General features: G+C 41.9%; 1 protein-coding gene across 7 annotated transcripts; it reads right to left on the bottom strand.

Moving 5' to 3' along the window:
- Positions 1–6,456: 6,456 nt before the first annotated feature.
- On the bottom strand, positions 6,457–115,238 carry TMCC1 (transmembrane and coiled-coil domain family 1). Of its 7 annotated transcripts, none has more exons than XM_028719278.2 (6): positions 115,003–115,238; positions 99,831–99,887; positions 94,665–95,378; positions 20,130–21,061; positions 13,018–13,153; positions 6,457–11,156 (listed from the first exon to the last, which is right to left on the bottom strand). In XM_028719278.2, the coding sequence occupies exons 3-6, from the start codon at positions 95,211–95,213 to the stop codon at positions 10,842–10,844; spliced, it is 1,932 nt and encodes a 643-aa protein (XP_028575111.1). In that variant the 5' UTR covers positions 95,214–95,378; positions 99,831–99,887; positions 115,003–115,238; the 3' UTR covers positions 6,457–10,841. The 7 variants fall into 7 exon arrangements, with proteins under 7 accessions (XP_028575111.1, XP_028575112.1, XP_028575118.1 ...); XM_028719279.2 differs by having other exon boundaries at positions 94,665–94,912; positions 115,003–115,235; XM_028719285.2 differs by lacking the exons at positions 99,831–99,887; positions 115,003–115,238 and adding an exon at positions 35,930–36,050 and having other exon boundaries at positions 94,665–94,800.
- Between the last annotated feature and the right edge of the window lie 11,355 nt (positions 115,239–126,593).

Here is a 126,593-nt window from a genome sequence, read left to right as displayed (position 1 = left end):
AAATTCCTTCAACATTTTGGAGAACTGAATTTCGGATGGAAAGAATGAGAACTTGAGCAAAACTGAAACCTGCTGATTCACTCCTGATCCGTTTCTTGGGGAGATACTCTGCAAAAGGTTTTCCTGCCTCATCAGCAGCTGTGGGGAGTGGCATGTTGCAGAGGTGGCATGTAGTTTCAGGAGAAAGGGGAAATGTGTCAAAGTTATGAACTCCTTATGGAATCATAGACTGGCAGAGTTGGAAGGGACCACAAGGATCATCTAGTCCAATCCCCTGAAATGCAGATCTCAAACCATGACCCTGACATTAAGAGTCCCAGGTCCTCTACCATAAGGTTACCAGATTTTTTCAATGAATCCGGGGGCACTTTTCAGCTTCAATGGATTTTGTATGGGGACTGATTTGTAAATCCGGGGACTATCCCCAGGAAATGGGGACGTCTGGTAACCTTACTCTACCAACTGAGCCTCTCTTATCACACTGATGTAATATGAAAAGACATTTGCTGCTGATTCTGAGATACTGGGACAATGAGTTTTCATTACCACTAGGTGTCAGCCAAAGCCCACGTTTGAACAGCAACAGACAAGGAAGATCAGGCTGCACAGAGCACTAAAACGGGATTTTCTTGATAGGCAAACTGGGATTGATTGCAAAGTTGAAGTCTGATAAAGGTTTGCAGATACAATACAAGAACTAAAACACAGGCCAAAATATAATGAGATCATAGTTAAAAGCAATAATAGTCACTTTGCAAAGTCCACCTAGTCCTAAAAGCTACTGGGAGGCCTCCTGGGGCAGGTGGTTTTCATCATTTCTGATGGACAAAGAGAGAAGATGCCGATGGACACTCATCTTCCTTAACCAGCCTATCGAGGCTGGAGGAGGGAACAGGAAGTGACCCAAGTAAGAGCCAAAAGACAGTGTTGATCCTTGCAGCTGGACAAGAAGTTGGGTCAGAAGGACACCAAATTTTACAGATATGAACAACCCCACCCTCAGTTTGAATCTTGGGATTAGGCTGACAATAAATTCCAACCCTTCCCAAATTTACCAGAATGGGGTCAGCGCAGATAGCACTTGGCAGCCATTAGCCTTAAGACCAAGGCTTGGATTACAGCACCCAGGGGCACTGGGAACTTTCCTGCCACCAGCAGATGTTGTGGCACATGCTCATAGCAGCACCCAGAGCCTCAGGCTTGAGCCTGTGGCTGCCACAAATGCTCCACTCTCCCCTGGAACACAAGTTTATCAAGAACTGTTACATTACAATTCAGCAAGCATTTTATAGAGTTTCTGCTTCAACTAGAGGGCCTTGATCTCATAACCTCCAACTCTTTGAAGCCCAAATCCAGGATGCCGCCTTCCCAGGTGCCACCTTCCTGGTTTTTTTTTTAATCACGAGAGCACGATGGCCATTTTAGTTGCCCTGAATTTGCGTCCCCCCCCCCCGCAAAAAGCACTGGGAAGTGCATCTCACTGCAAAATTGTGCAAGATCACAGCAACCAAAATGACCACCATTCTCTCACAATAAAAAACGTTTTTTTCCTAGGACACTTGTGGGATATGTGCTCTCAGTGCAGGCCCAAGATCTTTTGCTGCCTGAGGTGGAAGAGAAGAAGGCATCTCTCCACGATCCACATACGGAAGCACTGGTGTTTGAAGCTTAATACAATGCTGGTGATGGGATATCATCCCCTGTGCTACGCCTGAGGTAGAAGGCTAGATCAGAAGGCAGTAAAGGTAAAGGTAAAGGGACTCTGGGGTTGCGGCGCTCATCTCGCTTTATTGGCCGAGGGAGCCGGCGTACAGCTTCCGCGTCATGTGGCCAGCATGGCTAAGCTGCTTCTGGCGAACCAGAGCAGCGCACGGAAACAGTTTACCTCCCCCCCGGAGCGGTACCTATTTATCTACTTGCACTTTGACATGCTTTCGAACTGCTAGGTTGGCAGGAGCAGGGACCGAACAACGGGAGCTCACCCAGTCGCGGGGATTTCAACTGCTGACCTTCTGATCGGCAAGTCCTAGGCTCTGTGGTTTAACCCACAGCGCCACCTGCATTCAGGAGGCAGTATATACTGTGAAATACACACAGCTCTGCTCTCCAGGAGAGGGCATAGCCTGGGGGCTTTTAAAGGAGCTGCCTCTGAAGCTGTCTCGGAAATTTGAGCTGGTGCAAAATGCAACTGCCAGGATGCTAATGGGGGCCAGAAAGTCTGAACATGTGACTCTACTTCCCCCTGCCCACCAACTGCATTGGCTACCAGTGTATTTCCAGGTCCAATTCAAAGTGCCAGTATTAAACTTTAAGACTCTAAATGTTATACTACCAGATTACCATAAGACCCACCTACATTGCATGGCCCTGCCCATACTCTTAAGATCTGCATCTGAAATCCTGCTTGCGTGCCTGTCAATGATTTGGTGATTACACAAGACGAGGCCTTCTTAGTGGTGATTCACACTTGAGGACTCTCTTCCAGTTTACATGCATTTGACCCTTCAGCTCTGGCATATAAGGTGCCCTTAAACCAGAGCTTTCCAAACTGTGTGTCGTGACACATTAGTGGGTCAGCTGCAGTGTGCAAGTGTGTCGTGCAAACACGCCCCACGCTCCTCCTGGGGCTGGAACGAGTTAGTTTAACTTTTGGTTTGCTAGTAAAACTGAATTACAGTGTCACAAAATGATGCATGTCCAAAAAGTGTGTCAACAGCTTGAAAAGTTTGGAAAGCTCTGCCTTAAACACATACCTTTTTACTACTGCCATTCCTCAAGATAATTTTGTTGATGTACTTCAGTAACTCTCATGCATCTACTTCTCTGTCTCTTTTCACTCAGTGCATCACACTCTGAGGTTCTACTGTTTTTATATCTGAACAAAAATGAATGAAGTTATTTAACTCAGACAACGGTAAAGAAGTCTTAAATTATTAACAGTGGAGGGTGGTCTATTAGGATGAATGGAGCATTGCCCCACCATTCTGCTTGCTCCCAGCCAGCCCCTGCCTGCCTTCCTTACAACCAGTCCAGGGATGGCATCCTCTGTCAGCTTCCTCTTCCTTCGTCTCAGTGTTGTCCTTGTAGAATTCAACAGGGAAGATGATGGGGACAAACTAGAATTAGTTGACTCTTGTCTGTAATCTATGGCTCCACCTACTGTTGGCCTCCTGCCTTAAGTCCCAATGGGCACCACCCACCATTTTTGAGGAATGGAGGAGGAAGCGTTCGCAGCAGGGACATAGGCAGCACCTGAGGGATCTTAACTCTCAACAAGTATCCCCCCCCCTGTGTATTTTGGGAAATGTTTTGTCCATTTGTCCTCTCTTATGTTCAGACGACTCTCAATATAGCATTGCCAAACTTAGCACAAGGGTGCCTGAAGTGGAGCGTGGCAGTTTTTGTCAATGTTCAAATGCTGGCTGCCATTTTGAATCAAGTTGGTGGACTGAAATGTGACTTGGGCATGACTTCCCGTGATTTTCAACCCAATGGGTCCAAACTTTGCTGACCTCACCCAGAAGCTTCATAACTGGATGGTATCAAAAGCCAATGAGAGATCCAGGAGAACCAATGGACCACACACTTCTGTCTGTCTCCCAGAGAAGGTTATCCATAATCCAGGGCAACAAAGGCCATTTTGGTCCCACGCCAGAGTCTCAAACCTCTGTGTAAATATTTGCTACTAAGTTCATTTCTGCAAACAGAAGGAACTGCTGAAATAAGATCACAGCAAAATAGATCAGTCCGCCACTAGGTGGTGTGCCAGACCAACAGTTAAGAGTACAGAAGAGTAAGGCGAATAAAAATTAGAGTTCCTACCCAGAAGGCTTGTCTGGGAAGATGCTCTTTAAGAGCTGTAACTTCCCAGTGTTTTAAGATGCATATAATGCTTATATATGTATATGTGTGCGCGCACACACACATCATGGGCCAAGCCTAGAGAAGGGCAACACAATTCCCCAAACACCTTTACATTTTGTCACAATTTTAAAATTTCAAAATGTAGATTTTTATTTCACATATATTAAGACCTGTTTTTCAGAATATAATGGGCATTATGTTTTATTTTTAAAAATAAAAATGGATTTTACACCCACCCCACAGGGCTCAAACATCCAGCCAGGCACATTTTGTAAATATCTTCCAGGTTTTTTTATAACTTAAGTGGTGTGTAAAGGTAAAGGTAAAGGTACCCCTGACCATTAGGTCCAGTCATGGACGACTCTGGGGTTGCGGCGCTCATCTCGCTTTATTGGCCAAGGGAGCCGGCGTATGGCTTCTGGGTCATGTGGCCAGCATGACTAAGGCTTCTGGCAAACCAGAGCAGCGCACGGAAACGCCGTTTACCTTCCTGCCGGAGCGGTACCCATTTATCGACTTGCACTTGACATGCTTTCGAACTGCTAGGTGGGCAGGAGCTGGGACCGAACAACGGGAGCTCACCCCGTTGCGGGGATTCTAACCACCGACCTTCTGATCAACAAGCCCTAGGCTCTGTGATTTAACTCACAGCGCCACCCACGTCCCTCTAATTGGTATATACATTTTATGAAATAAATGAAATGAGATAGCCTGTGAAACTGGGTCCTATCTGGCTTACCAGGGGTCCCAGCTTGAGGCAAAGTGAAGAAGAAGAAGAGTTTGGATTTGATATCCCGCCTTTCACTCCCTTTCAGGAGTCTCAAAGCGGCTAACATTCTCCTTTCCCTTCCTCCCCCACAACAAACACTCTGTGAGGTGAGTGGGGCTGAGAGACTTCAAAGAAGTGTGACTGGCCCAAGGTCACCCAGCAGTTGCATGTGGAGGAGCGGAGACGCGAACCCGGTTCCCCAGATTAGGAGACTACCGCTCTTAACCACTACACCACACTGAAGTGGCACCCTGCCCTGCCACTGTTCCCACCATCACCTAGTTATCCAAGAGGATACAAGAGCAAGAAAATACTTTGAAAATTATGTTTAAGTGGCAGTAGACCCCGCTGCAGTTTCCCCATATGAATCGTAAGCTTTTCCCAAGTTGTTGGAGAGGGTGCAATGTTCTGGGATACCTGATCCGTATGTAGTGAGGCCGTGTCCTGATGCAATCATTTTGCCAAAACATGCTTTCTCTGAAATTCCTATTATAACCAATCATAATTTGATTTTGAATCCTAAATTAGCACTTCTTGTCACTTGAGAGCAACTCTTAACTGTGAGGTTCCATCTCACATGTCTCTTTTCTCTTAGCTACAGCCAGGATGGAGAGAAACGGTCTATCTACCTTGCCAGAGGAAAGAAGACAAATGTGGCAGGTCCTGAAGTATGCCAAATCTAGGATGGAAAAGGCTGTCAGATCAGCCAGTGTTGCACAGATCTTGTGTGATAAACATAGACGGTAGCAGCCACTGTATTGGCAAGTCTTCCCTAGATAAAATCCCCCTGTGACATGTACATCCTTTCCTTCTTCCAAGTAGATTTCAGCCTTAAAATTACCCTGAGAGATAGTGTAGGCTGACATCGGGTTGCCTGAGTTAACCCACAGTCCTCTTGAAGCTCCTCTGTGGGCAAGGAGACTTGTTGTGAACCCCAGAGATGCAGCTGATCACCATCTTAGGATTCCCCCAACCATCTTAAGGCACCAAGTCTGAGCTGAACGAATGCAGCTTTGAGTTCCTTCTCTCCAAGTCGTGATCATGTGATTGCTTCATTGCCTACCCAGCCCTCCAAGGTCTATTGCAAAGAGTCAGTGTTGGAAAGGGCTGTGTGAAGACAACCACACTGGAAAACTTTGTACCACTTATCCTTTATCAGTCCGGGTGTGTGTGTGTGTGTTTCCCAACTGTGCTCTGGAGCATTTGTGTGGCCACAGGAATTTTGGGTATGCATAGCATAGCAGATGGCCATCAACAGGGCTTCATGTGACCGGAGAGTGCAACTTTAAAAAAAAAAATCACTTGGAATATGATGTGAAGAAGTTTATTGGAAGACAGATGGGTGTGGTTAGGGTTCCTGGAAGGTGGAAAGTTTGAAACCCGCTGCTGGGGCAGCACAGAACAGATTGTTTTGTATACAGTAGGTCTCAGCTCGAATTTCCGGCATCTCCATTGACAGGTTTTTAGGCAGCTGGGCTGGGAAAAAGACCACTGCTTAAGACTTTGGAGAGCCTCTGTCAGTCAGAGCAGACAGTACTGAACTAGATGGACCAATTTTGACTCGCTATACAGCAGCTTTGTATGCGGTCAAAGGACTTGATAACGTAAGCACATGGCCAAAGGAAAAGGCCACACAAACTTTGACAAAAAACAACTTTTCGGCATGCTACTTCAGCTCCCTCCCCCATTTCCGGGTTGGATATTCCTTTCCCTCACAGGACCAAAACAACGGTTGATAGCTCGAATATCGTCACACCATTGCATTGGTTCCCTGCCCAACCCCTCCCAAGACAACCTTTAGAAACACTGAAGTCACACAGCACTTAATATCTGAGGTCTTTATTTAATTTTATATACAGTGTAAGCCACAGACAAGCCTGTGACGATCAGACAAGACAAATGTCAATCCCTCTCAACAATTAGCAGCTTAAAATACCTATAAACTACAGTGTTACGTTCACAAGTGTCATTTCTGTAACTCTTCCTCCTGTGCAAGTGAGTTTTTAGTTTTATACTTCTTAAAAAACCACACTTACAGCTATGTCAGTTGCCTACTGATGCACGGTACCACCTGGCATACACAATACAGACACACAGACCTCTTTTAGCCACATTCAGAATTCTCTTAGAAACTGGCAAGCAATCCAGTGAGGGCAAAGCACCCGCCTCCCTCCCTCCGTCAGGAGCTGGCTTCTTGGTTTCTACTGCTTGCAGCTTTCATTTCTTACAAGTCCTATCCCCACCCCATGTAGAAGAAAGATCATGACCCAGCTGGCCAATGCACAAACCTACAGACCTCCTCAACGACATCAGGTTTTTAGGTGTCCACAAAGTTGGAATAAACTAATTAAGTTATCACTGTGAACACAATGTTATCACTTGAGGATACGCTCAGAACATATGAGGCATCATATGCAATGGTGGGAGGTATGAAAGAAAATCAAAACATGGTTAACTTTTCACTTTAGTAAAAAAAAAGAAAAAGAAAAGGCAAATAGGGTTCTTTGCAACCATGTTGTAATCAGAGCAGAGCCACAGAAACTTACAGGCATGGCTAATTTATGCCCATGAATTTCAGTGGATCTACTCTTGAGTAGGACCGAAAACGTTTCATGAAGCATAGTAAGCATGTTAAAATATCACTTATCTTTCCTTCAAGGCAGTCTGCTACATTTATTCCTTTTTGTGATCAGCTGATATGTGATTAATATATTAAACACTTCACCCTCTCCAAATAAGAAATTATATGGAAAAATAATTCCGTAACTCAAGGAGGTCCACAGCCGTAAAAAGAGCAATAGTAAGAGTAATGTCACACATGTCACACACACACACACACACACACACACACACACACTCATTCACTGGCAGACACTGCCTTTAAACAAGTCATTCAGGAATGCTTCACCTTCAAGAAAAAGAACACAGCACTTGCAAATGGGATGGGAGTTTTAAAGCTAGTTCACATTTCTGAAATAATTAACATCTCTTAAACAATCTGATGCAGCCACAGCCCTTCAGACCAACAGTGGGGAGAAAATGTATGATCTGCTAACCAAAATAAAATAAAATAAAAATAAAAATGGCAAAATGACAAGACAGGAGTCAGGTTAGGAGAGTTGACAGATAGGACTCAACAACACAAAGCACTTTTGGCAATCTTTCAGAAATATGATGGTATTGAGAATCACTTATAACTGTAAGCCAAAAGACCTTCACAGAACGGTCCTGGAGATCAGGGGTGTCTATCAATCATTTTCCTTCTGGTAAACAGGACAGTTTGTTTATGGTACACTCAGAATTCAGAAACCATAAATGCATTTTTACAGGGGATGGGATTAAGCGCCACCCCCTCCTTTTAGACTTTAATGAGTAATGAGTAACAAAGTGCTCATTCATCATCCACTTTGTATTGGTTTGTATCTTGGGATAAACAAATCTACAGTGAATTCAGAGTACCATCAAAAATCTGAAGGAGATGCCAGGATACGAGTTCCTGGAAGAGGCTCATTTCAAGCACTTCAGAATGCAGACCAAAACCTGCCCTTGTTGCTTCCTTTAGTATTTTTTTTAATGAAATACCGTGAAAATTGAGAAAGGGTGGAAAGTCGGATGCTATATCAAGTAAAGTGGGCATAAATTTAAGAGAGATTCTTGTCATGGCAGATCAGGATAAATGGGAATGGGAATACTAACAAATTCACTCTGTATCTGCAAGTCTAGGGAAACAGGAATGTTTGTTTATTTATTTTTTGGCTTGAGTCTGTTGAAACTGGCAATTCCTTAGAAGGACAAGCAGATATTTGCTCAGTGACAATGAGGCGTAATGTTATTAGATTGAGGAACCTGAGTATATAAAGAGCCGTGAATCTGAAAAGTGATATGCTGAATCTCTTGAACCATGACTAGGGCAGAGGGAAGGTTTCTCGCTGCTGGAAGATAGCAATCAGAAATCAAGTCCCATTCAGGAAAGCAAGGGAAATGGTTACGCAGTTCTAGAGGATAAAGCCCTAACAGCAAGAGTTCCTGGACTTCCTATTCCACATTATTTTAGGTCACTTGGGCATTGTTAATTTCTTAAGATGCAATACTGACCAAGGGTACATTACAATAAATTATTGAATTCCAACAATGTAAAACAGACTTTAAAAAAACAACGAACTTGTTTCACAATGAAGACAGTGAGCCAGAATTAAGAATGAATCTGAATTCCAGAGATATAAACCCTATTGGCCAGTGTAAAAAAGAAAAAGGCTCCTGAAAGAAACACGTCACAGTCTTGTTCCAGTCCCAGGACCAGTTCATATGTTTCCAAAAAGGAAAGCAGAGGAACAAGCGGTCATTTCTTATGACACTTCTCCCCTAACTGCATGTCTTGCCCAGGACAACATTCTCTCTCTCTCTCTCTCTCTCTCTCTCTCTCTCTCTCTCTGGGGCATCATCTTGACAGTCAATATAAATGTGGGTGGAGAATGAACCAGCACAAGCCATTGGCAGTTACACTCCCCCCCCCCCATTTCTTGGTAATGTACAACCCTCAGTCAGTAAAGCTGTACAAAATATTATTACTTATAGAGGGAAGGAGACTCTCTCCATCACATACTATATGAGAACAAGATGCACAGAAGGGCTCTAAACACAAAAAACCCCACCAACAGTGAACACTGCCAGCTTGCTAACAGGATAACTTTGGTTTCCATTATCAGGGGTTTATTTGAACAGTAAATTAAATCTGGGAATATCTAAGGGATTGGCCTTTTGATCTGATGTTTCCTTAAGTGTTTACCCTTCCCTTAAAGATACAGGGCAACTTTCAGAACAGACCTGAAGCTGACTGGATGTAGGCTATTCGGCCACAAGCCTAGCTTTGGTATGCAAGAATCTAAATTGAAAATATAAAACCTATGGTCTATCCGTGAGATTACATCTTCCAAGTACGAATTTTATTTTCAGAGCAGAACTTCAGCTCACTCACTTGGCCGTTTCAAAAGTTAGTTTTCATCTCTCCTTACGTCAGACAAGGATTTCTTTACTCTCTGAAAAGTATTCAGTTCTCTATATGTTACATATACCTTTAAAAGAACCACACCTTTAAAAGAAAAAGACACTATGTGAAGACTAAGAGGAGGAGAGAGAGCTCTCTTTGTGATGCTGCGTCGTCGGCAAGTTAGGGAGAATACAAATCACACCTGAATAGGTCTGCACTCAAGATGCACTCGAAGCTGTTTTCTGCCTTCTCCAAAACCGTTTCAGGATAAGACAGCTCACACTTATTCACACATTTCTTCATTTCAGAACATCACTTCTTTATTTTAAAGGAAAACAAAAAGAGAGAGAGATGATGACCCTGCCCACCACTAAGTTCAAAAACAACCCCCAATAAGAATAATAAAAAATCCTATTAGAAACAATAAGGAAGCACTGAGAGTTTGAGTATTACACTCTTCAAGTATGCCATTCGGATTTTTAAATCTGTGACTATACATATATTAAAAAACCGTAAAAGTGCGACCAAGGGCATTTGCTTAAAGTATTTAAAGGGCTACTTCAAAATACTGTAGTACAACTGTGCAGTAACTATGTCTGGCATAACTTGTCCACTTCATATAGCTAGCCAAAAAGTTTAATAGGCCTTGCAGAAAGAGGGTGGTTAGCGGAAGAGGCCAACCCAGCAACGGATCCAGGGACTTCCATGCATTGCACTGGTCTTCCATTAGAGAAAGCCACCCTGAAGCTATACATTCGGACATGGAATGTGGTCAGGTTTCACAGTAGCATTATGGGATCGTCACGGTGTCACTGTGCACTAGATTAATCTTTATTACGCTTTATGTAACTGTCCTCTCCTCTCCCCCAACAGGTTTAGTACAGTAGTTCGCCATAATTTAAATTGCCCATTGGTGTGCTCCAAATTGGTGTTTTATTTTTGTACATTTAAGGAAACTTAAAGATTTGCATCCAAAGAGAACCATGCTACATAAAAAGTATCCAGGATTTTTTTTTTGCCAAAAAGAGCTCTTGAATAAAATCTAAAAAATACTATTGCCAATGTGTCTCATAGAGAGAAAATGTTATTTTAACTGTAAACAAATTCACACTCTGACACTTTAAAACTTCAGCAGAGGAAGGAGTGGCTGATTAAGCTTTGCCATGCTCACTTGCCAGAGCAAACCGGAGTGGGTAGGGCAACAGCCAGCTCTTCTCGACATCATCTAGGGGGAGAAAAGAACCGTTCCAAGTAGCCAGTGATGGCGTCCCAGTGCTTCCACAAAAAGGCAATGAAGACCACTATAAATAAAGTGCTGAACGTCCTGCTGCGAGTTTTCATGAGGGGGACAACACAGTTGGCCACGGTGGAGACAAAGACCAACAGAACGGCCATGACAGCCAAGAGGATGTTAATTAGTTTGCCCAGGAGGTTTCTGGCAGTGGCATTTTCAAGACCTTCCAACTGGACAACTTGCTGCTGTTGCTGCTGCAGTTCCATCTTTGAGATTCTGGTTTGACATGCCTCCAGTGCCTCCTGTTGAGAGTAAGAGAACCGATCAGTAACTGCACAACACCTTATCTCATGCATATACATGTTGGTTTCATCCAAAAATGGGGAAGGGAGAGAGGCTGGCCTTGTTCTGTATTGCTTCCTACTCAAATGGGTCAAAAACGGCAGTGGGTTCCTGGACACATTTGGTTGGAATCACGCCAGTCTGCTGACAGTGAGATCAGGTGCCAAGGACACGGATGAAGAACTGGTTTTGCATATCCTGAGTCTAAATAAAGTTTGGGAGCTCAATACCTCAGGCATTCCTGCAGCCTTACTCACACTGCACAGGATATGAGTAACACTTGTTGGATTCATGTCCTGTAGCAAAAATCCCCTTCGTGCTGCACAGTGCATACAGGGAATTCGCAATGCAAACAAGCAGATCCAACTACAATGCAAGTTGCTTATTGCATTTACAACAGTACTTTCACAAGCCTTGGTGGCATGATAGATTCAGCCTCAGCAACAGTAGATGACAGTGAATCCTACCTGTTTTCGATTTCATGCTTTCATATCACAGGCCACTGTTATAAACAGTGCAACTTTGGGATTGAATGAAGAGACATAGCTCTTCAGGAAAGGTAGACTAATGCTAGTTCCCAGCTCAATTTCAGCTACCTGCCTGAACACGACCCCACACATCCCAGCATGAATACTTGTGTCTCATACCCCTCACCAACAATGGTGGCAGTTTATAAGTGCTCCAGACACTGATGTTTAATTTATGCTGAAGTAGCAACAGTACAGCCGGTGAAAATGGTTTATTATGATGATGATGATTACCATTTTTATTACTATTGTAATTACCATTGAACCAGAAGGGGTTGAATGCACCTCTCTAATTTAATATCAACACCCTAAACCTACACAGACAGAGGGCCTTCTCGGTAGTGGCACCTGTCCTGTGGAACGCCCTCCCACCAGAAGTCAAAGAGAAAAACAACTACCAGACTTTTAGAAGACATCTGAAGACAGCCCTGTTTAGGGAAGCTTTTAATGTTTAATAGATTATTGTATTTCCAGAGTGGCTGGGGAAACCCAGCCAGATGGGTGGGGTATAAATTATTATTATTATTATTATTATTATTATTATTACTACTACTACTACTACTACACCACACCTGGACAGTTTATGTGGCAGAATTTTGAACACTGTTTCCCCCAGCTGGAATAATAACAACAACCCTGTAAGGGATTACTTTGGCTGTATAACTTGGGTGAATGTGAAACAAGTAAGAAAGTATTTCACTGTGGTCAGGCACTTGTACTTGGGTACTTGTTCTTGGTGTTTATTTTGCAGCTGCAACTCTCCAAGTTCAACTTTCCAGACTTCTGAATTTCAAATACTTGACATACCTAGACCAAAAACTTCCCCCTCAAAACACATCCTTATTTGGGAAAGAAAAATGGAATAGGTTGCTTCCTGAAAGGCCTGAGAGGATATACAAAGCCAGCTACTGTTTTTAATTCAACATTTGTACAGATAGGATTCAAATTAGTGACAGACACATCCTGCCATCAGCTAACTGGGGAAAATACTATAAAAAAACTCTTATGCTTCACAGTGCAGCATTTTGGCCCAAACACACATGGAAATGTTTTATTATAGCTTCCCTCAAATATGGAGGCAAACTCTCATTTGAACTTTTGAGAGTACTGTAGATGGTTAACTGGCTCCTGTTAACAAAGACTCCTGCAGTAAAAACAATGAGATAAATGTAATTCAGAATACAGGGCACAAAATCTGATTCCACTATTCATGGAAATTAAAGCGGAAACTGAATCAGCTCAATAGTTAAGAAAAATATAATCAGTTGACCATTTTCAATCTGCTTTCACCAACCTGGATGTCTCTGGCACGTTCATAAGACTGATAAGCTATTTTTTCCTCCATGCTGGCCAATTCCTGCTTTAAATTAAGGATCTCATTCTGGTGAAGCTCAGTCAGGTCATTCAGCTGCTCTTCTAGCCGTTCACATCTAGAACAGAGAAATGTGGCCGTCAAACATATTTTAAAAGTATCTACTTTGCATTTCTTTGCAAACTCAGGCTCAAAGAGATGACCAACCATTTTGAAAACCAGAGTTGGTGGCGGTGCTGGAATTAAGGTGGTGTGGGCTGTTCCCCCAAACAGGGCACTGAGCTGAGGGGATGCGAAATTTTGGCCTCACTCAGGGCGCCATATTGCCAAAGACTGGTGGATTCAATGTGATGGCAGGAAACTCAATACATATTCCCACACCCGTGTAGGTCTTAAGGTGCTCTTAGACAGTAAAACTGAGATTTTCACTGGTAAGCAGCTAAATCTACCTCATTTGAAAGTCCTGTAGATTCTGCATGTTTTATGGACTTTTTAAAATGCAGCTTTAAACTTACAAAGAAAAGCAGGGTTTAGATTTCAAAACAAATTAAATATAGGAAAGTGTATCCTAGAATTCAAGGGTTTTGGTTTTCTTTGTGTAGTTTCACATCAGGCTTTAAATTTTCTGTTCACATGCTGCACGTGAGCATAATGACACATGGGAAAAATATAACTAGGTAACCTTGCACAACTATAATAATATATGTTCAAAAGGAACCCTGGGTTGCCTCATCAACTGTATTCTTGCTCTGACAGGGCTATTTAACATTCTTAAACTCTAATCAGATTCTAGAGAAGTCTGCTGTTCGTGACTGTTTTGAGGCTGCTGCAGCAGCTAGTACAAAACATTATGGTTGGTTTCTGGGCCAGGAATCACTTCACACCAATGTTACAGCACATACAGTGGGCTTTCTATAGCCTTCTAAGCATAAATTTAAAGGCACCCAGTATAATGAACTCAAATAAGGGCATCTCAAATTGTAGGAAGTGCCACAGAGCTGTCCAAACATGTTCGCATGACAAGGGCCTTTTCTTATTTCTAGGGCTGGTTTCCTTTTCATGACAGCACACTGTTACTGTTACGCAGCCCCTTTAAGAGACAGCCTCACTTGCTGCCTCCCCTCTATGCAAATACAGTGGTACCTCGGGTTAAGTACTTAATTCGTTCTGGAGGTCCGTTCTTAACCTGAAACTGTTCTTAACCCGAAGACTACTTTAGCTAATGGGGCCTCCTGCTGCCGCCGCTGCACAATTTCTGTTCTCATCCTGAAGCAAAGTTCTTAACGCGAGGTAATATTTCTGGGTTAGCAGAGTCTGTAACCTGAAGCACATGTCGCCAGAGGTACCACTGTATAAGCTGCCTAGGTATGTATACTAAAATGGAGGGGAAAATACATGTCCAGAGTTAGCAACTGGTGTGATATTTTTATATTTGCAATTATAAAGGGGGTTGGGGGAGGGAATAAAGGTAAAGGTACCCCTGCCCGTACGGGCCAGTCTTGACAGACTCTAGGGTTGTGCGCTCATCTCACTCTATAGGCCGGGAGCCAGCGCTGTCCGCAGACACTTCCGGGTCACGTGGCCAGTGTGACATCGCTGCTCTGGCGAGCCGGCACCAGCGCAGCACACGGAAACGCCGTTTACCTTCCTGCTAGAAAGCAGTACCTATTTATCTACTTGCACTTAGGGGTGCTTTCAAACTGCTAGGTGGGCAGGGGCTGGGACCGAAGACGGGAGCTCACCCTGCCACGGGGATTCGAACCGCCGACCATGCGATCGGCAAGCCCTAGGCGCTGAGGTTTTACCCACAGCGCCCCGCGCGGAATAGTTAGTACTTAAAAGGTAGCATTAGTTGACAAGTGGATCCCAAAAGGTTGAGTAGGTTTATATGCAGTTTCCACTGGAGAACGTATGCAGACCACTGGCTTACAAGGGAACACTTTGCCACATTGCCCTGGCAGTGGAGAAAGGTTGATTCTGCTCAACATCCTTGAAACATTCAGAGGGTCCAGGGGCAGAATTTGGCTTGGGGGAAGCATTCCAAAGAAAACACTCTTTCCAAGCCAAGTATTTCCTCCCACCTCTGGGTGATAGCTTCAGGACAAAGGAAGGATGATTTTGCTCAACATCTCTGCACCACAGGTGCTTTCACAGAGCGAGTGATTATAAAGGATAGAAGGAAAATCTGGCTCAGACAAACTGACACTAAAAAACAAAATTTGGCACAGAGTCCATTTTCCCACCATAGTGTGTAAGAGAACCTTGTAATCTCTGGATGTGGCAGAGCTTCCTGACCCTTTTCCTGCCCAGAAATGTCTTCTGTTCACTGGACAGAAACTAGCCATGTTTGCCTGCCTTTTGCCAATTAAACCATGTTGTTACCTTCTCCTACCAGTGATATTCTTCAACAGCAGAGGAATGGACAATCTTCATTAGGGAGGTTTAGGGAGGTATTTGCAGAAAAGGCAGGGGTTAGTCCAACCTGTCAGTATTTTTCTGTAAAGGCAGCAAGCCTCTACCTTGAGTAGAAACCCTCAATGACCCTACAGCACCCTCAGAGGATGCAGGCACTGAAGCTTACTAATATATAGTGATATTTTGGGTTTATTGTGTCCTATATTGTGAGATTATTGTGTTTTTGGAAACACTGCAGTCCGAGTACCAAGGGGATCAGTTATAAATGCCAATATAACATTAAAAAAAAAATCCTGCAATTTTTGGCTCTCTCCAAGGCCTTGTATCAGAGGGCAAAGAATAATACCAAATATGTAACATGTTACCATGCTATCAAAACATTCCTTTATTTGTGGTGCCTCACTCAGGGTATTTTCTTCCCAAGAGGCTTGCCTGGGGGCTGCATTAATGTCTTTTTGGTGCCAGGTACAGCCCATTTTATTTTCCCATGCTTTGAATTTGATGAGATACTTTAATCCTTCTCTTGTATTGATTGTTTTATAACGTATTTGTTTTTTCTGCCTTGGATATACCCGTTGAAGGGCAATATCAATTCATTAAATGAACTGAAGGTATATGGGCTGAGCACTGTGATGTTATTCAGAGCTGCAATCCTACACACATTTAAGTTCTTTTGAGCTCAATGGGGCTTACTGCTGAGTAGGTAATTCATGTGCTGCAACTCCCTTAACATTCTGAATTTTAACTGACATTTTTGCAGTACTCTGGGTGTTTACTGCCTCGGTTCCGCAGCATACGTAGATATTTGCCTATGATCTAATAGTTGGGGGTGATTTTAATTTGCTGCAGTGCAAATTAAAATCCCCTTCAGTGCTGCCTCTGAAGGGGTGCCCAATTTTCTCTTGGGCATCCAGTGCTCCCTTTAGATGTCACAGCACTGCTATGGGAAGCTCCTGCACCACCGCCTTAACATCTAGAGGACACCCAAGATGTAAATTGATTGGAATATGCCATAACAATTTTAAAAAGCTGATTGTCTTGATCTTGCAGTAAGAGGTCTCAAACCCAGCATTTTACTTGAATCGTAGAATGTGGAGTTGGAAGGGACCATGAGGGTCATCTAGTCCAACCCCCTGTAAAACAGGAATCATTTTGCCTAACTTGGGGCTCGAATCCATGACCCGGAGATTAAGAGTCTCATGCTCTTACTGACGGAGCTAGACATCTTCTGTTTGACGTAGCAAATGCACACCTTTGTATACAAAATAAAAATAAAAATCGTCTGTGTGGTACAGGATGTGCCTGTATATTTTGTGGTTAGCATAAGTACCCACTGTTCTAAAGCTCCACATAATATGCATCACTTTTTACATCATGATTTCAAATTGAGACTATAAGAGAAGTCTCCAAAACAAAGTTCTGCATATCACAAGCCAGCAAAGCACCAAATGACTGGTCTCAAGGCTATCTTGGTAGACTAGAATTAAACAGCAACAGAAAGGAGATCAAAGGGATTAAACTTGTAAAAACTGAAATACAAATGCAGCACAACACACTAATTGAACTTCTAAGATGATCCCATGAAGACTGGCAGTCTGTGAGTGAACCGAGTGCATCTAAGCTATCTAAAGTCATTTTTCGCTCTGTAAAGAAAGCTTCAGGCATAAATTGTAACAAGAGAGACTCAGTAGAAACTGATGACAGCACATAAAGTCCTGTTTTATCAAGTAAACATCAGCTATATTCTCAAAGCTATTAAGCAACAGGCTATTTTGGAGTTTGGTCTCACTGATAAAGGATCGATTGCAAAAAGAACAGGCATGCAGACAGAGCTGGATTACCAAAGAGGGAAGTAAAAGGAGTGGCTAATCAGTCTGGACTATGAGGCCACATCAACTGCCCAATGGACAGGAGGCACAGCTTCTGCCAAGGCTTCTAATAACTTCTGACACTACAGCACAGGGCAGAAGTGACTTGCGGAAATCATATTGTCATCAAAAAATGCTGGCCGGGTGGAATGGGAGGGGGGAATCAGCAGATGAGACAGCTCTAGCAGCACCAAGTCTCAGCGAACAAAGGCAACTACAATACCATCAGCAAGAAGGCAGGCTGCAGACAAACAGGGAATGATAAATAAACTACATGCAACGCCAACTACTCTAATTAGAGCAGGAATCGCTAACACGGTGTCCCCTAACGATCACAGGACTCTAATTCCCATCAGCCCCAGCTAGCATGACCAACGGACAGGAAACTAAGGTCGAACCATCTATGAAGGTTACCACACTGGCTACCACTGCATTAGAGAAATAAAATTTTGTACAGGAAACGGAACCCTTTGGTGCAACCCCCTGACTTTCATACTGGGGTCATTTTTAAACACAAGAACGGAGAAATGCCTGCCTTGAACTCCCATACCGATTCTACCTATGGCCTTCAGCAAACTACCATATGCTTTCTTGGCATCAGTTATCACTTCACCAAGGCCAAGGGAGAGCCCCATCTTTTGGGTGTCTTAAAGTGGATTTTACTAATCCCTCAGCAAGGAACCTTACACAGTAAAAAAAGCAACGAGAGTTAACGAATAAAGCTTTTGACACAATGCTCTTTGTTTTATCTTTAATGGCAGTAACAGCTACAAAAGCTGCCAGAAAGGGAACTTCCACACTACTGAGGGGAAGAGGGGAGACAGCATGATTTTAGCTTTATAGTAAAGGAGTGCAATTAACCTCCTTTCTGTTAGGAAACATAACTATTTATATAAGCAACTTTTCCTTATAAACAGAGGATGGCAGCCAGGCATCTGCCAAAACTCTGTCTAGCTATAGAATCTTCCTGACAGAGGGGCTCTACACACACACACACACACACACACACACACACACACACACAGAACTCAGACGTGTGACTGACATAGGAAGTTGCCTTATACGGAATCAGACTATCTAGCTCAGTATTGACTGGCAGTGGGTCAGACTGGGGTCTCTCCCAGTCATATCCCGAAATGCTGGGGGCTGAAGCTGGGACTTTCTGCATGTAAAAGAGGTGCTCTATCACCAAGCCTAGGCCCTTCTTACCATTTTATGGCACATAGGAGATAGTATATATTTGACAACAAGTGTGCTTTTCCCCCTCCTTGCAGCTTAATGCTACAGATATCAACTATAAACTGAACTAGTTTAACACATAAAAACATAAAGAATAGCAGAGAGGGGTTGGAGATCTTACAGCATTAGAAAATTACAATTCTCAAGGTTGGGGGCTATGGTGCTTACACCAGTTTGAGAAATTTGGTGTAGATGTACGTTACAACAACCAAATGCAATGTGAGTGTTTAAAAATCATGAATACATTCCCTCACCCTAGGGGAAAAAAGAGTCTAGTCATAGGAACATCTGAAAAAAACATCTGGGAAAGGCCCACAGCTAGTGGAAGAGAACACAGATTGCATGCAGGAAACTGTGGCTTTAATTAGTAGCATTACTAGTTAAGATCACCTTAAGTAGCAGGATTAGGAAAGACTTGAGATCCTATGAGCCACTTCTGGGAACAGGTAACAATGGCCTAATGAGTGTATACCAAGATGTCTAAAAGCTAGTTTCATGTGATATAGAAGGGTGATGAGGAAGAACTCTTGGGATAATGTTGTTATTTTGCAATCATTTAAACATCTCTATCTTGATTGCTTAAGGATAATGATATTTTAACACTATCTTTAAACCCAATGAAGCAGATATAACCTCAAAGTTACAAATACAACAAAGGGAATAAAAAATATACACTCTGTGCTTCATTGTCTGCAAATGGCAAAAAAGCAGTCAAAACCAATTAGTGCTGCCTAAAGGTATATCATATCCTAAGACACATATGCCAAATTATACAGTAAGTTATTTTATTCAATAATAAAACACGGCCCGCTCATGCTTGCTCTAAGGCTGAACAAATACTATCAGCATAATATTGTATAATTAGGGCCCTCCCAATTTCAATATGGAATCATGGACCAACAAATCCAAATATCTGACTTATTATTTTTTTTAATATGTAACTCAAGGTACAACTTTTTGGAGGCAACAAAAGAACAGCAACTACCAATATCATAATAATAGACAGGGTGAAGTATTCTCCAAGATTTGGTGGCCCTGAAGGTATCACAAACCTTTAGAGAAGCATAGCACTGAAGCCTGCAAAGTGCATTTTGTTAAGTGTTGGGTGACTACAAGACCAGTATTACAACTACTGCACTGGCTCACAGCTTCCAGAGTAAAGTCCTAGCTTTGGCCTTTACTTTTTTTTCACAGCCATAGAACATTCTTGCTCCTAGAACCCTCTGCCTTCCACCCTCTCCCTCTATGTAGATCATCGGAAAAGGTTGGGCTCAAAAAATCCCTCATCCAACAGGATGAGGATTTTGAGATGGGCAGGGAACTGTAGCACAGGGCTACTTTGGTTTCTAAAACTGGGACTCAGAATGTGTGTGCTGTGAAAAGTAGCAAGCTGAAAGAGGTGAAGGTCTGGAAGAAGAAACCTGCACATGTAGAAGGGGACAATTGTGTGTGTGTATATATATTACGGGTGCTGCCTGATACCTGTGAGACTATTAGTGCTGAATGAATGCATGCATCTAGGTGTGCTTTAACATCAGTAGTATCAGTGAAAAGTTAGACTGAAATTCTCACCGGTATCTTTCTTCCTGCAGAGCCTGCATTATCAAGGAATAATCCCTCTGATAGTGAACCTTAAGGTTCTCAAAAGATTCCTCCAGCCGTCCTTGCATCTCTCTGATCTCTTGAATCTCATGCAGTATTGCATCAAACCCTGAGCTCTGCATATCCAGAGTGTTCGTTTTGGAGCTTGGTGCTCCCACAGGGATCCCTGTGGTGCTGTTGGCCCCCACAGAGCCTGATGTGGCACTGGAGCAATCGTCCTCGCTGCCATATTTTGGGCTTGACTGAAAATTATGAACACCTAGAGTTTTTCCCCCAGTCCCATCTTCTTGACCTTCTTCCAAGGAGTCCTTCAGATTAGCAATATTGTCTGCACTCCCAAACCTGTTCCTAATGAGTGAGGCAATCTCCCGGGGTTTGGAGACGACAGCTCCTGCTGCCGAATGGGTTGCTTGGGAGAAACTGGAAAGTCCACCCTTAACACTGTCTACCACTCCTTCGCTGAAGCCGGTGACCTTTGCACCCACATCTTTCAACCCCTGGTGCATATCCCTCAATACATCTTTGGGCTGTCGAGGGATACCATTCTGTTCGATCTCTCGCAGCTTCCGATGGTAGTGCTCTAGCTTCTTCTGCAACTGGAGGATTGTCTGGGCTGACTTCTGGTTCTTCTTCTCAAATACCTGCTTGATGCGGGCACTCTGTTGCTTGTCCGCATTATTGGCCAGTTTTAGGTATTCAGCCACATTGTCATCCCGAGCTGTTTGCTCTATTTTGATCTGCTCAGTCAACTTCAGTATTTTTTGTTGCAGGTGGGTGATGGCCACTTTTGTGCGCTGAGGATCTGGCGTTCCATCAATGGAATCTGCGTTGATGCTGCACTCTGTGCTGGAGGCCACTGCACTGGATGTTTGCGCTAGACTGCTTACATCTAATCGCTCAATCTGGGGAAAGAATAAGAAAGTAAACATTACAAACTGTTTTAATATCATGCAGCCTCCACTCAAAATGCACTTTGCTTCATCTATGAAGCAAACATATATTTATTTTATTATTATCTTGTTTCTTTAGGTATTGTTCTTCAATGTTCAGGTGAAACCTCTAAATCAGTGAGAAGAATACCAGCAAGCCTCTCCAGTTTTTGGAGAACTTAAAAGGATGAGGGTCAAGAAATTTCATCCAGACGCTAGCTTCAATAAAGTGAAGAGCAAAGGAGTTAACTGTGCTGGGTCATATGTATTATCCTGTACAACAGAGATACTTCCAAAAGCTCTATATTTCCAGCATACATAGCAAGCACAGTAATAGTATGTATAGCAAATAAACCTTTTAAGTAAATTCAGTCTCTTATTGTGTGACTGTGTGTTCATGCTTCCTTTCCACATACGATCCTGGGCCAGCACAGATCCCAATCTGTTGTAAACCACTTTGTGAAACTTTGTTTGAAAAGCAGCCTATAATTTTTTTAAAAAATTAAAAAATACAGTTGGAATGTGAGGGCCACATCCCCCAGAACAGGAGTATGCTTGTGCAAATGGTTGAATAGGTGAGCATCCGAAGTAAGGTTCATTCAACACTATGAGGTACCAATATCATGACTGTATCTAAACTTCCAGGATGATTCACCTTCGTTCTCATGTACCCACCCGAGTCTGAAATCTACATCAATTTACTGAGCACAAAAATTCCATAGCAGCCAGAGATGCTGAAACTCTCCCAAACAAAATATACTGGTATGTAGCCAAGCCTCAAAAGTGTCTACAATGGGAAAAGTCACATGGAAATGAAATTAGCATTTAACTTTCTCAACATATTGCCTACTCTTATTAAGTAAACCCTTAATAAAAACTTAACTACAATTGTTTTTTTCTTTTTAACGGGAAAGAAAGGATCCCCCTTTCTCTAACCTACCTTGGCTTTTCTGAGCCGCAATAGCTGTTCCCAGTGCATGACTTGAACAAAGGAGCAACATGCCTACAATAGCTCTGCTGAAAGCTATTCTACACTCACTCGCTGCATGCAGTAAAATGAAGTCTTAAGGAAGGTGGCTTAATACAGAAACCAATGAATCATTTAATTACTCAGCAGCTCCTCCCCAAACAGGGAAGGCATTAGTTCATGAAAAATAACAGCATGACATCATGTGAGCTGTGGACTCTTAACACACAGGCGCTCTCTCTCTCTCTCTCTCTCTCTCTCTCTCTCTTTCTTTAAAAGCAGTCCAGAGAAAACAAAGGAAGCTGTAAAGACTTGCCAGCAGATGAAACATGATTCCGCCCTACCTACCACACATAGTTGAGAACCAATGCAAAGGGTAAGTTGGAGCCAAAAGGTGTCATCTGAGGTGGAAGGCACCCAAGGAGGAAGGGGCAATCTTTAAACCACACCAACCTTCACAGTGTCTTCTGCCAATGGAGCAAGTTAAGCTATTTAAACAAAATTAAGAATAGAATGGTTTAAGAGTGACTTGACCCAGTATTAAAATAAATTCAAGAGGTGTAGACATTGAAAGCACTATAGGATTTGGGGGGGGGGGTATTAGTAATCCCCTCCATTAAAAATGGAAGGAAGTTAAATATGTACACATTTATGTTCCACAACTCTGAGGGGTCACAACCCTTAACTACTGACTGCATGTCCCATTAGCAGCAATCACCAGGGGGTGATGTGGGTAGGAAAAATAAACTGCACTATGCCTACTATAGATAAAGGCTGTCCAAGTGCTATAAAAGGTAAAGGGACCCCTGACCATTAGGTCCAGTCATGACCGACTCTGGGGTTGCGGCGCTCATCTCGCTTTATTGGCCGAGGGAGCCGGCGTACAGCTTCCGGGTCATGTGGCCAGCATGACTAAAGCCGCTTCTGGCGAACCAGAGGAGTGCATGGAAATGCCATTTACCTTTCCGCCAGAGCTGTACCTATTTATCTACTTGCACTTTTGACATGCTTTCGAACTGCGAGGTTGGCAGGAGCAGGGACCGAGCAACGGGAGCTCAACCCATCGTGGGGATTCGAACCGCCAACCTTCTGATTGGCAAGTCCTAGGCTCTGTGGTTTAACCCACAGCACCACCCGCATCCCACAAGTGCTGTAGATAAGGCTTAAATTAAGATGTACCAAAATAAGGCACTCTCTTGGGCAAGGCTTATCTACAAACACACACACACACACACACACACACACACACACACACACACACACACCTACTGCAATGAGTACTTGCTCCTGGACCTTGAGTTTTCTTTGCAGTTTGCAAACTTGACATAGGCCAGCAAATTTCATTTTACATGTAGCTTCTGTGTGTGCTATCAGACTTTACTCTTTTTAATGCCCTCTTCTGTTAAATCTTTGGCTGGGAAGCTGAAATCAATTTAAAAAAAACTTTAGACCAGGTGATACTAGGAACCTTAGTTAGCCCTTTAACTGAAACTCTCAGCTAGTGGGTAAATATTAATCTTACTTTTTGACAAAACTGAATTGCTTCCTGAAAGTGGAGCTCTCCAAGTGTAAACAGTTTTATTGCTCAGGAAAAGCAATGAATGATCTCAGTTCCTCAACTGAGCGCATGGCACACTAGACACTTACAAGGGTTACACATACGGTGAGGGGGAAAAGTATTTGATCCCCTGCTAAATTTGCCCGTTTGCCCTCTGACGAAGAAATGACCAGTCCATAATTTTAATGGTAGGTTTACTGTAGCTGTGAGAGACAGAATAACAACAGGAAAAACCCCAGAAACCCAGAAGACAAAAGTCAGAGATTGATGTGAATGCAAAGAATAAAGCTGGTTTTAAAAGGGTTTTAGATAGCCATTGATAGTCTTGTTCTCGATAACTATTGTCATGCTACAATGGCCATGTATCAGAGGTGGTACCCCACTCAAATTCAGTGGGGAATGTTCCGTTGCGTTCATGTTCCTGCATGCATCTGGTTCCCATAGGCCAAAGGTTTTCAACCTTTTTAGGTTCACGGCTCCCTTGACCAACTACCTTCTTTCTTCGGTACCCCTGTGAGGCTCAGGAGCCCAATTATGTCACCCCTTGCCTGCAGAGCTGGCAGCCCCTCACCCCTTTTTGACCACCCTCCCTTGTGGAGTGTTCCCTCAGCCTCCTCTCTTCTACCCTCTCCTTGGGAGTCCTCTGAGCAGCCGCAGCTGCCACCACTGGTCTCTGAGCTCCACCGCCCCCTGCCCCAAAGAGAGGTACCTCCTCACACTGCCACACAGAGGTCTGGGAAGCCCCCCTGGCCAGACCCAGAGGCACCATTTGCCTGGGGAGCTTGTAGCCAGTGCTGCTGCCACAAACATCTGTGCAAGCCTTTGGGAGGCAGAGACGCAATAGGGCATCAGAGGGAGGGAGGGAAAGAAAGAGGGACAGAGGTCAGTGTTGGCCATGGCACCCCTGACCACGATTTAGGGTACCCCAGAATGCCACGGCACACTGGTTGAAAACCACTGCCACCGGTTGGCCACTGTGGCTACAGAATATAGGACTAGGTGGCCCTTTGGTGTGATCCAGCAGGGCTTATGATCGTAAGTGGCTTTTTGTCTGAATCACTTATTTCTGAAGGTGTGTTTGAAATTTCTCATGAGAAGTAGCAATCGACACTATAATTAGTCTGACAATGTGCTACTCCTTACAGTTTCAGGGTTTTTTTTCCAGAAACTGTGCACAGAGTGGCAAATAAGAAAATGAAGTTTCTCTATGCATGTGCACCTGTTGACCCATCTATACAAATAGCAAGTGCTTTCAGATTTCAGAAAACTGGGTCAAGAGCAGTGTTGTGTCTTTATCCAGGGAGTAACTGCCTTGGATTGCTGTCATAGTGTATGGCTATATAGTAAGTTGCATTGCCAAACTTGGCTCTTAACCACTAGCTAATAACTATTTACGTTGAACTTACCAGTTGTATTTCATTTTACAGCTTTGATAATTGTAAGTTCATTCAAATAACCCTTATTTCAACTATAGGGCAGGTTTCAGAGACAAGTGAGGGAAGGTGATGGAGGTATTCTAACTCTGTTGAACTCCCAAAAGGTGTTATCTGGCATGTGATAAGCTTTGACTTTTAAAGCAGGGCTCCGAAAAAAGACATGCACATTCCAAATCTAGTTGAAAGAGTTTAGTGATTGTTAAAGGGGAGGCCCTACTTCTTCCAGTCACTGTGATTTTCTCTTTGGAATTTTGAGGACAGCCCTGCTGGAAGATCTTAATAGGCAGCCGCATCACACAAGGAGGGAGGAGGAGTCTTTGAACCATGCAGGTATGTAGGGCTTTAGTAGTCAATAAGCACCTTGAATTGGGCTTGGACACAAACTGACAGTCAGTGTAAACACTGTAATGTAGGTTGTAGATGGGCGTACACACAAAGCCTTATCAGTTACATTCTGCATCACTTGAATTTTCTGGACCATTTTCTAGGGCAGCCCTTGAGGAACACAGCTTTGAACATGTCTTACCATGGAACAGTGGCAAACCAAGTTTAAGGAATCTCTGGCCCACGTGCCTAGTTAGGCCCATAAGGCCTCACCCTTTTGCCTCACAAGGCATTTTGGCCAAGCCACCTCCACCTGCCCTACACCTGACATCAGAAATAGGCATGCAAAGACCTGGCTCAAGCCAATAGGGAGTTTGCAGGCACACCTACAAAGCCCTAATGATCATCTGATTAGTGCTGATCACTGATACTTTGCCTGCATCGTTTGATTTCACGTGGGCAAAATAGGGTCACCTCACATCATTGTGACATCAGGTGAATGACAGGCTCCACCAACCTGCCAAACATGGTTCACAGGGCTTGGGGAAAATAATAATCTGGATTACCGGCCAGAAACAATACAGACTAAAACGCATCCCTGATTAACTGAGCAGCACACTTTTAAAAAAATGTTTATTATTATAGTAACTGCAGACTGGAGGCACCATTTATTCAAAGCAGTTTTCTTAAATCCTAGCAGATAAGAGGAAGTGTTAACATTATTGGCTGTGCGTTTCTTGATGGATTTAGCTACTAGCTGTACCCAGAGTGTGTGAGGGATGGGGCACGCGAGTCTTGCCTGGCTGCTGAGCGCTTACCCAGCAGGGCGGGGGGAAAGGGACTGATGGCGGGGGGTGGCAACCCCCTCAATATTGTGGGGGGCTGAGCCCTGTGCCCCAAAATATTGAAGTGGCTGAAGCCCCCTCTGCCCCATATACTTGGTGCCGTCGTGTTGGAAGAACAAGAAGCATATGTATTTGGGCCCAGAGAAGAGCAGTGATGAGTTTGCCCTGTACCCAGACAGAGCAGGAGTAAGGTGATGCCTTCATACAGCAGCAAGAGTAGCCAACCTTCACCAAGGCCTGAAGATTCCCTTTGAAATCCTGCAGATGACCTAGATGTTCTCTGATCCATATATAATGGGTGTATTTGTTGTATAGCTGGTTTTTAAACACATAAATTATAAAAGAATGTTTCTCATAGGATGTAGTGGTCACTTTAAAAGAGGGACAGTTTTATGGAATCCTTTTGTAGAATAAAAGGCGAAGGGGCCTTCTTGGTGCTCGCCCCCGCTTTGTGAAACACCCTCCCGTCTGATGGAAAGGAAATAAACAACTACCGTATTTTTCGCCCTATAGGACGCACTTTCCCCCCTCCAAAAATGAAGGGGAAATGTGTGTGCATCCTATGGGGCGAATGCAGGCTTTCGCTGAAGCCTGGAGAGCGAGAGGGGTCGGTGCGTACCGACCCCTCTCGCTCTCCAGGCTTCAGGAGAGCCCCAGCGCCAGCCCCACAAGGTCGGGGGACAGAGGGAGGCGGAACGCCGCCATCCCGCTGTCTCCCGAAGTGGTTTGGAGGCTGACGGCGGGGAGACCCCGCCGCCAGCCCCGCAAGCTCCGGGGACAGTGGGGAGGCGCAGCATGTCTTCCCGCTGTCCCCGTACCTGATCTGAAGGCGGGCGGCGGGGAGAAGAGCGCTTCTCCCCGCTGCCTGCCCCGCAAGCTCCGGGGACAGCTGGGAGGCGCAGCGTGTCTTCCCGCTGTCCCCGGACCTGGTCTGAAGGCGGGCGGCGGGGAGAAGAGCGCTTCTTAATCTTAATTACCAAAACTTGCATGACAGATTTTACTGATGCTTTAAAGGAAAAAATCCATTTCCCTAATTATGGGTAAATTACATTTCTTCTGGCTCTGTTAAAACAAAAAATATGTAGTGCTGCTGAGTTGTAGTTTAAAATTTTGTTGCTTTTTGTTGATTGCAAGGATGATTATTTGCCCAGAAAAGCACCCTAAACATATTTTTGATAAATAAGTAAATAATAAAACAAACTGGGATATTTTTTCTGCACCAGATAGCTTATAACCCAGTGCTGTTTTGAGGCACATTCCACCTTGAGTGATCATGTTTATAGGTCTGCTTGTTAGAAGAAAGCTCTGCAGTTATTATCCATTAGTATGTCTGGAAATGAAACAGAAATTGGATGGCTTTCTGTCATGGGTTATTTAGTTGTGTTTCCTACATCGCAGGAGGTTGAACCACATGACCCTTTGGATCCCTTCCAATTCTATGATTCTATGAATTCTGCACTTTCACAATTGTAATTTAACTACATGTTGTCTATCCAGTGTTTAGAGAGACCCAAAATCCAAGCCCTGTATAAGAACTTACATGATTCATGATGAGTACACAGAGTTGAGTGTCAGTAAAGTAAATGTCCTAACTTGACATGCAACCGAGAGAAATCACTAAAAACTATGACTGACTGCATCAGGTCCTCAAAAGACGCCTGAATGAGCTAGCCAACAGCTATTCTGCACCATGTGGATTATTGTTCAGTATCTCCACTGGAAATTATTGGTGCCCTGCTACGATGCATACATATAATTCCGCTGACAACTCCTCTCATCTGACATCATCCTTAACATAACACTGTTTACTCAGCATGCTGGCAAGTTCTTATCACTGTTTTGGTATTGATTACAGCAAGCTGGCGTTTCTATTAGCAGGTCTTATCTGAACATTTAAAACTGCTGTTAAAAAGTGATTTTTAAAACAGCACCTGCACATTAATGCTAAGGTTCATAGAAGAAGAATATAGTAACCACAACTTAAATGACTGAACTCTTAGATCGAACTATAAGTATCGGTCAAGATTGCTTGAATGCAAGGAAGGCTCTATGTGGGGAACCAAGCAGTGTGTGTGTCTGTGTGTGTGTGCGCGTGCGCGCCAAACACTCCTGAAAATGCCCCTAACTCTCCCTGTTGGTGGCTTATTTTCAGTATTTTGAGATCAGCTGGAGGAAAATAGGTTAATAATGACCTGAGAGGATAATGGCAGGAAGCAACAGATCAGTGGCAGTTGATATGCTTTACATCAGGGTTGAGGAGCCTCTGTCAGCCTGAGGGCCACATTCCCTTCTGGCCAACCTTTCAAGGGCCACAGGCAAGAGTGGGGCAACACTGAATGTTAATTCTAACTCTGTACAGTAGGCTAGTTTCTACACACACACTCATCAGTGTTAGAAACTCAAAATATATAAGCTAATCGCCAAATGGCACCTTAAACCTAGGTTACAGTTGCCACAATGGAATGTCTAATCACCATTGTTATTACTATTAGAATTATTATTCATTTCATTTCTATACCACTTTATTATTTTAAAGGGGGAAAAACTCAATGTGGTTTACACTGGGAATGGACAGACAAGTCCCAGGCCCCTGTGGGACGGTGTGAGAAGGCACCTCTCTTTGGGGCAGGGGGGTGCAGCTCAGAGATCAGGAGTGGCAGCTGCAGCTGCCCAGAAGACTCCCAAGGAGATGGGAGAAGAGAGGAGGCTGAGGGAACACTCCACAAAGGAGGGTGTTCCAGAAAAGGTGAGAGGCTGCCAGCTCTGCAGGCAAGGGGTGACATAATTGGGCTCCTGAACCCCACAGGGGTGCCAGAGGAAGAATGTAGTTGGTCAAGGGACCTGTGGACTCAAAAAGGTTGAAAACCTCTGTTCTAGGGCATTCCTTTCTCTCAGGACAGTCATATCTCATTAATGTGAATGGGATCAACAAATTACCTAGCTGTACCACTAACTATAACCTTATAACCCTTGTGACTGGACCAGCCTTTTGCACAGGGCTAAGCCTCTTTTCCTCAGCTGGGATAGTCTGGCCTCAGTTGTCCATGCACCTTGGAACCTGCATGTTGAGGCCTTGTTGGTTGTTCCACTACTGGTGACAGACTCATTAGTGTTGACTCATGACAGGGCCTTCTCAGTGGTGGTTCTCCCTTTGTGGAAAGCCCTCCTTGGTGAGATACATCTTTCATTGGCTTGCAGGAGGAATATCAAAACATTATTTTGTTTACCCCAGGCACCTGATGCTTGATACTGTCACTGGTAACTCTGAAATCATTGGCTGAGAATGTCACTTATTTTAGAATGCTTTAATGATATGCTGTTGACTGCCCTAGGCACCTTTAGAGGGATATAGATGGAAGAACTAATAATAGCAGCAATAGTAGTAATACCAAAGTTTCTTCATTCCAGCAATTTTCACAGGTGGCTAGACTAAAAGCTGTCTGTGATCCAAACATAACTGATTTTATAAGCCTAGGTCATATGACACAAAACGAGAAACACTAGCAAAGCTTAATGTTTTGTTTAAGCAATTCTCTTACTAGCTTGCTGTTAAACGCAAGAAGCATTTTAAGATGCAACTGGTGTGCAATAGGATTCATGCCCTGGTAGAAACATGTAGTTCAAAAATTCTACAAAAGACACAGATAAATGAAGGCAGATGGGTAACTAGCTGTGTAATAATCCTGTTAAGAATGCTCTAATTAAAGGAACAGTGACTCATCGTGATTCATCACACAGTCCAACTGCAAGGGCCTAACCCAGTGGGAATCCAGAGTCAAAACATGGTGCACATGGACTGTGTGGCTTGTATAAGGAACTCCAGTTCTGAATTACTAAATCTGCTGCTTAGAGACTATTAGCACCACTTCTGTCATCTGTTAATGAAGTGGATCTGGGCAGCTTAATGCTGAAAATATTGTTATATGCCACCCTATCTTTGAGCTGTGTGAGATTCCAGAGGTACCAGGCACACTTTAACCCAGGGGGACACAGACTCTGGTGTCTTTATGATGTATGGTTTATTTACACACATATATAATCTGAAGCCTACAGTGGAAGGACCACAGCCTTCCTCCCCCAGAAGTTTCTGTCTCTCTCATAGACACAGCAGCACCCTTGCCTTTTTCAGAGAATGGTTGTATCCCACATGTTCTAACCCAAGATCAGGTCTTTTGTAACACAGAGAGAGGCCCCCCTATCTGCATTCTCACACTTAGTTCTTTGATGATTAGTTCTGCTAACGGCTCACTACTCCCAGGCTATTACCTCAAACAAGCTTTTACAGGGGTTGATTGCCTAGGATTAAAGGGGGTGCCAGAAACACAATTTGGGAAGTTTTCCGAGGTTCATTAACTCTTCACATGCTAATTGCAGGGGCTTTGAAGTGGGTCTTACATGTTCATACAGACTTATCTGAAGACAGAAGGATCTGTCATCCTGTTTTAACATACCAGTTCTAAAGTCTAACACTGATTAAACCCAGGCATTAAGCCTCCCACCAAAAGACCTGGTCTAGGGTTAGCAAGGTTATTAATATTAAGATACCAGCAGTTAAATGCTTATTTCTATTGGCAGAGACTGGTAAAAATATGCAAGTATTTAAAAATGCAGCTGATACAATACAGCAATAAATTATTTGATTCATTCCTCCTACTTCCATCCTTTCACTTCAGTAGACAATGAGTAGACGCTACCTCACCTTTAAAGTTAAGATTATTTCCTGTTATTATTGTAGGCCAGCTCAAACATGTTATGAAATTTGCAAACGAACAGTGACTAAATAAATATTAATAGGATGACAAAGTTTACGACACCAGACACACATACACTCACATGTGTGGCACAAACTTCCTGCAGATTTAATAGATTCTAACTGACATCTCCACAAACAGCAAAGATTAAAAAAGGAGGGCCTACAGTGATATCCACCTAATTCTCTAGCACTTTATCGCTTCACTTAATCAGTAAATATGGAAGAAGCAGAAGTATATGTGTGTGAACATCAGGGAGGTGTTAAGAGATTGTTTCCCCTGCAGGTGCAGTGAGGAATGTTACTTCTGCTGCCACAAGGCCTTAACCTCAGAGCACAAACCTTGGCCCCTCAGTCTAACTGCTCCACATTCACTTTGTGGTGACAAGGTGTCCCAATAAAAGCAGGGGCTCTGCATAGGGCAGAGCAACCTCTTTTCCAGGACTATAGAGAGCAATAAAGTTCCTGGCAGATCCTCAAGAGTAAAGATCCTCATCTCCCCTTTTTCTAGTTCACAGAAAGGACAATTGATCTTGTTTAATAGAAGACACTCTCTACCCAAAATATAAACAAACCAAGCCAATGGAATGGTGCTTTTTCCTGCTTGAATATTCTGCAGCCATTTCTACCATGTATTTATTGTAACCAAATGCTCTGGGCTCATATTACTAGAGTGCCCATTCCACATACGAATAAGAATGAAGAGGGAATTTCTTGGGGCAACTATCTTTTAACATGAAGTTATCAAAGTGTAATGTAAACATTTTATCTGCATACCAAACTTGAGGGATAACAGAGGTATTAATAACTTAATAAGCATGTGCCTCTCATACTTCCACCATTTACTGAAACGCAGATGCATAGAAAACCTGGGATTTTCCACATTTGTTTCTATTCATGTTGGAATATGATGCTTGATGTGGCAGCTTATAAAAACCTAAAAAGATGGCAAGTTTATTTCTGAAGATCACTGGTTTAATGATAAGGGCATGTGCCCATACAGGCTGCTTTTTCCAACACCAAGGATGATTCTGCAATATGTTCAGGCTTCCCATGAAATGCACATTGTACAACTGAAAAGCAAAGCAAGCATTTGCATCAAAATATGTGGCTGACCTAGGCAGCTATGTGACACATCAATTTTACTAATATTACTCCTCATAAAGAATGTGCCATTTATATTCAAGATTAACACTCACTCAGACGGGAGCTCTTACGCTTCCAAGCTTCTTAACTGCAGATGTTAAAAATGACTCAAGGATTATAAAAAGCCAAGCCAGCAAGGGAGGGGGGAGGAGCATATCTAAGAATATTGCTTATTAATGAGCCACTGGAGTTGTAAACAGAGCAGCCAAATCAGACGCAGCAATGCTTTTCTGCAGGATCTCACCTTGCCAGGTTCACTGAAATGATTTTCACAGCACACACAGGTACAGCAACACCACATAAACATTGCCGCATGGCCCGTCTGCAACGCCCTGCTCAGTGCTAGGTACTGCTAGGACTGTCGCCCAGACCAACTACTCTGCTCCCTACATCTGTGAGACTGAAAGAGCTCTGGGCACTTGCTGTATAAACAGACCATTTGCCAAAACAAGCAGCCCTGTGTGCTCCACTATCACTGATGCAAATGAATAGTTACACTGAGCTCAAGCATGGTATATGCTTTTCCTTCAGCAGAGAACATTTAAAAAAATGCAAGCTCACCGTCACTTAAATTTAAAGCTACAGAGCACACAACTGTTATGCCCATTACAGCTCCAGGTCAATTACAATTCACTTTCCTTATATATGCTTCTCTGCCCCTGGGTGTTGGAAGTAACTTATGCTAGCTACCCAGGCCTTTGGCTCCTCCTCCCACACCAAGTTTACAAGCTCTGCAATGCCTTGGAGCCAGGGTGAATAGGTGTATAGGACCTGGATACAAGGACAGTTAGAGGGGAAAGCTTTCGAGTGGTTTTGAGCCAGATAACAACTTTGCCGTAGGAAAAGCAAAACAGAAACACCAGAAAAACCAAAGCATAACAAACTTCATCAAGGCTGGCATTAATTAGAGTGAGGAACAACGTGGGTATATTTTTCAACTCAATGCAGATCTTTCAAGGGGCATCAAAGATGTTTATTCCCAACTAATCAATGAGATCTCAGGAGAAATTCATCCACATAACCCAGTCAACTAATTTAATGTACCCCTGCTCCCCTGCAGTGGTAAACTGGATCTTTGCACCTGACTAAGGGCAAGAGTGGAATGCAAAATAGAGGACACTGTTGTTGGTACAAGTGGTAGAGAAGTTTTGAATGCAGAAATGCAACTTAAGAGTTTTACAACTTGCTCATTGTTCCTTCATTGGAAACATCACATCATATTGTGATATGTGATTGAGCTTTCCCAATAGAGATGCCAGATTAAGACACTGTTCCAATACTATGCATGATGTTCGGTTGTGAAATCAGTAGAATGTAGTTTTATGATTTTGTGGGTTTTTTATGGAATTTATTGTTAGCCACCCTGATATCCTTGAGGGAGGACAGAATATGAATTATTTTAAAAAATAAAAAGCTAACTAAGGTAACTTGGGTAGAGACTCCAACTTTTCAGATCATCTGACATTGCCACTGTAGAAAAAACAACTTTCCATTATGAACACTGCTGCCGTAAAACAGTCTGGACATGAGCTGGATCTAGATTTACCAATCTAGAGGTGGGAAGGAGATTTCCTATTGTTCTCTCTTCCCCCTACAGACCCCAGTACCGCCTTCTACATTGTCCAGGACAGTTTCCCCTCCTTCTGAAGCAGATTTTCAGGAGAACAGACAAAAAACATCTCCCCTCTGCCCCTTCCAGCAGGAGATCCAGCCTTGCACCTGTGTAGTCAAGCTCCTGATATCTTTAACCTGGCAGAGACTTATCTCAAAACATTGGGAAGGAACTCAACATGCTCATTTTATAAGATAACTCATATAGTAGGCAACACCAACTTGGAAGAAGTTCATTCCTGTTCTAATGAGATTCATTGTCTGATACAGAGTGACCCACGAAGACTCTCAAAGAGATACTGTAACTGTCTACATTGCACACTGGGACAATTGAGACATCACAACAAAGTATGGTTTATCATTATGAAAGGGAGCCAAAAGGAATCTAAGGCTTGCATGTGCTCCCTCACATACACACTCCTGCAAAGCTATAAAGAGGAGACTGGAAGGTTTGGCTTCCAGTTTTGATTAACTGCAGCTTGTTTCATCCAAACCTGACAAACTGGTTACTCTTAGCCATGTTTTGTTGAAACAAACCAGCTCCATAACCCACAAACTACACTACAATAATTAAGGTCAACCAGTTTATCAGGTTTAGATGAAACAACAAGCTGCAGTCAATAATAATAATTATAAAAAAAAACAACTAGAGCAAAAGCTTCCAATCTCCTTCTCTTAGATAAGCTGGAAACCTGCAAGCGCAAAACTTGTTGGATGCTCATAACACCTGCAGTTAACCAAGGCTCCTTTCCAAGTCTGTTTGGAACCAAGAAGTTTAGACAAATGAGGAAGGAGCAGTGTGATGTCCTTGCCAAAACAATGCTAGCAGAATAAGTACTCTAAGATTTAAAGTTGATAGATGCTCTCAGAGCAGACATGGTGAACATTTCTATGGATTTCTCTCCAGGGATGCATTGGGATTGGTTGAACATGACACAAGTATAACGTGTGTGTGTGTGTGTGTGTGTGTGTGTGTGTGTGTGTGTGTGTGTAGGCCAGCTAAAGAAAATACTGCATTCCAAAGCACTGGCAGAATAATTCAGAAATGGAAGAATAGATTCGTCAATGAATTTGGTGAGCTGAGGATTCTTTCTCACGTACAGGACAATAACATGTAGAGCTTCCTCAAGCTTGATGGGGACAGATTCTGTTGCTTATTCCTCTCAGTTGGGTGCAAGGTGCGGGGGAGAGAAGAGTGTGGAAATTGTTATATTGGAACTCAAAACCTTTATCCAGCAAATTCATATATATGATTATCCAGGTACTTATAAACCACATTTATCTATAACAAAGAATACAAATATTTCAGTGGTACATGAAAGTACACTAGCAGTCTAAAAACTGATCATATTTCTATACATTGAAGACTGCATATTAATCTCAACATAAGTTCTGGGCTGAATTGGTTTTGCCTGTTTTCAACACAGCCCCCGCTGCCAACAAACAAGAACCCCTCTTATAAAACCTATTTCAACTGAGATCATAGCTGGATGGTGGAAGGGGCGGGGGGGGGGAGGGGAATAGCATGCATACCTATGGCCAACAATGCAGCCTTCAGGTCACTAAAAGAATATTTGTTTTAAAAAAATCCCTCTTAGTTATTATCCTTAAATAGTTCAGTTATTGTAGTTTGGTTTCCAATATATTAGAGAATGTTACTCCAAATGAAAGGATTTCTCTGTATAAGCCAGTTTTCATGCAGTGCACTTGTGTGCATACATAAAAGTGTATAACTATTTGTGGAATGCATGGCCCTTCAAAAGGCAGCTTGTTATGTAACTGGGGAAAAGCACTATGAATGGAAGAAAACAGCAGTACGGGTAGGGGGAATGATATGCATGACTGTTTCTTTATATATTGTTGCAACGAACAAACACCCAGAAGAGGAGAGAAAAAGGGGATACTAAATTTCAAAATGTGAACAACAGGCAGAAGTCAGCTAAAATATTTTTATAAGTTCATTTTATGCAAAACATTGATTCCCGGGGTAGCCCTCCAGATGGTGTTGGATTACATTTTTCCAGCTAGTATGGCTGAAGGCATACTGTACACACTGGCTACCTCTGATTTGTCTATAATAAAGACAAGTTAAGATCAAGGGGATGTAATTGAAGGATGAGATTATATGTAATATTCAGAATCAGACAGAAGAATATCCCTATAGAGGGTAACCATATTTTACTGCACTGGCAGATAAAACACACTTGTCTCCCAAATGCCTTCCAATGCATGTGCAGATGGGGGTTCACCCATCACCATTTGCCACTGGACCAGGCCCTCTCAGAGGTCCAGAGAGGCCCATGCAACTTCCAGCTTTTGAGGCCCCTAGCCATAATAAAAACAAACAAACGACAACACATGAAAACCATATAAGGCACCTAAAAAGCATGGAACATCATTTTTATTTAAAAAAATAAAATAATAAGAAATGTTTTGTAGTCTTTTTCTTTGCAAAAACACTAATCATTGAGGAAAATTTAGCTTACATACACTGTCACAGTCTACATTAAACATTGCAACTTTTTTCTAAACTAAGAGGTCCCAAATGCGGGTTTTTTCTCTCATAGGGAAGTTGCTCCATCTCCTTAATTATTTGAGTTGCCTTTTTATTTAAGAGCAATTGTATGTTCCAGCAGCCTTGAGGGTTTTCAACGCAAAATCCGTTTCCCAACTCCTTTATGCTGCAAATGTCTGGCACAATGGGGACCTGCCTAAGCTAGACGGCTTTCAGGCAAAAATTTTACGATCTCTGCTACAGGTCCCTAACTGCGTCCCCAACTCCATACTTCTGTTAGAATCTGGTGTATGCCCAATCTCAACTAAAGCATGGTGGACTGCCCTAAAACATTGGCTCAGGATTTCAGTGTTTGATCTAGGGGAGAGTTTGTATCAACATTTGACCAATGAGGAGTTTGTCAGCAAATGGCAGAAAACCATGGCTAGATCTTTTTTACCTGGGTCATGAAGGCGCCCTAAAGACACTAAAGCAAAGATTATGGGATAATACACATAGTGACTTGCGATCTCGATCACACGCAGTCTGTAGTCCATTGGCTGTAGGAGTAGAATATGGGCATGTCTTTAAAAGTTAACACCTTACATTAGAAACTTTACAGCACCAAATTATCGAAGGTTATTCACTAAAGCCAGACTAAACGTCTTTCCTTCTGCAGTGTTGGATGGCATGTTGAGAGGAGTTCCCTACCAGGACAGACTTTGCTCGTGTGCCCAAGACATCGATTCTATAAAACATATTTTGCTGCACTGTGTGAAATACGAGCAAGCCAGGGTTGAACTGATATTGCCCTTGCTGGTACCTTTCCTGGGAAATTCAGAGGCTCACTATGTGAGGTTCCTATTGGAAGACCAGACAAATGCTAGAAAATTAGCAGTGGCGAAGTTTTTATCGGTGGTTGCAAGACCCAATGATAACTATCTCTAACTCTGAACAAAATACTAAATTTTATCACCAAAGGTGAGAGCTGAGTGCAGCGTGGGGACCAAAGGTGGACAAACTGCCCCAAAGGAGCACCACATGTCCCCCACCAAAGTTAGTACTCCTTCCCTAACACCCTATACACCCCAAACAAGGAGCAGATATCAGGATATCAGGAAACCCTAGTAATTTCTCAGACAAAAGTAGTCACATCTCTTCTTGAAATTTCATCAAGATGACAATTACATTATCTGCTTTGCTTGCCACTCTCTATGAGCAGGAGATGAACTCAACCTGCATGATACAAGTTGTTTATTAACCAAATCGGTTTCTTACAGTTCCAGGGAGAATACCAGAATCTTGAGACACCCGAAAGAACAGCGGATTTATTGCAATGAAAGCTTTTATCTAAGTCTGGTATCTTTACAATGTGACTTTTTTTCTTTTTACCATAGACTGGCATGTATATACCTTTGGAATCTTTCATTGTGAAAAGTTCCAGGAAATACATTTCGCAGGCCAGACCTTGAAGTCTTCAGGCTTTTCTTACCTGGGACCTCTCTTTAGGCCAAACACACATTTGTGGGCATATTTCTTAATAGTATACCATATGTTTGCATGGTCTTATTGTTCATCCATGACAGATGGCCATCCAACCTCTGCTTAGAAACCTCCAATGAAGGAGAGTCCACCACCTTCCAAGGGAGTCCATTCTACAATCAAACTGATTTTACCGTCAAGCTGGGGCCCAACCCAAAATTTGGATACAGGACCACTGAATGTGTGGACTAGGTGTCATGGTTTACATGAGAAAATCATAGAATCATAGAGTTGGAATAGACCACAAGGGCCATCGAGTCCAATCCCCTGCCAAGCAGGAAAAGAACCAAGGATATCTGTGGGAGGCAAGGCTCTTCGGCTGAGATACCATGTTATCGAAAATCAAGTATTTTTTATAACCTTAATGTAATTAATCTGCTTTAAACACTTATTGCCTTCAGGGGTTCAAAAGTGTAGATAATAGAGATCTGCTTCACAGCAAGCATGCTAACAACATTATTTTTCATTTATTAGTCATAGTTCATCATATGAACTCTGAATACAAGTTAAGACATCTAGCATAATAAAAAATATACACTTGGTTAAGTACTTCTACTTCTGTCACATGTTCTGGAAACAAAGGCAACAGTTTGTATATTTCCTTAGCCAAGAAGATATGTCAGTAGTTTCTACAGCATGTTGAACACACACACACACACACACACACACACACACACACACGACAAAAGCAATATTTAAACTGAACCTTAATTTCCCACAAGATTACAAGATAAAATGGGATTTATGGAACCCCAAGTTCACCTCTGAATGGCAAATACATCTATGCCAATTTACAAAACATGCCTGTTTTGCACAACTATACATTCAATATGATCAGTTGTGGATTAATTTTTGCTTATCTTTTACAAACAAAAATTAGCTTACAATATAAAAAGGTAGTAATTAGGATGAATTACTTTCAAGTAAATCATTGGCAGATTTACTATTTCTAGCTATACAGCTAGAGTTGACAGCTATGAAACTACATAGAGAAAGAAAAGACTTCTAACATAGGAGAATTTCATTTCTGGTTCAGGGAACCCTGTCAATGGTTCAGCTGGGTTTCTTCACTCAAGTCCTCACCAGTTTACCTACAAACAGGAAGCTTGCCTCATAAGTACACAGTTATACTGATTTATTCAGAATGTGAAATGCTTACTTACCGTCTACATTTGCTAATCGGCTTGCAACCCAGGCTAGACCTCTTACACCTAGAGTCTTGATGCTTAAACCCTGGTGTCACTTAGGTTGAAAGAGAACTTAAGAAAACAGGACTCTTGCCACAACAGAATAGTCTAGCCTACTATACTACAGAGCATGTAAACCCGTAGCAATGGAGGCAAGGTTAATGGCAGGACCTCTGATGAGCTTCACATGAACTTATTTAAATAAGCTAATAACTGAGAGATAATTTTTTAAAAATTCCAACTGCTCCCCAGCACCTGAAGTCTTTAATGATACCAAACATTGGTTCAGTGCTGTTTAATTGTGTGGTGTGGTTTGCCACCCTCATAGCAGTAGAGATGTCTACTAATCAGAAGGATCTCTGTTTGACACAGAACCACTCAAACAAAGTCTGTTTCAGCACGTATACTAGCAAAAGCTAGAGAACACACTGGGTAACACATATATTTCAATCAATATTTAATTTATTCCAGTTTGGTAACCTAACATTCCTAGCCCAGTCTGCATGCATATCAGGGTTTATTGCAGACACTAGACTTTGTCCAATGGATATATGCATTAGTACTGTTCCTGCTAGAGAACTGAAACAAAGGAGATATTTTAGTGTGATGGATTGTAGGACTGGGAGTTCTTGCCCCCCAATTCTATCTACTTTCTTTGCTCCATTTAAAATGGCTTATAATTGTCCCCACATTTGGGGAATGCACTCCTAGCAGTCCACCTCCCCCTTGTATAGTATCCAAAATATGCATTTAAGAAGTTCAAATATGCATTAGCTCAAATTACAATGCATATAAACTTGGCCAAACTAGATATTTAGTCAAAAGCAGCCTTGAGAAGTTGCAACTGGAACAATAGCATAGGAAAGAGGTGGATCCTTTTGTCCTCATCAGATATTTTAATGCTCAAAATAGCCCCCACCCAAGCTTCTTTTCCCCTTTAAGGGTACAAAACACACTTTACCAATCAATACACTGAATAAATCAAGCTTGCTTTACATATCCTGCTTGGCTATAGTTTAGCCTGCAGAGGGCACTCTAGATGAAGATAAAACATTGCATTTGTGAAATCTGTATTCATAGATGGATTGTGAATTTTTAGATCAATCTCTTATCTTAGATTGCCACAAACACAAATGTTAATGCACACTTATTTATATTATGAATATTTACACGATTAGAAATGTGTGGATCAAATAAATTTTACATGAATCAATTTATAGGTAATTTTAAACATGCTGGAAACATTTTAAAGATGTTCATACTTGCAGTATTAACGAAAATGATGTTTCTAGTTGTGAAAACACGTTTTGCTCTGGAATGAAAAGGGGGGGGAGGGAAGTGACACGATGCTAGAAAAAGCAAAAATCCATTTAAAGAAAGCCCCTAATGTACACAGCACTTGTTATTTATTTTAAGGATGTACACCACATTTCTCCACTTCCAAAATGAAAGCACTCAGATGCTTATGCAACACCAAATTTTAAAAAAAATCTATAAAATACAAAAAGTAGCACTTAAAAACACTGCCATTCTTTATATGCAATATACATTTTTTGGGGGGGGGGGAATGCATGTCATTTCAGAACACTGTATGACCCACTCTACTAACAGCAAATATATAAATCCCTCTCCACTAACACCAAATGTAACCTAAATCTTTACATGTGTAGCATTTATGAGCTAAAGCAATAATTCAGCAAGAGAAATATGTCTATTCAGATTCCAGTTCACCCAGGGGTTTAGCTCAATCTTCATGTTGCACTGTGATTTTTGGGTGAAGTGCAGTATACAAACTGAGTAAATAATAAATAATTATAATTATAAAGCCAGGCCCTAAACAAATCCTACTGCTTGTTGCTAACCACCTCATCTGGAGAGAAGAATTGTAGATACTTGCAGCTGTAGAAATGAATAATGAATTTGGTGTTGTTAGGATAAGCAACTGTACTACTGATTTCAGGGTCAGCCCTAACATTACGTGGGATGAGGCAGCTACCTCAGGCTGTGTATGCTGGAGGGCAGGAAGCAACAGTAAGGTGCTGGAGGATGGAGCTGTGGCCTGCCTTGAGCCCCTAAGCTAGCCGCCTGTCCTCAAGTGCAGTGATGGATGTTGTCCCTTCAGTACGTGAGATCCAACTGCCAGCTTGGGTGGTTTTTATCCATGAAGCAGGGCATTCGCAACAAGCAGCAAAACAATTTGACAGATATGAATATAAGAGATGAAGTATATGCCCTACATAAATTGGGCTGATGGCAAAATCAACTTCTAAAAAAATGCCAGGGTGTGTGGCCGGTATATTGTAGGGACCACGAGGGGAAAAGAGACGCAACATGCCTGTGTGGTGGGTGCCTTCTTCACAGGTCCAGAAATTTAGACAACTGCAGTACAGTACTTTGTTTCTACACAACCAATATTGCATCACCACTACCTGGCCCTTAAGATTCCTCACAATGGAGGCTGCAAGCATTAAGAACAGGCCATTGGAGTCCCACAACATTGGAGTCCCACTGGATCAGACAAAGGTCCACCATTCTGCTTTACCTAGTGGCCAACCAGGTGCCTCTAGAAACCACAACAATGCACCTAAGCACAATACTTAGGAGAGGAAGTTATAGCCACTTATACGGGTGGAAATGCAACCAATATACTCAAGAACATCACTGAACCAGCTGAACTGCTTCCTGGCAGGACAGGATGAAAGAACAGGTTGTGCCACTTCCAACAGACTTGCCAATTGTAACCTGCTCACTTTATTCCACAGAACTTAGTGGGAGCCACTGAGAATCAAATTCCTGTCTGCCAGGTTTTATTTATTATTATTATTTATTAATTGCATTTATATCACACTTTTTCCTCCAAAAAGCTCAAAGTGGTGTACGTAATTGATCTCCCCCCCATCAATCCCCACAAGAACCCTTGTGACTGAGAGGCAGTGACTGGCATCACTTTATGATCATGCTAGAAAACAAATGTCAGAGAATCAATGATGTCTTATGAATAAATAAGAGTGTTAGGCTTTGACAAGGGAGACTTGGGTTAAAATCCCACAGGACCACAAAATTCACTGGTCTTGGGCAAGTCACTAATAATCAGACTAATCTGTTTTGGAGATGTTTGTTGTATTACAGTTACCTTCTCCCAATTTAATCTCTTACTACCCATCTTTAATTTGCAACGATTATGCATTGTATTTTAACTACCTATCACTCATTCCACAGCAAATGAAAGGAACTTTAAATGCTCTCTATTTTCACTGTTTAAGCCCCAACAAAGCAGCTCTGTTCTGGGAACAAGAGCACAGAGAACAAATACAGTATGTCATTCTCTTATTTTCATTCCTATGGATTTCTTATTTGAAACTACTCCTCTATCCCCCCCCCCCATTTTTTTGCATCTCCTGATACAACTGGTAGCTGGCTTTAAAGCTGCACAATGCCACAAGCCACTGAACTTTTATAACCTCTGAGCAAACAAACTGTGATTCAGCCATGCTGACAAAAAACAATCAAATAAACCAAAACTTTCTGCAAACTCAAACAACAAGGAAAGAGTAACCATAGGACAAAGGAAATAAATTCTCTCTGAGGTGGGAGGTGGGAGGATTTGTTAAGTTCATTCAAATGGCTGTGTTAAGGAATATTAACAGACCTAACGTAAGTTGATTAGGAAACCAACTTTTACTATATTAAGAGCAGTGAGGACCAAACATTCCAATTTCATAATCAAAGTACCTCATTCCATATTTGCCTGTTAATACTACCAATAAATGCACGATCTAGATAGACAGAAGAGAGGCAAACTCTGTTTTAACTAAAATATAAATGCTACTCAATGACAAACCTGTGTTTTACCCTTCTGAAATTCTAACATGTTCATGCAGATTGAATTTCAGTTTGTTGCTAAAGCAAAGACTGACCTCAAAGCCCTAAGGGGGGAAATCACTTTGCATAACTACAAACAGCTCTAATGAGGATGAAAAGGGACAAGAACCTTTTGTATTATGATTTATTTCATAGAAAAGGGCAGCTTTATGATGCCCAATTATTCTTCCATCATAAAAAGCAAGCAAAAAAATGTGCACAAACACACCGTTTATTACTGGCACTATTTATATGACACAAATGGATCAAAAAGCAACCACCATAAAACCATTTCAAGTCCATCTCATTACAGTTCCAAAACAGACCAAGCAGGCATGCACAACAGAAAAGGTATGGCTAAAGTCATTCATCCAAGCCTCACACTTTCCAATCCTTCTACATGATGAATATGGTTTATGCCTGCTATATATTTCTGATATATTTCATGCTCTCGATCAGCCTGGATAACCAGGACTTTAGTGTAAGTCTACGACAGAATGCACAAAAATAGCAGACAGCAGCTATTTCAAAAATGAATGGAGCATCTTTTGAAGGAATGCTTCATTGCATGTATTCAATGCCTATCTGCATGTTGAGCTTTCTCTCACTAGAACTTTAGCAAAAGCACCACTAAAGAAGGGAGGGTAACAAAACATACTGTATCAGAAGAGGATGTCGAGGTTTCCATGCTGGCTCTGAAACAAGCAAAAGAACGTGCAGTAAAGCCGAAGGCTTCTCCCTAGCTTGAACATGCTGTCCTAGAGAGTAAGGTTAAGCAGAATGTTGCTCTAGCCTTGTTAGACTGAATTCTGTCCTGCCAATGCAGTATGAATAGAATATGAAGCAGGGGCACCCTAGGCATGTTGGCAGAGCTCTGAGTGGATGTTCCAGAAAGAGAGGGCGACTCCTAACAAGCAAACTGCTCTGTGTGTCACATGAACAATCTTCAGCTGTGTCACGAAGCCCACTAAAAATATTCCCAGCCTCTGACAGAGAAAAACAAAGCTGGAGTTCCTTTTTTTTGTAACAGAACTGCAAGCAAGGATGATTTCTTCCTTACAGATATAGGAAGAACAACAACACATTTCTTTTTTACCCAAACGGAAGGCAAAAAAGCTACACCACAGACTAATTACATTTTAGCTTTCATAGTGGTGACTTGGAAACAGCTCCCCCCATCCCATATGAACATACCTGCCTCCATCAACACCCACACTTGGAGTTCTGGGTTTCTGTGTCTCCATCTTCTAAAAGATGTTAAGTGGTAATTTGGGGCAGTGGCATCAAAACTATGCAACTCTCTCCATAGGGAAACTTACTTTACTTGTCCTTTGATGGCCTCATGATAGCAGGCTACCTTATCTTCTTTTTAAGAGAGCCTTTGAACTTGCCTGAGTGATCTTTCATGATAATTTGACTGTTGCATTTATTATTAACCCTCCATACACACTGGCTGTGTTAGCACATCATGTTATACCAGGGGTCATAGCCCCTTTTGGCTCATAGGCACATCTGCAAACTGGATAAGCTGTCATAGGCACCCCCGCCACCCTGCAACTAATCACATACTGAAACCTGGTCTATTGGCTAAAACAGACTGCTTCTTTCAAGCCTAATTTCATGGGTGGGAGGGGTGTGGTGGGGAAGTGGCTCTGTGGGCACAATGGAAGGCCTCTCTGTACACACATGCAGGTACCATGCTGGTAACCCCTGCAGTAAACCATAGTTAACATTTGACTATGGTTTAGTGTGAAGGAGTAGTACATTGGGGCATGTTGCTCAAAAGTATCTGCTTTGGCCTTACCTGGGCCACAAGGAACAAACCAGAAGGTTTTGCTTCCTTGCAAACAAACCATGAGTGGTAGCCAAAGTCTTTTTAGAGAAAACTACCTGGAGTTTAGACGACACAACATGCCAAGGTTTGCTGCTCCTGAGATGGCAATGGATTTTGTGATGTATCTACCAGCAAGCTGCACATTCACATTCACTATAATAATTCACAGGACCTCGGTTTATGAGAGCTTTTTTGCAAGGATTTTTTTTGCCTATGCAGCTAGTGACAATGAATCAAGCTTGTTAAATTTGACCACTTCAAGATCAGAGCAGCTTCCATCTCCTTCTAGAACAATATTTTTAGCCAGTGTCTATTCTTGTTAGATCAGAAAACCATGGTGAGGATTGATGAACCTGCTTCTCCATCCCATACCCAAATAAGAGTAATGCTTACTGCCAAGTCTTCAGGAACAAATTTAAAGGCACAAGTGTTTAGTTTACTTTTTTCCCACTTTTTAAAAAAGCATTTAACACAGTTTACAAAATTTAATATGTTGCAACAGAACAGACACAGGAAAATAAATACCAACAATCCAGAATATAAAATTAGCGCCAGCCAGATTCTTGGTACTGTTCTCTATATTCGTAGTGTTCTCTTTTGAAGATTTCTAATTTCTAATGTTTTTCACACATACCTATGTTTTCAACTCAACTGGTCATTCAATTTCATCATGATTTCACAGAATGACAAAGGATTCATCTGGAGCCCAGAAATCAGGACTACCTTATCACTGTTCAAAAAAACAGCCATCAACAGGTTTACCACAACTATCAGTCAATCACCCATTCCCACCACCCTTCTGAGTAATACCCCTCCCCACCCTCTCACTATATATATGAGTCTGGTAACTTCTGTTTCAGTGTATCTGAAGAAGTGTGCATGCACACGAAAGCTCATACCAGTAACAAACTTAGTTGGTCTCTAAGGTGCTACTGGAAGGAATTTTTTTTATTTTCTTTCGACTACAACAGACCAACATGGCTACCTACCTGTAACTAAAAAAGATGACTTTTTAAAAAGACCACTGAATTTAGAAGAGATGTTTTGAATTCAAGTATAGTAACACATATCATGCAAGCACTCATTCAGTTCAGCTGCTAAATTTTGAACTCTCAATACTGAAACAATGTTAGAAACATCCACACTCAAACAAATCAGGAAAACACCTTAAAAACAGCCTTCTCAAGTTAAAGAAGGGTTCCTTAAGTTGTCTGAAGCAGAACTAATTCTACATCAGCAGATGGAGCTCTAGTCTAAGGGTGGGATTCAATGCTGCACTAAGGAGCTCAATTCAGGCATTGCAAGCATTTCTGCTTGCCAGATGGAACAATCTCCCCCCTCCTCACACTGTGTGCTGTTCTGAGGTTTCTCCCAACCCTCCCAAACAGATTTCAGGAGGGGCAGGAAGACTCCTGTTAGAGGACTCACTGTGCTGGCTTCTCCTAGTGCAACAACTTAGTTGCATTCAACCCCCACTATTCACTGCCTCCACCTATGTAATTGTTCCTTTGCGTAATTGTTAAATCTCAGTGTAATTTATTGTCCCTTTTGTTAATGTAATGTGCACATATATGGCTCAATACCCAGTAACAATACTAATGGGAATAAAAGGCACACATCATTTCAGAATTTGCATAAGAGGCCTTACTGAAAGGCTCTAAGGCTCCCAAAAGAAATAAGATTATTATTAATCATGCAAGAAGCCTTTAAAATAGGTGTGGCTTAATAAAAATAAAAATAATCTTTTCAACAAGCAATAAGCAAGGTGTACAAGTTCTATACTATCAAGCTTATTCTTGATCTGTAGCTAAAAAATACTTTGTCTATTACAGATCAAATACAACCCAGGAACACGTGATCCAACCAAAGTAAAACTTTCAGTTCCTTGATCACAGAGTTAAAGCACATATGGGTCTTCCATTAAAATCAATCAAATTTAAAATGTTCAGCCAACTGTAATAAATCCAATGCACTTATGACAATGTAAACATAGAAACAAAGAACATAGAATTGTAGAAAAGACTCCAACCCCCTGCAATGCAGGAATATGCAGTCATCCCATACAGCAGGCATGTTCAAAGTCTGTTTTGGGGGCCTAATGTAGCCCCCATGGCAGTATATGTCCTGGGATAAAATTCTAAAAAAAACAACTCAGCAACTTCAATCCTAAAAAAAAGCTCAACAGCTTGGTCGGCCCTCATGCATGTTCACTTGTTCACTTCATCAAATCTGGCCCTCTTTGAAAAAGGTGTGGGCACCCCTGCAATACAGGGATCGAACCAGCAAACTTGGGCATTATCAGCATCACACTCTAAACAACTGAGCTATTCAGGCTCTTCATCACAGACATCTTCATCACAGAGTTTGACGGGGGGAAACCCTTAAAATTAGTTCAAATGACTAGCTAAATACTGGCCACACATTTTAAAAACAATTTATTGGAATTAATCCTGCAATAGGTTAGATACATATTATACACTGGTTTTATTTATGACAACTAGTTTGCCAGAACACACAATTTAAATTTGGTACGAACAGGTAGACAAATTCTAGCCATCTGTATTAACCAAATCTTTACTGGAGACTCTGTTTTTGCAGCAGTGTGACAAAATAAAAAATACACTTTAACACAATATAGCCTTCTACTTCTGGCTTTGCCTCCATGTTAAGGAAGTAGATATGAAATAATAAAGAAAAGTGTATTTCAACCAATAAGCTACCCTACGCTGGATGCCTTCCAGGACAGATCGACAGAGTTCACACCAAGCATGAACCCAGACACCTATTCCCTTCAAAATTAATCACTGCACCCCTCTTCACAATAATTTTATTTTGAGTCTTTTACAGCTGATTGCTTATGAAGATCCTATCACAACTTTACCTAATACTCTGTATCTGACTATCACATCATTTTCACTACCAAAAGGTACTGAGGAAGCAGGAACCCTTTCTCAAAAAGCCTTGTCTCCAAACTAAGGTATCAGATACAAGCCTCCTCAAGTTACTATACTATTAGTTAAAAAATTCCATCTGGTTAATTAGGGCTGTTAGACTGGAGGGATGGAACAGCTTGCAACAGAGCTGCACAGAGCTACAGTAAAAGTTTTTGCACCAGAGCACATACTAAATAATTTGTGGTGAATTTTGAGCCATTTGTAAAGTCATCATTACTTCGATAAAAACATATATTCTATAGGGAACTTCCTTTCGGCTGTTCTAGAAAGAGAGTTGGGAACAATGTACGTTAACAGATGCTTACTTATGGACAATAGTTTTTTTCCTGCTGGCACATACACTATTTTCTTGCTTTCACCAACAGTCTATAGCAGTTAGAGGGGAGGGACTAAACATCCCCATTCACCTGTGCTGTCCATAAATTAAGCAGGCATTTATTTAACAGAACTAGTAAGAAATCTTGCACTGACAGTAAGTGATGGCTGGAGTAGAACTTACATGATTATTCAAATATTAATTAAGAAACGTAAGCAGAAACTTATGAAATATATATATCAATAAGGATGAATAGTTCACGTAAGGCAGAATTTGGAAAACAAGAAACACATTTGCCAAGATATTCATTTGCAGCTAGAGCTTTCTGGCCAAATGTTAAGCTAACTTTATTCCCAAGTGCAGCACAACCCCCAAGGGAAAGATGAATTGAAACAAACAGCAGGGTATGAAACAGTAAGAGAGAGGTGGAAATAATACACATTAGAAAGGCCAAACTTGACACATTTTAAAAAAGTTATTAGAATTTGTAGTTTCTAGTGACAGCTTTATTAAAATATATATTCATGCAGCTGCAGCAGACCCACTTCCACATTCCATTTATGAGGTATATGACTAATGTTGCCAACTTTTCAGGCAAAGCTCCTGTATCTTTAACAATTGCCTCACATACAAAAATACTGGAAGAGAAATTGTCCCACAGAGAAAAGTGATGCAATCCTTAGTGGGTGAGGCTTGGGACTGCAGTCTGCAGCTGAGCTTTCCTGCTACATTCTGCATATTGGATCTCTGTTAAAAAGGCATAGGAGCCATTCCAAAACTGTAATTTGGGCTAGCATATTGGAGACTCTGCTTGAGTGCCTGAGCTCTGGAATGAGCTCACTTTGCAATTTAGCATTTATTAACTGGACTTTTATTCTCATGGACAACAGAGGCAACAAATGCAAATGAACTGGCTGCCCAGTTCTTCAGCTGCCCAAATTTTGCTGAGACAATCCCAAATGTAAAACTCCTTTCTCAGGGAAACACTCCCCGCCCCCAGTCTCCAATAGTCCTCATTTGCCTATGATAGCTACTGCTGAAGCCCAGAGTAGAAACACAAAGAGGTTTCCTACTAGAGTTGTATTCTTGGTATTATTTATTTACATCAGTTTATTATATAGGATTACATGTGGGGCTGTAAACTTAGTGACCGGGCACATGCTTTGCATACAGAAAGCCTTGGGTTTAATCCAGAGCAGGTAGGGCTCACATCTTACTCTCTCCCCTTCCAGTGTGGCTGCAGACGAGTTTGGAAGCTTTTACTTCCACTTCAGATGAACCACACAGCTTGCTGTGTCACCTGAACCCAAACTGCAATTAAGACTAACTGGTAAGTGGAAAACTAATCAACCATAATTTACAAAGCTGATTTGTTTCCACTAATCAGTTTAAAACTAACAACAATTTAGAGTTTGGACAACACACTACATTGTGGTTAATCTAAACAGGAGGTCTAAACTTCCAATCTCCGTTTTATGGTTGTGCTGGAGGAAGAGAGGGCCATTATGTCTTATACATACATACATAATTTTATTTATTTCCTACCTTTCCACAGTTCAAACATGCTCAAGGTAGATTACAACATGAAAAAATATGTAATAACGTAACAAAATTAGTCATAAACAATAAACAAAACATTAAAAATACACAACCAAACTGAAAAATTTCCACATAAATCACAATAATATATATAATAAAGATCAAAAAAAGAGCATTAACAACACCAACACCCCCCACAGCCAAAATCCCCCAAACAACACCCCAGCCCAAGAGTCAATTCAGCAGCCTCAGCTACATATTTGTAGCTGGAGTCAGTTAGGGCCCCATGCCCCCAGGTGAGGTGGAAAAGGCCTACAAGGCAGGGAACAAGTTTTCCAGGACTCACAGGCAAGTTATCTTATCCTTGTGACACTAAACCATGACTTAGTGCTACATGCAGGCTTGTGTGCCATCTGGAGCCAACTGCTTGCCTGCACTTTTAGTTTCCATTTTCAGCTTGTGGCCCATTTGAATCTAGACCAGGCTTCCTCAAACTTGGCCCTCCAGATGTTTTTGGCCTACAACTCCCATGATCCCTAGCTGGCAGGATGATAGGAACTGTAGTCTCAAAACATCTGGAGGGCCAAGTTTGAGGAAGCCTGATCTAGACTGTGTTGCCTACATCACACCAGATGGTTGAGCTCACCCACCCATGCATAGTCCTCATGTTTAAATATGTTTGCTCATGTTTGCTGTCTCATCAGCAAAGCATAGGAGGGTATGTCCATGTAGGGTTTGTGGAGAACATCTATAAATAATATGGTTTCTAGTTCGGAATTCCAGTGGATTTGGATTATTATTATTATTTGGTCTTTATATAGTTGTGACTTGACAGAGGGTAAAGGAAAAAGTGGTAGGAAACAGGCAAAGATGGCACAGCAAAGAGCCCTAGCTCTTAAGTAAGGCATAAAAGAAGATTGAAGGGGAAGGGGGAAGGAAAACACCTGGCATTTTAAAATAAGACAGCTCCAACTCACCTCTCTTTTTTCAGGGTTGGTCTGCATGGCTTTTAAATACAGCCTCCTTCTGTTCCTCCAGTCCTCTTCTTGGCATAATTATGCCTGTATCTACATTGCTGTATTAAAATTCCCAGCCAATGTTTCAAAGCACATCCTTGTTCTGCACTACAGAAGTAGCTGAATTGTTCAAGAAGAACATATAGCTACAGTGATCAGTCTCTAGAGCAAGGTTGCCAGACATCCCTAGTCCTGAAGGGTTTGACTCTCTTGTCACTCTCTCACTGTTACATATATCACCACTCTGAAAATCATAAAAGCTTTAGCCGTTGCTTTTGTTGAAAAAAGACAGAAAGAAAAACGATACAAATATATGTACCGGGGCTGTGTGCTATCCATTTCAAATTCTGAGCTTAAGAACCTTTAATTCGGAACTCCTCTTTTCAGCAACTGTTTTTGTTTTGTTCCTTTGTTTGGATTGTTTTTAATATAAATAGATCAAGGATGGTGGGATTAATGGGAAGGTGGTTTTAAGTGGGGCGGAAGATGAACGGAAACTAAGGCAGGGAGTGGAGAGAAACAAACAGCTGAACAGGATATGGAAGACTTGATTTATTGGTTAGTGAAAGTCACGCCTTGTCTTCCTTTCCCTCTAACTTCTTACTTGTCAAGATATAACATTAGCAGGCCTCCAATATTTTCTCCACAATCAAAGTCTAGATACATTTTGGAAAAACTCTTAGGATGCCAAATTATGTGCTGAATATGAGATTCTTAAGAGCGGAGTCACAATCTCACACTTGCCAAGTTACATATATGACCCTCTAAATTTTGACTGTGATTTATAGAAGAAAAGTCTTTTTGAGTTTACTTATCTTTTACAGTATTAGTATTCCACCAAAAGAAACGTCATTAGAAGTTAAGAAATCAACTGCTTCTGAAAGACCTGCCCTTCAAAGACAGAGCTTCACTGGCCAATTCAACTTAACAAATGAAAGCAGGGGCTCTTTACAAGCCACCAAAATATAAATCAACTTGTCTCCTTAGGATATACAAGAGTAAACCTATCACTTACTGAAAAGGAAAAGCAAGGGAGAGAGCTCTTAAGTGTAATTAGGCATAAAACATGTTTAAGAACTCAAGCCAGCAGCCTAAACAGTAGCAACCTAGGTCCATGGAGGCTTTGAAAGAAGCAGAATGGCATCTCCCAAGAGGTGGATTATGCATAAAAGGAGAACAGCAGTTTGAACATACACAAGTTGTTTCATGCAATTAGACAGCAGATTGGAAAGGGGTGATATGTGATATTGGCAGAGTTGCAGTGAATATGAGTGAATGATGATACTTCATGTGTGCAAAGGGCACACCTGTGCTGCAATCTCATTAAGAACTATCTTGTTCTGTTCTCAAAGCACCCCAAAGCTAACATGGAGCAGGATGAGCTTGTTAGAGGTTTGAGTCAGCTTCTAGCTGTTTGACATCCATCTGTCTTGGGAGACAATGGAGCAGTGCACCTTTGGGGGTGAAGTCATAAGGGTACCAAGTAGGCAAATGTGGTACAGTTGTCAGAGAGCTGGACTAGAATGAGGGAGACTCAGGTTGAAAATCTCACTCCACCATAAAGTTCACTGGGTGACCTTGCACAATATTCTCTCACAGCCTAACCTGCTCCACAGGGTTGATTTGAGGATAAGATTGGGGGGAAACTACCGTATTTTTCACCCCATAGGACGCACCGGCCCATAGGACGCACCTAGCTTTTTTGGGGGGAAATAAAGGGGAGAAATTTATTTCCCCCCCCCCAGGTGCGCTGCACTAATTCCGAAGCTTGGGGCGTGCTGAGCTCAGCGCACCCCAAGCTTCTGGGTGCCGGCAAGGTCTCCGCTAGCCATGGGAGAGCCGCGCGGCTCTCCCACGGCTAGCGGAGCGCTGTGCAAATCCCGAAGCTTGGAGCATGCGGAGCTCAGCGCGCCCCAAGCTTCTGGGTGCCGGCAAGGTCTCCGCTAGCTGCGGGAGAGCCACGCGGCTCTCCCACGGCTAGCGGAGCGCTGCGCTAATCCCGAAGCTTGGGGCGTGCTGAGCTCAGTGCGCCCCAAACTTCTGGGTGCCGGCAAGGTCTCCGCTAGCCGTGGGAGAGCCACGCAACTTCGTGCGGCTCTCCCACGGCTAGCGGAGCGCTGCGCTAATCCCGAAGCTTGGGGCGTGCGGAGCTCAGCGTGCCCCAAGCTTCTGGGTGCAGGCAAGCTCTCCGCTAGCCCTGGGAGAGCTGGGTCTCCCACGGTTAGCGGATAGCTTCCTGAAGCCTGGAGAGCGAGAGGGGTCGGTGCGCACCAACCCCCCTCGCTCTCCAAGCTTCAGCGAAAGCCTGCATTTGCCCCATAGGACGCACACACATTTCCCCTTCATTTTTGGAGGGGGAAAGGTGCGTCCTATAGGGTGAAAAATACGGTATATATGCTACCTTGAAGGAAAAGTGAGATATAAATGTATATGCCTACTGGAGTCCAGCTTCCAAGCAGATGGGAAGCTCTCATTTATAGTTCATGTGGTCACTCTACTAGAGGCAGCTGTAATCCTGTTGAGGCTTTCTCTATGGAAATGGCTTGGAGGTTACTTTCATTAGTTCTGCTCAAACAGTAGCTTGTGTGTAGGAGCACACGTTTGTACTTGTAGTGGGTGCGAAGACTGGTGCAACAAGAAAGTCAATTTAAATTGTGAGGGCAAAGGGAGAAAACACTTATTTGAAGCTATGCCTTTACAGTGGTGCCTCGCAAGACGAAATTAATCCGTTCCGCGAGTCTCTTCGTCTTGCGGTTTTTTCGTCTTGCGAAGCGCGGCTATTAACGGCTTAGCGGCTTTAAGAAAAAGGAAACAAACTCGCAAGAACTCGCAAGACATTTCATCTTGCGAAGCAAGCCCATAGGGAAATTCGTCTTGCGGAATGACTCAAAAAACAGAAAACCCTTTCGTCTAGCGAGTTTTTCGTCTTGCGAGGCATTCGTCTTGCGGGGCACCACTGTACAATAATATATCTTTCTGATTTCTGTTGTAAAATGTACCTCAGACATATGCCAAAAGACACTAACCCACTTGAAGGATGAACAACTAATGAAAGCAACAAAAGATGATTGTGCATAGGCAATTTCTTGTTTTTTAAAAAGCCAGTATCATATTACAATCTATTCAACTTCTGATTTTTTTAAAATAGTGTTTTAAATTTCCAATGTTATAACAGAAGAAATAATCAGTACAGTGGAACCTTGGGTTGCAAACGTGATCCGTGCGAGAGGCATGTTCACTACCCGCAGCGTCACGTCTATGCGGGTAGCGATTTAGTGCTTCTGCGCCGAAACCTGGAAGTAACCCATTCTGGTACTTCCAGGTTTGGCGCGGTGCGCAACCCGAAAACACGTAACTTGAAGCATCAGTAACCCGAGGTACCACTGTATCTTGCTTAAAATGAGTTCTCAAAGGCAAGTACAAAGAAAGCCAATCTGAAGTCTTTGCATACAGATTATCCCAGGTGCAGCTTGTAACTGAATTTTCAACTGCAGAAAGACATTCTATACCAAGCCTTCCAGTCAAAACAAAGTGGGTATTTGGTTTCCACAGTGCTCAACAACCCTGTTCTACACACCAATGCAACTAATAATGTAGTGACATATACAGTACTGGACATTCATATCATGTCACTCAACCAAGGTTTTACACTAAGATTAATGGCAAAAATATTCAACTGAGGCCAATGGATCTGCCTTTTAGTAGTGACAATTAGGGCTTTACAGTGGTACCTCAGGTTAAGTACTTAATTCGTTCCGGAGGTCCGTACTTAACCTGAAACTGTTCTTAACCTGAAGCACCACTTTAGCTAATGGGGCCTCCTGCTGCCGCCGTGCCACCGGAGCACTTTTTCTGTTCTCATCCTGAAGCAAAGTTCTTAAGCTGAAGCACTATTTCTGGGTTAGCGGAGTCTGTAACCTGAAGCGTATGTAACCCGAGGCACCACTGTACTAAATTTCCAAAATAATTACGACCCATTATATATAAACAACATTTCTTCCAGCTTATAATTGAATTGCAGGGATCTTGTATTTTCCCAGCCCTGGGGTTTTGTTCCTAGGAAGAAGTGACTTTCTCCAAGCTGCATATCCTTTGCTTCTGCAATGCTGTGCGGGCATGTTACATTGGCACTTGTCATTAATGACATCACAGCAATACCCAGGGAATAACAGCCACCTCTCCCTCCAGCAAGCTTACATCATTTTATGAACTTTTTGAAACGTTTACATACTTGTTGGCTATGAATTGCTACACTGGGTTAACACAGCACTTCCCAGAGTTAGTTTAAAACAACGCTTCATCTCTCTTTCTCGCTATGTCATCATTTCAAAAATACTTAGAGTAAATTTTTTTTGAAATGTTAAGAATGTAGGAGCAGCAGCCCAAAGGCCCAACGTCCAGTTCTCACAGTCCAGATAAATGCCTGTGGTAAGTCTCAAAGCAGGAACTGAGAGCACCAGCACTCTCCCCATTTGTGATTCTCAGCACATGAGAGGCACACTTCCTCCAACAATGGAGGTAAAACAGGCATCATGGCTAGTAGCTATTGATAACCTCCTCCTCCATGGAATTGTTGAATCCTCTTATAAAGCCAACCAAGTTGGTGTCTGTGCATTCATTCTATTTCATATAAAAATATTGGTCTTCCCACATTACGAGGGAATGTGGTGCTGTGTTAATCAGAGCTAAAATACACTACAAAGGATATAAGACCAACTTGGGCCCCACATCTATTTATTGTGGAGGAATGTGTATTATGTAGGGGACAGTTTATCTACTATGTGGTCTTCTGAAGGCCCATGTCCAAAACCGATTCCCATTTTGGAGGGCTGTTCTAGTTTGCAATGAGACTTTTGCCATTTGCCCTACCAACACTATTAGTGCCCCTCTGTGCACAGCCATGGAATTATCTTAAGTCTGTTGAAGCTCCCTCACACTTTAAAGTTTAAACAACAGTTATGTCTGCTGCAGGAAATACCACCTCTGATACAGCAGGACAAACAGAAGAAGCCAGACATTCTCTCTCAGTCTAATCTACCTAACAGTTGTTGTGAGGATAAAAGAGTGAGGGTCCATGCACTCGCTTGGAAGTTCTTGGAGAATAGGCAGGAAATAAACATGATAAATGAAATGTACTGGAATGTGTATAATCTACACAACTGATGTAGAAAAGGCTGGTGTAGTTAGGACAAATGCTACTGTTGTATGAAATGGCCCTTAGGCTCTCAGTATTGGTAGGCACATTTGCTCATCTATGCCCATCACTATAAGGTAAAGGTAAAGGTACCCCTGCCCGTACGGGCCAGTCTTGCCAGACTCTAGGGTTGTGCGCTCATCTCACTCTATAGGCCGGGAGCCAGCGCTGTCCGCAGACATTTCCGGGTCACGTGGCCAGCGTGACAAAGCTGCATCTGGCGAGCCAGTGCAGCACACGGAACGCCGTTTACCTTCCCGCTAGAAAGCGGTCCCTATTTATCTACTTGCACTTAAGGGTGCTTTCGAACTGCTAGGTTGGCAGGCGCTGGGACCGAGCGACGGGAGCGCACCCCGCCGCGGGGATTCGAACCGCCGACCTTTCGATCGGCAAGTCCTAGGTGCTGAGGCTTTAACCCACAGCGCCACCTGCGTCCCTGCCCATCACTATAAGCTCTCACTAAAGCTACTTGCAAAAGTTGTACTACTGAACCTGTATTGTGCTGTTAGTCTACCACTACAGCACACAAGGAAAACAGTAATTTGAAGAGGCTATGAAAGCAGCTGTGATTGCAGCACCCTATGTTTAATGCATGATTTCTGTCTGTGCATATTTTGTTTTCTTGTGATATAATTTGTTCCTCTCTTCCATTTGGAAGGGCTTTAAGAGATAGCTTGAGGCTACACCACTTCTTAGAGATGTCATAAGCAATTATTTATATCTAATACTCAGCCACAAAAGTGTAATCAAGTCTCAATAAAGATGCATTACTGGCGCACTATGTGCGATCCCTGTGCATGAGAATGTTTAGAGTGTATTTTTAGCAGAACTATGGTTAACTCTGCATAATACCACATTTTCTCATTCGATTAAATGGTATTATGAAATGAAGACATGCATTAGAATCCATCAATCCTCTTGGACTTTCAGGGTAAAGAAGACCTGATGCTCAAATAATTTCCAAGGGGTGGTTGTGTTTGTCTGTTGCAATAAAACTAAGAGTCCAGTGGCATCGGACGAAGTGGACTATAGTCCAGGAAAACTTACATCATAATAAATCTTAAGCCTTTAATATGCAACAAGGTTTATTCTGTTCAAATGTATTTCCCAGTTTAAGTCTTCACTTTTTTTTGGGGGGGAGGGGGGCTGAACTCCACATGATATCTCCTGGGGAGCAACTTAAAAGCCTCAGATGTTGTAAACTTTCCCTACATTAGGAAAGTTGATGCATCCGGATTTTCCCAGACATCACCAAGATTTCAAAGGCAGAATTGACATGGGGGGGGGGGGGGTTCTGAAATGTGGCGCTTTGCCCTGGATCTTAGGCAAGTCAATAGAAAAATTCCAGTCAACAATTTTTGGGGTGTCCTGGTTTTTACTTTTTGAAATATGGCAACACTATCTTACAGGGGAGTTTCTCCAGCTTTTTGCTTATTTTGCTTGCCTTCTCTTCCAGCTCTACAATATCCTTTTTAGGTGCAGCAACAAGAACTGTATACAGCATTCCTAGTGTAGTAGCAACCATATTATTTTTTAAAAGGTATTATTATATTCAATGTTTTATTTGCAATCCCTTTCCTAATTACCCCTAACATGGAATTTGCCTTTTTCACAGCTGTTGCACTTGATGGAATATAACTCTCAAGCTGAAAAGGCTTTCCACCTTTTCATACCTGTCCTACTCAATTTATGTGCCATCTGAACGCAAGGATTTTGGCCCCCACCTCATCTAGAGGACTTTTGTTCATAGCTATATGTGACTAGCTATTTAGAACACAACAATTTATTGTTGATTTTTATGTTATTATGTTTCAAGGAGTTTTGAATTTTGGGGGAAACAGTTTTTAAAGGCTATATTTTGTTTCAAAGTACCAGAAATTCATTCCTTTTGAATATAATTCCTTTTGTACCATGGTGGTTAATACGGATTGCAAAAGTGCTTGTACATAGTTAAGTCTTCAGATATGTTTGAAGGGTGGTGGGAGCTACTGCTACTAAATTATGGAGTGCAAATTAGTACACAGTATCTATTCTGGTTATTTCTTTTACACATTAAGTTGCTTAAAAGGAAACATTCTAAAACTAAAACCAGTCATAGTTTCAAAGAATAAACTGGCTGCATGCTACAAAGTATCTGTGCTGAGTATCAGAAGAAATAGGCTTTGCTTGGAAAGTAAGACAATTTTCAAAAAGCAATCCAGAAAAATAAAATATAGTAACCTAAAATTGTGCACACTGCAAATTATGCCAAGCAAGCCACATACAGCATGGATATATGTAATTACCATATTTTTCGCACCATAGGACGCAGTTTTTCCGTCTTAAAAACTAAGGGGGAAAGTCTGTGCGTCCTATGGAGCGAATGCAGGGGGCAAGGCAGGCAGGAAAAGCCTCCAAGAGCCACACACAAGCTTCGTGCGGCTCTTGCGGGCTTTTCCCCAGGAGGGAGAAGGGAATCACACGGCCAGTCAGTCCCTTCTCCCTCCTCTAGAAAAGCCTTGCGCAATCTCTCCAGTCATGGGAGGCTGCGCAAGGCTAAAGCCAGGGCAGCGAGTGCAATCCATCCCGCTCGCTGCCCGGGCTTCCTCTTTAGCCTTGCGCGCCTCTCCAGCCGCGGGAGGCTGCGCAAGGCTAAAGAAGCCAACTTTTTAAAAATCTCTCTATCTCTACCTCTTTTTCTTTTTTCGTCCTTTCTCCACCCCCTTCTTTTCCTCTGGATCAGTGTTTTTATCTAGATTAACATTTTAGTTTGGAGGGGGGGATATTATAAAAAAAGGAAACTTTGCAGCTTTTATTCTAGTATGCAATAAAAACAGATTAAAAAAAACACAAAAGAAGGAAATAGCATAGAAGAAGAAGAAGATAAAAGGGAAAGAGGGGGGATATAAAGCCATTTAGGGATGCGGGTGGCGCTGTGGGTAAAAGCCTCAGCACCTAGGGCTTGCCAATCGAAAGGTCGGCGGTTCGAATCCCCGTGGCGGGGTGCGCTCCCGTTGTTCGGTCCCAGCGCCTGCCAACCTAGCAGTTCGAAAGCACCCCCGGGTGCAAGTAGATAAATAGGGACCGCTTACGGGCGGGAAGGTAAACGGCGTTTCCGTGTGCGGCTCTGGCTCGCCAGAGCAGCGATGTCACGCTGGCCACGTGACCCGGAAGTGTCTGCGGACAGCGCTGGCCCCCGGCCTCTTGAGTGAGATGGGCGCACAACCCTAGAGTCTGTCAAGACTGGCCTGTACGGGCAGGGGTACCTTTACCTTTACCTTTATAAAGCCATTTACCAGAGGTAGATCTTAACCCTTGCCTCACCTGGGAGCTTCTCTGGGCAGGAATTCCCTCGGCTTAAGTGGGGTGGGGGAAGAGTGGCAGGTGGGGGGTACCTATCTAGACACTGAAGCCACATGTCTCTCCAATGAAAATTGGGAGTGGGCATTGTGTGAAGTGGCTGTGGATCTCCTGCCGCAGAAGTGTAGGACTGTATAGAGTTGGGAGGGCCACTTAAGGGTCATCTAGCCCAGCCCCCTCACAATGTAGGAATCACAGCTAAAGAACACCAGGCAGATGGCCCCCCAACCGCTGCTTAAAAGCCTCCAGTGGTGGAGACCCCCAGCACCTTCCGAGGTCATAGAATTGCAGGGTTGGAAGGGAACCCCAGGAGTCATCTAGTCCAGGCCCAGTGGACAGCGGGCACGATCCATCCCATTGCGCAAGGCTAAAGATGTTGCTCAAGGCTAAAGAGGAAGCCAAGGCAGCGAGCAGGATGGATCGCGCTCGCTGCCTTGTCTTCTTCCTTAGCTGCGCGGGGGAGGTTTAGCTCCTGGCTGGAGAGGTTGCGCGGCTATGGATCCCGCTCGCTGTCTTGGCTTCTTTGCCCTTTGGGACTGGGGGGGGGGGAGACCCAGGCTTCCCCCGCAGCCCCGAGAAGCTCTGGGAGAAGTGGACAGGCTGCGTGCAGCCTGTCCGTTGCTCTTTGGGGCTGGGGGGGGGGAATAATATCCTTGATTTCCCCCTCTAAAAACTAGGTGCGTCCTGTGGTCCGGTGCGTCCAATAGAGCAAAAAATACGGTACATTCTAAAGTGCAATCTTTCCAAACACCTAACAAAAGTACCATCCGTGTAATTTCAGAAGAGGTTGTGAAGAAAAAGCCTGGTATCTGGCCACTCCATTTCCATCTACCAGAAGGTATCCACAGTGAGTCACAGATACAACAAAAATGGGCCTTCAGTAAGAGTAAGGATACATATTTAGCAATCTGGGTTGCAATAGCAACCTGTAATAGCAACCTAATCTCCATGTAGCCTAATCTAAGATTGTGTGATCAACAATATTTGTAATATTATTTGAAAGCACTGGCAATTAGTAGTGGATATTCTGGGTGAAAAGAGTTTGCTGATTGCACATAAAAGAACAAGAGATCTTAAAAGATTTGTTGATCCACAAGTGCAAGACTCTGTGGATATCATCTGTCTGGATACCACACTTCGTACAAATATCAGTAAATGGTATATGTTTATGAATAGAGTAGATAGCAAATCTTACATCATTCAACACTTTTGCACCTTTGCACATGTAGCAGCACACATGAGGTGTATGTTATCAAGATCCCTTGCAAAAAAATTTTTACGTAAGTCAAACCCAAAGGATCACTCAAGAAACATATAGGTAAGCATCTGAGTAGCACACATAATTTTTAAAATAGTGAATCATTTTGTGCAATAAGATCACTGTGCTGGAACATTTTCATTGTTTTGTGGGGAGATGGCCAAGGACAGAAAGAAAATTTGATGACAAAAAGTTGCAAGGAACATTATCTGAGCAGCAGATATTCGATGTCTTCATTTAGACCATTAGCAGAAACTAACTATATGTTTTGCATACAGTTTGTTTCCACTAATGGTCTAAATGAGGACCCTGAGTATCTGTCACTTTTTAAATTTCCTCTATGACAATTTTCATAAAGTGAACTTAGACCATAGCATTTCTGCGCAGATACAGTCAGACACAGGACTTCAGTTATTATCTGCCTACTATACATCAGTTTCATGAAGTGTAGTATAAAATGCAATCAAGCATTTTTTGAAAAAGAGCTTCATCCCATGATCGACTCCATAATTCCCGTGTTTTTCACCAACTTATTTATTATATTTATATCTCACCTTTCCTCCAAGAAGAAAGTGAATCTTAGATAGTTAATCAGACAGGAATGTTTTTAGAAAGCAAAATCGCTCCCAGTTGCTACATTGTCACTGTTTATGACACGGTATTTCTTCGTTTAAGTCCTTTGTGCTTAAACGCAAAAGAGATTCAGATTGCTTAACTCAGGGGTAGGCAACCTAAGGCCCGTGGGCCAGATGCAGCCCAATTGCCTTCTCAATCTGGCCCGCGGACAGTCTGGGAATCAGCGTGTTTTTACATGAGTAGAATGTGTCCTTTTATTTAAAATGCATCTCTGGGTTATTTGTGGGGCATAGGAATTCATTCATCCCCCTCCCCAGCCCCCCCCAAAATAGTCCAGCCCACCACATGGTCTGAGGGACGGTGGACCGGCCCATGGCTGAAAAAGGTTGCTGACCCTTGGGCTTAACTTCTATTCAAGGGTTAATTATAGCAAAATAGAAAATCAGTTTGCGGACAACCCATAAGACAGGAAATAAGGTGAGAGGTGGATAATGGAAAAACATGAGCTAGGAAAAAAACCAGCTGTCACAAAAGAGAATTCCAGTCTTGATTGCATTTAGATAAAAAACCTGCAGTAGAATTAAGTATTGTCAAAATTTTCCAGTATGTGAACTGAAATGAAGAATTGGATTTCAAACAATCAAATCTCAAACAATTCGATGTGGCCTCTACTCCCTTGTCTGTGTCAATTACTCTTTGTAATTCAGAGAATACTGAACAATGAACAAGCCCAGGAAAGGACTGAATATGCACTTTGTATAGAAATAATAGCTTCATAATGTAAACATTTACTACTATTTATAGTAGCACAAAATGCAATTATACTAACTTTCCTCTTCTGTAAAGAAAGATCTGATTCAATTGCCTCCAAAAGAGTTTTATAGAAGAACAGAGAAACTTCATGTTCACAACACAATCCTAAAAAGCTATAACCATCACAGATAAAACTACATTTCTTTATGCTATCATTCAAATGGCACCTTAAAGAACAGTCATTCAAATGTCTTTATAAATATTCCTTGATGATGATGGTGATGATGCTTGTAAGCCATATGCAAAACTGTCATTCTAGTTAACAGAATATTTACTTTTCATGAAACAAATGCTGTTTTGGCAGCTTTGTATATATGCCACAGTATATGTAAAGCACAGAGATTGCAACTGTGCTTATTACACTTGAATCAATTTTACAAAGACAAAGCAGATGAGGAACGGTTCTATTTGCTGAAGTATTAACCTCAGTTAATTATCAACCTACTAAATCATCAAAAAGTGCCAATGGAAAAATCTCACTGGAAAAAACCTGTACTTCTTAGGATACAAGGAGGGAGGGGGAGTGTGAAGTATATAAGTAGGTATTAGTGTGCAGTCCAAATGTGAAACAATTAAAAGAGCACTAAATCCAAAAATACAAGGAAATAAATGTGCAGTTACCTCAATTCAGAGCAACCATCAATTCCCTTTACTGCACTTAAAAGTATGAAAGCTATTTACATACAACTACAATCATTTCAATAAATTGAAGAATTTGAATTTAATATAAATTGAAGAATAAATCAGTTGCTCCCACTGATTAATCTGACACTAAGAGAGGTATTAATATGCAACTGAAAAGATATAAATGCTACGACGACAACAACAACAACAACCTCCAAGTCCATTTGCTATACATACACCTATGGCATTCTACCAGGTAAGGAATACTAGGTTTACTGAAAACAAATAGCTTTAAAAATTGTTTGCCTCCTTTCCATAGTTCAAACCTTGCTCAAGGAGGTTTACAACATAAAAAATACATAATTACAAACATAACAAAAATAGTCGTAAACAATAAACAAACATCAGAAAGTACACAACCAAATTGAGCAATTTCCACATAAATAATAAGATGTAAGATAAATATACTAAAATGTGGTGGTGGGGTGGCAATGGGTATGGCTGGGCAAGCCAGAGCTGCTTGTTGCTGCCGCCAGTGATAGTCCCATTGGCAGCCTGGGCCTGACTCTGCAAGGCACGAGGTGACATCCTAGCTGAGCAGGGTCATTTGGTGCTGCTGACTTGCATCTAGTAAATAATGAAGTGTCTGCTCAGAAGAAAGCCACGCTGAGTTCAATGGGCCTTACTCGCAGGTAAGCGAGTGTGGGGCTATGGTGTTTTATATAGGCATCCAGGGCTCCTCCGGATGACAAGATGCCCCTCCTTAACAAAAATCCTGGCTACACCCATGCACGTTGAACAATATATCACTGCACGTTGTTGGGTAAAAATTGTTATTGTGGTATGATTTCAAAACCGATTTTTGCCATTATATTGAAAATTTGCATAGTGCTAAAACAGATAATAAAATTTGTGATGTTATCATGCAAAAATGATGAAAAATAGTTGGGAGGAGGCAAAGGATGGGGCCGTGGACCCCCAGGGGTCCCCATTGGTTTTATGTGATCAGTTCCATCCAAGCTAGAACTGACATTCAAGAAATAGCTGTGTCTCATCTCAACAGAATAAAATTCCATATGCAGGGATTCTTCATGCTGCGCAAGTGCCTAGAAGTTTGAAGCTGCCAGCTAAAAATATTTTCTTAAACTCTGTATGGTGTGCGACAAAAAGAGAACCAGTGTGGCATAATGGTTAGTGCTGGACTAGGACCTGGGAGAGCAGAGTTCAAAACCCCACTCAGCCATAAAGCTCACTGAGTGACCTTAGGCCAGACACCATCTCTTAGCCTAATCTACTTCACAATGTTTTTGTGAGGATGAACCTTGAAATCCTTGGAGGAGGAGGAGGAGGAGGAGGAGGAGGAGGAGGAGGAGGAGGAGAAGAAGAAGAAGAAGAAGAAGAAGAAGAAGAAGAAGAAGAAGAGTTGTTGTTTGGATTTGATATCCCGCTTTATCACTAGCCTAAGGAGTCTCAAAGCAGCTAACATTCTCCTTTCCCTTCCTCCCCCACAACAAACACTCTGTGAGGTGAGTGGGGCTGAGAGACTTCAGAGAAGTGTGACTAGCCCAAGGTCACCCAGCAGCTGCATGTGGAGGAGCGGAGACGCGAACCCGGTTCACCAGATTACGAGTCCACCGCTCCTAACCACTACACCACACTGGCTCTATCTACAAAGATAAAGGTTGTATATAAATGAAATAAATAAATAAATAAATAAATAAATAAACAAACAAATAAACAGGCATTTCTCAAGTTCATTATTCCGAAGGAACAGAGCAGGAAATGCCACACAATGTCTACCATCCAGAATAGCTGAAGTAAGTCCCAGAATGCCAAACTGTATTCCTGTAATTGAAAATTTGGGAGCCGGATATATGAAGCCTGCTGTTTTCCCAAAATGAGGGTGAATTATGCTGTAACCACCAGTTCTCCCACAAACGGCCTTAAATACATCAGAACCAAGAAAGATGTCCAAGGAGACAGCTGAACTGGAAGTGATCTAGCCAGCTGGCCCCTCCCTGCATCTTGATCATAGTTTTTAATCATAGTTTTAACGTAATATGCTACAATTTCCAAGTAAAAGTTATTCCTCGTTGTCTTTAATACTACGATTATCCTACATAGTATATACCTCCAGTGGGAAAGAAAAAACAACAGATCGTATACCCCAGGTAGACAGGGAGTGCACTTTAACATCTGCTGCCTGCCTGTAACTCTGACAAATTAATAACACTGTGTATATATTTCATACATTGCCATGGAAAGAGACATGATTTGTGAACTTTCTAGTCTTTCCAAGGATTTAGTTCTGCTTTCTTTTACAATTTAAAATTCACATGCAGGGATGGCTCAAAGGGAAAAACTGGTGGTATCCAATTGGTGACCTTCAGTGAGGGAGACAATTTTTGATCATTCTTCTACCCCTGCAATCCCATTCCCTTCCCCACCCCTGCAAAAAAAAAGAGAGCCTGGTCTGGAAAGAGATGAAGCATCTCAAAAAATTCCCTGTTCTGCCTTCCTTCAGCAGAGGAACATCAACCATATATTATCATTTATGTTTCTTCTGTTTTGGAGATCACTTGGAGCCGTCTAAGATTGTCTTCCATGAATATGGTATTAACGGTGTGTCTGTAAGTGACTGTGGAGGCCGATTCTATGTTTAGGACAACCTCTGCCAACCAAATGCCTCCAGAATGTTGTTTTTTATTACAACTCCCATCACTCCCAGCCAGGACAGTTAGTGAAGGCTGGTTTGGGGAAACAGTAGATGTTGGTAGTACACTTAACAGTATCTGAGATTTCCACATCTAAGTTGACCCACTTTTATGCAAGAGCCGAATTGTTACTTTCTTCCTTCTTTTGGCAGCCCATGGCAACGCTTGATACCCACTGCCCTAGGGCTGTGAGGGGGTGTAAAATTTTGGCCTCATTCCTCCCCTCCCATGGAACAAAGCAGAGTGCGGCCCACGGGTTCTACGTCCAAGTACTCTTGTGGCCCACCTTGTGGCTGGTATAAAAGTTGGGCCACCCTGCTTTAAGAGAATAAAGAATACATAACAACTATGTGTTTTAAAGTACTTGTTGCTGGGCCTGTTTGTAGAAACTGCCTCAAGCAAACACCTAATAAACCTCAAAAAATTCAGCTGTCTCAAGAGTACAGAAATGAAGCACCCCTGTGTATCGCTAAAGGTCAATCCAATTACTACGGGGAATTACAGGAAAGCATCCCACAGAGCTAAATAAGCTCATTGTCCCCAGAAGAATGGCTAGAACATCCCAAATCTAGATTCATATTCTTAGTACTGTGTGTAAACTTTTGGGGACAAGTATTCACTCAGGAGAATAGCTCATAAAGCTCTCTTTTACAGATAACTCACCTTTCATTCCAATTAAATGAACCAAAAGTTATGCCTCTGTGTTGTACTACAGTAAGTCCTCTCTACTCCCTCCCTCCTCCAAATAAAAACCCACAACTGGCAATCAGCTTATGAGGATGAACTGGTAGGCCAGGGCACACCATTCTCTCTACAGAAACTAGAAGCTGTTAGCTTATGTTATTTTATTATACCTCATAGAAGTGATTACTTTGGGAGTGTATATGAACCATGATCTCACCCATCCTTATTATAAGATCCATTTGTCATTATACACCATTACTCAAAGCAACTTAAATTACTAAGTGTGATCTAATGTTACAAAAGGAGTAATAGGAGAATATCTTAAAGGACAAAGAATGAAGGAGATTTTCCAGGAAAAATATTGAAGTGCTTCCCTAATCAGCTTAGCATTCATGACATACTCATTGCCAAGAAACATGTCCAAAAGACTGGTCATCTGACACTAACAAAGAAAAGGTCTATGTTCTTTAAGTCAGTGATACTTTAGAAAATACAAAAGCTACCGGGAGGCTGCTCTATGCAGTATACCAGAGTAGGAACTGGCATTACATGCTGTTTGGTCACTTCTGCATGGTTTTTAATGCTGTAGCAGCAAGCCATTTAGCAAGAGCAACTTTGCAAGGAAAACAGTTCACCGCATGGAACAGATGTCATGGGCAGGTGGTTTCAACTGACCTGCACATGGCAGCAGCTGTCAGACTAACAGCTGCAACTACTTCCCTAGTTAGGAAAGCCATCTACCATTTCATTTGTTAATATTTCATTAAGCTGGCAAAAACAATTACAATACTGTAAATGCTTGTCAGCAATTTTTTCTTCAAGGAGACAGGTGTTGCGTTACTGCACACACTGCAGTCTGGCCTATTTTTTAGCTCAACTCCCAAGGTAGAATTCATATGTCTAGTTCATTTGCCCATATGATTTCCATTTAAGGAGATAGTAGGGAGGAAACTTTTAGAACAAACATCAAATCAAATATTGGGTTTTTTTAAGGGTTTTTCAGAAAAATCTGTTTTCAGATCAGTGCGTCTACCTAAAGTTTATTAGATCAGCACTACAACTAAGCATTCCATATACACACCATATACACAGTCTGGGTCCCCTACATGCTCCCAATGGATTAGCATAAAGGTAACCAAAGACGCGCTTGTCTACAAAGTGGAAGGGTTTGCATTACAAGGACTAAGCATAGGTGTGCTTCCTCTTCCTTCTCTGACACACCTGCAAGCACATGATCAGAAACTTCAACTTCTGTTTTAGACTACCAACAGTTTGATGCAACAAAGTTTGCCACAATTTTGTGTAACCACAAGTACTTTTTGCTGAACCAAGCCACCTTCTCAAACCATGGTTTGAAGCTAGTGGTTTCAATCAGCTATTAGATATTAACAACCACAGTTTGTCAGGTTTGGATGACATGGCAAGCTGTGTTAATCCAACAGAAGTGAAAGTTTCCAAATTCCTCCTTGCGGCTACACTGGAGGAAGAGAGAACATGTGAATTGGAGACACACCTATACTTAGTTTCATAAGTGTTTACTGTTTAGTACAATTTTGTTCCAGAATGGAAGGAAGGGGAAAGGAAGTGTCAACTATGTGGGTTGTTGAGTCTTACCTCCCTGACATTTCTGTTAAGAAGACACATATATTAAGAAGAAAAAATAAAATCCATTGTGTTGTGGCATGACTGATGTTCCCTTGCTTCCCAAAACGAGTTGCCTATTGTGATATTCACTCAGATGTTCCAAATTATCTTACCTATATAGTTCAGGCAGGTTATGAAATAAACTATTTTTACCCTCAGCTATTCAGATGATAATGCCTTCTCAGGATTCTAGTCCAGCCAAAATCAGGAGAGGGACTTGGGTTTGTCCACTCCCTTCCTGTGCCCCACCCAGCTAGGGGAAAGCACTGAGCTGAGATATAACTTTTTCCCATAGCAAAGAGGGCAGGGGAGTCCAATGCCAGCAACAACATACAATGAAATGTTTAAGACAACTAATATTGAATACACTACAACTGCTATATAAAACAGGTGGTCAGATGTTCTGCTAAATGAACTGTTCTAGTTATGAAAGCAATTTCCATGAGCTCTCTAAGGCCATTTTAAACTTCAGACTGACACCCATTCCACCTTCACCCAAAGTCTGAGATTATTTTTCTGGACAGCTTTCAGTAGCCCTTGAGTAACTTCATTTTTTTTTTACCTCTGTTATAAATATCATTGTTTTGTATAAAAATGCTGAATAGTATTAATATACTAAGGAATATACCTGACTTCCTGGGAGCTTAAGCACAGTTAAGCAATTTGGAGCATTACTTCTGTAGTCCAACGTGTTTTCATGACATAAAAGTAGTAAGAACTAATTGGGGGGAGGGGGTGATATCACTGATCAGAAGTGAAGCAAATTTAATTTATACTCATATTGCAAATTCATTACTCCCATATTCACTTTTCTGAATTTGTCTGTGACTGGAAGTACAGTGGTACCTCAGGTTACAGACACTTCAGGTTACAGACGCTTCAGGTTACAGATTCTGCTAACCCAGAAATAGTACCTTGGGTTAAGAACTTTGCTTCAGGATGAGAACAGAAATCATGCGGCGGCTGCGCGGCAGCAGTAGGAGGCCCCATTAGCTAAAGTGGTACCTCAGGTTAAGAACAGTTTCAGGTTAAGTACGGACCTCTGGAACGAATAAAGTACTTAACCCGAGGTACCACTGTAGTAAGCTCTAACATTGTTGATGAAAGGAACAAGGATGTATTTTCTCTGCAGAACTATTTTGGCTACCTAGTAACACTCATTTACTATAATTGAAGTTTAGATACTGTGAGTGTCCTGGATATTAACGCTGATATAAAGCAATATCCTGCATAACTCCATTAATATAGAGCATGCAGGCTTCCAAGTGATGCAGTATTCTTCATCAGAGTATAAAGAAAACGTATGTTAGCCTCAGGCACACATAGTATCTCCTCATATGTAGTTACTAGGCATCATATCTATAAGAGGTTAAACTTTTGAGTTCATTGTCTGAACGTAGTACAAACTACGTTTTTAGAAAAGGATAGTAATACTTCATTTCAGATAGACCTCTGTAATTGTCTACCAGGCGTTCTATTGCAATTGAATTAACAACACCAACTGAAGAGTACCAACAGATATAAATGTGTGACCGATGCCTTTTCCACATGGGGTGTATTCACACAGTATGCACATTATATTCATGTAGCGATGATATTTTTTCAGCCACATTTTGCCAGTCTGTTCACGTAATGCAACTTAATAATGCAACTAACTGTGATTAAACTGTTAACTTAAGACTAATGGGAGGTAAGGCAAAAAGAGTGCTACACTAGAAAGGCCATACATGTAGCCATATCCTATTAGTAGCATTATAGTATTTTTCCTACTGCAAAATATTTCTTGGCTACCAGGAGTGTTGCTGTTGAAAGTGTTAATAACTATGCTCAAATTACTGACGCTGGTATAGTTGATGGTATGCTATAAGGGATAATTAGGTGCAACTGATTGTGTACATTCCTATGATCAGAGAACCTTTGAGCACTGAGATGTTCTCCCAGGCACTCTTGCATTAGGTTGGAACTGCTGCATTACCACATTATTGGCATTATTAGCAGCAAAGTCTTGCCCTGACACAGACTCAGGAAGGCAACACGATCTACTCCATACTGTATCATATGACCAGGGCACAAGGCTCTTGTACCTTGCAATAACTGCAGACTGTAGATTCAGTGTACATGTGAGATTCATTCACAGAGGAAATGCATTCCAAATTTGAAGAATTCTCAAACACTACCACTTACAAATCAGAAGGAGCAACCCTGATACCATCCAACTCACCACCCACCCATAGAAGCCCAAATTGTTTATGCACCAAAATCTGTGAGGAGGGGGGAATCCATGGAGAGTGATATTGGGTATAGAATACAGGACAGAAATGCATGTATTCTGTACCTATTGAGAAATGCAGTTTAGATTGTTTTAAAAAGCAATTTTTTAGCCCTTATGACTGCACAGTATGGGGAACCATAATATTGGGATCAAATTATATAGAACCTTAAGGCCACAAACTGGCCTCCCTTGACTTAATGTAAGATTCAGAAGTCAGTGAGAATAGGTTTCTTTTGTGGAAGAACATAGCTACAGAAACTATGTGAAGTCATTGCATGCCATTTTTTTTAATTTAACAACAGTAGAGTCTTCATACAACTATTTGAACACACCCACTTCACATTCCCAATAGTGCTCAAACAATGATCATCAGATTTTACAGCTTATTTCAGATGAGTGAGTGGACCTAGGCATAAACCAATTTTAACTATTTCAATGATACTGCTTATTTCCTTTTGTAACAACACTTGGGAGAAAGGTTCGGCATTGATATGATCTATATGCTCAGATCCTCAGCATACTTTCTGGGATTACTTGCAAGTAAATAATTTAGCACTGGGGAAATAAAGTCAGGCTGTGTGTGTGTGTGGACACATGCAAGGGGAGGGAGAAAAATGGGTCTGTTTCCACTTGCCAGCTCCCAATTTTTATATTGATATTTGATACGCTCATCGCTTTGCTATTTCAAAAATGCTGATGAACTCTGAAAAGGGTCATATGGAATGCCAGTTCATTGCAACACCCTAAAGCTTCCCGATAGACTGTCTGCAGGGAGTGCATTTTGACCTAAATGGAGCATTCAGCTGCTGATCACTGCATTTAACACAAAAAAGAAAGCCTTTATAGGCATTTTAGTGAAAGAGGTACAGAATAAGGGTTTGTTTCATTTTTTTCAATAAATCCAAACTGGGTATAAAGCTTGAGGCCCAAGACCCTATAATTCAGATGATGTCCACAGTATTTGATTCATAACTAAATTCTGTCTTATACAAAAGGTATTTAAGGCCCTCATTTTATTCAGCTTTTAACCTTTTCTGTTTTTTTTTAAAAAAAGAAAACAACTAAAGGATAGGTTTACAGAATAAACTTATCTCCATGTCCAAATTCGGAAAAATACCCATTTTTCAAAAAGCCATCTTAACACACAAAAGCGATGGAAAATATTAAGCAGCAGAATTTCTTTAGAACAATTCCTTTGTTCTTCCTGGCTAATACTTTTGAAGAGGCAGCAGCAGCTTCCCTCTGCTTTGCTAGGTGGTTATCAGTCAAATACTATCCTATGCAGAAAGTCCATGTGTTCCATTCCACCTTGCTTTTTCCATTGAGCTCATATTGTGGCATATTAATATGAGTCTTGTTTCTTCTGTATCACACAAGTATGCTAGATATTAAGTCAAAAGAGCAGCAGGCTCACCAAAGTCCATAGCTCTGGATTTGCAGAGAGGGGGAAAAACCCTGTCTGCCAGTGGACAATTTGCTCTAAAAAACCTTTGTGTCTGTTAGAGGGAAGAACAAAAGGCAGAGCTGCTTCCTCTCATACACCAGACCCCCGCCCACCTCCTCCGTGCAAGCAGAGATTTCTCTTCTACGAGAGAAATGTGATAATGAGGACAGTCCCACAGATCTTGATGGCAGAAGTAACCTACCTTTGATAGCTGCCTCCTGAGGCTGAAGCGCTGGACCATGGTCACCTTTTTTCTCCAGACAAAGCAATCCACCAGGGGAATGGGAAGGGAAAAGCAAAGAGCAAAGAAGACAGACTGACAGCTGTCTAAAACTGTGTCAAGCAACACATCCTGCAGACTACTAGACGGGCGAACTCCAAGGAGAACCCTCCCAGTCTTAAAACTTCAAATCAGTTCATTGTTCTTCCAAAAAAAAGGAGCTTGTGAAACATGCAGGCAAAGACAGCGGGGAATGAGAGGAGGCGCAGAATCCTGGAGCTGATCACCCTTGTGCCAAGCTTTTTTAACACTTCCTGTGAGTCAGCTGTGAAGGGTCCTGACAGATGGACCACCCCCCTCTCTAGATTCATTAGCTAAATGTTGCCGCGGAACCACCTGAGCCTTGGACGGGACTGACTCGCTGCTCTAGTTAATTCAGGGTGCGGTTAGCAGGCATGTGCCTGAAGTACCGGTAAGAGGGTAAACAGCCAAAACAGTCCTCACTAAGATTTAAGCAGCCTCCCTCTTGTGGGTGTCAGCTTTATAAAAACACATGCAAGATCTACGCTTCTGCCCTTGTTGCAAAATGCAGCCTAGCTTGCTCAAGCCTCAGAGGGTAGGTGGGGGTGGGGAGATAGATGGTTAACAATGGCTCAGAGGAAGCAAGACTCTCTCCTACTCTGGGCTCAGCAGCTGCAGGGCTGTGCCTAGTACTACTGGCTACACATTTCCTCTTATTCACATGCTGAGGTCTCACCTCTCTGAGCGATCATCAGGTACAACCACACATACTACAGCAATGACATCAACTTTGCTCAACTCCAAAGCAAATTAGAGGTGTTTGCTTTGCTTCAAGGGGCTAAAAAAAGCAGCAAATGATTAACAAGAAACTGAGGTCTGTTGCAGCACTCACAAGAGCCCAGACAGCATCACGCCAGAGAAAATATTTAAAGAGGAGAATATTTTACCACCAGCTTAAATCTTTTCACTCTGTTGCTTCAAATTATACCTAACAAAAATCTCACTTGGAAAACTGAATTCAAGAACTGGAACTTTTGACTGATGTCTGTGCCCCAAAACTCTGTCTGCCCTTGAGGAAGTAAGAATACTGTGGCATTCGCACCACTTGCAAGTGCCAAACTGCTAGACCAGAGACTGCAGACAGAACAACAGAATTAGGTGCATTTCTAACTACTACACATGTGCATGTGCACGTCATCCAGAATTATTACAGCCTTTTTGGTTTTGCATGCACAGAGCACCCACATATAGTTCTGCAGCACTAGTTCAAGCAGGGTCATTTACTATGTGTTTGCTTAATAAGCCATCACACAATGGGGCCCAACCTAGTCTAGGCTTTAGGCACTGATGCAATACAAATAAAGGGTTTTCAAAGCTGGAGAGGATGACATCCTTAACTCATTCCCTGCCACCTCCAACATGTGTAGCTCAGAAGCTATGTTAAGAACCTCTGAATGGGTATGGAAGCTTATTACATGTGGTCTACGAATTTGAAATCATTTACCTGAAACACATTGCATGTTCTAGAAATCTAGAATGAAAACAGCAGGGACAAATCTTAAAATATGGCTGAACTGTGTAGCCATTGTGACCATGCTAACCATACTGATTGCAAAGCATACCAAAGATCAAATATTAACTCTTCCAGAGTATAGTGGTACCTCAGGTTAAGAACTTAATTCGTTCTGGAGGTCCGTTCTTAACCTGAAACTGTTCTTAACCTGAAGCACCACTTTAGCTTACGGGGCCGCGCCGCCACAGCATGGTTTCTGTTCTTATCCTGAAGCAAAGTTCTTAACCCGAGGTACTATTTCTGGGTTAGCAAAGTCTGTAACCTGAAGCGCCTGTAACCCAAGGTACCACTGTAATTTAACATCCCTGATGTTAAACACATGGAAACATTTCTACATGCATTTTCTATGGTCCCATCCCCCCGCCCCAATGCTGTCTTTCCATTTGTGGAAGATTTTGTTTTAGTAAAGGGGTTTCTCCCCCCCCCCCCCCCCCCAAATTTCCTCTTTCTCCTAAAGCTTCCTGTGTCACCTACCAGGCTGTTCAAAGGTCCCACATACATTCTGGGTCAGATTTTGAAGTGTACAGGAGGATATAGAGGAGAGGGGGAATCAGAAAGAAAATACTCCCGCTGAATCAACAAGCCTTATTAGAAAACAGCACCACTGAAGACAACCCTATATCTATTCACTCTTTTTCCATGAAGCATCTTACTGTATCAGCCATGGAAGCTAACTTTGTTTTCCTTCCCGACATTCTTGCATAAAAATTGAGTTCATCATTAAGGTTGTTTCAAAGATATACTGGTGATAGCTTCTTACTCCATGTTAGATTTTGATACAATCCAAGTACATACAGTATAACTTGGTTTATACTTCACCATTGTCGATTGACCAGTTTCTTGCATTCATGATGCATCTGATCAGCTGAGTCACAGACAGGTCTGGCTCAAGCTTTATCACCATTGGAGGCATCAAGGACTGCCATCCATTCATCTCCATCCACAACAGGAGAACATCTAAGCTACTCTTACTTGGTGTAGAGAGCGCAAGAGGAAGTTGCACTGCTTCTTCACTTTCTGGAAGCTTTGTGTGATGTAGGAATATCAAGTACCAACTCCAAACTCCTGCACACCGAAGGACTGAGGGGAACACACAATTTCCACAAGTTGATTGGGAAAGCAGCAATTCTTTCACTTGTTTGAGATGCCTAGCATGAAGGGAAACATCAGACCCAGTCTGTCACACAAAGTACTTTTCTGCCTTGTATATCTGAAAAGAGGCAACTTCGCCTCCCTTTCATTCAAGTACCACACAACCAGCAAGGGGATTGAGAGCTGTCTACATAGTTTGACATTCTCCATTCCGCCCACTGTTGTGGGGACTTCATACCATGTCATGGTCAGGTTGGCACTGGACACGGAGGTCTTCACTTTCTCAAATTACCAGAGTATTCTATGGTCAGTAACAAAACAGCACATAAAGTTGCCATCACTTCAGCTTTATATACTGTTACAAGAATTCTAAGGTCTCAAATATATAATAAATATTCATAAACACACAAATGTCTAACTATATAAACCATGTGTCTGAAATAGTAGAGGAGAGCAATCCTTAAGCCATTTTGACGCTCCCAATTGCCTCAAATATTCCTCTGCAGGAAGGGAGGGAAATGGGGAAATCCTTCCCCATAGTCTTTTCGCTTACAAATCCTGTCTCAAGGGTGTATTTGTGTATGAATAGGGTGAGCCTGTGACCTAGATTCAGGAACTAAAGTATTCACCATCATGAAAGAATGGCCAGGCTGTCCAGGTAATGCAATCAGTGACCATTATCAGGTATCCTGGAAGACAGGATTTCTGCTGTAGACTGCCTCCTATCATGTATATATGATGATTTTGGGGTGGTCTTTGACTAAGGGGGTTGGGCAATGTCAAAAGTCTTTAAAGGTTCCTGCAAACTTTTGGTCAGGGGCTCTCCCTCCTTGGAAGGAGGGGAGGGAACTCTGTTGCAACAGAAAAATAAATATCTGCCTTGCTTTCCACTGAATCCTGCCTTCATCCATTTTTCTCTGACTGATTATGGAGTTGGGGGACTCAGCATCCCATGGGGAGTTGGGCAGCAAAAGTCAAACCCCTATTTTTAACTTCAATTCATTTATTTAGCAATGTCAAGAACACAAGTATTCTATGCTTTATTACATGAAGTTGAATTACAATTTACTACTAACCCATTTTGGGTGTAATTCTCTTGCCTAACACTGCATGGGGTTAACAGCTGCTTGAACAAGCAACTGTCTCCGCATTAACCTTTGAGGCAACACAGAAGTAGTAAGTCCAGTATAACCTGTTTAACAATGCTTAACATTTTTCAACTAAGCTTGGGAAAGGACTGAATTCAAATGGTTGATAATTAGGTTTCACATTGTACTTGCTTGCATCATACATGCAATCTTACCTCTGTGTATTTCATGATCCAAAGCAGAACTAAAGAAAAAATTCCAGAACTTTTCCCTTCCAACCTTTTTAACATTTGAACCCCCATGAAACCCAAGTCTATGCATATTTATGTGGAGGCACATCTCACTGTGTTCAGTGCAGCTTACTCCTGCACAGGATTACAGGCTTCAATCCACAGCCCGATTTACCTTTGAGAACTCTTACTTGCATACCTTATTTTCTTTTTTTAAAAGACAGCTATAATATCATGAGAATGTTGCAAACATGAGCATTTAAACTATTTTAAAGTTCTAAATCACTGTATTTTTCCATGTATAAGACTAGGTTTTTTTTACCAAAAAATTAAGTTTAAAATTGGGGCTTGTCTTATACACGGGTAGTGCTGAGGGGTGTTTTCTTAATTTGGAGTTCCCCAAAATAGGGGGTGTCTTATACACGGAAAAGTATGGCATGTACTTTAGGTAAAGGTGCCCCTGCCCATATGGGTACGGGTACGGGTAGGGTACGGGTAGGGTACCTTTACCTTTTTACCCCTGCCTGTACGGGCCAGTCGTGTCCGACTCTAGGGTTGCGTGCTCATCTCGCTCTAGAGGCCGTGAGCCGGCGCCGTCCAAAGACACTTCTGGGTCATGTGGCCAGCGTGACGAAGCTGCAGCTGGCAAGCCAGCACCAGCGCAGCACACGGAAACGCCGTTTACCTTCCCGCTATAAAGCGGTACATATTAATCTACTTGCACTTAAGAGTGCTTTCGAACTGCTAGGTGGGCAGGAGCTGGGACCGAACAATGGGAGCTCACCCCGCCGTGGGGATTTGAACCGCCGACCATACGATCAGCAAGTCCTAGGCACTGAGGTTTTACCCACAGCGCCACCTGCGTCCCTTTAGGTTAGTGCATATATCTACTGTACAAATTAAGCTGCATTCTAACTGCTCCTGGACAAAGGGTTGTGTGGCCCAAACTGGGATAGCGGCAGTGTAAATCTTCGTTTTCTGCCCTTCCATCAACTCCCATGGGATGGATGTAATTCTGTCTGCATTTCTGGTGGTGTAAATTACTGCAGGCTCTGTGGACAGGACCAGGGAATGAAGGTAGTTCATTGCAGAGTTTCCTATTTGGTGACTCTTGCCTCAGGCAGAGGTGAAGCCAGCCATGTCCACCTATTACTTACCTGACATTGTATGTGCATTCTGTTCCTTCTTTGCAGCGAGGCTTACATTCAGCACTGTTTAATTAGAGGTCCAAAGTGGAGCTGATCCCAGCTGGAAGTGCAGCTTGTACTTTGTGCTAAATATAAAGAACACCAATGGAAGCCCACTGCATTCCAGCAGACATGTGTCTATCTGGTGGATACACGTCAGTGGCTGAAAGGTGGACACCTATAAAAACTGAGCTATGGAGGATGGTCAGTATTGGATCTTTACAGCTCTTTTCAGACTATGCCAGCCACTACAACTGATGGCAAATATGATTGGATTCCTCTGGTTCAATGGAACTGTCTTTGCTGAACCACTGAGATGGAATATCTTCCACATATTTTGTCCTATGTACTTTAAATCATGCTTTAAGTGTCTGGGTATTATTTTATTTGGATTTATTGGGATTACCCTCAAAAACCATCACCCCAAATAAGTCTTATCTATTGTCAGATACTGACTTTGACTTATAAGGTGTCTTTTTGCACTGGCTGCTAAAAAGGATGAATGGAAAGGTGCTTTCAGGGGTAGCTATAAATTATCATGGTGATACAGCAATTTGATTATAATTTGATTATTCATTTTATTGCTTTCTTATCCTTTGTTTTATTGCTTGTTCTTTATCCTTTATTCTGGCTTTGCAATGTTTGTATTTGCAAACATTGATTTGTTGTGGGCCTTGAGCCTGTTTGAATTTTTGCAATGGCCTTTGACCACAGGTAATAAAAGTGTGACATGACTGACCAGGCTGCCACTGATTACATACAAGTATTCTGGACAAGAAAAACATGTGTGCTTTTTCTAGTTTTACTCACTGTAAAAAGATATTTCATCACTGTAATATCGTCAAGTGTCTCCTTAGAAATATGAAAAGCATGGAATATGCCAAACACCCACTTGATTTTAATTTGGGTTGACGGGATTTTGCTTTTGCTTGTTTAATATAAAAATCACATCAAAACTAAGCACCATACAAAGAAAGAGATGCTATCCAGGTACACTGAAAGGATGCAGACCAGCCATCACTAGATGTGCAAAATTTCCAGAAATCGTGAAGCCTTTTCCTGTTCCCCCTCCTCCCCTGCAAATAAAATGGAAATGCTGGGGTAAACTGGAAAGTAAGCAATACCTTTTGGCACCCTTTACAAGCCGAAAGCCACTTTGCTTCTTTAGGAATATAAAATCTATTATGGTGACTTTGTAGTGAGCACACTAGTTGAGCAAACACCCAAATAATGCTAGCCTTTGAAACAGCATTAGCTCAACAAGAAGAAAACATGCCTTTGGAAACCTAGCCCCAGTTCCTTATCAGCCACCTAGCTGCAAAGCCCCATGCTTCTGTCATCTTCTAGCCTCAGTGCCCATTACAGAAAACAATGTTGTTTCATTTCACAGTAAATAAACTGGATCGGGGTAGCCAACATGGTACCCTTCAGATGTTTTGGACTACAGCTCCCATAATTCTTGACCAATGGTTCTGCTTGCATGAACTAGTTACTCATAACTTGGCTTGAACCTTGTTCTGCTCCAACACTAAAGTTTGTTTACTTCTGTCTTCCAATTACATACACATCCTACTTATTCAGGATTACTATATACCACCACTGTACAGCAATTAACAGGCCCACACTATACATATATAGGGAATATATGAGAAATGAATTCACAAGGAGTGGGAACGTGAAGGAGAAGAATCACAATATGAAATCAACTGGGGGGGGGGGTCACTTCAAAGTATGGATCAAGAAGGCCAGATGGGCATAAACTACAGTGGTGCCCCGCAAGACGAATGTCTCGCAAGACGAAAAACTCGCCAGACGAAAGGGTCTTCCGTTTTTTGAGTCGTTCCGCAAGACGAATTTCCCTATGGGCTTGCTTCGCAAGACGAAACGTCTTGCGAGTTCTTGCGAGTTTGTTTCCTTTTTCTTAAAGCCGCTAAGCCGCTAATAGCAGTTAATAGCCGCTAAGCCGCTAATAGCCGTGCTTCGCAAGACGAAAAAACCTCAAGACGAAGAGACTTGCGGAACGGATTAATTTCATCTTGCGAGGCACCACTGTATTAAAGGATCAATCCTAACAGAAAAAGACTACAAACTCCATTTGTCATCTACCACTTTATGCCAAAACATTTTCAGGACGACAACCTATAGTCCCTTCTGACGTATTATTTCTTTTTCTTCCAGGTCCTCAGTGGTAGGCCTATTCTTGCTTACAGGTATCACCTATATCCAAATCAGATATTCATCAATGGCAGCAGGCCACATAATGGAGATACAAACCCAGAAACTGTCCCTTCCAAAAAACCAGTGGTCACTCTGTTTTCCTATCTACTTTTGCTCGTTCACCTGCAAAATCTTGCTCTTTCCTTCAGTGTTGAGTTCATATTATTATTATTAATCACATATCTCTGCATACACATGACCAGTTCATGCATCTGATAGTGGACTAGGGCAAAAGATTAAGATACCATGCTCTTTTTCATCAATTACAATACAGATTTGCCCTTTTCAGAAACAGGGATCACAGCCTTTCTTCTTCTTCTTCTTCTAAAATCAGGGTACATATTAAACTTCAGTTATCAAGATCCACTATATTACATATTTCTAAACTAGTTAGCTAGACATTACCATTACAGGTTTACAGAGAGGCACAGAGAGTATTTAAAAGGTTAAGAGTTAAAGCTTCAGATAAATAAATGATACTTTAAAATAGGGTATTTAAGCTCTCAGTAGCCTGAGAAGGAAGAAGAAGAAGAGCTAAACCAAGGAAATTGTGTTATTTGACAAGCACCTACCTAAATGCAGTGGGATGAGTTCAACATTGCATTGAGGGGATTGTTCTATCAGTGCAAGCATTTCTTCTGGCTGGATGGAACTATCTCCCTTCACCACCACAATCTGCTCAGGGAGTTTTCCAGACTCTCCCAAACAAATTTGAGGAGGGTGTGGGGATGCACAGCTGATGGAACTCCTGATGTGCTAGCAAGACATGTTGCGATGGCTTCCACTAGGACAACTACTGGGTTGAATCTGGCCCAGGGTGCACTGCTTTCAAATTAAATGAAGATGCCAAAAGACTGATACAGTGGTACCTCTGGTTGTGAATGGGATCCGTTCTGGAGGACCATCCGCAACATGAAAAGAGCGCAACCCACAGTGGCGCGTCTGCACACGCACGGGTTGTGATTCACCACTTCTGCGCATGACGTCATTTTGCACTTCTGCGCATGCGCGAGTGGCAAAACCCAGAAGTAACTCTTTCCGGTACTTCTGGGTTGCCGCGGGACGTAACCTGAAAGAACGTAACATGAAGCGGACGTAACATGAGGTATGACTGTACAATGCTACAAAACCCATTAGACTACTTTCACTAGACTGCCATAGACCACTAGACCACAACACCCTCACAGTTATTCCTGAAACAGATTCCAAGTATTTTGATCCAGAAAGTCTTATTGGGTGTAAAATGAGCACACTTTATAAATAAAGCATTCACAGAGCATCAGCACACCATTTCTTAGCTCCATTTCTTTGAGTTCTTGACAATGAAATGCAGCAAGGCATTATTTTGAAACATGCTTTAGGCAGAATAACAAACCCACAACAGGTTTCAATGACTCAGGCAATCAGCATTCATGAAGCCTAAGGAGAGTGATAAAGACAGTAATGAGGCTTCTAATAATACCAGCAGCCTAAGGAAGACATATGCAACCAATATTTACAGACAGTCCATCTGAAGGTGCTTCCAGATAGTCTTCATGTTGCAAACAGGTTATTCAGATCCTCCCCACCCCCAAAAGGAGGTGACAGAGTAGAAATTAAGCCTAGAACAGTTGCACTCATACACTATTGCAAAGGAAAGCAGAAGCAATGCAGCACATTGCACAGTCTGAAGTTGGCTGCTGCTGCCTTCTGCTGTCCCCACTATCTTCTGCCACCCTTCCTCCCTAACCTGCAGGCCCTGTTTGGAGAGCCATCCATGCCACTCTCTAAGGAAAGAGTCCCGGAAACAGTCTGGGCCACTGTCCTTGCCAGAAAGTGAAACTTTCAATAGGATTTGCCAGTAGTCAGAAAGTAGAGGTGGCACTGATGATGTCTGAGCCCACCTCATCTACAATTCTTTGCTCTTCCCTCAAAAGTTGCATTGAGTCTAGAGGCCTGTTAGAAGTGTCACTAACTGCTTGCCTCTTGCAGCAGCAACACTCTTGTGGTGGCAAATACATAAGAGAAGCTCTGCTACATTAGAGCAAACACCTATCTACTTCAGGTGATTCCCGTTTCCCCCAGTGTCCTATGGGAAGTCCACAGGAAAACAACAACCCTCTATTACTGCTTTCCCCCAGCAATTGGTATTCAGAGTCATGCTGCCTCTGATTCTTAAGGAAACAGCGATCGTGACAAGTAACCACATATACCATTAATCTGTGAATTTGTTGAAACCCCTTCTAAAGTCATTTAACCGAATGGTAATTCTACATTGACCTATGCAATGTATGCATTCCTTTTTTCTGTCCTGAATCTCCCACCAACTCTACATCTTAGATGACTCTTGGAAAAATTCCTTTTCTAATGATTCCTAACATGCAGTACAGTGGAACCTCGTTTTTTGAACATAATCCGTTCTGGACGTCTGTTCGACTTCTGAAATGTTCGAAAACCGAGGATCAAAGGGCTGTCAGTAATTCAATGGGGAAAATTGAGAAACGCGCTTCGGAAGCTGTTAGACTTCCAAGGCGAGTTCAAAAAGAGAACCATTCACTCCCGGGTTTTCAGCGTTTGGTTTTTGAAACGTTTGGCAGCCTAAGACGTTTAAAAACCAAGGTTTGACTATATGTACACCTTTTTCAACAAAGGTCCGTATAGTTAAAGCCATGGTTTTCCCAGTAGTGATGTATGGAAGTGAGAGCTGGACCATAAAGAAGGCTGATCGCCGAAGAATTGATGCTTTTGAATTATGGTGCTGGAGGAGACTCTTGAGAGTCCCATGGACTGCAAGAAGATCAAACGCATCCATTCTTAAGGAAATCAGCCCTGAGTGCTCACTGGAAGGACAGATCGTGAAGCTGAGCCTCCAGTACTTTGGCCACCTCATGAGAAGAGAAGACTCCCTGGAGAAGACACTGATGCTGGGAAAGATGGAGGGCACAAGGAGAAGGGGGCGACAGAGGACAAGATGGTTGGATAGTGTTTTCGAGGTTACCAGCATGAGTTTGACCAAACTGCGGGAGGTAGTGGAGGACAGAGGTGCCTGGCGTGCTCTGGTCCATGGGGTCACGAAGAGTCGGACACGACTAAACAACTAAACAACAAACACCTTTTTCAAAGGCACAACACACTAAGTTGATGTTTTAACTAAGCCATCCATCAGGACTACAAGATCTAATTCCTGGTTAGCTGCTGTTAGTTTATATCCGATCTGTGTACAGTGGTATCACTGCTTGCGGACAGGATCAGTTCAGGAGCTCCAGTCGGATCCCAAGGTTTTTGCTACCGGAGGTACCTGTTCTGCGCATGCACGTGGCACAGTAGAGCCCTTTTGCCATGTGGCGAAACCTGAAAAAATACTTCTTGGTTTGCCGCGTTCACATCCTGAAGTTTACGTAATGTGAGGTACTACCGTACTTTATATATGTGAATTTAAGTTTTTTGCACCAATGCTCATCACCTTACACTTCCTTACATTGAACTATATTTGCCTGTTCACTCATTTTGGAGAAATCCTTTTGGAGCTCTTCATAAGCCATTTTTTATTTTTATCATCCTAAATTTGGTATCTTATGCAAATAAGTAAGTTAAAAAGTGACCACCCAAATACAGTGGAGCCTCGATTTACATATGCCTTGTCTTGCGGATGTTCCAAGTTGTGTTAGCGGAAAAACCCAGAAGTAGACACCGGGTTTGCCACGATTCGCGCATGTGTAGAAACAGCTTCTGCCATCTGCGCATGCGCAGAAACGCACTACCACTGAATGCGCACTCACACAAGACACCTCTTCTAGCATCCCGTTTCAACCAGCAGACGTACCTCCGGAACGGATTACGTCCGTAAGTAGAGGTTCCACTGTACAGATTCCTTGGCAATCTGACTTCTTCCTTCTGTTGTGAGATCTAATCACTGACTTCTACTCAGACTCCGCATACTATAGTTTAACCAGTTACTAATCCATAAAGGACTCATTGTCTTATCCCACTACTAGTAAGTTGACTCAGGAACCCTGGCAAAGGCTTTTGTCAAGGGCTTTTCTGGAAGTCCAAGTACACAAAGTCTATAGCTCCAAACACCCCACTCACATGTTTGCTGACTCTTTTAAAAGTACTTCAAAAGTTGGCGGTAAGACCAACAATGCCTAGGTAGTGGAGGGTGGGCAAACAGATGAGAAAACAATCCCTGTCTCACAGAGCATGATAGAACGCCAGCTTCCAATACACTTACAGTCTCGTGGTCCAAGTGGCAATCCAAACTGGCCATCTTTAGGACACAGGATGCTGCTAAATCACTAGTGTGAAGTGAACATGTATTATATAGACCTTGAATGTCTAATTTTTCTACATCCTGAATACAGAGTACACACAGATGCAAACACTACAGTTAAGACAACTGAAATGTGGAGATAAACACACAACTGCCACCTTTTCTGCAGTGGCTTGCCATCTGTGGAATGTTCTCCCCAGAGAGGATTGGCAAGCGCCTTCATTATACACCCTTAGGAGCCAGGCAAAAATGTGATTGACACCCTATATACTCTTTTAACTGTGTTTGTGCCAGGTGGTGGTGGGGAGTGGGGGTTATTGGTTTGTTTCTGTTCTTGCTTTTATAATGCCTTTTGTGTGTGTTTTTTATCTCATATTTTTAGGCTGTGAACCACCCTAAGATCTACAGATGAAGGGCGGTACACAAATTTTGTTGCTGTTAAGTTGTTTAGTCATGTCTGACTCTTTGTGACCCCATGGACCAGAGCATGCCAGGCACTCCTGTCTTCCACTGCCTCCCGCAGTTTGGTCAAACTCATGTTAGTAGTTTTGAGAACACTGTCCAACCATCTCATCCTCTCCTTGGGCCCTCCATCTTTCCCAATATCAGGGTCTTTTCCAGGGAGTCTTCTCTTCTCATGAGGTGGCCAAAGTATTGGAGCCTCAGCTTCAGGATCTGTCCTTCCAGTGAGCACTCAGGGCTGATTTTCCTTAAGAATGGGTAGGTTTGATCTTCTTGCAGTCCATGGGACTCTCAAGAGTCTCCTCCAGCACCATAATTCAAAAGCATCAATTCTTCGGTGATTAGCCTTCTTTATGGTCCAGCTCTTACTTCCATACATCACTACTGGGAAAACCATAGCTTTAACTATACGGACCTTTGTTGGCAAGGTGATGTCTCTGCTTTTTAAGATGCTGTCTAGGTTTATTATAATTGTCCATTTTATTATAATTTATAAAAAGCAACGGAAGTCCTTGTTAAATGTTACAAATTAATGCTGTATTAAATAAGAAAGCTGAGCAATTAAGTTACAGAAATGGAAATCACTCTACTTCTAAAATTTCAAAAACTACAAGAATCTTGGAAGAAGAGGAATGTAGGGTAACCACTGTCAACAAATAAAGTGTGCAAAATGAACTCAGTCTGTGTTATGGGAGGTGCATTACATGATTCCAATTAATTCACTGCAAGCGGATTAAGGGCACACAGGATTGCAGCCTAAATCAAATTAGCATACTATAACTGAGACTTGAGTGAGACATCACACGCTAAACTGCAAGCTCGTTAAAGTATTTATGTGTGTTGCATAAATTAATAAATTCAAGGAGTTACTGAGTTAGCGTAAACGAAAATTCATTCAATGTTGATACTGCAGAGTGGGTAAAAGGTAAAGGCACAACGTAACACCGTGTTGGAACCCAGAACGCACGGAAACACCATTTACCTTCCTGCCACAGCGGTACCTATTTATCTACTTGCACAGGTGCACTTTCGAACTGATAGGTTGGCAGGTGGACAGAATATGAAAGCTGGGTTCTAAGTTCCATAGCAAAACTGAAAACAATAATTTTGGGCAGAGATTGCACACTGAGGGATCATGTTAATGAGTCTTCAGAGAGCAATTTGAACTTTGAAGGAAAGGGATTGGTTCCCTTTCAACAGGATTTCCAATAGCTGGCCAGAGCAGGAGAACAGCTTCAGAGGCTAACTTACTATGCTTCTACCCTGTGTTCCCAGAGAGGAAAGAAAAGCAGAAAGAATCAACATACTGCCTCCGCTGCCCAATAAATCTTCCTCAGCTGTTGTTGTTGTTATTATTGTTATTTTATATTTATTTATATCCCACCTTTTTCCCTGACAGGGACTTGAAGTTACTGCTTTTCAAAGAAGTGATCTGCCATTTACTCCAGCAAAAGCCTCTTTTATCTAATCTCATTGTCATCGCGCCACTCCTTGGTGTGTGGAGTACCTCAGGGTGCGATACTCTCCCCGATGCTTTTCAACATCTTTATGCACCCCCTCGCCCAGCTTGTCCGGAGTTTTGGGCTGGGTTGCCATCAGTATGCCGATGACACCCAACTCTATCTGTTGATGGATGGCCATCCTGACTCGGCCCCAGACACACTGACCAGATGTTTGGAAGCTGTGGCTGGATGGTTACGTGGGAGCCGGTTGAAGCTAAATCCTTCGAAGACAGAGGTCCTGTGGCTGGGACGGGACGATATGGGATTGGGGGGGCAACTCCCATCTCTTGCAGGGGCGCAATTAGTGCCAGCACCGTCCGTTAAGAGTTTGGGTGTAATCTTCGACACCTCCCTTTCCATGGAGGCGCAGATTGCAGCTATAACAAAGGCGGCATTTTTCCATCTCCGCCAAGCTAAGCAGTTGGCTCCTTACCTCTCTCGCCCTGACCTAGCCACTGTGATCCACGTGACGGTCACCTCCAGACTGGATTATTCTAACTCACTCTACGTGGGGCTGCCCTTGAGACTGACCCAGAAACTCCAGCGGGTACAGAATGCTGCAGCGAGACTCCTTACGGGGTCTTCGCTGCGAGACCACATTCACCCGGTGCTATACCAGCTGCACTGGCTCCCGGTGGAGTACAGGATCAGGTTTAAGGTGCTGGTTTTAACCTTTAAAGCCCTATACGGCCTAGGACCCTCGTACCTACGGGACCGCCTCTCCTGGTATGCCCCACAGAGAAACTTACGGTCTTCAAATAAAAACATCTTGAAGGTCCCAGGCCACAGAGAAGTTAGGCTGGCCTCAACTAGAGCCAGGGCTTTTTCGGCTGTGGCTCCGATCTGGTGGAACACTCTGTCACAAGAGACTAGGGCCCTGCGGGACTTGACATCTTTCCGCAGGGCCTGCAAGACAGAGCTGTTCCACCAGGCCTTTGGCCAGGGCACAGCCTGACTCCCTCCCTTGGCAATCTTCGCGGAGCTCTGGCCCAATGGTTGCCAGTGGCTTGATTTGAATTAATTTTATAATGAATGATTTTAGAGTGTTGTTTGTGCTGTACTTTTGTACTGTTTTATTGTTGTTAGCCGCCCTGAGCCCGGCTTCGGCTGGGGAGGGCGGGATATAAATAAAATTTATTTATTATTATTATTTATTACTCAATGTAAGACTTGATTATGTGAAGCACTCTGAACACTTGAAATGTTCTATATAAAAGTTAAGTATTATTACTCACAAGGATATGCATTAACTATATATGAGCTCTAACTGATATTTTAGGCAATGCAGCAGTTGATATTATGAGTACTCTTTAAAATACACAGATCTATATGATGTTTGGGTGGATATTTTCAGTCTGAGTATGGCTTACCCAAAGTGTTGTGGGGCATGTTCTATGTAATATATAGAGGCTTGGTTTAATGACTTACCTCCAAAAAAATGGAAAACTGACTACAGCTTTCAAATAACGTAAGAGAAATGCATAGGCATATTTACATTCTGCCTTTATGTGAGTTGGCAAAGAATCACTTCTCCCCAAAATTTTTGAGTTGTTATCAAACCAAATACTGGAAGTCATGATTTAGTTATTTTACCATTCTACATTAGCTATAACATTAGTCTTTTGAAATACAGAGGTCAAAAGATCCACAGCACCCTCTATTGGCAAAATGGTAAAGTTTGAGAAGTCTCTCCGATTCATTTTTCTTCTGTGAGAACAGCAGTCACTTAAGAGAAATGTTCTGAGGCTAGGAAATGGAATTCAGGTCAACTGCCTCATGGCTTTAAGTAAATAATATTTCACATCCAAGTTGCGGTAGTAAATTCTACACAGCAAAATATTCAGTTTACCATGCAGAAACTGCTGTTTCAAGGGGTGAGAAATATCTTTAAACACACTCCCCCGTTGTTTTGCTATTTATAGCCATTGTTCCTCTGATCCAATACTGTCTTAACAAAAGCCACAGCTTTCAAATACTTTTCAAAATAGGCATATAAGTCACAAACTTTAAGAAAAAGTATACATAATAAAATTAAATGATTGGGTAGACTTGCTGAAACAGAAGTGTTTTAGTTTGTGTTGAAAACAAATGTTATATATGCACAGCTGCATGACTTCTCCCACTTCTCTCTCTGCCCCCTCCACAAACACTATAGCTAACAACTGAAATTGGTTCTGAAGCCAAGTTCTGGTACAAGTTGAGGTCTAGCCTAGGTTTTTTGTTTGTTTAGTTAGTTAGTTTGTTTGTTTGTTAAACAATTTTCCAACTGCACAAATTCCTCATCAGTCACTCCACACTTTAAAAAAGGAGGAGGAGGAGGAGGAAAAAAGAGGCTGAACATGCTTTACTTCCTTGCTTACACTCTGCATCAGTGGCAGTTTCTCCACAGGAGTCCGTAGTTACCATCTACAATACAGTGATGATTCATTTATCAATCTGCCTTAGTTCAGCAACTTAGCAGGCACAAAAAAGAATACAAGGATACAAATACAGCAAAGCATACCGGTAATCTTCCCAGAGACGAATGTACAGAAAAGGAGCTACCAGCCAAAAAGAAGGAGGTGTTTCAATATGGTTTGGACAGTTTAAGTATGGATACTGAGCACAACCCACCTTTATATAATTTGGGTACATGCTGTCCCTGATTTTGCCTGTAATTTAAGTGCTTTATAAACGCATATGCCTAATGTGTCTAACCACCACCCCCCCTTTTCCAGCCGCACATTATCAGCTTTCCAACTGCACAATTTTTCTCCCAAATGCACATTTTGTTTCCAACTGCACACTAATAAAAACCTTGGCCTCGCCAGCACATCAGAGAACATTATACCTCTGTGTGCATTTGTCATGTGTGCAGGCATTTACCTTTTGACCATGGAGCTCCACTTGAATTCTTAACTGGCTAAATAGCTCAGAGTCTGAAATATTTCCTACTGTGGGCCTATTTGTTTACTGGCAAGAAAGAATATGAAAAGTCTACCCACACACACCTCAACTATTGCATGTTGTTCCTAACAGCCCATACTCTTACATCCTGGGTATTCACTGATCCAGTAATAGTGCCTAGTATAGACAAGGTCTCTTTGCACAATGCAAAGACAGAGATTTATGTCAGCTTGTAATGCAATCTTGCAGTTCTGAGACTGCCTATCAATATGCAATTAGCCCACTTACTGCCATCTAAACATTTCTTATCTTGTTCCAACACACAACAATGCAATCCTATCTCTGTACAAGGCAACAACACTTCATTTGGGCATTTTAAATAAAATGAACTCTTATTAACCAAGATATCTACTCCAAATTCTGATTTGAAAAATCTGAAGCTTTGTACCTCCCACATTCACTATTACAGGGATATATGGAGTGTTTTTTTCCTGGGGGAACCCAGGGGTACGCATAACCCTAAACATTTTGTGAATCTAAGTTTGGCCTCATTGAGGTGCCCCACAATTTCAATATGAGTAGGAAAATGAGAGTACCCCTAAACATTTTTTTTAGGAAAAAAGCACTGCATATATCTATTGTACACATACGTATACACACACACAGACACACACACACACACACACACACACACACACACACACAGTGCTATGGTTGTTGTTTTTTACAGAACTGTATGAAATTTGAGAGCAGATAATATGAGCCAAACACCAGATAGGCTCAGGTAATTTGTGATGGACACCTTTAAAGCTTGATAGAAAGAAAGAAAGAAAGAAAGCACTTTAACACAGAAATTTTTAAATATTCTCTTAACTTACATCACTCTCTGATCCTTGGCTATCCCGATCTTCTTCCATGACTTTTCGGTTAGTTTCATTAGTGTTTCAATTCATCACTAAACCATTTAAACTTTGGCCATTTAAACTTTTCACAGACTCATGCTCTAGTTTTCGCTTCTTCTCTAGCCTATAGGCAATAAGGAAGTCTAGTAAACCTCTAAGGAGCAGGGATAAAAAATAGCACGCACTCATTGCTTTGGGGTTCAATTGACCAAACAGGCCTGTTCTGCAGCCAGTGTCCTTTCAAGAACTAGGAAAATCCATCATGCAAGTTTTAATAATTAAGATTGCTTATCAAGCTTTCCGTAGTTTAACCTCACCAGAATACAAGTAATTTGGAAGTTAGAGCTCTCTTTTTTTTCCATCACAACTGAAAGAATCTCCAGAAACTGGTCTGCAAAATTCTTATTCTACAAAAGGATTCCATATAACTGTCCCTCTTTTAAAGTGACCACCACTTCCTATGAGGAACATCATTTTATAATTTGTGTGTTTAAAAACCACCTGTACAACAAATACATCCATTATACTTGGACAAGACAACATCTAGGTTATGGGTAGGCAAACTAAGGCCCTGGGGCTGGATCCAGCCCAATCACCGATGGTCCAGGAATCAGCGTGTTTTTACATGAGTAGAATGTGTGCTTTTATTTAAAATGCATCTCTAGATTATTTGTGGGCCATAAGAATTTGTTCATCCCCCCCCCCCAAAAAAAATAGTTCGGCCCCACACAAGTTCTGAGGGACAGTGGACTGGCCCCCTGCTAAAAAAGTTTGCTGACCCCTGATCTAGGTCAACAAGCTCCATAAAATCAAGCACAAAAGTTTGGGCTTATGGTTCCCAATCAAGAACTTGTCAAAGTCTCAGAACACTTCTGGCTTATTCAAGGATCCGGTAAACAGTAAACTGAAGTATGTAACAGAAAATAAAAGTATTAAGAAGAGCTCACTAAGGGTGGGGGGAGTAAGTAAGCACCCTCTCCCACTTCGTGGAGCCCGTTTGACCCCCCCCCCCCAGTATACTCCAGAGCTTAGGGTGAGGAAACAAGCTGGGAGATGGCTTGAACGCAAGTGGAGGAAAGATCTGAATGAATGCAACTGAACAACGGTAAGGGCTCATCATCAAGCTTACCTAGTGACAGTGAAAGCAGCAAAGAAGGCATACTTTGCTGCCTCCATGGCATCCTCATTATGGCATCTGGCAACGCTTTTCCAGGCTGTACGAGGTCTTTTACAGGATGACCCAAAGGAGGTGATAGAACCAACAGTAGTTTGCAAAATGCTGTTTGCAAAGCATTTTGAGGATAAAATCGCTTGCATCCACTAAGACCTTGATTCTGCTGTTATAGCAGATGAATCTCACAGGGTGTCCAGAGCACAGTCTAGTCCTGTTATGTTGGATGAGTTTCAGTTGGTAAGACTCAAAGATGTGGACAAGGTGCTCAGATTAGTCAGGGTGACCACTTGCGCTCTAGACCCTTGCCCTTCTTGGCTGATAAAAACCAGCAAGAAGGGAACAGCTGGCTGGGCCAGGGAGGTGATCAGTGCCCCTTTAAGCTTCCAGGTATAGGGTGGTATATTATTATTATTATTATTATTATTATTATTATTATTATTATCATTATCATTATCATTGGTGGTGGAACAGACATACAGGGAACAGACATGCTATAAGCACTAATGCATCATTTTAGATTACCAAAGGAATCACTCTTGAGCTTGTAGGACAACCACCAGCAGATCAAGGCCCCTTCATTGTTACAATCAGAAAACCTGCCACATGGTTTTTCCTTTGCCACTACACCGTTTAACAGCCAGCCACACCAGATACGATGGAAAGGAGACAGCAAGTTCTCTTTCATTAATGTGCCTTGACCAGCTGTTGTCAGATATAAGCTTCCTAAAAAGATGACATTCCAGTAGAACCAGCAGAAGGGTAAGCAGAGATAGTATAGCTCCTTCCTGTAGACTGCTAGCACCAATTATGTGCTACACTTCTTGAATGAGTCACTTTGGCACTTCTTGTATGAGTCACTTTGGCTTTATTTCTTTAAAATGCCATTTTCATGATCACCTAGCATACTGTCTTTTCAAACGTTAAATGCTACAGATAACAGCCAACATTAACCATACTCCGAATACATAGAGATCAATAAGTCCACTGATTCCAAGGGTCTGCTCCAAGTATGACTACAGCTTGGCATCACCCTATGGCCGCAACCCAATATAAATATATTGGGTTGTAAGTCCCATTCAACTCAACAGGATTTACATTTGAGTAGTTGTGCAGGATTGTGCTGTAAATCAGTTTACCCGCTGCACAAAGCTTTGTAAGCAAGAGTAAGTGGATTATAACAATTAGGGTAAAAGTTTAACTCTCTGGTGCTTATCAAGCTTTAATTAGTACAAATCAGTAAAATTTACAGGGCCACAGGACTCTTGCTGTTGTTAGAATAGAATGCAGTTAATCTGCTGAAATCCGTCTCAAATCCAGGTTAGTTTAAAGGTAACTGATCAAACTTTCCGGAACTGGTGTTGTTTGCTCAGAGTCAACAGTTCATGGTCTTCAAGTTCCACTGTATAACTGTACCGAGCATCAATAATGAACACTGGTTTCATATCTATGCTAGTGCATAAAACAGAAAACACAATGAACAATAAAGGAAGTATCTCATATTTTCCATAAAACATTAAAGATAGTATGAGAACAGCCACCTACAATTTGATATGTATTTTTGATAAGAATAAGTTTTATCTGAAATTCAAATGAATTTCAAACACTTCAAGCTCAATTGGTACACCAGGATACTCTTATCTTATACCACAGTTGTTTAGAACTCTTTACTGTGCTGAATTAAGATAGCATGACATAGTTATGTCACTGTCAATAAAGAAAGAATGCAAATGTCTTTTTCTATTCTTTTATTATTATTATTTAAAAAGGCTACCAAGATGGGCTCTGTCTAAAGCTTGCAAAATTACCTTTGTTCCATATTGATGTGTGGGTTTTGATTTATTTTTTTTTTGAAAAAAGTCTTTCTATGTTAGCACACTAAGTTTTATGGAGCTGCATTTTGAGGGGAGGGGGGACAGAATTTAATATGAAGCATTTCTTTACTTACACAATATACAGTGAGGAATGTCTCACTTGGCCAAAATCCACTCAACACTCTGCTACTACCCAGTTTGCCATAATGTCTTTGGAAGGACAGAATCAACTTTTGTCTTGGACAATACAAGACTACACCTAGCTCTTCATGAATTTGATGATGCCACTACAGTTCATATAATATAACGAGACACATAGGAACAAAGTTTCCTATAGACTCTTGATTTGTTTCCCAGAAGACAAAACTAAAACGAAGAATTATAAGATTAAATGAGATAACTTATGAGCATATTCTGCTTTAGATATACAGTTGTACCTTGGTTCTCAAAAGGAATTTGTTCCGGAAGTCCATTCGACTTTCAAAAATGTTCGAAAACCAAGGGGCAGCTTCCAATTGTCTGCAAGAGCTTCCTGCACTCAATCGGAAGCCGTGGAAGCTGCATCGGATGTTCGGCTTCCAAAAAACGTTTACAAACCGGAACCAGAACTCACCAAAACATTTGAGTCACAAGGCGTTCAAGAACCAAGGTATGACTGTACTGTAACAGTGCTATAAAAGACAGTGGTCCCATTACCACTAACGACACATGGGCAGAGAAGCTGATGGGGATTTCCCCCCCCCCCGATAATGATAATAATAATAATAATAATAATAATAATAATAATAATAATAATAATAATGCAGCTTCTTCCCTGGGGAAGCTCCTAGAGATGTTTGAGTCACATATTAATTTGCCTTTTTATACAGGTGTTTTCATGTTAGTTAGGGATCAATGGAAGTTCTTCACTTAGTACAAGTGGAGCACTGCCCATCCTAACCCCAAGCCCCCCCCCCAAGCTGTAGCCCAATCTCTTATGTTCCTTATCATTCATATGCAATATAATGTATCACATTTGGATACAGTCTGTTCTTGTTTCATAGCATTAGGCAAGAACTATGAAGAGCCTTCCCAACCAATCAAAAGAAAGCATTTTGATCTGAGCCAACCAGTTGCATGTTACTTGATGCTCTTTTCTGAGGCTGAGGTACTTTTTCTTCCATTTGCAAGCACAAGATTAAAGCAGCCACAAGCACAAGCCTTTCTTCTTTTCTATGGCTAGCCAGCCTACCAGTCTTTGTAATCAGCAATGTATCTATGTGAGTTCATTGTTTCATTTCTACGTTCATCATTGCCACACACATGCACACCCAAACACACATTTCAATGAGAGTGGAGGCAAACTATTCCAAAAACACGTTTGACTGGTGGGAAGGAGAGCAGGGAACCTGGTTTATTCATGGGCAAGACTGAGCCCTTTATATTGTTAGGGAGAACGGGAGGGGAAAGAGTTTCCTGGTTGCATGTTTGGCTGACATCATAAGCATGGAGTGGGGGGAAGAAAATCTGGTTTCCTTCATTGGCTGGACCAGGCCTTTTTATTTATATTCTCTTCACAATCAAAACCAACCACCTTTACAAAATGTTAACAGTTAAAGTCTTGTTTTGCTACTAAAAAGTGGTGAGGAGGGGTGCCTACTGTTGGGTTGTAGATATGCTTAAAAATAAGACTTTGTTTCAGTCCTCTCCACTCCACAAGAGCAACTCAAGGAAACGCTAATGTCCATACTTTCATGATTGATAAAAAGGTGTGCAAAACACAGAGCAGAGTATCTTTACCTTGCCAAGCAAGGCTGATGTTCATAATTACTATCTCACAGTGACCTTCTTTTATTGAAGAGATGTGTTCCATCTCATCTATGCATGCATAAAGAAAACCTCCACACACACAAGTTAACTTGGAATTGGTACACTTCCATATAACACACACAACAGATCAGTAACTATGAGTCCATGCTTCAAGAGTCTGTTCCACTCCAACCTGTCCTTGTCCCAGCTGCAACACACTTGCTTCTTCTCTCCTAAATTCATTAGCTTAATTCCCTGTTTCTTCAAGTTCTGCTTCCTCCACCTATGTTGAAGAGTACTGATGATCCCCATATCAATGCACCCTACCCCACAGGCTTCCATGCCTCATCACCTCAGTCAGTCCGCTGTTTTACTTGCGCAATGTCTCCTGCTGTGATAGCCACTGCGATGTTAAAAGTTTCCACCATATCCTTCTGTAACTTTTCATTAGATATCTGAACAGGAAGCACTGCTCATTAACTAAACCAAATGGAATTAATTGGGAAACACAGATATGACTGCACTGACTTTAGGGCTAGCAGTTCCATTCCTCAGTTTCAGCAAGATATGGAACCACCACTTCCTGCCCTCTCCCTCAAAAAAGAACTGTCACATAGATCTTTCTGCGTACCTTCTATACTGCAGACCAAAATATTTCATACCCAGAACCAAGTTTATCTAATTAAACAGTAAGCTTCAATATGGCTCAATACATTTTTCCCCAATAAAAAGTTATTAAAAGTTTTCAACATAAAATACAATAAAAAGCACACTATAAAGAACACTATACACAGCAGCAACTTGCACAGTTGGAATTGCATACTACCATTTACCTCTTGGCCATACAGATCCTTACATCTTAAATTGAATCCAATGATGGACTTGCTGGAGAGAAAAAATCAATTATTATGTGCAAAGCAGTCTACTTGGGAGATTCTGCTACTTCCACAAGCTAAACAACTTCCAAAAATAAAAAAGTAAGTCAGCATCTACTGTTCTTTATTGCCAACAAGCTGTTGCATTAGAGAGCTGGTTTGCAGCCATCTTCTCTTATTACCAGTGCAGCAAGAACATTATACTATGTTCTTCTTTACTCAGGTACATGGCTTTCAAGGAAATATACATATAGACATACACACACACATTTATTGCCCTTGCTACTATATTCAATGCTCAGATTTTTTTCAAAGAAATGCTTCAGCATCCAACACTTTGCTATAAACAGAACTCACCCGATCTGCTGATGCAACCTCTTCACCAGCTAGACAGATAGGAGAGGCCATCTCCAGCACAGACATATTAGTAGGGGCATCAGTAGTTGATGAGGATCTGGGCCGGCCTGAATGAATATCCTGGAGAGACTTCCTGTTGATTTGGGGGCTTCCCTTTGGAGGCTCTGCCTTGCCCCGTCTGCTATGCAAGCTTGTTCCTCTCTTCATTTTAGGTGGCACTCTGATTTGTTGTAGAACTCTGTTCAGAGCTGTAGGGTGGGTAGAGACACCATCAATTTCAGCACATGTGCTTTGATTTTCCAATTCCGTTTCAAGCTCCAAATCAACCTGAGCTTGCTGAACATCATGGGGAGACACTGAGGACCTCCTACGTTGATGCTGGAAAAGATGCTTCAACCCTTGACCAATCACATTAATATTCTCCAAGGCATTGTGGGTAATTTTGGATAGCTTTTGCTCCGATTCATGCTGCCTTTTGGTCTCTGGATCTTGAGACTTTCCTCCAAGGTCAGGATCATCATAGAGTTGCTCACTACCAGAAGGCTCCATCAGATGACACCAAGCAAGTTTATTTGACAAGTCAGACACAGATGTTCTGTGCCCTTAAAATTTGTTTTTGCTGAAAAATGCCAAGATTGTCAGCCAATAAAGTGTGCAATTGCTTCAAGAGTGAATACACATGCAGCTGTGCCACGGTGGTCTCATGCTTATCTACTGTTAAAACAAAAAAACTAGGGTTACACATCATGCACAGATTAAGGTTATTCACATTGAAAAAACATGCAGCTAGTTTACTCTCTTCTCAATCCTAAACTTTTCAAGCATTTTTTTTTACCATGGGGATTAAGTGCATTTCCACTGCAGGTGGAACACAAAGCTTATGAAAAAATATTCCAAAACCAAATGCTATATTAAATATAGAAACTATACCTCCCTACCAACAGAGCTGGTATACTGGAAGGCAAGGAAGATTTTGTCAGAGCCGTAACAAGCATACCCCAATTTTAATATGCGTTGTGCTACACGAGGCTGGATTTGGCAGCTTATCACCATGGTATTAAGGAAAGGCAATGTAACTCAACACATTGCTCTATATTTCTAATAAATTTTATGTTATTACAAACTAAAAAAAAATGGGAAAAAGCAAAATATCTTCTTTCAGGCAAGGACCAGAAGCAGGGACCAGATTCCACATTGCCAGCGCCAAAATATTTTGTAGGTACCAAAGGCCATTAGCAAAGGCTCTCTTAGGAATCTCAAATGTCTAAAATGACTGGTTCTTGTAGACGTGAGCAGCAGAATGGCAGCAGCATTAAAAGTGGGTCTTGTTCAGACTCACAGGAACAGATAATAATAATAATTTATTATTTATACCCCACCCATCTGGCTGGGTTTCCCCAGCCACTCTGGGCAGTTTCCAACAAAATATTAAATAACACAACCTGCTCCTTCAGGTATATTGCTTTGGGTAAGTGGAAAAGGCAAACAGCTATAATTATGTCACACTACAGGCAGGTAGATGAGGAAGTAAGCAAGTGAACTCAAAGCAACTTGAATATTAAGAAAGGGAGCATTAATAAAGTTAACAATAACTGAACAGCCTTGTAATACGCTTGTTGTGATTAAGTGCGAATCACATGCATAAGCTGTGTAAGATGATAAAATGGACCATACAAATGAAGCTCAGTCTTGGCAGATCCTGCATGAATTTTGAGAGAAGTTGATAGAGATATATAATGTTTAGACTGGAGAAAACATCCAACAGAACATATTAAGAGCCATTATGATGATCAGGACACATCTAGGATCCGGTTTGGAAGTCTGTTTTGCCAGTCCTAATACTTGAACCCATGACCCTGGGATTAAGAGTTTAATGCTCTACCAATTGAGATATCCTGCAAAAGCAAGCAAATATTGTCTGTAGAAAAACTCTAGCACCTTTGCTACCCTTCTCAGACACTGCACAATATAGTGACCCACTGGAAATAAAGCCATCCCAAATTCTACCATTGTGATGTAACATATAGCAAGTTCTGTTAATAGACTGAAAATTGGGCTACCACTATTTTACCCAACAATTGGGCTACCACTATTTTCCCCAACAAAAATTGAAATTGGGCTACCACTATTTTACCCAACAAAAAATAAGCAGGGGCTTATTTGTACACATTTGAAAACTTAAAGATACAACAAATGCCTCCAATATTAATTCCCACCATTAGTTTGTATAAATATATACTATCCTATTGATGTGTAGTAGTATATTTTGTGACGTATACAGCTAGGAATAAGGCAGCTGTTCTTATGGCATGCTTTTATATGCTTTTCTATGGTAACAGTTTAAATCACAATAATCTTATTTCTCCATGGACAAAAGACAAATTATGGCATAATAAGAAGTTATGCACAAGTGTCAGGAATCCACATGCAACAGCACCATTCCTCCTTTCAGGTGAGTAAGCAAACAGACCAGAAAGTATTTAATGGGACGTCCAAACTGGAAAATATGGGTATTGGCATCCAAACAAGTCAGGATATGAAACCATAGTTTGAAGTCGGCTTTTGCATCCTGGCTTGTTTGGCATTAACCATTATTTGCTTCGAGTATATTTCCTGACCCAATTTAAAGTTCCTGTTTTAACCTGCAAAGTCCTAAGAGCAGGTTACTTGAAAAGATCACGTCCTCCTTTGTATGCCTACCTGCACCTTAAAATTCTCTTCAGAAACCCTTCCCTAGGTGCCTCCACCAATGAAATGAGGCAGAGGGCAACTAAGGAGATGTGGTTTTTTAGTATTGGCATATCAGCTATGAAACAGACTTCCCAGAGAGCCACACCTGACACCTTCTTTATCTTTTTTCAGTGCCAGTTGAAATCCTTTCTATTCACCCTGGGTTTTATAACCTGCATTTTAAATTGAGGCTGTACAGTAAATTATTCTATGGTGCCTCTGCACAATGAAGCTTTTTGCAGTATTATTATTGAATATTACCTATTACTGTAAATTGTGTTTGATGTTTTTATTTATTTATAAAAACATTTATATACAACTGTGTCATGAAAATATCTCACAGTGGTTTACAACATTATAAAAACATAAAACCACACAATAAAATCATAAAAAGTTAAAAACCAACATCAACAGACCATTGTGGGGGGTGTACTCTTAATTGCCTGCAGAGGCCTGGTGGAATAGAAAAGTTTTATGTATGTGTTTAAAAGTTGGCACAGAAGGCGCCCACTGTACGTCTCTATTGACAGGGTATTCCACAGGACTGGGCCAATGAAACCGAAGGTTCTGTTTCTCATTGTTGCCAAATAAGCCTCACCAACTCAGGGAACAACTAAATGAGTTTCTGCAGATGATCTCAGTGACTGAGCTAGAATATAAGGAACAAAATAAAAAAATTCCTTCCAGTAGTACCTTAGAGACCACCAAAGTTTGTTATTGGTATGAGCTTTTGTATGCATGCACACTTCTTCAGATACACCTGAAGTGCATGCACACGAAAGCTCATACCAATAACAAACTTAGGTGGTCTCTAATGTGCTACTGGAAGGAATTTTTTTTATTTTGCTTTGACTACAGCAGACCAACACAGCTACCTACCTGTAACTAGAATATAAGGGTTCAGGGTGATCCTTGGGGTATTCTGGACCCAAATTGTTGAAAGCCACCATGGGAATATTTACTGATGGGCTGTTATATAAATCTAATGAACAACTAGTTCTCATATCAGATACAACAGGATGTCATGGTTAGCTGCAGCTTCCTGACTTGTTTCGCTACTTATCCAAAGGGAGGAGCAAAGCAGCTATGAGTGCCTGAAGCTCATGCATATCTTGCCTTATAAAGCCAATATTTGATAATATTTGCCTTATAAAGCCAATATTTGATAATCTGAATGTGACCACAGTCATGTGATACATAGAAAGAAAAATGATTCCAGATACAGAATTTCATCCCATTTATTTGGATAGAAATGACCTCCAATTCTTAAAAGGAAATTTTTCTATAAAATTCACAACTCCAAGCTAGATACGCCGCAAGCCCCCAATCCATTATAAAGTGGATACAATAGGATGAGTAACTGCACAGAAACTCAGATTTGTTGCAATTAAAGTGGATCACACATATGCATTAAGGTTAAACTATATCATACATCTGAAACATTCAAAGAATGGGATTACAGACTGATTCCTTTGTTATAACATCATAAACACTTTACAGGCTCACTCCAATTTGTGGAATTAGCCATCAAACTACCCAGGGGAACTGCATTATCTATGGAGAATGCCAGAGGTGGAATTTTTAGTAATAACAAAAAAAGTTCAAAACCCTGCTGAGTCAGATTACTTCAGGCTGAAGAGACTCCTCAAAATCTCATTTTTTTTAAAACAGGCAGATTTTGTCCCCCATGATTCTGGGAAAATGTTTTAATCTGATAAACATTTGCTAATGAGAATGGACTACAGATAGGCCAAAGATAACCTAGATTACTATTTTATTGGCTTGGTGGTAATCATATATGCATGGTGTGACTGTTATACTGTAGCTAAAGACCTCCCTGTAGTACCACAGATTAGAGTTTTGTGAAATTCCATCCTGCTAGAGAAGACTGCATAGATTCTGCAGCTAATCCAACAGCCCTTGTCATTCAATGCTTTGCCTATGGGGATCTCACTATGCAGCTATTTCAAGAGTCACTACATGTTGTCAGAAAATGCACGGCATTTGTGGTTAATGAACCAAGTGGCAACTAAAGCCAATTTTTTCCTATTTATTTCTATTGTGTGTGGTCAGAACTTTTCTCATGCTCCCAAACATTTGCTGGTTTGCCCCTTACCCTTGAAATTCTCCATAAAAAATATTTCTGTATATTCACTAAATTGCTTTGAAATATTCTACTATGGCAATGGCCAAGTCTCCAAGTTTATTACATGGACAACTTTCACTGGAACTCATGTACTTTAGAAAAAAACAGCAAAAGTGCTACCTAATGCAGAAGATGAAACAAGCTGCAAAACACCATATATACAGTCAGTGGACATACGTATTTGCAAACATTACAGAACTATTCTAGCATCCTTTCAGTGAGACTTAACACAGCTATTGCAACTCAGATGCCAAGACACTACTTAAATATAGGGAGGAAAAGGTACTTACCTCCACCACTTATCCTTAAACATGACTGGCTGGTGGGGCTCCTCTGTCAAACAGCAGCTTGGGGGAGAAAAAGTTAGACAAAACTTAGAAAAGAAACATACACATCAAGGGAATGTGACTTACTGAGGTTACTTTAACTCCAACACTGTAATAATATGCCCCTAGCTACGGTTGGTCTCAGCATTACTAATAGGCAACAAAGAAGGAGTAGAAAAATGTGATGACTTCTGTGCACCTGCACATTCTGCTAAACTTCAGCTTACACAGCCATGCCCCTATTCTGTCTCTGCAGACAAAGAACTTGCTGGGAATTTGCCACAGTCAGTGAAAACTCTTGAATATTTGCAAGCTGAACTTTCCACATGCTCAAAGCTATTCAGGGATAGGTTTGCAACAGTGGATTAAGCTTCACTGAAAGGCTTTTCTGCCAAAAATAAATAAGATACCTTTCATTCATTAATTATTATTTTTTTAATTTTCAGTTTTTTACAAAAAAGCACCAAAGTTACATGAGAAGACTGCTTCTAAAGCAGTAGGATTTCCCCTTCTCCTACCTAAATCAGCTGTTGTGGGTCCCTCAGAGCAGATTTTATAGACACATGGGGGGAGACTGGGGAGGAAGCAGGCCCCGTTGTGTGAGCACTTCATTGGAGTCCACACTATAATTATTATTTTTAGCATTAACAAATACTAGAGCAGGAAAGGAGAATTCAAATCGCAGAGAAGGCCCATCAAGCTGAAGGGTTAAACTTCAAAAATGTTTCATAAAAGCATCAAAAATTGGAAGGCACACAACTATCCCATATACAAATTTTAATCAGCAAGTAGTAATTGAAGCAGCATATGGCAAAGCACCTCTTACACAGGGATCTCTAATTCAGATTCTTACATTTTGGCTTGAATCCTAATTTTCCTCCCATGAATGAAACAAAGTCCACATACATGGAACAAGGATTTCCCATCTTCCGCAGCTCCTACACCCCCTGAAAATGAAAGATTGTTCCTGTTTAGGAGACCCTTGGGAATGGTGCAGAATATGATGGAGGCCTGGAGATGGAAGAATTGGCAGGAATCACTTTTTCCTTTACGTGAATGAACAACTTAGAATCAAACTCTTTCCAACATCAAAACTTGTGGGTGTTTCCTTGTATATAAATATTGGGAGATGGGGGAGATTTTACAGGCAGATATTGATTTCCAGTGCACACATACCATGTTGGTACTTTATTCCCATATTTTGCTCACTACCATATTTGTGTTGACGATAAACATTTAATTAACTACTGTGGACAGAATAAGTTGCCATTCAGATGATCTGCATAGGAAAACTCTTACCTACTAGAACCAAAATATCAAAATAAGGGTGTGTTGAGGCCAATGTCCTTGCTGCATTTCAATTTAGTCTTGTTACTAAGGTAAAGGTAAAGGGACCCCTGACCATTAGGTCCAGTCGTGGCCGACTCTGGGGTTGCGGCGTTCATCTCGCTTTGTTGGCTGAGGGAGCCGGCATACAGCTTTCGTCATGTGGCCACCATGACTAAGCTGCTTCTGGCGAACCAGAGCAGTGCACGGAAACGCCATTTACCTTCCCGTTGGAGTGGTATCTATTTACCTACTTGCACTCTGATGTGCTTTCGAACTGCTAGGTTGGCAGGAGCAGGGACTGAGCAACGGGAGCTCACCCCATTGCAGGGATTCAAACCGCCGACCTTCTGATTGGCAAGTCCTACGCTCTGTGGTTTAACCCACAGCACCACCGGCATCCCTTAGTCTTGTCACTAGCTGCTCCAATAACTAATGTTCATTATATCTTGTACACTGTGCATTCTCCTTCCAGATTTGTGGGATCCTTAATGTAACACTGGCACACACCACATGCAATTGATATGTTGGGGAGGGGGGAGAGACACAGATGTGGCCACAAGTTAAGTAACCAGAAGTTAGCAAGCTACTTCTTAAGTGGTGAATGGGCATATGAGTACAACAGAACAAAGTGAGCATTTAACATTTATTTTGATAGAATCATAGAACTGTAGAGTTGGAAGGGACCACGAGGATCATTCTAGCCCAACCTGCTGCAGTGCAGGAATCTTTCACCCTATGTGGGGCTCGAACCCACGACCCTGAGAATAAGAGTCTCATATTCTACTGAGGGAGCTATCCCTCAGTTTGAGTAGAGACCAAGGTAGAAAGGAAAGCATCAAACTGCACATACAGTATAGATTTATAATTTGGCCTATTCTAGTTATCTGTGCCATGTATTGAATTACTCACAACTGGACAAGTTTCTAAACTGCTTAAATTTTAAAATGTCCAAATCCCAGCTCCTTAATATGACATTCTAATTGTTGCAGTTAAAATTATTCCAAGAGGAGGATACAAGGATGAACAAAGCAATTGACATATTATGCCATGTCGGTCCCACGGAATACAAATCATAATCATCATCCATACAGTAGATACACAGCTGCCCTAAACAACATCTGAGAAAACAACTGATAGGCAGCTTGGATTTATTTATATCATATGAGGTAGAATAGTGCAGTTTGTGAACTACACCTGGGTAGCAGCCCAGCCAAGAAGATGGTTCACCAATGTTATCACTATTTTTTTGATTTGGGTCTATATTTTATTTTATTTATAAATGGAGAAATGGGAGTGCAGAGGGACAGACAAGATAGGAAAGGAGAAAATGGAACAGATACTGTGAAATATTGAGTGGCTCTGTATTCTATTTCCTACAACGCACATCCTTATCCCAAGCTAGTCATAGCCTCTTCAAAATGTAACCAAATATGATGTCCAGTAGGTGAAACACAGCTTGTGGGTGGTAAAATGCTTTTCCCCAAAACACAAAGTGGAAATGTAGGCTGCTGTGAGAACTGTCAAAGACACTTGTGGCTTTGGAACGATCTTGAAAATCCTAATGCTGCGATTAGCAGAATAATGCCTTATAACTTTTCAAAATAAAGCTACCACAGAAGAATTACAGGCAAGCTGCCTATATGATTTTCCCACCTGCATCCCCATTCCTCCAACTGGCTAATGCCACTGAATCCTGCAGAGAGGGGGAAAAGAGGAACCCTGCATACTTATGCAACTCCTGGAAAACAGATTCCTCTGGTTGTGTCACTCAAGTGCTGCCACTTTGGTATTCTGGCCAGAGGCAGCCAGAACGTCAGCAAGAATTGTAAAATTCAAAAGCTAGAAGCTACACTTATTTCAGTAATTGTTCAATTACTTGGTCAAGTTCATTTATCATTTTTTTGTTCTTTTCCCCCTCTGTGCGTGCATGCACGTTCGCACGCACGCACCCACCCACCCAACTATGTCTGAAAAGATATATAGATACATGCAAATGAAGTTGATGCCTAGGAGATCCGTACTGGTTTATAAAAATCATGAAGATAGCATATAGGCAGGCTAACTACTTGTTTCAGAGTAATGCTGTTCTGTTCATGTGTTCCCTCGAGAACAGTTGGCTCCAGTCTTATAAAAAAAGTTGATCAATACTCTATTTTAGAGCAATTTCCTACCTGTGATGTGGAAGAAAGATAGCATTGACATACGCAGCCATGAGGCAGCTAGCAAACCATTTCAACCACAACTCAAAAGCAGAAATGTGGTCTGATTAATTTTACTGTATATAGATGAGAGACAACAGTTTTTGCATCCAGCAGTACAAAACAGGTGATGGCTAAAGAAACTATGCCAACTACAGGACCCTGGCTTTTTCATCACAGTAAGGCATTTGGAAGTCACAAGAACTTGCAACTGGTAAAGAAAGAATCAATAAATCTGATGTCCACCTTTCATAACCAGTACCTAGTATAGGAATTTTAACAACAGCCTTTCTGAAGAAAACTTTTATTCCATTCAGAATTACAGTTGGCACACATAAAAAAATTAATCTAGGTTTACTCAGCAGATTTTATGTCACTTAAAGAACTGGAGCAAGCACTCTTTGAAGTTTAAGGAAACTGTAAAAAACAAATTGCCTTCCCCCAAAATAAGTTTCTCAGTAAAGTATGTACTCCTTTTTCATAGTTCTGATATAGCACCCTATATCAGGCTATGATAAATATTGTTTAAATATATCTTTTTTATTAAACCAAGTGCATTGTTAAGGTAAGATGACAAACATTCAAGTTATACAGGACACACACATGCTGTTTAAGTGTACATACACTGCAAGTTGCTTATCACTGTTTCAGATCTGGTTTAGGTGTCAATCCTGATTAACAATAAGTTGGCTAAGGAACCGAAATTATATACCTGTACCAAACTTGAGAGTTCTTCAGCAGTTTTCAAATTATTATAACACATCCTTATGTTTAGATCTGCTTTAAAGCAATCCTACCAGTAAAATTAGAGGATAGCTCATGTATACAGCTCCAATAAGAAGTTAAGAGCTGCATAAAGAAGACTTTAAAAAAAATGCTCCTCACCATGTCAATGGGTCAGGTAGGTTTTGGCTAATCAGACAATCCTAGGAGTGTCTTCCTAACATTGGAACTTCAGAGGGGGAGTGCGATCTATGTCCCGTCCTCAAACACTGATACAGTGGTACCTCGGGTTACATACGCTTCAGGTTACATATGCTTCAGGTAACAGACTCCACTAACCCAGAAATAGTGCTTCAGGTTAAGAACTTTGCTTCAGGATGAGAACAGAAATTGTGCTCCGGCGGCGCAGCAGCAGCAGGAGGCCCCATTAGCTAAAGTGCTGCTTCAGGTTAAGAACAGTTTCAGGTTAAGTACGGACCTCTGGAACGAATAAAGTACTTAACCCGAGGTACCACTGTATAAGGTTGTCTCTGCACCAACCAGGCAGTTGGTGCTCCCAACCACCTAGGATGGTGTTGTACAAATTGCATCACTATTACCAGCTGAATTTTGCTTCCTTCCATTCTTAATGCATTTGATGCATCACTCCTTCTAATGCAGAACTTACTGTGCATTACTCCATCCAATAGCAAAAGGAGATGGCAAGTGCCAAAAGAACTGGATCAAAGATGGGGACATTGAAAAGTAAGAGGTTCTCAGTGTGCTTGGGAGAAGCCAGAGATTTACAAAACTACCTTGCTTTAACAGAACTGATAGTTATAGGTGAGCAGCAGGCTCATGGAAGAGGGATGGGTTGTTCTGCCCCTCCTCCACCATTCTCTTACCTTCCATGCAGAGGAAGGAAAGCTTACCAGCACATAATCTCTGTAACAGAAGTACAAATTAATCAAAGGGGTTTTTTTGGGGGGTGTCAGTCATTTTTAGAAACAATCCAAATGCTGTTCTTCACCTCCCCCTTGAACCACCAGCATAGCAGAGTAAGCAAAATATCAAGTATCCAGGTCAGTTAGCCAAGAAATATCCTGAGTTCATATTCTTCGTGTACTTCCAAATATATTTGATAAGGTCAAGTGGGCAACAGTAGATGTATCACTGCACTAATCTTCCATGCAGCTTCCAAATGGTTTTGACACCAAAGAGTATGCCTACTGAACATTTTAAGTTCAAAATGTCAGTAGAGTGGACCTGATGGCAATCATTACTGTTTGTGACAGCTTCATGTTAAAACATGAGCTGAATATCTTCCCAGTTTCTAGGTAGTCAAGTCATCCCAAAAAATGTCTCCAAGCTCCTATCATGTTGCTATCTCATATCACTTTGCATAGCCCTACAAAAAACTTTGTAAGCAGTGGTTTAATTCACCACCCACCTTAAAGCAGTATTTTCTAACCTTTCAGAAAGGAACTCTGCCTCATATTTAGGGCCGTAATCCAAGCAGCAAAACCAATTTTACCAAAGTTCAATCTCTGCTTAAGTACAGTGGTACCTCGGTTTACAAACAGTCCTATTTACGAACTATTTGGTTTACTAACTCCACAAAACTGTAAGTAGTGTTCCGGTTTGCGAACTTTACCTTGGTCTACAAACGGAAGCAGGGCACCAGTGGTGGGAGGTCTGCTTAAAGAAAGCACACCTCGGTTTAAGAACGGATTTCAGGAACGCATTACCATATTTTTCCATGTGTAAGATTAGGGTTTTTTCCTAAATGTCAAAATGTAAAAAATTAGGGGGTGTCTTATACTCTGGGCCATCTCCCCCCATTTTCTTAAATCTGAGACCCCCCAAAATAGGGGGCATCTTATACATGGGAGCATCTTATAGACGGAAAAATACAGTAAGATCATAAACCAAGGTACCACTGTAGGTCGTGTTGTTGTTGTTGCTCTTCAGGAAGATGTTGCAACTTTTTAAAAGTTACCTTGCATATTTAAAATCTTGACAGATTAGGAGGTTTAAGTTCTAAAAGGGTATTTAAGATTCTGTGGGATAAATTGCTTTCAACATCCTCCTGCACTTCTCGTTTCCACAGGTCAACAAATTTGGGGTGGCAATGAGTGCCAAGTAAAAAGGTTTGCTGTCACCAGGACCTGCCAGTTCTCCAAAACGTAGGGTCTTCTCCCCAACTGAGGTTGGAGATAATACAATCTTCTTCAGCTCACAGCTAGCAAGAGACTGTGTGCCATCTTCTGCTGCCTCTTTGCCTGCCAGGTGGTTGAAAGCAAGCTTTCACTCATGTTCAGAGCAGCAGAATGATCAGGGATCAGCCTTCTCCAGTATCATGTCCCCAATAATCTTGGTCACCGGGGCCTAACTAGCTCTTGCCATGGCAGGATGAGAAGAGAAGCAAGATCGTCTAAATCCCGCTCTTTATGTTTTTAGTTTGCAGTCAACTATTTATAACACAATGCTCAGCAACTAAAGTTACTTTTACATAGTGAGAAGTCAGCCCTGCACAGATAAGAAAACAGACCAACTGAGATCTGTCAAAGCAAGAGATTTATAGTGTAAGGATTGTCAAATGTCACAGGGGGCACACACATATTAATTTCAGCATTCTTAGCATACTTCAAGATATGGTAGAACAAGGTAAAACAACTCATAGAAATCACTCTGGGCGTGGCATTCTTCCAAAGAATCTTAGCCTGAACCTTGCAGATCTGTGCTGCTATCTAGCTATGGACAAGTTAGCTCTGTACAGTGGTACCTTGGGTTAAGTACTTAATTCGTTCCAGAGGTCCGTACTTAACCTGAAACTGTTCTTAACCTGAAGCACCACTTTAGCTAATGGGGCCTCCTGCCACGCCGCCGGAGCCCAATTTCTGTTCTCTTCCTGAAGCAAAGTTCTTAACCCGAAGTACTATTTCTGGGTTAGCAGAGTCTGTAACCTGAAGCGTATGTAACCTGAAGCATATGTAACCCGAGGTACCACTGTACTGAGCTTTCAAAAGTAGTTCACGTAGTGCTCCAAGAATTATCTTTTCTGTGCACTACATGCTCAATAGTAATTGTAGACTGGTACCACATGCATGATTCAAACTGCAGTGCAGATGCTGTAGTGCTGTGACTTGGACCCCTTTCCATGTTTTCTACATGCATACATGCATACATTGCATGTCCATCTTAAAATATGGTGTAATTTCACATTAATGTTAACTGCTTGCTCTTAAACATCTGCTCTCATACATCTTTGGTGTACGTTCTGATTGATTGATTGATTGACAGATTGATTCCATAACCCTTTATCACGAAACTTTTAATGTCTAATGTTTTACAATTTTTTATGTGCTGTAAGCTGCCCAAAGTGGCTGGGGAAACCCAGCCCGATGGGTGGGGTATAAATAATAATTATTATTATTATTATTATTATTATTATTATTATTATTATATTATTATTATTATTATTATTATTATTAGGCATCTATCTGGCTTTGCATGTATCTGAATACAATCTCACACTTACAGAATCTCTAAATATACCAAGGCAGAGAATAACATTTCTGGGTATTTAATTCATACTACTAAGCATCATGGGCAAGATATACAAAAAACTACAGGCAAGAATTTCAATGCCGTCACTTCTCCTAACAAACAGCCATATATCATGGCATAGAAAATGTTCTGTACAAAAAAAGATTCTGATTCTTGATTTTACACTTCTCATCATTACAATGGATAGCTTCATTTTTAAAAATCTTTTTACTTAAACAAAAGTACATTGTGCAGCACCATTGTGCTTTCAGATTTGGCAGAGGGTTAGAAATAATGTCATTATAAAAGCTTTCTTCTTCACTGCAACCAGTAGCTTATTTTAGTTGGGGACAGTGTTGTAGACTGGTGATGTGTGGAGGTTCAGATTCTGAGGTTTTGGGTTTTTCTAAAAATAGATCTAGCCACCTTCAGAACAAAAAGTTACAAAGCAAAATGGGCAGAAAGCATTCCAAACAACTGTGTTCTAGGTTCCGCCTGCTCCCGACTTTCAGTGTTCTTAGTCAATGACTAAACACAGAGAGGTAACAGAGAGGTAACTAGTTAGAAATTATAGATAATTATAATCCGTTGAAAAACTGAAAAATGGTTTCAAAATGACTCCATTCAACAGGGAAGGGCTTCATTTTGAAGCATTTTTTGTCTTCCTTGGTGCATGTGTCACTCTAGAATTTTCTCTCTCTAAGATTAAGACAATGGAAAAGGGAAGACCTGGTGCATTTTAAGGGACTGCCCAATTCACTCGAAAGCTGCTTTTTTGTCTTCACTGGCAGAAAAGAAATTGTTGCCCCCCAAAATTAACAGGAGAGATCCAGGAGTATAGTGTAGCTGTGACTGGGCAGTAGGATGCCCACCCAAAAGCACAAGTCATGATTTTTGTGACACAGGGTTGATTTTATGCAAAAGAGATTTTAACCCGGTAATACAAATACAAATAAAACCCATCATTAACACATCCATATCCTAAGGGCGAGTGGGGACGCATTATGATTGAGAAAGTGTGGGTTACATCAGCCCTGAAAAATAGCCCACTGCCGCTGTACTAACTTTAGGGGACAGAGCTGAGACTGATCGGCAATACAATGTCTGCTCTTGCCCTCAGTGCAGTATTGCTAGCCTATGTTTAACTGACAAAAGTTCAGCAGGAGGTGTGAACACATGTGGCCCAATCCTCCAGATGTTGCTAAATTACAATCCTCATCGTCCCTAACCACTGGCCTCTCTTGCGGGGGCTGATGGGAGCTGTAGTTCAGCGGCATCTGGAAGGCCAAAGATTCCCCATCCCTGATCTAGAGTAACATAACCGGAAACTTGAGTTCTTTCCATGGTTTAGGGTGCAAAAGCTGTGCAGAAATTCATTACGATAAGTTTTTCTATGGAAATAAAATTATGAGGAAAGCTTCGCCTGCTGACACTTATTACTACTTTGTAAGTAGCAGTAATAACACATCTTATTACCACTTGTGTGTAGCTCCAGGTTTATTTTTGGACCCTTGGACTCACCTGCAGAAGAGGATACAAATGTGCATTTGCCTATTCGCATTCTCCTTTGCTGTTGCATGGTGGGGCCAATCCACACACAGTGTACTAGGCCCATCTCTGGTGTTAAACGTATCTCATACCCTCAAACCTAAGTACATCTAACTGTTAAAATAAAGGTAGGACAGAAAATACCTACCAAAGGAACTTCAAACGATACCCTCAGCCTTAAGATATAGATCCTACTATCATTCAGCCAAATGATACAGAACCTGAAATAAGTACCGTATTCATTAAGGGTTGTAGTCAGGTGATCAAGTAATGCAGCTTATGCGAGAACATTCATTTCCCTACCATATTACACTTGCTGCAATAAATCTTTCATTTGAAGACACGGTTAAAAATAAGTTGCTTCACAAAGCAGACATCACCATTACAGCTGCAGAGCCATTGCAGATAGATTTAAAAAACATATCTTTAAAGATGATTTCACCTACATTCAGCCACAATAAAGCAGTTGTACAAACAGGCATCAAAAGAACCAAAGTAAAAGAAATGAAGATCTGAAGTGTCTATTATTCTGAGAAAACTCAACAGGTAGTGTCAATATTTTAAGGCCTGAAGGCACAGTAAAGGAAACTCAGAACAAAATCTACCATCTTACAAACATATATGTTTTCCAGAAGGCATTTTACCTGCTGAGATTATAGATTCTCTCTAGAAAATGGAAATTTATCTGCTGGATCTTTAGACCAGAAGATGGATACAAAAGTGGTACTTCTGGCATCAGTGCCACAGCCTACCCAGTGCTATTTTGATTCATCATGATCATCAGGGAGTAAACATAAGGGGAGAGAAGAAGAAAGATGTTATAGGAGGGGCAAGTTAATATAAAAGAAGCAGGAATCAAGGATAAGGTAACAAGTTGAGTGTGAAAGAATAGTAAGAAAAACAATTGACAGGTAAAAATACCTTTGAAAGGCCTGTTGGGGTAGGGAGTAAAAAATGTAAAAGAAAAATTCTGTGACTGACTCTGTCCTTGAACCACTATTTTGTGACTGGTGGGCCTCAGTGATTTTCAGCTATCTCAAGTGAGCCCTGCACATAGAACATTTGACAATCTATCTTATAACTGTCAGAGAGGCATATGGGAATCACAGGGTTAAATAGCTGGTGGTGACTTGTGGACTCCAATGAATACTTCCCTATTCATGAAGAATCACCATAGCTCTGCAGTGACCTTGGTTCACAGTTGGGGAATAACTGGGTTTTGTGGCAGCTGCTCCTGAGTAATTGATGATGATGATAATTTTTATAATTTGTACCCAGTCCATCTGACTGGGTTGGCCCAACCACACTGGGCAGCTCCCAACAAATATAAAAGCATAATAAAACATCAAACATTAAAAATGTTCCTATACTGTACAGGTCTGTCTTCAGATGTCTTCTGAAAGTTGCATAGTTATTTATCTCGACATCTGATGGGAGGGCATTCCACAGGGTGGGTGCCACTACTGAGAAGGTCCTCTGCCTTGTTCCCTGTAACTTCATTCTCATAGTGAATGAACTTTTTGCTGATAATTCCATAGTAGTGATAGGATCAGGCATTACTCAGTCACCCCTAACATGCTTTTGTCTGCAGAAAATACTTATCTACTGTGCTTCAGAATCTCAAGCTCTAAAAAGGCAATACACCACCACCTGCCATGCAAGAAAAGCAGTTGTAAGAATTTATATGTACAGAAAGCCAGAGTTCTTTTAAAAATCTTTTCGAAATGTCTAGCCCAGTTCAAGTGAGGTCAGTTATGCAAGCACCAGAATATCAGAATTGCAATGCTTCAGTGCACATGTGCATATTCAACTAATTTCATCTCCAATGTTCCTTACATTTTAGCTATTTGTTTTTAGCTATTTGTATTTAGATGCAACCATGTGTCATTAAGGGCTTTTGGCACTCCTTCGGAGGAAAGAAATGTTGTCAGATTACATTCAATTTACACACCATTTTTTCCCTTCACTGTCCTAGTCTCTGTTCTGCCAGAGAAAAGCAAAACCTAGGCAAGGAAAGAAAGCATTTATATATAACGCTTTCATTATCCAAGTGTTCTGGGCTCTTTAACCAACAGTTGCAGCAACAGCACTACTTTAACCTAGTTGTCAAGTGTTACTATTTTAGATATCAGCAAAGAGCACATTTGGTAAGCTATGAGATCTGATCACAAGCATTAAAAAATATTGCTTTCTTGCTGTAATGGGATTTCCAAAATTAAAGCTTTGTTTTTAAATATAGTGGGTGAAATCCAATGTCACTTGAGTGGCATTCCATTCACACAACTGGACTGCCCCTTTCTCCCAGTGCCCCACACCCCGCCATTGGCTAAAAGGAAGAGGAAGGGCAAGGCCAATTACTCACACATGGATGCAATTAGGTAAAACTCAGAGGTCATAAGAACAACCTGGGTATGGGTGATTCCCCGTTTCTTATAAAGATGTGGATCCGTCTCAAAGTCAGTCTTAAAGTGTTTCCTTGCACAGGAATAAGTGCTTGTGCAATGATCAAATCACAAATGCATGCTTAGTCAAGTGAAAACAGAATCTGATGCAGAAGGTGAGGATTACCAGTTACATGACCATTGAGCTTTTGAATTAATTAGTCTACTGTCTCACACAGAAACACATACACACAGTCTCACAAAATGTATACACTGCTTGATTGTAAAAAAACAAACAAAAAACACACACCTTTAAGCGGTTTACTAATAACAAAAACAAACCTTAAGATTAACAATAAAAGACTGTTAAAAACAGCTATTTAAAAACATTCAAAAGATAATAAAATCAACTAGGGCCACAGGGAAGATATAGCACTATTACTTACAATCCAAATCCATCCAGTTTTGTATGATTAACAAAATAGGAGGAACAGCTAAAATGATTAAGGCCTTGTGTTTATCCTGACACTAATTACATATCATAAGTTCCACAATACTAGTACCAAGAGAAACTTCCTCCCCAGCAAGGGTGCCAACTTGAATAAAATATTGTGGGGGCCAGTTAAACCCCGCCCCACATAATTGAACACATGATGCAGTGCACACACACCATTTGAATGGGAATGCCCATCAACTTTGTGGAGGCCCAGCCCCCACAATCCCTTAGGAGGTGGCTCCTATGCTTCCCATGGCAAACAACAGATGAGGGGAGCAATTTCATCATTGTTAAGGCCACACCCATACATTTTGGGTTGTTTAAATACCCTGGTGTATCATTTTTCTCTTTGATCTAGTATATAAAAAAACCGGAAATTTTAAAAAAGTAACAATAAAACTGTGCATGCACAGATAAATACCTTTGTGCACACACAGAGCAACAACCCATATACACAGTAAAGTCCTAGTGTGGATGCAGACTAACACAAGGTTGCTTTACTCAGTGCAAACTATTTCCTTCTAAAGCAGGGGTGGCCAACTCCCAAGAGACTGTGATCTACTAACAGTTAAAAACTGGCAGTGATCTACCCCCTTTTTTGGGTTCAGGTCAAAGTTGTTGAGTTTTTTCAGGGAGGAGGTAAAATGTTGAGCTTTTTTTAGGGGAGCCACAGTTGTTCAGCTTCTTTGGGGGGAGCCAATGATCAACCAGTGATCTACCACAGATGCCCAGTGATCTACTGGTAGATCACAATCTACCTGTTGGACATGCCTGTTCTAGACCATTTGACTGCAAATCCAAATCATTGAATGCCACATCACTTCTTCAAAGCTGTCTCCCATGGTAACATTTTCTGTTCCAATTCTTTTAATAGCTTCCCATGCTAGAGACCTATTAAACTTCTAATTCTGCTTGGAAATATTACATTTATTTTAAAAAGGGAAAGGTTTGCTTAAGGAGCAACAAACCAGGAAGAATTAGGGTAACCAATTTAATAGAAGTCACTTTACTCTGGAGCAGCACTTGAGGAGGATCTTCTGCTCTCCCCTAGCATGATCACTGGAATCAACAAGGGTTTTAAGTATTTACACATCAATGGTACACCTAATGGATTACAAATGCAAGGAACAGTGTAGGCTGTTGGTTAGCAAACTATCAGAAGACACTGACAACTGTAGAAGAATCCCTCCCACTCAAGTTTTTCCAGTATCTGCAACTGTTCCATAATACATCCCATGATACAGTCTTTCCTTCCACTCAGATGCAATGTGAAATTCTGTTCCTAAGAACACATAAAAAACCTGCAAGATCAGGCCAATGACCCAGCTAGACTGGCATCCTTTTCTCAGTGAGAAAACCCACATGGAGGACTCAGATTCCCAGCAACTGGTATTCAGAGGCATACTGCCTCTGATAGCGGAGGCAGAGCATAGCCTTGTTCTCCATGAATTTGTCTAAACTCCTTTGAAAGTAATATTATTTGGTGAACATCACTGCCTCCTGCAGGAGCGAGTTCCATAGTTTAACTACACACACTGCATGAAGTACATTATTTTATCTGTCCTGAATCTTCCAACATTCAACTTCATGGGATGCCCACAAATTCTAGTGTTATGAGAGGACAAAACATTTCTCTATCCAATTTCTTGGTCCTTGCAGTACCTTTCCTGATCTGCAGTACAGACCCAAGTTGAGCATCTAATATTGCATTTTTAAACACGTTCCAAGCATTTTGGAATGAAATGACCCCCTTGACTTTTCAATTTCCTTTTTTCCAACCCCCTCATCTTGTGTTTCCAACAGTAATCATGTTGAATTTTCTTGGCAGCTGGCCATTTACAAGTATGTTTAGTTTAATAGCACTATGGTCACTGCTCCCAACAGCTCTGACTACACTTACACCAGGTCCTGGTCCCATAATTCTAATAATTCTTTAGTAATTCACAGCAAACCAGAATACAGCTGTGCCAGTATCTTAGTTTTTTGAGTTAACCACTACCCCACTCCTTGGCAACGCTACAGAGAAAAAGCACCTTCAAATGGTGTTGGAGGCCCTCTTTCCCACACTATCCTACTTAAAGCAACAACAGCAACGAAAAACCAGACCAGCAACTGAAAAATAAACCGGCCCCTGCACAGATGCAATCTCAACCCTGGCCGCCCAAATCTGTTTACTTTTGCGATGGTGGCATGCTGCAAAGCAGAATCTGAAGGCGCGGGAGAGGTGGTGGGAGAGGGGAGGAAATCAAAAGAGCCCGTTTAAAACACAATGCACCGCTTTAGCGTATGTCTGGTTTAAGATAGAAACTATTAAAAACGGCACCCTGCCTAAAAACCCATGCGTGCAAGGGTGCGTGTGTGTGTGTGTGTGTGTGTGCGTACACACACACACACACACACACACACACACACACAATGTGTGCGTGTACACATATACAGTATACCCACAACCTTAAAGCAGCAACCAACATCACCAAGAACGAGATCTAACTTTGAGGCTACTGATCCCCCCCATGACTTTCCCCAACCCTGCCCGTCTCTTCCTCCTCCCATGGATGCGATTAATTTCGGGGCAGAGGGGATCACTCAGAGAAGGGCTGCTTTGGGAGTGGGGGGGGGAGAGAGAGAGAAGAGGAGGAGGAACAAACAAGCCCCCTCCCCCCGCAAAGAGTTCTGAGGGGACGAGAAGGGGCAGCAGCAGTTAGGGAGGAGGAGGAGGGAGCACGAGAAGCGGCCCCAACTGAGGAGAAAGCGGCCTCCGTGGGGGTTGGGGGGTGCATTAAGACCCTCCTCGCCCGCGACCCCGTCCCTGAGGGTGGGCGCTGAGAAGGGGGAGCGCAGCTGGGCCCTGGCCGAGGAGGCGGCAAGAGAGGAAAAGCGGAGGGTCGGGAAAAGGAAGACGCTGCTGCTGGTGCTGCTGGAGGGTCGCTTACCGGCTGTGGGAGTCGCGGGAGGCGACGCCCCAACGACTCCTGTGCTGCTCCTGCTGCTGCTGGTGGCGGCGGCTGGTCCTCCATCCCAGCCGGGCTACCAGCGCCGCCGCCGCCGCCGCCAACTCTTCTTCCCCCCCCCCTCCTCCTCCTCCCGCCTCCTCACGGCAAAGACAACGACGCCGCGTTATTGCGCAAGCGGGGAAGGAGGAGGAGGAGGAGGCGGGCGCGAGCCACAGAAGCACATAACTCTCGCTCGCTCTCTGACGTCACGCGCGTAGCTCGAGGGGCGGCGCGAGGAGCCGCTCGAGCGGCTAGCCCCGCCCCCTCCCTCCTCCTTGCTGACATTGGAGGAGGAGGGCGGAGGGTTGGGACGCTGGGGATGCGGTGGAGGGTTGGCGGGAAGGGGGCGGGGCTTCCTCGCGCCTCTGCGGCGGGTTCGGCCTCTGTGGTTGAAAGCGCGGATGGCGCTTCCTCTTTCCCACGGTTGCCAGGGAGCAGGCACACGCTTGGCTGCGCGCCAGAGCCACGTGCTCGGTCCGAAAGAGGGGTTTTTTTTTCGGGCGGGGGTGTGTGAGATGGTAAGCAGCTTCAGAGGCGCACGCGTTGTTTTTCTTTGCTCTGACATAGAGGCTAAATTGCACGTTCGTTTCCACCTCCTCTCCGTTTATTATTTATTAGGTCATCCATCGCTTTTCATTTTATAACTCGGTGAGCCTTATTTCTGAGAAGGCGTGCATAGGATCGCACTGAAGGCACGCTTAAAAATAATAATCCCGTATTTCATCTCAGAAGCTGAAGGTGGCCTACATGGTTCTCCCCATTATATCATCGCAATAAGATCGTGACTGAACCAACATCACACCGTTGACAGTGGAGTTGAACCCGGTTCTTACTAGTCCTATTCAGATACTGCCATGTTACTGTTGATCTGAAGACAAGGAATCGAAGTCTTGTCACAAGTCTCTGCTGTTGCAATGAACTCTATTGTAATGTATACCCAAAAGCCGTGACAAGCCAATTTAAACACTTTTAAGTCCTAGCTTTTACAGAAGGTATTAGATATCTCTCGAGATTCTACACACCAAAGCTAAAAATGGTGACTTCCATTCATGAATCAGTGCAGCTATAAAGTTTGTAGAGTTAATGTGAAGGGATTCATGATTCGTTGAGGAAAGTAGACCAGAGGAGGCAGGCCTTTGGCCAAAAATATCTCACCCCAAATGCACACACAGGAGCTCATAATATGTTGAATAACATTTTGACATTTTCGAAAGATTGTAAGAGTGCATAAAAATCAACTTGGTATTGCATGCACTTAGGTAACCGGATTTTAAATCAGCCCCAAATATTGAAGCTTAGTTGGCTTTAGAACTGTTGTGGTCAAGGAGAAGGGAAGGGGGAAATTCCATTCCACAAGCAAAAGAAGCCTCTTGCTGAAGCTTGTCAGATCAGAAAAGTAATCAAGTGTCAGAAGAGGAGGGAGACAAATTGACATCGCAGCATGAAGCAAATCTGTCATTCAGCCGCAAGAGTCTATGAACCTAATGTTTAGTTAGTCTAAAATTTGAACAACAACAAGCAATAGTACACAGAGCACACTGGCCAATTTGTGTGTGTTTAAAACTCAGAAGAGCTAATACTTCCTAACCATGATCTCAGCAACCAAAAGGTGCATACCTCTTTTGCCCCACATACCTAATTCTCAGTCCCCACTCTGCTCATTTTGTTAGCTACCAAAAGAGACCCTTTCAACTTGTTCACTATCCTGGGAAGCACTGAAAATTAAAGCTTTCTCCCATTGCAAGGGAAAGGGGCAGACTTTCCCTGGTTCTCATTTGATAACCTCTTCCTAGGGTGGGTAGGAATCCCACCCTCTATTTGAACAGCAGTTTGGTCCAGTTGAAATATACACACCATAAGACAAAAAGGCAGGGACCTTTAAATTGACCATCAGCTGTGAGCATCAGGACAGCACACTCAACAGCCACACCCTGGTCAAAACCTTCCTCAAGATGGCCAGATTGCTGCTATTTTGAATTTTGTATCTATTGACATATGCAAATCTGTGCCCTCCTTTAATGACATGTAAGTAGTCCTCAAGTTTCCTTTCACAGTTTGGTCATGGACAAAGGAAGGTTGAGGAGAGAGAGAGAACACACTGGGTTATTTTTGCCTTCAGTGAATAGATTCTACATTTCTTGCAATGCCGTTAGTACAACTTACTGTACCTGACATGGGTGTGGTGGGAGTGTGGCAAGTATTAATTGGTACAATTGCACAACATTTCAACTTGTTTCAAGACTATTAGCAAAGCCTAAGCCGGTCTTCTGCTGAGCCTCTGATATTTATCCAATGTGACTGGTCTTGTGTATTTTTAGAATGCTGCACCCCTTTGAGTGGAAACTGATTTGATATGGGGAAAAGAGTGCCCTTGATCCATTTGTCTCATACAATTAGTTTATCAGAAGTGGGGGAGGGAGGGATTGTCTCAGATAAAAGTTGAAGCCATTCTTCTGATGCTGACTCAGTTCATTTGTCCATGTAAATCACAGCTCTGTTCATACCTTATTAATTTTCCCCAAATAGTTACACAATACAGAAACACAAAGCTACTTGACTTCAAGTAGCCTTTCAGAAAAAGGAACTGACCTTTTATTTTTAAGCAAAATGCTGAGTCCAATGCATGCAGAATGAGACCAGTGTGGTCCATCTAAACGAGCATCCTGCTTTCTTCCCAAAGACGACAGCTAGATGCCTACAGGATACCCATGAGCAGGACATGAAAGCAACAGCCCTCCGCTGCTGATGCTTCCCAGCAGCTGATCTCCAGAGGCATTTCAACTTGTTTGCCATTAGCATCTTATAATGTGCATCTGAAGCCATGCATGAACATGATCAACCTGGAATCTTGCCAATAGTTTTTTCCCCTTTTCTCTTTTTGTCCAATAGCAATAGCTTCCTATTTAAGAATATAAGAACCACCCCACTGGATCAGTCCAGCATCCTGTCCTCACAGTGGCCAACCATAGGCCTCTCAGATGGCCTTCTGGGTCATGTGGCCAGCATGAATAAACAGCTTCTGGTGCAACAGAACACCATGAAGAAGCCATAGCGCATGGAAATGCCGTTTACCTTCCCACCACAGTGGTACCTATTTATCTACTTGCACTGGCATGCTTTCGAACTGCTAGGTTGGCAAGAGCTGGGACAAAACAACAGGAGCTCACCCCATCATGGGGATTTGAACCACCAATCTTCCAATCAGCAAGCCCAAGAGGCTCAGTGGTTTAGACCACAGCGCCACCCGCTCCCCATAATTCTGTACACCTCTGTTATGTCCTCTCTTACTCCTTCCTCCCTAAACTAAAAAGGCCCAATAGGGGAGTTGCTCCAGCCCATTAATAATTTCCATTACACCATTCTTCATTTTCCAAGCTTTCCAGAGTGCGGAAACCAGAACTGGACACTGTATTCCAAAAACAGTCACACATATATAATGACATTATGATATTTGCAAGTTTTATTTTCAACCCCTTAACCAATTATTCCTAACATGGAATTTGCCCTTTTCCACAGCTGCTGCACACTGGGTCAACATCCACAGCGGGCTATCTGCCATGACCCCAGTACAGTATCTCTTTCCTGGTCAGCCATTGCCAGTTCATATGGGGTTAGGATTTTGTTTTATTATAATTATTTCCCCCCAATGCACATCAGCTGCTTTAAGTTGAATTGCATATGCCATTTTAATTCCTGCTCACCAAGTTTGGTGAGATCCTCACAAGCCCTTTTTGTCTGAACCATACAGAATGCTTTGGTGCCATCAACAACCTTGGTCTGCTCACTGCAGTTCTCAACCTGTGGGTCCCCAGATGTTGTTGGACTACAATTCCCATCACCCCTGAGCTCTGGCCTTGCTAGCTAGGGGTGATGGGAGTTGTAGTTCAACAACATCTGGGGATCAACAGGTTGAGAAAGGCTGCTAGATCATCATGATGAGGCTACTACACCTTTTCCCATACATTCGTTCCCTGGTTCTCTCCAACTTGCCATAACTGGCAGGACTCCCAATTATTTTGGCAAGAAGGGAAAGGAGACCAGATGTACACACTAGAGAAGGAGAAGCTTACGTTCTGCTTCCTCTGTAGTTCTAAAGCTACAACATGAGTAGTTGCCATCTGTTTTGAACTGCCCCTGCTTCTATACCTGTAGTAGCAGCTTAATAAACAGATACAGTGGTGACACGCAAGACGAAATTAATCCGTTCCGCGAGTCTCTTCGTCTTGCGGTTTTTTCGTCTTGCGAAGCATGGCTATTAGCGGCTTAGCGGCTATTAGCGGCTTTAAGAAAAAGGAAACAAACTCGCAAGAACTCGCAAGACGTTTCGTCTTGTGAAGCAAGCCCATAGGGAAATTCATCTTGCGGAACGACTCAAAAAACGGAAAACCCTTTTGTCTAGCGAGTTTTTCGTCTTGCGAGGCATTCGTCTTGCAGGACACCACTGTATTAAGGAAGTGAAACTGTTTCCTAGCATGGAGAGAAGTAACAGAGAAGGCTTCCTCTAGAATGATTCTTGATGCCTGCTGTCAGGGGCAGACTTTGGTCTTTCAGATTTCATCTGCGGCCTGTCTGAGGTTGACTCTCCTCTGCCCACTTGTGGCCCTCCTCTTCCCCAGAGGCTGGGGGGAAAGGGTTAAATTCACAGGATCCCTACCAGTTTTTTCACTGGAATTGCAGTTGTCTCCTCAATTACTAAGTTGAAGTTAATTGCATCCATTGCCTAGGCCGAGCAAGGTAACACATGTAACAAGATCCTAAGGGCCACTTTTTCTAAGGACTCACAGTTTTAGGAGGAGAGAATAAGGTACACAGGGAGGAGACGTACTTAACCCCTTCCTACCCTCTTTTTCCAGTGCAACCATGGCATAATACAGAAAGCTTTAAGTTTTGCAGCAATAAGTCTGGCCTTTTGTTTATATAATAAAGGCGGCTAAAGAGCAAAATGCTACCATATATATTATGCCAGAATGTAATAGGTTATGTAATCCCAAAGACTTGAAAGAGTTTGTGAGATTTTCCAAACAAGGCACTAAAGATCGCAATAATGAGTCATGCTTATCACCTAATTACATGGAGATCAGCTCATAAAACATGCAATATGTTAATTGGCATGCACCAAGTCATTTTAAGCATACCATGTTATGTGGATTTGCAGATTCAAAGCGAGATTGCAAAAAGAGACTTTCGTTTTGTTCCAGATCAAGTAAGTCAGAAGTCGGCTGCAACAACTGTTATCATCTTAAGCTTACTCAGAAGACAATCATGCTGGCCACAAGAAAATAGTAAGAACGCACATTTTTTATTTCCTTCTGAATTGTTTGGCCAGGTTCATTGTTGCAAATAGCTTTGCCTTTTTTCTAACATGGATTTTCAAGAGCCAGATGGGTAGGGTATGTATGTATGTATAAATGAATGAATGAATAGTATTAAAAATATACACTTGCTCAACACTATTTGGCATCTGTCTGTTTTGGGAGACAATGGTGGAATGTGCCTTTGGGGGTGAAGTCAAACTGTTGGACGGTTGCAGCACCTGCTGCCTGAAAAGCTATATGAAATTGAACTTTGACTATCATACAGCCATTTAATGGCGCAAAACCTCTGTCTCAGTACTTTTCCTCTAGAAATAAAGGGTACTGGCACTGTGTACCCTTGAGAACCCACAGAAAATAAGCACTGCTCTGTGTTCAGTTACAGCAAGCCTAGAAGAATGTGAAATTGTGGGTGCCTTGTCGTAAACAGAGGTTTCTTAAGGTTTAACCAAAATTAGGAGAAAGCCATGTTCCTAAGGACTCCAGTGGATGAACTACCGTTGGCATTTGTCATGACAAGGATTCCAATACGGGGCTACATGTTTTTTATTTTTAAATGGTGCGTTTTAAGAAGAAATGTTTTAACCAAGCTGTACCGTTTAATGGGAAGAGAAGAAATCCAAGGGACACTTAGCAGCCTCGTTACCGTTAGATCAACTTACTGATACTTTTGCAGGAAGTGTATAATTGACACCAAGAGCTCAGGAAGTCAAGCAAGTTATTTAGTTTCCACAGAAAGCAGACATGACAACTGAAGAACAGTCCTACTAATGAGCCAGTCCAGAAGTACTCTGTCATAGATTTAAGTATTATAACCCCAGCATGTTCCCCAGTATAACAACACTGCAATATGAAAGGTTCAAACTAACCTTACAATTCGAGCAGCCACACCCAGCCACACAATGCAGCTATTGGTAGCGGTCTCCATTTGAGGCTCAGTCTTAATTATATAGCTTTCCCCATTCAGCATTCTTCCCAGCAAACCAATTAGCTTTCACTAACCTCTTCTAAAGGCTCTTTCTAGAAAAATACTTGCAACCGCCCTCCTTTCTCTAAAATGTTCTCTACTTGCACCACAAAATTACTATAGAAGAAATAAAAAGCCAGATTATCTCTGAAGTTAATTATTATATGCAAAAGGTAAGCTAAGGGTTTAAGGAAATGAGTATAATATTAATGCAGCCTAAAAAAAAGAAAAACCTTCCTACATATTTCTGCATAATTAGTTGTACAGAAAGAGCTTGTTAACTGCAGCTTTTTGGTATTTATTAATTCACCGCTAGGTACGTGGTTTTGAAATCTTTTATATGGACCAGTCCAATGACCTTCTGCGGAAAGGCCTTTAAATTGTCATGTACACTTATGGCTTTGTTTAGACACAAAGTGCACACATGAGCATGGATTTGTGTAAAAAGTTCCTGTTTCAAGTGAGATCTGTCATCTTAGTAATAAAGAATAACAATTGCCCCACTCTGCATCCCACTGGAAACTACATTTAAGCAAACCAGCATTCTTCCCTGGTCTTTAATCACTATAGAAACCATCACTGGGTAACAGTTGGGATATGGATTCAATGCTTCCAAGCAGCGTCATCTGTACAGCTGAAAGTGGTGACTCAGATGCCGTTTGCTTCATGGGGTATCTGAGCAGAGCTGGTGTACAGTGGAAAAAAGGAGGAGTTGTTCTCATTGGACCACAGTTGGCAATTCTAAACATGACATTCAAAGCATGAGCTACTTCCAACCACAGGTATATTCTATTCAGTGCCATTTTTAGCTGCTTGAGATGCACGTACAGTGGGGCCTTGGTTCTCAAACTTAATCCGTTCCGGAAGTCCGTTCAAAAACCAAAGCGTTCAAAAACCAAGGCACACCTTCCCATAGAAAGTAATGCAAAATGGATTAATCTGTTCCAGACTTTTAAAAACAACCCCTAAAACAGCAATTTAACATGAATTTCACTATCTAACAAGACCATTGGTCCATAAAATGATAGCAATAAACAATGTACAGTGGTACCTCTGGTTACGTACTTAATTTGTTCTGGAGGTCCGTTCTTAACCTGAAACTGTTCTTAACCTGAAGCACCACTTTAGCTAATGGGGCCTCCCGCTGCTGCTGTGCCGCCGCCACGCAATTTCTGTTCTCATCGTAAAGCAAAGTTCTTAACCCGAGGTACTATTTCTGGAGCCTGTAACCTGAAGCATATGTAACCTGAAGCATATGTAACCTGAAGCATATGTAACCTGAGGTACCACTGTACTGCAGTCACACAATCAGTCAGTAGTTGAACTGGGTTCCATACAGTCACAAAAACAAATTAACCGAAAAAGCCTCAAAAACAAAAATGCAAAATAAATAGCAGAAACAAAAGCCCCAAACGTAATCTATTTTGGAAGTCTGTTTGACTTCTGAAATGTTCAAAAACCAAGGCGCAGCTTCTGATTGGTGCAGGTGCCCCGGAAACAATAGACGACAGCTTCTCCAGATGTTTGGCTTCTGAAAAACATCCGAAAACTGGAACACTTACTTCCGGGTTTTCACCATTTGGGAACCAAGCCGTTTGAGTATCAAGGTGTTTGAGAACGAAGGTACCACTGTATTTGGGAAATGTGGGTGGCATTCAGCCAAGGCCATGTTCATACCGTATATTTAGAGCAGTATCTTGCTGCTTTAAAAAGTCATTACTTTGCCCAAGGAATTATCGGGGCCTGATAAGAGGATGGAGAGTTGTTAGGAGACCCCTATTCCCTGCCTAGATGTACTGGAGAGGTTTAACTATCCACCCCTCTTCACAGATGACTCCAGTGAGGTCTCCAGAAGTTCTCAGCGAAGAGGGCGAAGTCATTACTTTTAAAAGTGGTTAGAAAAAACATCTCCTCTCGGTACAGAAGCTCTTCCTCTACTTTCTTGTACTTGAACTGTTACCACGATGTGCTTGGTAAGCAACTGTGCTGGCGTGACCAAAGAATCACACTAGGTTTCATTAAAGGTGTGGATTTCGTGCAAGTATGTTTAGGCAGAAATACACTCTTTATATTCACATTGGGAAGCAAGGGGAATTATCAGTGCTTTTTTTCTTCTAAAAAAAATGTTTAGGGGTACTCTCATTTTGAGAAAAATCTTCATTTTATATAGTTCAAATAGGGAAACATAGAGACAGTAAATGAACGAAAGTACAAAGATTCGCAAAATGTTTAGGGGTATGCGTACCCTTGCGCCCCCCCCCCCCAAGGGAAAAAAGCACTGGGAATTATGATGTTAACTCTTCATTCCTTCATATATATTTTTTCATCTGGCAAATCTGTATGTGAATTTATTTGTTTAAGGAAACATTTACTTGCATTGAAAATATTGTAATTGTTTTGTCTTCTCCTTCTGGATCTTAGCTTATTACTACTACCATACCCTCCAACATTTCTTCAATGAAAATAGATACATTCTCTTCCATAATGAAATAAATAAATAATTCCGTACTTTTCCGTGTGTAAGACTTATGTTTTCCCCCCTTAGAAATCAAGCTAAAAACATGGGGTCGTCTTATACATGGGTAGTGCATAGGGTGGACGTTTGACTGGTTGCTGTCGTGGCTGTCAGCGGCTATTGTGAGTGTCATGGGTTGCTGCATCAATGGGTGGTGTTGATTGGCCGACACTGCGGCAATTGGGCGTGCGATTGGCAGCTTATGCCGGCGAGGGGACAGACAAGAAGCAGATTCTGCAATGTGTGCGGGTGAGCGATTTTCGGCACCCCCCCCCCAAAAAAATGTCAAGAACCCTCGGTAACCCCCCCCCCCAAAGCTGAACAACTCTGTGCAATCCCCTGCATAAAAAAGCTCAACAACTTTGTGCCATCTCCCCCCCATTTTCTTAAATTTTAGTCCCCCAAAATAGGGGGCATTTATACATGGGGGCATCTTATAGACGGAAAAATACGGTGTGTTAGACATCTTCCCTCACCGCAGGCAACTCTAAGTGTCTTTACAAAAACAAAACCTACTAGAAAGCACATGGTTGACTCTATGCACAATGTTTTGTTACTCTCACAATATGGAGTATTAGGAATCATACGTTTGGTGGACACATATAGGGGTTTCTACGGACGCATGTAACAGTGCCCCTCCCTCAGCTAGGAGGCAAGCCATACTTTGAAATATAATTTTACTTTTCTTGTCATGTAACAGTGCTTCAAGGCTGAGAAAAGTGATGCTGGAATTCTGCCTTCTGCACAGCTATTATAGGTGAGGAGCCCCCCCCCCCCAGTTATTTATTTCCATTTAGTCATCCTGGGAAGCAAAGTAAAGTGATGTCTCTCTCAAGATTAATGGCAAGCTGCTTTGTGAAGTGCTTGCAAAGGCACAATCTGTCCACCTTCGAGGTATTAAGAACACGTCATCACCACTGAGAGTGTGTCGCAACAACAAGTCCCCAGTAGGGTTTCAGTAGAAGCTGTAATTTGATTTGCTAACTCCTGTGAATAAATTGAAGCAGATATCTATTTGTGGTTCAGATAGCCTAGTAAACCAGGAATGAAATTATAGACTGTAATGCCTGGAAGGGTTCATTTTACTTGGCAGGTAATGCCGTTAGATTCTGCAAATGCGGTCCCTTCTGTGAGCGCATTAGTGCTGCCATTAATGCTACTAAAATAAAACCCACAGTCTCCAATGCAGGAAAATATTCTATTCCCAACAGAATATGAAGTGCCTAATTTGATATTCCATGAAGGAAGCTACGGAGTAAACACAGGATCACATCCTTTTTCGAATGCAATACAACCGGAACCTGCATTACTTCAGCAGCTCTCTTGTTTGATCTTTGGATTAGTCTTGCCCAAACACAGGAGAAAATTCCACCTCTAGTTAGGCTGGAGTTAAAACACAGCTCATCCATGATATCTTTGTGGGGTGGGCAAGGCCGGATTTAGGTTTGATGAGGCCCTAAGCTACTGAAGGTAATGGGGCCCTTTTTATGTCCAGCTGTCCTATGTCAACAACAATTGTCGCTGTTTTTTATGTAGAATATATGGTAATTTATGGACTTAATAGGTATCTAAAGCCATTTGCACATAACAAAATATGTATTTTATCAAAGTAATTGTTGAACTGAAATACAATTAAGAAGAAGTATATGAATAGTGAAATAATTATTAAGCTCTAACTTAAAATGATTTTTTATTCATAACAAACTTAATAGTGCAAACACATTGGCATTTGGCAATAACAAAAGTTCCGTTAGAAACACAGTTTACAAAGACTCATAACCTAGTCTCTAGAAACTTGCTATAACATGAAATAATAATAGCAAACTAGTGATATTTTAGGGAGCAGGCTAGCGGGCGGGGCCCATTACCTACATTATAGGAGTCCTACACAACACAAAACACTGTTGCTGTATGTTGGTTTTATTTTATTTGTTTTTTATCTTATATTTTGGAAATGTACATCCAGGGGTTTTTTTTCCCTTTAATTTTTTTGGGGGGGCCCAAGAGAGTGGGGCCCTAAACTATAGCTTGTTTAGCTTATAGGTAAATCCGGCACTGGTGGTGGTGGGGGGGGTAGGGACTGAAATACTGAAAGGGAGTGAGAGAGAACAGGCTAGTTTATATATATAGACTAGTGCTTGTATATTTTGCCTTCTGTCTCAGGTTCTACAAATGCTAGAAACTTTTTTTTTTTTTTTAAATGGAAGCTTGGAATCTGGGGATCATGATTCCTCTGTTGATTGCCCTTTCCCAGCCTTTGGCTGTGCCTACCTTTCCTGAAGGGTATGGGATGGGACTGAGCTCCCCAATATTGAGAGGCAGGGCCTCGCTGGGCCTCTCTGTGGTGGTGGCAGGCTTCATCAGGCCTTGCGGCCTCCTCCCGACGTGTGTGATGTCACACGTGTGTCACACATGGGACGTCATGCACACGCAACAAGCCCTCCCCCTGCAATGTTGGGTGAAACTCGGTGCCTCTGCCCCAAATGTACCAGTTAGTGTCAGACTAGGACAGGCACCCCCAAACTCGGTCCTCCAGATGTTTTGGGAGTCCAATTCCCATCATCCCTGACCACTGGTCCTGTTAGCTAGGGACGATGTTGTAGTCCCAAAACATCTGGAAGGCCAAGTTTGGGGATAAAGGTAAAGGGACCCCTGACCATTAGGTCCAGTCATGTCCGACTCTGGGGTTGCGGCGCTCATCTCGCTTTAGTGGCCGAGGGAGCCGGCGTACAGCTTC

This window comes from Podarcis muralis, chromosome 2, assembly GCF_964188315.1.
Source record: "Podarcis muralis chromosome 2, rPodMur119.hap1.1, whole genome shotgun sequence".
Classification (NCBI taxonomy): domain Eukaryota; kingdom Metazoa; phylum Chordata; class Lepidosauria; order Squamata; family Lacertidae; genus Podarcis; species Podarcis muralis.
This window is presented reverse-complemented; position numbering and strand designations above follow the sequence as displayed.

What these genes read in the sequence shown, in the direction of transcription:
- TMCC1 (XM_028719278.2), bottom strand. Translation starts at nt 95,213, where the DNA reads ATGGAGCCTTCTGGTAGTGAGCAACTCTATGATGATCCTGACCTTGGA. An exon ending in CTGCAGGAAGAAAGATACCG is followed by an intron (nt 13,154 to 20,129) that starts GTGAGAATTTCA and finishes TCTCTGTTCTAG; the next exon opens with ATGTGAACGGCTAGAAGAGC. An exon ending in AACGTGCCAGAGACATCCAG is followed by an intron (nt 11,157 to 13,017) that starts GTTGGTGAAAGC and finishes TACTCTCAACAG; the next exon opens with GAGGCACTGGAGGCATGTCA.